This window comes from Pseudorasbora parva, chromosome 11, assembly GCF_024679245.1.
Source record: "Pseudorasbora parva isolate DD20220531a chromosome 11, ASM2467924v1, whole genome shotgun sequence".
NCBI lineage: Eukaryota > Metazoa > Chordata > Actinopteri > Cypriniformes > Gobionidae > Pseudorasbora > Pseudorasbora parva.
The window spans coordinates 31,452,935-31,597,113 of record NC_090182.1 but is presented as its reverse complement, the minus strand read 5'-3'; the positions used below and the strand labels follow the sequence as shown (position 1 = coordinate 31,597,113).

Genomic DNA, 144,179 nt, shown 5'->3' with positions numbered 1-144,179 from the left:
CAAGATCCAAAAAACTGTAAAAACATAAAAGTAGACTATATGACTTAATAGCTTTAGTGTGCCTTTAGTTTAGTTTGGAGCCTTTTGACACCAGATGCCATTTGTTCTCATCAGTGTCTGACCAAATGCCATAGTTGATTCCAGTTACATTTCTGAAAATGGTGTCCCCATTTACTCACCCTTAAAGGGTAAAAATGAAAATTCTGACTCTGGCGATCCGAACTGCTGATTCGATACACTGATTCATAACGGTTCCAAGCTTTGTTTTGGAATCGGCAATCAAGGGAATTATCCAAGGCAAGGCAAGTTTATTTATATAGCACATTTTATACACAATGGCAATTCAAAGTGCTTTACATATAAATGAATTAAAATAGTGATAAAATATGCATTAGAATAAGAATACCATGTGTAAAAATTAAAAATAGAAACAGTTGTAAAGAGAATTTGAAAAAATAAATAACATAAATAAAGATAAAATAGTGATAAATAGATCCCGATCTGCCTGATTCTAAATTCGGGTACTCCTATCTGAGATGGAAGAGATGGGGCAGGTTCGCAATGTCTCCTGAGTCCTGGACCTTACATGTCGGTCCAAGGCGGGCTCCTGTAAGGGACGTTACCTTTGCATCACAGGGCCTCCCCATTCTTGAGTCTGCTTCATCACTATATAATCGACATCACTATATAAGCCGTTATTTAGTCTGTTTTAATTTTGCGCATAAAACTATTCTCGTCACTTCAAAAATGATTGTAGAACCACTGTAGTGAGATGGACGATAATGACGTCTTTAGTGCCTTTTATGGGTTTTGAGAGAGGAAATTACATTGTTGCTAATGGAGGCCTTTCTGAACCATCGGATTTCAACAAAAATATCTTCATTTTCAAACTTGTGTTTGTGTTTTTATAACATGAGCGGGGAATCGAAAGAAGAAGTTGATGAGAAGAGCGTAGTGATCTTGAGGCATTGTGCATGACAAGAAGATCACTAATATACTGCGGTGCGAGCCCATGAAGAGCTTTAAAAACAAAAGGCAAAAATTTAAAATCAATCCGGGACCTAACCGGCAACCAGTGGAGAGAGGCTAGCACAGGAGTAATGTGCTAAAGCTTTTGGGTACCAGTCAGGAGTCTGGCTGCTGCGTTCTGAACCATTTGCAGACGATTGAAAGGTTAAATTAGGCAGACCAAGGTAAAACGAATTACAGTAGTCCAACTTTGAGGTAATAAAAGCATGAATGACAGTTTCATAGTCTCTCTTCTAATCTTATAATATTCTAACCTGTATGAATTTCTTTCTTCTTTCCTCGGATATTTTGAAGAATATGGGTAATCAAACAGTTAATGCACCGTACTGACTTCCATAGCAGTGGAAAAAAATATGGAAGTCAATAGGGATCAGCAACTGTTTGGTTGCCGACATTCTTCAAAATATCTTTCAGCAGAAGAAATAAACTCATACAGGTTTGGAACAACTTGAGGTTGAGTAAATGATGACAAAATGTTCACTTTTGGGTGAACTTTCCCTTTAAGACTTCACTGTGAAGAGTTTCCTTTGAATATGCTTACCTAAAATGATCATCTGCCTTCAGGACGTCCATGACAGTTCCCATTGGGGGTGCCAGGAGTTTATCAACGATGAACATATTCGCAAAGCGGCCATTTTTGTCATGGGCTGCAAGGCAGGCATTCTCAATGCACAGGTTCTGCAAGATCCAAGTAAATGAAATGGTTAAGGTTATTGGTAATACAGATCAGCACATTTGTTTCAAAGCTCTCTTTTCTCACAAGACTGATGATGCATGAAGTGGCCTGTGGAAAACATTAAGGTGATCCAAAAGAGAGGTTTCCGGTGGTCTGGGAATTCCATTACAAAGCAGAAATGTGAGAGCACAGACAGAATACCACCCTCATTGCCAGCGACAACATGACTAGAAAAATAAAAAAAAACATTGCTCTGTGTTTGAAATGTGTTTTTGATGGATTGATATATAAAGACTTACATTTCTGAACACAAACACTCTAAGTTTCAATCCACCAAGAGTCTCCAACTCTTGCCCATGGTAAAGGCTCTTGGAGGAAAACCTCTCCTTGAGAATGTGGTTTTTTAGCAGTTTCTTCATATCGGGTGTCATGGCCAAGCTCTTGTCTGCGCACAAATGATACAATTACAGTTATTTAAGAGTTTCTTAAGGTTAATTTGCAAGATTAATTAAAATGGAGGGATCCAACCTTTAAAAGCATCATCCAGTGGGGCTAATAATGTCACAGCCTCAGAGCCAATGAGATGATCAGTAAGACCAGCATCTTTAAAAAGTTTTCCGGCTGTATTAACAACTGATCCCTCTGCAAGCTCCAGAAGGGTCTTAGCTAAAACGAAAAAGAAAGCTCAGCAAAACATTCATTACAACATGGCTAAAAAGTCAACTAAAAATAAGAGTGTCCAACATAGAAAAGAAAATAACTATTTTGAAAACCAATTTTCAGCAAAAGTGTTAATGTAAATATTTATATTTGCAACGATCATGATTAGCTAATATCACCAAAGTCACAAAAGGGATAAAATCAACATTTTGATCATTGACAGCTTCCTCACCAGATCCACCACTGATTGCGTTCAGTTCTTGCTCTGCTGTGAATCGCTGAGCCATTTCTAGTTTTACTGATAATACTTCCTATAGTTATATTTTCTGCCTGCAATTACTATGAGTTAAACGTCACTTCATCATTGTGTATCAGATTTCGCCCACATGTGGAATAAAGGTGAAGTAAAGGTGCGTTTAAGGTTCAATAGAGCAAAGCAATAAAAATTGTGGCATGACACAAAACGACTAAACGTCTCCTAAAAATCATACCCGAGTCAGGGATGAGGAGTTCATTGATGTAGTGAACGACTCCATTGGTTCCAAGTTTGTCTTTCTGCATGACAACGGCTTTGCCGTTGATGGTCATCTCGTCACCATCACAGCCAACTTCTAGTACAGAGCCCTGCAGGGTCTCCAGAGGTGTTCCTGCCACAATGGACTCAGAGCAGTGCAAGTTCTTCAGAATGTGGTAATTCAACAGATCTAATGTGGATTGAGACCAAAAAATTATGATCAGATGACAGCACATCTCAACATCAGCACAGCTGTGCTATTGGGAAAAATGTACCATAATAATTGTTCTGGAAACGAAACCGCTTTTTCAGCATCTGGGAGATTTCTCCAACATAAACTCAATCCCAACAAAACAAAATTGTCCCTATTTTTTCTACATGTTCCTGGTCTTATTGTGCATTATTCACAAATTCACATTATTGCTAACAAAACGTTAACCTAATCTTTTAGCAAAATGTAATAGATTTCATGGCTTCTGAATTTTTTTTGTTTGGCTGACTTTACAAAATAAATCTCTCGTATTTCCTCCAACCACCTGGCTCCAATTTTGTATGCACTATAATGGCAACTTTTTACAATCCAATCACTTCCCATGGTTAAAATTAGTCCCACGCAGCATTTTTTTTTGTTTCATTGAATATCTTGTTTCACTCAGAAATGTATTACATCATGGAAGATTTTGACAAGTGCCGTATGCTGAAGAAGAACAAAAGTACCTTTGAGAGCAACAGGGTCTCCCAAAATCCTGGTCAGTGTTTCTGAAGGGATCTTCTCAAAGGCTTCATTGGTTGGAGCAAAGATGGTGTAGGAACCCTCGTTCTCCAACAGAGTGGTGAGACCAGCAGCAGCAACTGCAGTCTAAATGGGAAGGAAAAAAGTAATTCAATGTACTTTGTACCATTTATACTACATAAAATGCAATGCCTACTGAAATTCCCTCAATCTACCCGTAGAGTGTCCAGGTCATCATCGGTGTCAATCAAAGAGTTGACATTGTTTGTAATTGCGGTGATGACTCTGTCAACAACATGCACAATTCCATTGGTGGCATGCTGGTCTGTCTTCACAAGCCTTGCACAGTTCACTGTCACAATCTGCAACAAAACATAGGGTTTGGTAATGTATAGACAACTTCACAATAAATAATTTGTAATAAGAAACACAGTAATGCTTTATAAGGACTTACAAATCATTAACAAACTATCAATTTATAATTAATTCATAGTTAATATATTGCAGTCTCTTATATTAAAAGGCTATATACAAATAGTGAGTTCTTTATTCATTGTCACTTTTGACAATTTTGACATTGTAACACAAAGGAATTGTTTATTGGTTATTAAAGGACAACTCAGGCACATTTTTACGTTTATCTTGATCGTTATATCTTTGTGAGTACAGTCTATATATATATATTTTTTTTTAAACGAACCGGATTGGTGCTTGCAACATGGAGCTATTACAGTTAATGCCCAGAGCCCCCCCTCAGCTAAAACGGCAGCTTTGGGGGCATACACGTAAAGGGTGTCTTTGTGCCTTTTAACAAACATAATAATAATAATATAATAATAATAATAATTCGTTACATTTATATAGCGCTTTTCTAGGCTCTCAAAGCACTTTACATAGAAGGGGGAATCTCCTCAACCACCACCAATGTGCAGCATCCACCTGGATGATGCGACGGCAGCCATATTGCGCCAGAACGCTCACCACACACCAGCTGATTGGTGGAGAGGAGCCTGAGTGATGAAGCCAATCAGGATATGGGGATTATTAGGAGGCCATGATGGGCAGGGGCCAATGGGCAAATTTGGCCAGGATGCCGGGGTTACACCCCTACTCTTTATCGAAGGGCATCCTGGGATTTTTAACGACCACAGAGTCAGGACCTCGGTTTAACGTCTCATCCGAAAGACGGTACTCTTTGACAGTATAGTGTCCCCATCACTATACTGGGGTGTTAGGACCCACACAGACCACAGGGTGAGCACCCCCTGCTGGCCTCACTAACACCTCTACCAACAGCAACCTAGTTTTCCCAGTTGGTCTCCCACGAGGTACTGACCAGGCTCAGCCCTGCTTAGCTTCAGTGGCAAACCAGTCTTGGGCTACAGGGTGATATGGCTGCTGGTACTGGTTGACATTGTTTGTAATTGCGGTGATAACTCTGTCAACAACAATTGCATAAAATGCAATTAAAATGTCTTTCCAACATGAACAGGCCCTTACATGACAACGAGATGCGTTTAGCCACTAAGCCATTGTTTAAATTCACCTGTTTTAGATGGCTAGCTGTGTCTCGCGATGAAGTCCCGTGGGAACTCAGTGTTAGCCGGAAAAAAGGCAAGTTGTCCAGTTGGGAAGAGCGTTGTGTTTGTTAAGAGGCTCTGCTCATCGGCTCGTTGGTTCTCAGTATTGAACGTGTCTGAAAGAAACGGTTTTCGATTCTGTACTGCTGAGCCAAAAAACAGCTGCTCGTTCAGTTACACGCACATGCTCAGTATCAGCGGCTCGTGAGTTAATCAGTTCTCAGTTCAGTGAACAGTTGGCGTTACAACGTATAATTCAAGACATTCGTTTATTTCTATTTCGGAGGGACTGTCACTCATGCCAGAAAGTGAGCAAGTAAAGTAGGGATCAGCGCTGATTTGAGACGCGAACCATTTAGAAAGATTTAGTCCGATTTGGTGAACTGGTTCACAAGTGAAGAAGAAATGGTTCACGTTTGTGCATTTCTGAATTGTGGCAACAGAATGCGAAAATTTGCAGCGAACGCTTTGACAAGGATGACTAACTTACACAGACACAACACAGCGTATTAACTCAACACATTAACTGTAATAACTGCGTTGCAAGCACCAATCCGGTTCATTTTTTTTCTATAGACTGTACTCACAAAGGTATAACGATCAAGATAACCTTAAAAATTCCCCGGAGTTGTCCTTTAATGGTAAATAGTCCTCACTTTAGATTAGGTCATGTAAAATATATTTTTTTATTAATTAACTGCTTCAAATAAATATTTATCAGATATTAATTGCAATGATATTCAGTGTTCTTTAAAATGTTTATATATACATTAGACACATACACTTTAAAAAACACTTAATGACATTTTCCCATTTTTCCGTGTCCTAACCTGGTGATAACTATTTTCTCCTAATGACCAGTTAACTATTACTTTACTATGAGCTAATTAGACAATAATAGTTGTGTTATTTACAGGGATAATGAATGAAGAACTCACATTTATAGCTTATTAATATGTATTAACAATGTAGAGACTATAATATCAATCAATCAATCAATCAACTTTATTTATATAGCGCTTTTACAATCGCGATTGTGTCAAAGCAGCTTCACAGTGTTAAACAGGACAATATTGCAACAAAATTTGATTTTGCTGTACAGTCGTTCTAGAGAAAATAGTGATGTTATCAGCTTATTTTAATTTATCATAGCGACAATGTTGGCAGATAAGTATTATAGTTTATAGAATTAAATAAGACCGAATTCATAAATTTTATTTGTATATTTAGTTGAATAACTTTGGTCATAATTTTAGTGTCCCAACTGAGCAAGCCAAGCCAAAGGCGACATATTAACATATGAGCTATAAACAATAGCTTGTTAATGACTTGTAAGTACTTTATTACTATATCCTTCTTATAAAGTGTTATCAAAAATGCTGGCCAACAACTACTCTTAATCAACTACACATATAAAGTTAAAAATAAATCCAGAAAGAAAATCTAAACAAGACTTGGTTAAAGCATTCACATTTTACTTACTCCATTAGAATAATGGTGGATATGAACATCAAAGTCCTGATACATGGAGGGGAAAGAAGTGCCATGCTTGAGATCGTCAGAAGTCAAGCGTTTGTTGATCATGTGGTAGTGCAGAGCGTTAAGGAGTTCAATGTTGACGTTGCTCACCAGGGCATCCAGAATTTCCTACAGCACATTTTGAAATGACATTGAGCTCATTTTTATATTTTTTTTGTTGCTGTTTTTACAGTTTGGTAGACAATACATCATGTTTTCTGGGAAATCTTTGTCTTCATAGCCTGAAATATGACGGGCTATGAACACTTTATTTGTTCTACGTGATCTATGGAGACGCATTGCTGGGAACTCACAGTGGGAAGCGCAGCCCAAGCCTCATTGCTGGGAGCGAAGAATGTGAAGCTGCCGGGTCCTTCGATCTCCTCTTGCAATTTTGCTCTTTCAGAATACATCTTAGTAGTAGTGGCTCCAATAACACCCAGGGTTTTATAGATGTTCGCCAGAGGTAGAGCTTTGGAAAACAAATATATTTTCTATTGCTATATCATAACAAACCTCTTTTTTTGCATGCAATTCTAATTATGTACCTGCTGGACAGCCTTTTTCTCCAATGGCCCTCTCATAGCCAGGGCAGCACTCATAGCTGACCACCCTACAAAAAAAAAACATTTTTAATTTTTTTTTTTAGCAAAGTCAAAACACATTGCTCTACACTTCATTGAACTTTACAGAAGATGATGTGCAGATCCCATTGGAAATGGGAGTTCTTTAAAAACGTGGAAAAAGGAAATCGGGTCTATATTTCTCTCTTTATTATTGCGAGGGCTGAAGCGGAGACAAGCAACACACTCCTCGGTGTGTTTTAAACTGCATGGCTTAAGCTATACAGTACTTCTTCATTTTATTTCTTGCCAGATATTTCCATGATAAATAAGGCCTGCGTTTGAGTTGGTCTTAGAGGGTCATAAAATCTAATTTCCTTTGGTAGCAGAAGAATTCAGAGGCACAGTATGGGCCAGGGGAAACTCCTGAGAGGCAGTTCTGACACCAGTAGTTCTGCCAAAAAAAACATTGGGAAATTCCTAGGAATTACCATACAAAGGTGCAATAATTGGGATACTGGAGATTGACACATAGCTTTCCATATCAGAAAAATGTTATGATAATTTACTAAAGCAGATAAGATTCATATGCATGATCAGTTTTTGCTTTTTTGTTTGTTTTTTCTAAGAAATAAATATTGCAGTATTCATGAGTGTCATTTTTTTATTGACACAAATAATTACAAAAAGTGCTTGTATAGACTAAATAATAATCACTAAATCAATTTAAAGCTATCACTAATCTATAGACTTAAAGGTAAAACGGTCGGTGCTTATTTTGACAATATGCTTATGCAGCATAATAATCTGCTATTACATAATTTCAATGGTTCTTGCGGAATCTCAAACATGCTGTTTAACAAGAATGGACCTCATTGGTTCTTGCAGAATTTCAAATGTGCTTCTTAACACAAGAATGAACCTCATTGGTTCTTGCAGAAACTCGAACATGTTGCGTAACACGAGAATGAACCTCATCGTTTCTTGCAGAAGCTTAAGCGTTCTGCGTAAAACAAAAATGAACCTCACTAGCTCTTGCAGAATCTCAAATGTTCTGCGTAACACATGAGAATGAATATATATGAGAATATAATATTCAAGCGTGGTACTATGATAGGTTGCCACCTGTGCAATAAGTCCATTCGTGAAATTTCCTCACTACTAAATATTTCCCAGTCAACTGTCTAGTGGTACTATGACAAAGTGAAAGCAATTGGGAACAACAGCAACTCAGCCACAAAGTGTCAGTGCACAAAGCAAGGATGGATGAAAGACATGGATGAGTGAGTTAGAACACCATTAGGATGAATTTGATTAGGATTGAATTTGATGAATTTAGGATGAAGCCCAACATCCATTAGTGCCTGATCTTACAAAAGTGCTCCTAGAGGAATGGTAAAAAATTGTTCAAATGGACAACTCCATATTAAACCCTAAGGATTAAGAATGGAATGCCATTAAAGTTCATGTGCATGTAAAGACAGGTGTCCAAAAACTTTAGGCAATACAGTGTATGCGTGTGAGTTGAAGAATGTTTTTATGTGAATAAAAGCCTAAATTGAATCTGTCCATCAAATAAAGTCTCTTCTGAAAATTTTGGACTAAACCATTTAATACATATATGGATAAGTTTTACAATCTCTTTTGAAGCGTCACATTTTCTGTTGTGTATGTCTATGGAGGGACAGAAAGCTCTCCGATTTCATCAACAAGATCTTCATTTGTGTTCCGAAGATGAAAAAAAAGGGTTTGGAACAACATGATTAAATGACAGAATGTATTTTTTGGATGAACTATGCCTTTAACATATTTTGCAGAAGAATCCTTGAGGATACTTTGATGATGTATTTAAAGGGTAAGTTCACCCAAAAATTATTTCATTAATTACTCACCCTCATGTTGTTGGACACCCGTAAGACCTTCGTTCATCTTCGGAACACAAATTAAGATATTTTTTTTTGAAAGCTGATGGCTAAAAAGGCTTCAGAAAGGCCTCCATTGGCATTCAGTCCATTTCCACTCACAGGACCCATAAAGGCACTAAAAACATTGATACAAAGTCCATCTCACTACAGTGGCTGTACAATAATTTTACATTGCGACAAAAATAGTTATTGTGCGCACAAAAATCTAAATAACGAGGTGTTATTGACGTGAACTCGACGCATGCGCGAGAATATGACGCAGCTCCACCCTTCAGAGGGTTCAGATACATGACCCGGAAGCAGAGCCGGCCTTTCCATTAGGCAATATAGGCGGTCGCCTAGGGCCCCCCCTTATCTTGAGGGGCCCCTCAATCTTAAGATCTTTTTTTTTTTTTACTCCAGTAGTGCAAATTTTTACATTTTTATGATCTTGCCTAGAGCCCCACAACCTCACGGGCCGGCACTGCCCGGAAGAAGACAAGGAGCGTCGCTATCGCGTGAGTTCACGTCCAAGACCTACACGGAAGACAATAACTTGACGGATAAAGTCATTATTTAAATTTTTTTGCTCATAAAAACTATTCCCGTCGCATCATCAAATTATTGTACAGCCACTGTAGTGAGATGGACTTTGTATCTATGTTTTTAGTGCCTTTATGGGTCCTGTGAGTGGAAATATACTGAATTCTAATCGAGGCCTATCTTAAGCCTTTCTCAGCCATCAGCTTTTAACAAAGATATCTTAATTTGTGTTCTGAAGATGAATGAAGGTCTTACGGGTGTCCAATGACATGAAGGTGAGTAATTAATGAAATAATTTTCATTTGTGGGTGAACTAACCCTTTAATGGTGTGTGCACTTATAGGAATTTGAATTATATATTTTTAAAGGTTGTTCACACACCAATTCCAACAAATTGTAAGCATACTAGCTTGAGTAACCCACAGCATCTTAGAGTGTGATTGAGTGGAAGACTAGAAGGCAAATCTAAACAAAGACAACAATCCTGACATTCAGGCATGGGGTAGACTTGTAAAAAGCACGGAAGAGGAAAGCAGACTTAACTGATTATCAAAACAGATGGTAACTCAACTCCTGTTTGTCTTCTGCCAACATAAGCAAAGATGGTAGCCATGGATTTCTGACTAAATAAACAGCTAGGCCGCATACGTTACATATTGTGCACTTTCAAGTGGTGTGACAAGAGGTTTCAAGAAGTATTGTGAAAGTTTTATTATGTTGAAATCTATTTTCAGTGTATGAATGGTCAGCTGATTTATCATTTTGCGTCTTCTAAGATGTCTCACTTCCCATAAAAGGATATCAGAAGTAACATGATTTCTCTGACAACTTCTTCGTAATTTGGAAAAAGGATCCCAATCATACTTATTTTGATAATTAAATATATCTTTAAAAGGACAAACATTTTAAAGGTTTGCTGAAATTATCCAACTATATTATCACAATTATATATAACCATTATAATCACATATATTTATTGAAAGGTTTTCTATGAAAAAAGTGTCTGAATAAGGGCACTAGGGAATAAATACTGAAAAAAGTTATTAGTCTCTCCTCGAGTGACCTGGAAACATCCTGTTCCACAGTACTGACATAAACCAGTCATACAAAGAGTGCAGTTATTCTCACAAAATTCCTCTGACCCCAAAAACCTCGGAACCCCAAAGAAAGAAACACAACCTTGGGCTTTCCTGAGCAAGGTACATCCTTTCACTGCAATACTTTTTTTTTCCAAACAGACATCAGAAAAACAGAAAACTCCTTGAGACCTGGCCAATGATTTGTGTGCGTTTGGGGATAAGGCCTTCTACAGAACTCCCAACTGAAATAATTTCCTTAAAAGCATCCAAGCACCCACAACTCTGACTTCCTTTTTTTCTTTCTTAAAAAATGCTATGAAAGAAACTTTGTTTAAAAATGTGAAGATGAATAAAACAAACCCTTCTCTGTCTCAAGATTGCTGTACACTCTTAAACTATGCTCTTGATAAAAACAGACAACTTTTAAACAATTGACAAAGGAATAATGAAAAATAACAAAAGGCATGACAAATGAAAGGCAAAACAAATAAATAAGTACAGTATAAGTTGTTCTAAATGATCTATGCTAACATTTACGAAATGGCGGAAATTCTAGTCACTCTTTCACAGCATTGCATTTTTGATACTGCCATCCAAAACTTTGGGTAAAATGTCAGTAAATATGTTTACTGTAAATATGTTTTAAATATGTTTTAAAATATTTAAAAAAATAATAATGAATACTTTTATTTAGCAAGGATGCATTACACTGATCACATGTGAGATTAAAGACATTTATAATGTAACAACAGATTTTTATTTTAAATAAAGTCTGTTCTTTTGAACTTTCCACAAATATTAATCAGCATAAATGAAAGTAATTAATAATTCTCAATAAACAAATCAGCATATGAGAATGATTAATGAAGGATCATGTAACTGAAGACTGAAGTAATGATGCTGAAAATTCAGCTTTGCATCACTGGAATAAATTACATTTTACTGTATTTTGGTCAAATAAAGAGCCTTGGTGAGCACAAGAGAATTCTTTCAAAAACATTAAAAAAATCTTACAGACCTCAAACTTTTGAATGGTACTGTATATATGAATAACATACGGTGTCTTGAGCACTAGTTCAGCAAAGTATGATCTCTAGCCAGGATACACTGAATTATTCAAAACTTCTGCAACTAAAAAAACTCCCAACACTTGTTGCTGTACCTACTTAACATGCACACCTTATGTAAGCAACATTAATCTCTTACATAATGTCTACAAATCTAGACGCAAATAAACATTCCAGACTCCACCCCATGATTCCAACATTCTTAATAAGTATCCATCATGGAACGTTTGTACCAGAATGGCAACTTCACTATTTAAACTATCCCAATAAATCTATGATTTTTATTTATCTTTTAAAAGTATTTTTTGTTCTTGAATTGTAGACACTGAACATGCAGTTCCTCCTAAATATATATTTGTCTGTGGAATTTTAATAACACCTACCCCCCAGTGGGGACATTAAGTGGCTGTCAATCAAACAGTGTTTCTACAAGTTGTAATTGTAATCCAGGACTTGGAGCACCGAAGAGCTTTTAGACAGAAAGGCACTTAATTCAGGATGTTAGGCAATTTAACCCCATGAAGACTGAAGCCAATTACCAAGAGACACACATATGGTAACCATTACTACACAACGTTCTTCTATATACTGTCAACTTGAACTCAAATACCCTATTCACTGTTTCATACAAAAGAAAAGTGGCCTTTACAAGAAAAAAAAATCTATCAGTCCATTGTGTGAAATTATAACTTTATGAGCTACACAGCTGGTGGAAAATTGAGACTGAACGATGTCAGTGTGCCATACACACAAAAACTTGTAGAAACATTTTTAGCTTAAAGTCATCACTTTACAAGACATTTCCTCCTTATTACGCCAAAAGGCTGCTATTTTTGAAATGCTTCATCAGGCATAGTCTATATAATCATGGTAATAAATATTATTGAGTACAACCATATCGATGATGTATTTGAACTCCTGAAACTGAGTTGGAAAGGTGATCTAGCCGAAGTTTATTCACATATTCATCTCTCAGCACATTCTGCCACTTTAGACGAAAATGCTGAAAATAAGTCTTTAACTTAAACTTAAATGTGGGGGAAAGAATCTAGTATGACAAGTGGTGTAATATTTTCCTTCTAGTTATGTCCCCAAGAGACCTTTTCCTCTTCAACTTGAAAAGACAATGGAATCTTACCTAAGAAGAAATATTTATTATGTTCGGTACACTGTTTCAGACTTTAGCACAGTAAAAAATACTGGAACATGTTTGCAAAAAGCAAAATGTTATCCTGACAATTGTACCTATCCGATAGATAGATAGATAGATAGATAGATAGATAGATAGATAGATAGATAGATAGATAGATAGATAGATAGATAGATAGATAGATAGATAGATAGATAGATAGATAGATAGATAGATAGATAGATAGATAGATAGATAGATAGATGGTAACTCACGTTGGTTTGCCACATATTTTGCGGTGATACCATTGCTTGCAGTTGGTGAAGTACTTCTTATCCGTTCCTTGAATCTTCTGCATTGCACAAACATTGGGGCTGCAAATCAAATCAAATAAAAACACCCTTCTTTAAATGCTCTATACAAATATCAAATGATTAATGCATTCTGCAGGACTAATTTTTTTAAAAGCTTTTTTAATTTATTTTTAACATAATTTTACTGATGTTTAGACCATGTTGGGAAAATTATAATTTGGGCTGCATATAAATCAAAGGGTCATAGACAAGGCTTTATTTGTGTTCATGGTTTTAAATCCCATATTTAGTGCACACAACAGCTATCAGTCTTTAAACTGATTAATGGAAGACTCAAGAGTGAAAAAAGCAGAACAGCCCTTACCCATGAGTTCTTCCTCTTATCCTGCTGTGCTGAAGAACCGCTTGATACGGGGATTTCGCGGCGAAAACTGTCGCGATTAAGGTGATAGCCAGAGCAAACAAAGTTAAGCGCTTCATTTTGCTTCCCTGCACGCGCACTCCACAGCGGCGCTGCGTGCAGCAGGGACCGGCTTTAAATACAGAGACCCCTGTGCTCTAGTGCTCTGGGAGGGGCTTCAGAGGACCAGCAACACGACACTTTCACTTACACAGACACATTTCCGTTAAAAGTAAGATTTACTAGCATAATACAGCTCTGATACACTGTAATAGTTTTTTGTAATAATTAGTTTGTAGGAGTTTTTTGTTGTTGTTGTAACACTTTAAATATTACACTGTTACACATTATGATTTAATATAAAGACAACAAGGTGTAACTGTGCACAAAATAATTGAGTGTAAAATAAACAAATAAGTTATATATATATATACATTTTTTAAATAAAACATAAGTAGGTAAATGTGCAGTATTATTAAATCAGTTATGAAAAAACAGTAAAAGACCTGTTTATATGCATTTAAATGGAGCAACCAACAGGAGAACCCAGGGAGGAGCTGAAGGCAGAAGGATTCAGGGTGAAGATGATAGTGGGAGGAGCCAGGGTGGAATGCCAAGCCCACTGCAGAGTCGAGGGATGAAAGAGCCATGGTGTAGACTTGGCAGACAGAACCAGCTGAACTACCACCTGAGATAAAGCTGATGTGGGTGGAGACCATAGACTGTAAAAGAAATATGGACGTAGTGTCCATGACGTCACCCATAGGATTCCGATAAGCCGTTCTGAAGCTTATAGTAGAGTCGAGCTGGGCGTTGTCATTTTGCAAGCGAGTCATCGCGTGTCACTCCCGGATAACTGAAAATGGGCAAAAAGGCGGGGTGTGGGCGGAGCTCAGGTGATGCATTGACTATAGATGGCGGATCAATGGCTATCCACCTGTCACGCAAATCAACTATGCACTTTAAGGCTTTATATAACATAATCAATTGAGAAAAAAATTCACCCCCCTCATAGTTGTCATGAAGGTCAAAATTAACCGTATAGGCCAAAACCAAAATTTTTACCAGGCTGTAAACATGTTTTTTTCTGCTGTAAAGTTGGGAATTTTAACATGGGGCTCAAAGAGATTCTGCTCCCTTCTGGAGCCCGTCCCTAGAGGCCAGTCGAGGAATTGCAGATTACATTACTTCCGTATTGGCTTCAAGAGAGATCGCGAGAGGTTGCCGCTAGAGACCCAGGCGCAGCTGAAGAGCTGAGGAGACCAGGTGACACAGAACGTACTGGGGGTACTTGGGGACGAGCAGCCAAGGTGCCAGAGGACTGAAGCGCAGCCAGTGCCCCAGTAGACTGAGGTAAAGCTGGAGAGAAGCCAGAGCCCAACGAAGCCAAAGGGGTGGAGGGATGCAGACGAAGGCCCATGGCACAGGCAGAGCAACGGCTGACCAAGGGGTAGATGGAGGGACGAGAAAGAGCTGATGAGAGGCAGGCAGGGGTTTACAAAATGGCTTTCATGGCAGATACAGAACACACAGACTTCTCACGAATGGCTTCCTTGGCCGATGCAGAATGGACAACTTCTCAGGAACAGCCTCCTTGGTCGATCCAGGAGAGATAGACACCTCAGGAACTAACTTTTGGTCGACATGGAACATGCAGACATTTCAGGAACGGCACTCTTGGCCAGCTCAGAACAGACAGAGGAAAGAGATGGGAGTGGGAGGCAAGAGAGGCACGAGAGCACAGCTATCAATAACTCAGTGCTGGGTGATTAAACAGGCTTCCAAATCAATCAGGGGCTCAGCTTAACGCATCTTCATCCACCTTCCTCCAAGGGACAGGTCTCCATTCCATCCTATTCCACCAGTATTCCCTCATTGACAGACCATGTTGCCGGATAACAAACCTGATCAGATATGATTGGCTCAGGCTCTGGGTGGATCTGTGGCTCAGGCGTTGGCTCTAGATCACATTTCACGGCAGGCTCTGGTTTATTGTCTGCGGTGGGCTCGGGCTCGTCCATTGGCACGATGGTTGCAGATAGCGAGCTGAATTCATCTCACAGATGGTGAAGGGGGAACAATTATATAGCAGCACCCAGTCTACCTACTCCCAGAATGTCCTTTGAGGTCTGTCTCCGGGCAGATCTCAACATGGAGACATGAGTGTGAGGGTAAAATACACACAGGCTGTCATTATCATATTGGACAAGATGGTACAAATCCAGGAAGGCCTGTGTGTCTCTCGAGGGACTGTTCCTCCTGCGAGACGAGGAGAATTTTAATTACTGCTAAATTGCTGCTGTGGTGCACAATAATAACTTGATAATTCTCCACATTGTGACTGTTCTATAGCATTCTTAAATGGGATGGAGTATTGCAGCAAGGGAGCTGTTTCTTTCTTTTTTTAAGTAAAAATAAAACATCCATTTTAGAGATCTGTTGGTTTGCTTAATGCTGTGTGTAAATTATCTCAACTCTGACCTCTAAAGACTTTACCAAAGAATTAATTATATGAAAGAAATACAACTATTCTGGAACTATAACATTCCCTGATAAACCTCACCAAAATATCTTACAACTCATGTGAACAGAACAAACATGTAAGACAGCACTCTACTACTTAAAGAATGAATAAAACAGTTATCATGTCTGGTTTCGGTGTTAGGCTCTTCAAAACATTTACACTCACTTTCAACACTTTTCTTTCCTTACTTAAACAGGTTTCTTTCAAATGTGTTTCCAATATGCTTTTAATTGTACGATAAAGAGGTCAAGTTTCCAATCCAGTTGGATCACATTAGAGGAAATGGGAATTTTAAAATTTGATATTAATTTTGGATATTTAAATATTTAAAAACAACCTTTAGTTCAACCAGTTACACATTTACAGCATTTTAAATTTAATGTGGGAGTTATGTGGTTAGTAACATTTAATATGCATCTCATTTAAAAACAAATGATTAAATTATACTTTTTCAAATGTATTTGTGTGTTTGTGTGAGAATATGCTGCTGACAAAAGAGGAGCAAGACCAGCATTTGGTTTAGCATTTCTGGAAGACTTTGAACCAACCTAAGTCCTAGAGCACTTTTGTTTTTGACCCCAGGGATTTCTACCCAGAACCGCTAGTGAAACCAGACACAATCACATTTGATAAGATTGGACAAATGTTGAAGACTGCAGGTCAAGACGAGATTCCCACAGAACTTCTGAAACTTGGAACTATAGTGTGGTACAAGCACTGATACAGCTGATGAATAAACATTGGGAAGACAAATAAGTCCCAGATGAGTGGCACCAAGACATGATTGTGAAGTTGCTGAAGAAAGGAAACATCACTTCAAGAGTTCACACTTACAAAAAAAGTCTGATAGAATAAATGGTATGCATATTTGGTGTGCTGTCCAAAGAGAGGGCTCCGAGCTCGGTATTTGGCCCGAACCTAGAGCACTCCCCCTGTATCTCTGGTTAGGAAAGTAACCAGGTGAGTGTGAGAAAGGTGTAGATAGTGTAGTTTCTGTTGTGGTATCCCGCTACTGTCAGTGCCAGGAAAGGCCTTTTGTACTGTCCTGATAATAAGGCAACCAGACAAGGCTGGCTGATCTGGACTTTGCAGATGATATTTCACTACAAGCAGAGTTGTGGGATAAGCTACAACACACTTGCACTTAAGTTTGGGTTAAGGAAGAACATAAAAAGACCCAAATGATCTAAATGAGCAAGGAAAATGAAGATTTACTGATCTACTGATCACTATTGGCAACCAGCTGCTCATGATATAGACCGATTTACATACTTTGGCAGTGTGATCACAGGACAGTAACCCAGAGTCGGATCTAAACCAATGCATTGGCAAGGCAGCCAATGTGTTCTAACAGATGCACAATCTCTGGGTATCACCAAGCATTAGCATGCCACTAGAGATCTGCCTCTATATGTTGTGTTACATACACATTGTGTTAGCAATGGCAATCTACGACCAAGTTAATGAAGAGATTCTGAGCAGGGCAAAACCCCACCTTTCCGCCATTTTGTCTGAGCATTGCATCAAACTAGCAGGTCACATTTTGTGGCAATCGGAACAACACCTAGCAAAAACTGCACTGACATGGATGCCGCCCAATGGATGGTGAAGGCTAGGAAAGCAGAAGACCAGGCAGATTCAAAGAAGACTTAATGCGAGCCTGTGTTAATTGGGAAGAAGTTGATTCCCATTCCCTTCATTGGCTACCCACAAACAACTACTATTTTGACCCGCTCTCAAACACGTGTAGTTGTAGCTGAGGCCTGGAGGAGTTTGGTTTGTGTTGTTGACATGTCAAGAAAATCCTGTTCTCAGTGCTGCGAATCCATTTTGCATGCATTTGAAAATGATGGGGATTCTCGCAGGAATTTATAGGGTAAAACAGACGACATCATTACGGTTTGTTTCACTGTGTATCAAGCATTGAGGAAGCCTCCCGAGCTGAAATTCAGATATGGGAATGGTCGTTTTGTTTCTGACACACTGTATGTAGCTGACAAATCACAAAAATCTGGGCCATCTCTCCAATCAGAGCAAAGTATGTTTTTGAAAAGATGAGTTTAGAGAGACTGAACACACACGCACGCACACACACACACACACAGGGACTCAAACCAGGGACCTCTCTGCTTTGAGGTGACAGTGCTACCCACGGAGCCACCCAAAACAAAATTGCAGCTAATTTTTACTATACTTTATTCTCAAATAAACAGTGTCAAAGGCAGGATATATGTTTGGCATACGGTAATATGGTAATATTATTTTGTACAGTAAATTCTTTAGGACTTGCACTTGGTTTATTTTGGGGTTACCCTATAAATCTAGCAGCAGTGGTTAATGACCTCTCCTCATATCCTCTATAGACTGGCCCGATGCTCCATTAGCTGTGTGGTATTTAGAGAGGTGATTCCTCCTGAGTGCTGTGGGGAGGGTTTTTCCCTTTCTGAACTGTATGTGCATGAAAGCCTTACTTTTATATGTGACTTTGTTTTTTGAAGTTTATTGAATAACAGGAACATCTACTGAGTTACACCTAAACCATAATAGGTTATTTTCCGATCTTGATTTTCTTTCCTTGTATAAAAGCAGCGGGGATCCAGGATGCTGCATGTTACAGTAGATCATTATACTGTAATACAGATGCCTGCCATGTCGAATATCGCATACACTCTTACAAATATGTTGTTTGAACAAGTCAGTCTCCACACCACACTGAAAAAAACTGAAATTACATTAAAGTGCACTTTTATATCGGACTAATCAAATGGTTTGATTGTTTCAGGTTTAGTTTGTCTAAAAGCAAATAACACTCCCCATAAAAATAATAAATACAATTATTTTTCAAATAGCGTTTTTCACATGACATGCACCTTTATGTAAACTAAATTAAATATTGACAGGCAAAATGTTTTGAGTTTTATTTTAGGAGAAAATTGTACTTCCATATTATAGCTAATTTAACTTTGTTTAAGTGAAATTAAATTGTAAAAAGCAAATAAATAAAATATTATATTCTATAGGATTCCACTAAAGGAAAGCGTAGTTGAACCCAAGTGGAGTTTTATTGAAAGAAGATACAAAATAAACAAAAGACTTGACAAAGCTGGACTTGACACTACATGAACTAAACTTGAACAGAAACAAACCTCTTACAGCGGTTACACAGACAATACTAGACAAAGAAGCATGGCAAACATGAGCACTCAAATACACATGGACTAATGACTAAACAAGACACACCTGTGAACAATCAAACAATAAACCAATGACAAAACAGAACTGATGAACACATGACAAAAACAACCAATTGGAATACCATCGGGGAGGAGCTGCAAAAGGAGTCGTGAAGTTGGGCGCTTTTTTGCTTCTCGTATTGACGATCATGCTATATTTGCATACTTCATCATAGCCCAAGTTATGAAGTTATGAATAAATGCAATATTTGTCAAATACATTCAATACTTTATGTACTGCATAATACAGAGTCTGTTTGTATAAGTATAAAGTTCAACATATAAGCCTTCACTACCAATGAAGTGGGGTCTATATTTTTTATCAGTTTTATTTTGATAAACTTGACACAAAATAACATCACAACTACATGAAAGGTTTTACCGTTATAAAAAACTGATATGGGAGCATTGGTTGAGTTGAAGGTTTTAGAAGAAACACAAAATGCAAGTGGTCACTGTCATGCGGTGAATCGAGGAGCAGCTGTGTTGTCATCAGAGTGTGTTCAGCGCTCTAGATAAACTGCACCAGCTGTATCACCAATTTTGCATACAGATGACAAGATCACCAAGATATCCCGGCTTAATCCCTTATCCTAGTTTTGTGCAATAGGCCCCAGGAACTGAATTGAATTGCACACTTTTTTGACATACATCACTGTGCATCGTTACTACAAAATAGTAAAGTTGGTTAAACTTTAGTGCATTAGTTTAAATTAATCTCTTTGCATAGTATTATTTTAGCGATTAAACCATTTTTTTGTAGATATATCAAATTGCATTTTTTTTATAGGTATAATTTATAGATCAAAACTTAAATTACAATTAGATGCTTAAAACATGAACAACTTAGCTGCTTTTCCAAAGAACGTTGAAAGACTTGATTTTAATTGATTCTAAGTTAAAGTATACATTATCTGGCGTATCATTTGAATATTTCATGTTTCCACAAGTTTTGATATTTTACAGAATACAAATCCAGAAACTGTTTAGCACACTGTTCTGCACAATCAATAAGAAAATCTCCAGTAAAAAGCATCTAATAAAAGATTATCTACAGTAAAAAAAGAATAAAAAAAAGGAAATCAACATTGATTGACAGTCTAATTTACTCACTATTTCTTATTTGTTATTTCATGTCAGAAATGAAATATGGCACATTACTTTGTTGAGGTCTGTTTCTTCTATTACTTTTTATGGCCATGTCCAGGAGTTGCCATGGGGCCTAGTGTTTAATGTTCAGCTCAGCTTCAGCCAGGGAAGAGCACATTCCTTTGCACTAAAACCTAAAAGGGAGAAGGAATACCCATTTGTCCTTTGAATTCTGATACCTTAATGCTTCAGATGCCCAGTAAACAAAAATGAGTGAAAGTGGAATTTTTACATTCCACATCAAGACATTTGATATAAATCCCTTTGTGTGTTAATTTAGTGTAAGCAATACGAGCTCTCCTTTGAAGCTCCATGCTTTTTTTTCAGTGATTTCCCTGCCTTTTCAAACTTATTGCATTTTTTGTTCTTTCCCTTGTTGATTCAACACTCATGTGCTAACAGAATAATTTTAATAGATTGAAAAATGCATGCGGCATCCAGTATCACTGCAGCTTTCCATATCAAGCCACAGGGATGGGGAATGGGTTACCTTAAGGGGAAACAATTAAGTGTGTTTTTCCACTCTCTTTGGGGTATACCAGTGGTCTCCTTACTGTCTGGCACTATTTCCTGCTTTCAAGATCAGGTTAACTGAAGCCAGAAAACAATTTAGTAAGAATACAATGCTGCTGACCCTAAAAATATTTTAAAAGAAAATATCCAAAATGGACATGAAAATACACAGCAAATTACTGAGGGATAAAAACCTGGTGTTGGGCATCTAGTGATAAAATCTGGTGTTAATTTACAAATATTATATGCTTTATCACTTGTTTAGTGATAAAGCAGAGTGTTTCCTTTGGGTGATAAAGCACAGTGTTTCCTTTGGGTGTTAACAATCAACATCTGCGCATGTGCAGAGCATTTTAAATTTCCCAGCTCATCCTTCGGTCTCTCCATCTTTATGGATTTCCCTGCACACACAACGGTTACAAGGACAAGGTATAGTATAGTATTATTATCTTATCAACTTGTGATTTATTAATGAGCTTGTATAATGAGTAACGTAGCCGATGTGGTTGACTTAACTCTGTTAGCGTTTTTTTTTTTTTTTTTTTTACCTCAGTTTAAATTTAGCGCGCTTTTGATCCGCCATTCAGTTTAACATAACTGAATAACCCCCACTAACACTCTAAATTCGTTAATGGAGGACGAGATTTACGTAAGTGACTTAATTTCGTTGTACTATATTTTGTAATAATGTAGCAGCATTAACATTATGTGTCATTTTTTAACTCACTGGACTTGGATAGTTATTTCTTCTCATTTGGCATAACGTATCTTTAGGGCTTCCAACCTTTATAAGACCGTTTATATCTTTCACCCCGTAACTACGAGTTAATTCTGGTGTTTTGAAATGTCATTCAAATGAAAAAGCAGACGTTAATCGAATGAATTAATTGCTCTTAATTTTTTTTTCTTGTGTGACGCCGGGGCTCGATCCCTGGCCGAGCACCCACGGATAGCACGGTCCATCATTGTCGGCGCTGCGCATACTGATCGGCCTGCAACATTTTGCGAGTGAAATGCTCTGTGTTCTAGCAATCTTCTCGTGGTACTTTGATAACATACGCCGACCATTCTGTACAGCGCTCTGTCGAAAACATCATAGGACACGCTTTTCTTCATGAACTGCTTCAGTCAATATATAGAAACTCAAGATCGAGTAGCCTACGAGTGTGCAATGTCGTGGAATGTATACGCCAAAACTCATTTTGGCGTGCATATGATACGCTGTTTGCACGACATTGCACACTCATACTATTTGACATTTTTTGTCTTATTTTGTATTAGTTGAGCAGACCTGCATTAGTGCCCTTCCATGCGCGATTTTTTTCTGTACAACTTAGTTCTAGCCTTTTCTAGTTGTAGTATTGTAAATCTGTAACAGTAGTGCTTATGTTTTGAATATAACGTTTTCTTGCTATGTATTGGTATAAAAATAACCTGAAGTAAAACACAAAGTGACCTGATTATTTTGAGTCTTTTAGTTTGCTTTCTGCTTTGGAGGATTTTTGTTTCATGGAATATTGTTTATTATTGCAGAAGGAAACCACTTAAGGCCACAATCTATATATGCCCTTGGCATTTTTGCTCTACAAACCTAAACGATCCTGAAAGGAAGACAGGCTATGTAAGTATCTCTGCTTGTTGATTGAAGATGTTTGAAACTTTATATCTTAGATTTTTTTAATGTGTTTGTTTTAACCAAATTTGTCTCTTTAACAGGAACGATACTATGTGTTTGGATCATTTTGAGGAGCGCTATCAACGCCAAGATCGTGGGATCGATGAATTGGGAAAGCAAGAACTGACAAAATGTAAAAATGCGTACATTGAATGCAATGTAAGTCGCTTTGGATAAAATCATCTGCCAAATGTAAATGTATTAATTTATAAAGGAATAGTATTTTTTATCAGAATGAATTACAAACCAGACAGTTTTTTAACATTAAGGTTGATTTGATATATACAATGTTGAATTTTTGTATTTTCAATTAAAACATTACTTGAGGAATGTTTCTTTGTTTAATCTTGTTTGAAACGCAGTAGAGATTTATCATGGTAAGATGTTATAGCATTGGAGTATAACAAGAAATTGTTTTATTCAATTGTATGTGTGACAACAATGGCTTTACTGTAGCGATTCCCGGCGAAAGCAAGAACTGACAAAAATGTTTTTTTTAAATTAAAAATGGTATTGAATGCAGTGTAAGTCGCATTGGATAAAAGTGTCTGCCAAATACATAAATGTAATGGAATTGATATATTACAATTTCAATAAATATTCAAATAAATTTGTAGTCACTTGATTTTTGGGGGAAAAAAATAAAATAATATATATAAATTGTTTTAAATTTCATTCACAGTGCCATTTTAGTATTTAAGTATTTACATTAAATAAACATTAAATACACTGGGTGTGTGAGATTAATCACCATAAAGTGTTAAATGTACACTTATGAGTAATACATTTCTCAACACCTTGAGTGACTAAAAAGAAACACTAACACAGTGTTTGTATAACGAACACTTTCGTCAGTGTTGTTTTAACACTAGCAAAGATGGACCTGTATGTTCACCCGGAAAGTGATAATTTTAACACCCGTAGTAATGAATCTCCCAACATGTTTTTTGCTGTGTACTTAGTTACTGATCTTGCGTTATAAGTAAATTAATGTATAACAGGTGGCTTTGTATATAAGAGCAAATTCTCATGTTACCCCATAAGTTGTGTAGAATCCCTGCTATAAACAATCCAAGAGCATCTTTCCAGTCCAGCCGATGAATTGGCCGAAGAGGTCAGCTGGGCGGAAATCTGTTGAGACAATTAAAAACGTTCTACTTTGTTTAGTGCCCCAATGTCCTCCAACAAGGGGAAATTTATTTTTGTACATTTTTCTTGGATTGCACCATCCTACAATGTCTATGTTTATGCATGTATCTAAGTAATATGGCTCTTAATCTAATTTATTATAGGTCTTAATACTTCAAGTGACTTAATTTATTCAGACTAAATGCACGTCATTATTATTGCTCACTTCTGTTTAGACAGAGGGACTGTCATACAATCATAAAAAAAAAGGATAACGACCATTTAGTGCATTATACAATTGAAAACCTTGGCTTAAGGTTTAAACCTGTTTTGTTCCTTTTGTCTAAATAAATAAATAAGCAAACAAACAAACAAACAAATAAATAAATAAATAAATAAATCTGAAATAGACAACAGAGTGTTGGTGTGAAAACATTACTATCTGCAGAAATTATTATGGGTATTTATACTTTTTTTGTGGCATTTTCTGTTAGTCCTAAACAGAAAATATTAAAAGACGTCACAATCAACATTGAGGTCTTTCAAAGTTGTCTTTATTTATATTAAGTAAACTAAAACATTGCCTATCTAAATGTTTGTTTACAGTAATACAATTACATGGTCAATAAGTTATGAAAACAATAACAATATTAAACTTTATTTAAGTTATACAAGGTTAACTCATTTCAAGTCAGGTTAATTTAATATAAGTTGAAATAACTTACCTAGTCAAGCTGATTGTACTTAAACAATTTAAAGCAGCACAGAACCTAGGTTAGGAGGTGTGCTCTTTGATACTAATCTTTCATTTGAAAGCCACATTTCTATAGCATCTGTAAAACCACATTTTTCCAGTTTAAAAATATTTCTAAATTATGACATATGCTCTCAATGATAAATGCAGAAAAGGAAGTTAATGTATTTATGTACTCAAGGATTACTGTAGTGTTCTACTGGGTGGTTGTCCTGCCCACTTAATAAACAAACTCCAGCTGGTCCAAAACGCAGCAGCTAGTGTTCTTATTAGAACCAGGAAATATGAACATAATCTTGCTAATTACTTACAAAGCACAACATAGTTTAGCTCATCAGCTCTTAACACACTATTGTCCTTCACGTGTTATAAAAAAAAAACTCACAATTCGGGCCAGCTACACATTGAACCTGACATACACATTATACATAATCAATTTATATTATTCAAATCAGATAAATGGTTTTTAGGCTGCATAAATTAGGTCAACCGGGACACGTCCTATAACACCCGATGTAGGGGAGTGCGGGGCTCAACCTAACACAGGCTTAGTGTAACACGCATGGTTTAAAACATTCCACACATCACAGGATGATGAAACTTTGTGCATTTACTGGTTGCCATAACATTATTTAGAGAAAAAATTGTGCCAAAATAAAAACATTATTTGAAAGATATCACTGAACATATATTTAACCATAGCAAAAGTAAATTTCTTAAGTTTATTTTTCAGTAAATTTTTTGTCTTTTTGTGTTTAAGATATTACGCTGTGCCTTGTTTGCTTAAAGGGTTAGTTCACCCAAAAATTAAATTGATGTCATTAATGACTCATTTAATGACCCTAATGTCGTTCCATACCTGTAAGACCTTCGTTCATCTTTAGACACAGTTTAAGATAGTTTATATTTTAGTCCCAGAGCATAATGCAGTCAATGCCCACTTCACAGTCCATGTCCAGAAAGCTAATAAGAACATCATCAAAGTAGTCCATATGTGACATCAGTTGGTTGATTAGAGTCTCTTGAAGCATCGAAAATACATTTTGGTCCAAAAATATCAAAAACTACGATTTTATTCAGCATTGTTTTCTCCTCCATGTGCCTTCAAAAAGAATCAAACGGTTAATGAATCAGTGAATCGATCAATGATTAGGGTCATCCGAATCATTGATTATTTGTTGGTACATTGAGATTTGGGATCAGACTCGGACATGTAATGTTATGGGCCAGGGCTCGCAAAGCCCAATGCCCCGTGGCTGCCCGTTGGCAGGCCGGTGAATCTTGAATAGTGAAATGACATTTCTTTCTTGATCTACGTTGTTCATTCTCTTGACTTGATATTTGAAGGGTGGGCACACACGTATGTGTGTGTGGTTTGTGCTTATATCCACCGATTGGGTGGGCCAAGTATACAAAACATATATTCCAATCAATCGTGGGTGGATGAGAAATAAATTATTGTGTTTTTTTGATAAAGACATTTAAGAGCCCTGTGAGAGAATCATTCCGGTTGCCATTTTCAATACAATCCCTCCCTCATGTGAACTGACTGGAGAGCAGAAGCTCATTAAATATGCAAATCTTATCCAATCCTAACCATATACTTCCAAGTCTACAGTGCATGCTAGATGGCCAAAAGTTTGCCCATCAAAACCGAGTGTTCAGGAGCGCCTCAAAACCAGTGTAGAAAATAGCCTATAATTTATTCATTATGAAGTTTTTGAATGTAAAAACCACACAAATGTCATTAGTTGACCTCAGACAACAGTTCAGACCACAGATGGGGTGCGTAACACTGCGTTACAATGAGCCCATTTTAGAACTACACTATTATATTCTATACTTTTATGAGTTATTTTGAGAAACCATAAGAAAGGGTGAATAATGACTCAGAGTCAATGTTCAGAAATGATTCATTATTATATGCTGTATAGCTGTACTTAGCTATGTGTGTTGTCCAGCTCAAAAATGTGTATATTTTTAATTACAAAAAATGCTATTATTTTATTTTTAAAAGTTAGCAATTGTTAATAAAACCACATAATTGTACTAGATGTGTGAAATTAATGTGGGAAAAAATAAATACTCGGCAGTAGATTTACACAAACTGAGAAAGTCAAAAAGCTCTCCCCTACTTGTTATGTTGTAAGAAGAATGCATATACGCGGTTTTATCTTTACCCCAAGGTAACCGTAGCCAGCCGGATCCGGTCCATGCTTAGATCAGATGGTGGACCTGTGCCTAGAGCCCTAGACACTTCCACAACACAGCCCTGGATGTCAGCACGGTGTCTACTAGACAATACCTGTGGAGGCCTCATTTACATGACAGCCATCGGCACAGATCCTCAGCAAAGACCACAATAAACAGACAGGTCCTCCGCGCAGACTTGTGGCGAAGCCTAAACCATAATCACGCCACATTTTTTTTTGTTGGCCAGAGGAGAACTGGTCCGGTTTCAAAGCCTGCTTTCACCTTAGGTTTTTTTTCTCCATTCTATCACCTCAAGGATTTTGGGTTCCTTGCCAATTTTGCCTCTGGCTTGCGTAGTTGGGGACATTATTAATCACTATTGATCTGACCATACATAAGATGTTGTAAGAGAACTGAACTAAGTTGGAGGATGACATCATTTTTTGTAGAACTGCTTTATAAATGAAATGTATAATGATCTTTACAACGGAACTAATCCACTCTGAATCCACTCTGAACTGACTTTAGCCAAACAGAAACTGAAATGCATAATTGTTCTGCTATCACTGTTAAGCTGTTTTATAACAATCTGTATTGTCTAAGGCACCAAAGGTGACTCGACTATAACAACACCTACACAAACACAAAGACAATACACAGCAAGGAAATGAGGACTAAAATCACTAAAACTGTGAGCAAAATACACTGGATAATGAGCAACTAAACGAGATACAGGTGTACATAATCAGTTACTATGGCAACAAATGAGCGGGACCATGGCAACCAGGAACAAAACACAGGAAAAAACAAGGTTATACACACTAAAAGTTCATAAAACTGAATATAATTTTAGTAGGTGCCAATTCTGCAATTTTTATATGGCTAATTTAGCTTTTGATTATGGTACAATTAAGTTAATGAAGCCAAAAAACATAATTCTATAGTATCTTTTTTTCAGTCCTACTCTTTATAAACAAAAGTAGAAATATCAACCACAATATGTAGGGGAAAAAGAAAAAAATAGATAATAGGAAAACAAAATTGAGAGACTTAGCTGGATCAGGTTATCAGGGCTGATGCTGTCTTAAGGAAAAAATGTCAATATAAAGTGCTCTTGTGGGCCTTTGTTCACAGGATTACCTTAACATGTGTTTGTTCCAGTGGTATGAAATTTTTGATGAGTCACAGTAGGCCTATTTCTATAGAGAAAAAGTCTAGCTGGACCTCTGAAGTGCTTAATGTACTTCATAACCACTTAAACTTAAACCACAATATATTTCTGTGGCAGCTATGTTTAGATATGTGTGAGAGGAGTCATACTGAATGCCCTGGTCTGACCCTAATGGAATGAATCAGTCTACAGTGAACCCTTGTATTGCTGGGCCACATTACAGGACAGGGAAAGAGGAGAGCCTGTGTGATCTCATGACCCTGCCACAGGAGGAGGAGGAGGAGGCTGAGATCTTCTCAAAACATTCCAGCAACACACACACAGCAAAGCCTTTCTGGACAGCTGGACAGGACATATACCAGGAAGATAAATGCAAAATATGGATGTGGAAGCAACCAGAGCCTGCTTAAAGATAACAGCAGAGTTCTACAAAGATTTGTTTCAAAGCTTTTTGTTGCGGTTGTTGTTTTAATGTATAGAAACTGGATTACAATAAGTAGCTAAAATAATTGCAATTAAAATTAAAATTACAAAAGTTTTAAGAACTGAATGTTGGTTAGGGATTCCTCTCCTTTTAACTGATCAATTTACATGAATATCCAGTTGTTTGTGATTTACTGGATATTTATTTATTTATCTACTTGATAAATGATTTTAGAGCTTGGCAATACTAAACAAATTCTATTCTATTCTATTCTATTCTATTCTATTCTATTCTATTCTATTCTATTCTATTCTATTCTATTCTATTCTATTCTATTCTATAAAAATGCCCATTAAGTTATACGATTGTATTTTATTTTCCACATCTACAAATTACACTTTTTAAAATTAGGCTACCTCATACACTGAGATTTTTCATGACAGTGGGAACACGTCAATAATTAAAATAAGAAACATCTTGATTTTCAGTCATTTTGTCTTATTTTAAGTAATCTAAGGGCCCCCTAATGAGCCCCGGCTGGAACCAATGTTTTATGGGGTTCATTAGTGCCCTCTTATGGTTAAACGACCACTTCTTGTGCTTACTGATATGGGCAAAATTTGTATATCAACAAAATGTCATATAGGGTAGGTCTAAGTGTCATGATTATGTTCTGGTGTAAGAAACTGCAGACTGCCCCAACCTAGATTCCACTCCAAAATAAATCATATTCAATTCCCAAAATTGCTTATAGAGAAGAAGAAAGTCAAAAGTTATGGTGTTTGATCATTTGGGGTGTTCAAATCCTGAGCAAATGGTCATCAATTGTAGAATGGGAACAGATGTGGGAACTGAGAGCAGTCTCAGACAATGGGGTGTCTGAACTTCATTAACATACTGACCACAGCTGTTACAACAGGAGTAATTTTATTGACGTTATGGGTGGTACGTTGTAACAGGATGATAGATTTGAGTTTAGGATGTTCGGGTTCATTCAACCAAAAGGGCTTCATGCACTTTGTCACTGCTACGCTGCAAAAAAACGTTTTCATTGAGATATTCAAAGTTTTCAACAATTGTTCTTAAAATGGGCTTATTCTGGGCTGTTTTCCCAAAAGCATCGTATGCCTAAATTGATCGTAGAGACCATTAGTAGCAATTGTTCTCCGGTCAACCTATGATGCTTTTGGGACACAGCCATGCTTAGTGTCTTTGGGTTTTCCCTGTTAATGTATGTTCGCTGTTATTTATTGTATAAGCCATCAGTTCTTGTTATTCTTTGTTCTGTGTCATAGTTGTGTTGGGTCTCTTTGAATCGCCTGGTGTTCATTAAAGTCTCCTTGTTTCTGTCATTTTGCGTTACGCATCTTTAGTGTTACACTACACAGCCCTGTGACAGTATAAAGCCATTTAAAGAGACATTTCATTTATTTTCCTCCCACCCCAATTGTAGTTGTTCTCAACTATTTGACTCCAAGGCAAGGCCTTCCTATCTAAACGTTTCCATGTCCTAGGAATAAATTTAATCCTAAAGCCGACCCAAAACCTGCCCAAACAGAATGATTCCCACAAAGGGCCATAACATTATTTTTTGAGTTTATTTCATGGATTTTATTTATTATTTTAAATCATATTTGAATGATTATATGTAGTTTAAATATAATATGTATAAATACATGTATTAATATTTAATCTGCATTTTATTCCTTTTCAGTTATTTAATTATACCATTATCGCTCTTTTTGCAGTCCTTAATTTGCCAGGTATTCATATATACACTGTAAAAATGTTTTGTTGGTTTAACTTAAAAAATTAAGTAAACCTTAATTTTAAGGCCCATTAATTTCCAGAGATATAGGGATCTCAATGTGGCACCATGAGTTAATTGGTAACTATTTTCATATATTTTATATAATGGTCTTATAGTTTCTGAACAACAAATAAACTAGAAATGTATCTATTTTTTAAGATACATTTCTTTTAGATACACAATTGAACATTGCTATTGAAAATTGCTGTCTGAGTACCCTTAAATCCTATTTTTCCCATACTGTGCCTGCAACTCTAAAAGCATTAAATATCTCAGTATACTTCTATATTCTCATTCTTAATAAAATGTTCTTTTGTAACCTTAATTTTAAAGGCCCTATATATGGTTCAGTCCTATGGGCATAATGTGACCATGCTCAAATTATTGAATATTTATCAGTTCAGTTAGAGAACAGACACTAGCCTACAATTAAAAACTGAACGTGTCTGTTCAATATGTGATTTAGCTGCTGAGGCAGTCTCACAGCCCAAAACGCTGCAGGAGACACATTGTCAGTCATGGATGAGCTCGTGATGAGAGTTGAGGTAAACTCTTCCGCGGCATTCACAGCACATGTGTTTGAGTCTGGCACATTTTCAGTTCATGCCTTTGAAAGCTTAACTTTCATAGGAATTAGTTTGAGAAGTTGAAAGACTTACTTTGCTGCGAGCTGAGTGCTGTGAGTGCGATCTCCCATCCCCCACGCGAGTTGAAAACATGCGGAAATGGCTCCCTCTGCTGGCTGTTGTCTTTAGCCTCGATATTTGCGTCATATATATATATATATATATATATATATATATATATATATATACATATATATATATATATATATATATATATATATATATATATATATATATATATATATAAACCCACTCCAGGGTTTCTACTGATACAAAACCATATGCTAATCGCTGAAGTAACCCTTTAAGTGAATAACAGTTTAATATGAAAAAGTAGTGAAGTATCCCTTTAAAGCACTGCTAATAAGCTAACATTATATATATCAGGTAAAAAATTAGCATATTTAATCTGACCAATAAAAGAAAAGTGTTTTTAATGCAAATAAAGTCAACCTTCAAATAATTATGCAGGGTATTCTCACAAAAATGAGTATAAATAGTACGAGTGTGCAATGTCGTGGAATGTATACGCCAAAACTCATTTTGGCATGTCTATGGCACGCTGTTTTTCGTGTGCATATGATACGCATTTTATGGCATATTATACATACGAACCCCCCACCCCACCACCCTAAACCTACCTAAGCGCGTGTCATATATACGCCCCACTACCCTAAACCTACCTAAGCGCGTGTCATATATACGCCCCACTACCCTAAACCTACCTAAGCGCGTGTCATATATACGCCATAAAGTGCGTATCATATGCACGCGAAAAACAGCGTATCATATGCACACTAAAATGAGTTTTGGCGTATACATTCCACGATATTGCACACTCATACTATTTATACGCATTTATGTGTGATCGGGTTGAATTATGTTCAGTTATGCACTCAATACTTGGTCGGGAATCCTTTTGCAGAAATGACTGCTTCAATGCGGCGTGGCAAGGAGGCAATCAGCCTGTGGCACTGCTGAGGTGTTATGGAGGCCCAGGATGCTTTGATAGCGGCCTTAAGTTCATCCAGAGTGTTGGGTCCTGCGTCTCTCAACTTTCTCTTCTCAATATCCCACAGATTCTCTATGGGGTTGAGGTCAGGAGAGTTGGCAGGCCAATTGAGCACAGTAATACCATGGTCAGTAAACCATTTACCAGTGGTTTTGGCACTGTGAGCAGGTGCCAGGTTGTGCTGAAAAACTAAATCTTCATATCCATAAAGCTCTTCAGCAGATGGAAGCATGAAGTGCTCCAAAATCTCCTGATAGCTAGCTGCATTGACCCTGCCCTTGATAAAACACAGTGGACCAACACCAGCAGCTGACATGGCACCCCAGACCATCTCTGACTGTGGGTACTTGACACTGGACTTCAGGCATTTTGGCATTTCCTTCTCCCCAGTCTTCCTCCAGACTCTGGCACCTTGATTTCCGAATGCAAAATTAGCTTTCATCCGAAAAAAGTACTTTGGACCACTTTGCAACAGTCCAGTGCTGCTCTGTAGCCCAAAGCCTATTCGTTCAGAAATTTCTTTCTGTGTCTTGCCCTCTTGCTTAAGGGTGTCAATGATGGCCTTCTGGACAGGGTCGGGTCGGCAGTCTTACCCATGATTGCGGTTTTGAGTAATGAACCAGGCTGGGAGTTTTTAAAAGCCTCAGGAATCTTTTGCAGGTGTTTAGAGTTAATTAGTTGATTCAGATGATTAGGTTAATAGCTTGTTTAGAAAACCTTTTCATGATATGCTAATTTTTTGAGATAGGAATTTTGGGTTTTCATGAGCTGTATGCCAAAATCATCAGTATTAAAACAATAAAAGACCTGAAATATTTCAGTTGGTGTGCAATGAATCTAAAATATGAAAGTTTAATTTTTATCATTACATTATGGAAAATAATGAACTTTATCACAATATGCTATTTTTTTGAGAAGGACCTGTAAATATATCATTCATATATGATTAAGCTGAAGCCCAATACTTACATTTAAAAGTACGATTTCTCACGAAACATTCCTTGCATGCAATAAATTCTGGGAAAGGCTAGGCTGCAAAGGATCCATCTGTTGTATCCTTCATTGTTTGTTGGGGAGCATCAAAATAAAGTGTTAGTAGATATTAAGCAGACAGTCTACTAATAATCCAATGACTTGTAACTGACATGTAGTTGCTCATGTAGAATGTCCAAAGTGGAACATCGAAATAAAGTGTTACAATGTATTTAGGATGAAGTGTTTTTCAAATTAATAAAGGCCTATATTTGGCACCCCCAGTAGATTCCTTAAGATTGATGTTGCTCATTCCCATGTGACTGACTTGCAGACTGCTTTGAGGATTGGCAATGCTTGGATGATCCAACTACTCAAGTGAAGATAAACCATCTAATACATAATTTCAGGGCACAAAAAAAATCTAATTTTATAATTATCCAGAGCTCCAAAGTATATGAAGGTAATTCCCAAACCATAAATACAAATATATCCTTATTTTATTAACATTCAATTACCATCCAAACAACACCACATTCAAGTTATTTTATGTCAAATGGAAGTTACAGATTGACTTTTTACAATTCATCTGACATTTATATTTCTTATTCTTATTAATATTTTGGGTTGCTGGGTTCCCTGAATGATTCCATAGCATTTTTCGAGCTTTGAAAGAAATCCACTTTCAAAGGAGACCTAATCTGGGACATGTTCGTTCAAATCCTGAATTACTAATCTGTACAAAGCAGACTTTTACTTTCCCCATGCAGTATTTTAGAAAGGATTAAGGCTGAGAAAAGGTGATAGAGTTTGAAACAGTAAACGCTGGATTCAGGCTACACACCTGCACAGGTTAAACAAAACAGGCACGGAAAAGAAATCCTTTGAATTGGCAAACATGACACCTGATCCGTAGATCATCAGCCAGTCTGACTAAATGAGCTCTTGTAGACTGCTCCACCTGAAAAACGACATGTCAGTAACGTGATGCCTTACTTATATAATGCGTCTCTCCAGTATGGGGCTGATACAGGACTGAAGAGGATGCTCAAATACACCTGCTCCATCATACATTAGATACAACAATACAGTTACTAGAGGTGCAACGGTTAGTCTAAACTACAAAACTGAATTTTAGACTAAAACTAAGAGGAAAACAAAGATAAGTGGAGTAGAGACGACACAATCAAGCGGATCAGGGGCATTTATGAGAGGAGCATTTAGCCCTACAGACACTGATCCACAGCACCGGGAGGCAAGATGCCAGTCCAGATACCGGACGACACCGATTTCTTATCTTTCCGAGATCAATGTGAAAGTCAGGATGGCTGGGTCGCCCGTTTTAATAAAGGAGGAGTGACGGTATGGTGTCGAGACGAGGAATGCAAAACTGTGCAGAAACTCAAGGCAAGTGCGTTGCAATGCGGATACTAGTTTGTTTACACTCTTGGCTTTCAGTCCAAACTGGCATCCGCGTCAAAAATGCGACTAACTCTAGTATATTTTGCGATATTAGGCTACATATCATACGTTGAATAGTCATTGTTTGTAATAATAAAAAAAAATATTTCTGTGCAAATCGCTTTACCTTTCTCTGCTTTATTAAACAAACCGTTGGATTCCTTCTTCACGAATGCAGTGTAGTATGGTAGCTAGGCTATGGCAAGCTGTTTTAACATGTAGGCCTATTCTTTAGAATTTATGTTACTTTTACTTTTTTTTTTTTTTTAATAGGCCCACTAATCTATTAAATAAGTCACGAGTAGGTCCAATTATTTATTGAATACCAGTACCTACTTTGTTTCTAGTCACAATTTGGACATGTCTGCCATTGAATTCAAATCTGTGATCAATTTCGAATCTGTGCTTCAGATATTCACTATAGCCTATTATAATAATAATTAGAAATGTTTCTCGCGCAGCAATTATCATATTAGAGTGATTTCTGAAGGATCATGTCATGTGGCACTGAAGACTGGAGTAATGATGCTAAAAATTCAGCTTTGTCATCATGGGGAATAAATTACAATTTGAAATAGACATAATCATTTTACACATTATTAGGGTACAGGGCTAAAGGCACAGAAAACTGCACACTTTTCAACACTCCAATTGTGTATAATTTCAGAAAAATTAAATATATAAAATAAAATATATAATTAAAATTTAATATAATATATATATATATATATATATAAAATTTAATAATATATATATATATATATATATATATATATATATATATATATATATATATATATATATATATATATATATATATATACCTGCAAACATACAATCATTAAAATATGCTCATTTAAAAAAATACAACATTTATGAAAGCCATATTAAATTAATACATTTTTTACATTAGTGACAAATAAATATGTAATTTTATATATGATATGATTAATATAATAGTTTTTAGTGATGGTTTCATTATAAATATGATGATTATATCTAAAGTGGACATGCAACTTAATATATCCCATTTCTCTTCTGAATCTAACCATTTTAAATCAACAAATGGATTAGTCAGCCAGATATTTACAATCATGTTTATTATTATGAGTGCCTTTTACGGCAAATACCATTAAGACTGTTGCTTTGATTAACTTATACCAAACTGAAAATCATTAACAAGACCTGCCTTAAAATATATTGAATAATTGTATCGATTCTCCATTCCTACATACATTTTCAATTTTACATTGCTGTCTGCGATAGCCTCAAAGATCAGCCAAATTTCCCCGTGTATCATAAAAAACGGTTCTATGGTTTAAAATAATTATCCCGGTGAAACAGCCTACTGTTTTTACTATATTTGATCAGATAAATGCAGCCTTTGTGAGCATAAGAAAATTATTTCAAAATATAGAAAAAAAAATCTTACCATCCCCAAACTTTTGAATGAGACGAGTGTATATTATATTAATATTTTTGTTGCTGTAAAAAAAGCTAATTTTTGATGATGTGGTTCAATTTGAATCAAGTAAACTGTCTGTCAAACATATGTGAAAGGCTTAAATTGCTACAGCAGTATATCAATGTGTGCTGTGCAAAAACACTTACATGTAAACGGACATTACATATAAACAACAGTATATCTTATAAGCTTCTGAACAGTAGCTTTCCTCACAGACTCCAGAGCCTTTCCAGAGAAAATCTTAAGAGAAACAAACAGAGATATGGTTATGGGCCATTTGCCCAGGGGAAACTCAGCGTACAGTGAAGCAGGCCAGGCCTGACTGCTTCATGATCCACAGTCTCTGAGATGAAAGAATGGTCTCTCAGGAACAGACTGCACCCATGAGATGCGCTGAAAAATTAAGAGTGGAAAACTGTGGTAACAGCAGGCTCAGATGAGGAAACCTGAGCCCCTCCTGCTGTCTTACCAGAGGTTGGCCTTTTTTCAGGTTTTTTTTTTTTTTTTTTGTGTAAAAGAACTTCTGTTGACCTCTCTGACAATCGCTAAAAGCTGTCCCAATGTGAGGACCTATGCATGAGGGCCGTTTCAGCAACTTTTCAGGCAGCTGTGGGGAAATTATTTAGACCCGTTACGGCTGCAAAAATGAGAGGAGATGACAGACCTTCTTCAATAATTCACGCAGCTCTCCGGGGCACTGATGCGTTCTTTTCATGAATAATTGAGCTTTGTAGGCTTTGACGACATTCCATTCATAGAGACTAAATAAAACTTGTTCCAAGGAACCCAATGGAAATGAGGAGGGACTGATCAAGCTGGGGTTGTAGGGGGTTGGGAATAAATTATTAAATGATGGCAGGGTAGAGATGATTGAGTTACATGGTTACTTGCGTCGCAGAGTCATACAATATCTGCTCACATTGCATTTGATGTATTCATGCTTACCTGACCCTCCTCCCAACCCAAGCAGAGTTAAAGGATAAGGTGTCTACAGTATACCTGGAAAAAAACGGTTTCACTCGACACAGTCTACATGTAAGCTTGAAATACAAGGCAGGCCAACATGTTTAAATTTAAAGCTCCACTGTATCTCTTTCTACTGAAGATCCGTTTTACTCACTATTTGCTGTGTCAACTTTTACTCTTTGTGAGCTGACCTGGCTGAGTCACGCAGAACGCAGGGCTTTTAAAGATAAGGAAATGAAAAGCTCTATGTATAAATGGTAGCTTGCCTTTGTCAGCACAGTGAAATTCTTTCATTTTTCATCTGCCCGGCAACAGAATGCATTCAAAATCTGTCAGCACTTTATCACTGTAGCACCACAGGGGAAGCTACAGGAGATTGTTCACTGCTGAACACACTTTTTTGAACTTTGTATTCAACGGCTATGGAAAATTTCTTACGATTTGAAAGAGTCAATAAGCCGGTGTCTGTTTTTCCTCTTAGATGAGAATCGTGTGCAAGGACGTGACTGCAGAGACTCTCTACGACGTCTTGCACGACACAAGCTACCGGAAAAAATGGGACACCAACATGATCGACACTTTCGATATTGGAAGGCTTACAGTTAATGCAGATGTAGGATATTATTCATGTGAGTCGCTCCTTTGTCTCTGTGTTTGAACTCAGCACCAGTAGACTTTTAATAAACGTGTTTGTGTTTACGATCAGTACAATGCTTGTAATGGGTTGGCTGCAGTACTTTTAATAAAAAATAACTAACAGTTAAACTGCAAGGATGGATTTCATTGGGCTATATGGTCAAATGACTCTAATGCCGTGCTCTTCGATACACTGTGCATGGATATCATCAATAATGTAGATCATTTTCAGCAACAATACAAGAGGAAACAAGTGCAAAATAATAATATTAACACCGCAATTCTTAAAAAATGAAAAATAACATCTTATATATTACAAGTGTTAGACTTATTGTCTGCCATATGAAATAATTATGCATTGGTTCAAGTTCAAGACTCTAAATCTTGTCCTTGTTTTCACAGGGAAATGTCCAAGTCCATTGAAGAACAGAGACTTTGTCACCATGCGCTCATGGCTCCCGCTTGGCAATGACTATCTGATAATCAACTACTCTGTCAAACACCCGGTATGTCTGTGTTTGGTCTGGATTGTTAGGTCTGTAGAAGCTCTGATTTTATTAAATATTTTGGCACAGCCGACAATATAGTCCAGCACAGTATGTAGGTATGTAGGTCAGCCTTCCAGGTCCTCAGTCGCTTGAAACAGAAGAGGCCAGATCAGTGACAAAAGTATCAAGCACACTGTCGGGTGACCGAATCCCCATATTGTGATGAATTACATGTCTTACGTCAACAGGGTTGTGTCTTCCTTTATTTTCTCTAAGCAAAATCTGCACAAGAAATAAATCGTTTAATTATGATTGGTTAGTCATGTGTATACTGGATGCCGACCGTTGCCATGCTGTATATCCTTTGATCCGGGTAATTCTGGTGCTGTCTTATGTCTCAGTCATCAATTTGTTGTCAAAATGACCTCTATCGATTTTAGTATTAACTGCAGTATTGTTGCAATGCTTGCTTGTCTTATTGCTAGATTGCTTGATTGTTTTGTATATAGTAGCAGATTAATTTCCAACGGCTGGAATATACTACACAACTTTTAAAATCTAAACAGAACACTACTGCTGAGTAGACTTTGTAAATGTTTACAGACAAAAGGCCTGCTCACACAAAGGATGGTCGCTATAACGATATGATTCTAAAAAGAACAAAACTGTGGAATCACTTTCACAAAAAAAGAAATTCAGTCCATTTTTTGAAAATCCATTTGAAAATCCATTCCGCTTTAAAGAGCTTAGAATTATTTAAAAAGCGTAGAAAGAAAGAGTTTTACCGTATGTTGTTCCAAACTTGTTGATCTTCAGAACACAAATGAAAATATTTTTGATGAAATCTGAGAGCTTTCTGTGCTCTCCAAAGACAGCTGTGCAACTGATTATAAAGAGATTGTAAAGCGCTTGAGCTTCTGCAAGAGCCAATGAGGTTTGTTTTCGTGCATCAAGAAGGTTCGGTTGAGCTTCTGTTCCGGTTGGCTGATCAATGTTTAAATGGGAATAATAGTCTAAATTAAATCTGTTCATCATATAAAGCGATCGTGTATCTTCAGAAAATTTGGACTAAACCGCTCAGTTCCTATGGATTAGTTTTACGATCTCTTTATGAACTTTTGAAAGTATCAAAGTGGTTGCACACCTGTCAACGGAAGGACAGAAATCGTATTTGAATTGTTGATATTTTAACATATTGAGTGATTTTCATATGGATACATATTGATTTGAACAGATTTTAATTTGTGTTCCAAATATCTAGCGAAGTCGAAAAGCCAATATTTATGCTAATATTTATGCTTATGCGAGGGTCAGCGTACAGTGTGCGAGAGTTAAAAATTTTGTACATTGGTACACAGGTTGCACATTGCGGTATTTGCAGTATTTACATGGCTTGTAACTTTTTGAAAGAAATTGCTCAAAACTGCGCATGCATCTAACATTATAAAAGTATAAATTTGGGCATAAATGAGGTATAATTTGGACCTAACGGGTTTAGAATGATATGAGGGTGATTAATTAATGACAGAATTTTAATTTCAAGGATGAACTATCCCTTTAAATCAACAGAGGTCATACTGTAACTGCAGTGTGTAATTATAATAAACAGAACTATAAAGATAACTATATATCTGTCATTATTTTTATTGTTCATCAGCTGGAAAAAAATCATTCTGAAAGTGATTCTAACATTGTTTTTTTTAGCTGTGCCTTTATCATTGTATTTGTGATGAGGACTCTGCTATTCTACATTTCACATGCACCTATTCATTTGGTGCATATATTAAACCATATAATAAACCACATGTTGGACTTTTATATCAAGTGGTGATGATTGGAGAGCCAAATGACATCCAGCCCGACCCTTCTGGAAACCATGGGTGGAGGGTTATGGGTAGGATTAGGGTGTGGTTGAACCTTCTAGCTCCACCTATTACTCCCAAATTACATCCAGAGAGGGGGATCTGGACTGCACGCTTCACCCATGGCTCTGTAGTCAGTGAGCAGCCTCTGGTTTATTTTGCAGTAATGACAGAGTACTCAGTACCTCAGCTGTTAAGGCCAAATAGTGGTCAGAGTGTTTGTATTTTATCCATTCTTCAAAATTGAAACATTCCCATGAAACTAAATTCTCATTGTTGCTATATTTTTCAGGAATACCCACCAAAGAAGGATTATGTCAGAGCTGTGTCGTTACTCACTGGGTACTTGATCCAATCCAATGGAGCAAACTGCTGTACTCTATATTACTTGACGCAGGTGGATCCTCGAGGTGAACATTTCTAGTTCAGTATCATTTATGGAAAATAAATAAAGGTTTCGCTTTTAAACATTAGTACGCTGGAGTCACAGTGACAGCTCGCCTCTCCCTCGGTGGAAAAGTACACCACGGACATGCTTGTTTACTTGACACTTACACTGTTTACAGTTTCAGGCCTGTAGAGTTGTTGCCTCATACAAGAACGTCATGTTTCATCATGACGTTGTCTGGCAAAAATGCTTGTGTTTAGATTGAAAGTGTATTTCCTGTAATGTCTTGAAGTCTTGGCCATCTCCATTTTTCTTCTCTATTCAAGTATGCTCATGTGCTGTGAGTGGGGAGCCAGGAAGCCTTTGAAACTCCTACTTACACATATTTTATGAATTTGCTGATGTCATCTTTTCCATGCTGCTCCGAGCGATGGCTTTGATTATTAATGTCTTCCGTTGCTGTGATGCACCAGCTGTTTGTGACCTGTGGGACAGACACTTAGATTCAGTTTATTGCAGTTGTTCAGTAGACCGCAGGGACAGAATCACAAAATTAAAGTGTATGCTATGTCCATGAAAGGGGTTTATGACAGCCGGGATGCTGCTGTGTATTTAGGCGACACAAAAAGCATTCAGGGGTGCACACTTTTTATAACATTAATGGTGAAATTTGTTTTCACAGCAGAATATATTCTTTATTTCTTTTCAGGATCTTTACCCAAGTGGGTAGTGAACAGAGTCTCACAGTTTGTGGCACCAAAGGTAAGAGTTAAGTGCATGGAAAGATAATATTTTCCTTTAATGTATTTTTGAATATCATTTCTTTTTTTTTTTAAAGAATTATATAAACAGTACCATTGAAAACTTTGGGGTTGATAGGATGTGTTAATGTTTTTAAAATAAGTCTCTTATGCTCTTATACTGTAAAAAAGTAATATTGTGAAATATCATTGCAATATTGGTCAATAGTGTACAGCTCTTTTTTTTTTTTTGCGTTTTGGGATCTTATTAACTCTGGTGCTGTTCGTTTAGGGGTTGCATTGGTTGTCTTCCCGGTCATAAGTGACCGGACACCTAAAAATTAAACTTCCTCCACCCCAGTAAAACCAAAGCAATTTATTTTTCTTTAATAATATTTTTTATTTTTTATTTTGTATTTTGAGATGATTTGATGGTATTTTTTATGTCTATTTTTGCCATTTAAACTTAAAAAAAAAAAAAAAAATTGTATTGCAGTATTTTTTTAAATATTTGAAGACAGATTAGCGCCCTCTTCTGGAATTATTTAAGAAATTATGCAATCATGGTTGTAATCCACTAGAGGTCTCTAAGGAGGGGCTTGTTCACTTTTCACCCTGGTTCATACACATTTAATATATATATATATATATATATATATATATATATATATATATATATATATATATATATATATATATATATATATATATATATATATATATATATATATATATATATTTTTTTTTTTTTAGATGGATTTGAAATACTATTTTAATATTTTAAAAAATGTTAGATATGGTGATTTTTTATTTTATTTTTTGTTTTTCTTTCTGTGAATTTGTGTTTTTGCAGATGTCCTATTAATTTCCTATGGTGGTCATTTTTGACCGAAGAGCACAAGTGGGAGTATTTTTTTTACAACCACTTAGCATGCTCGAATCATGCCTTCAATTGTTTTGTGTGTTTACATACCTAATGTTAGAAAAGTCCCGAAGTTTCATATCATTCTGACGAGGATGTGATTTTTAATAATTCAAAATGTGGTTCATATGTTCAGTTTTTCATGTGTGTGTGTGTGTGTGTGTGTGTGTGTGTGTGTGTGTATAAGTGTGCGTGTGTGTGTGGATGTATCAATATCACACTCTTGATGTTTTACAGTGTCATCCCTATAGGCCTACTGCTGTGTACTTTTTTTGTACCTTTCAGCATTGTGGCCGATTTGTAGATTGTACACACAAATATTCTGCACATTTTTATGTTTTTGCAGATTTCCCATTTATTTCCTATGGGGGTAATTTTTTAACTGAAGAGCACAAGTGGAAGTAATTTTTTTCGACCACTTCGCATGCCCAAATCATGCCCTCATTTTTTTGTGTGTGTTTACATACCTAATGCTAGAAAAGTCACCAAGTTTTATAATTTTCCAATGAAGCTGTGATTTTTAAAAATTCATAGGTTCAGTTTTTCATAGGTGCGTGTGTGTGTGTGTGTGTGTGTATACGTGTGCGTGTGTGTGAATGTGTCGATCACACTCTTGATGTTTTAGAGTGTCTCCCCTTTACTGCTGTGTACTTTTTTTCAGCATTGTGGCCGTTTTGTAGATTATACAGACCAATATTCAGAGAATTTTTGTGTTTTTGCCGATTTCCCATTTATATCCTTTGGTCGGTTATGACCGAAGACAATGAATGCTGCTTTTTTTTTTATGACCAATTAGCTTGCTCGAATCATGACCCCATTTTTTTTGTGTGTGTTTACATACCTAATGCTAAAAAAGTCACCAAGTTTTATATCATTCTGATGAAGCTGTGATTTTTAAAATTTGAAAACAGATTTTTTTTTTCGGTCAGAAATGACCGAAGAGCACCAGAGGGTTAATGTTTTTGAAACATGCTCACCAAGGCTGCTTTTTAAAAAACAAATACAGTACAAACTGTGAAATATTACTACAATTAATTATTATTAATATTAAAACATTTTACACATTGATTAATTTACATTGAATATAATTTACAATCAAAGTTATTGTGCTGATTTTTTGGAAGACTCAACAGGCTCATTTTGGCAATAACAAATTTCAGTTTTCCTCTGCTGCCCTCTGGTGGTTGGTGGTTGCACATCACACTAATAGCCACATACAATTATGTTTAAAAATAATAAAATGCTTGGTCCAGATCTTTCAACTTTTTTTCCTCACAGGCCATGAAAAAGATTTACAAAGCCTGCATAAAGTACCCAGAGTGGAAGCGGAAACACGACCCAAATCTGAAGCCGTGGAGGTACCCGGAGCAGAACGCGCTGCCCTGCATCAGTGTAGCTGACCTGACAGTGCAGAGAGCAGATTCTCTGGAGAACATCGATGAGAGCTGTGTGAGTGAGGAGAAGGCCCAGCATCACAGTGATGATGATGAGACCTAAGCAAACTCTTACAGGGACTCTCCTTGTGTTCTGTGTGCATGTGGAAGTGAGTGTGTCTCATTCTCTGTTGAGGATGGTTCCCTTGCATTTATTCTATAAACCATACACTCCTTTCTTTGGATTGAACAACATAACAATGTAGTGTTTTGCAGAGATTTAAAAGCCTCCAATCTAGCTGGTTGTATTAGACATGTTTAACTGATACTTTTTATAGTGTATGATAAACTCATTCAGTGTAAAAGTCTTACACGGTATCAATAAATACTCTGAAAATAAGTTTTCAGCTCACAATATGAATTCATTGTATCATTGTAACCACTGTCATTTTATTAGCTTACTTATACACTCTTAAAGGGATAGTTCACCCAAAAATGAAAATTCTGTTATTAATTACTCACCCTCATGTCGTTCCAAACCCGTAACAAAAATGAAGATATTTTTGATGAAACCGAGAACTTTCAAGGCCCAAATAGGAAAGACAGCATTAAAACAGTTCTGACTACAGTAGTTCAACCTTAGTTTTATGAAGCGATGAGAATACTTTTTGTGTGCAAAAAACAATAAAAAATAATAACTTAAAGGTCCCGTTCTTTGCGGTTCCATCTTTCAAACTTTAGTTAGTGTGTAATGTTGCTGTTAGAGCATAATTAATACCTGAAAAATTATAAAGCTCAAAGTTCAATTACAAGCGAGATATTTTATTTAACAGAAGTTCCCTTTCTAAGCCAACAGCGAACGGCCGGTTTGGACTACAGCAGGAAGTGCAGGGATGTAATGACGTCACTAGAACCGTTTGTTGACTAACCCTCCGCCCACAAGAACACGCAAAAAAGGGGGCGTGGTCTTGTTGCTCTCCCACGTGAGGTAGACAAGGGGGTAATCTAGCACTCGGAAAGCGTTCCACCCATAGGGGCGGCCATTGCTAACCAAACCATCACCTGCTGTTAGCATCCCATTGACTCCTATTCATTTTTGAGTCACTTTTTAACGGTTAATAACTTTACATCTGAGGCGTTTAAAGACTCCATTTGTCCATTTTTTATTTCTAAAGAAACACGACAATGCATAAAAGGCTCCGTTACCTTGTATCTTACACTATCGCCCCGCAGAAGCTGTTTTTGTAAAAATAGGCTAACGATTGCGTCATAACCAACGCGACTCTGTCGCACAGTTGAGAAATTACCGTATAGACCTGAGGAGACGTTCGCAGGCAATCTTTTACTGTCTATGAGACAGTCGGGGGGACGTGGAAACATAAAGTCTGATAAAGTCAAGGGAGAAGAATGGGGAGAAGCCCACAGTGAGCCAAAAGCAACGGGAAAAATATTTAAACAACGTGATTCAGATTTCACTTTCCACAACTACTAGAAGACCTACAGCTGTCAGACAGGAGGCTTACGTCACATCTACGTCGTCAAGCTCAGTCTGAGCCTGCGCAGTTCGCTCAGCCATCAGGAAGTGAGTGCTCCTTTACTGACATCACATTCCGCCCGTTGAAGTCAATGGGATAGCTCTGTCCATTTCTTTTACTGTCTATGGGAGAAGAGCGCTCATTCAGCGCTTGCATCTCCCCGTTATGGTAAGAGGCGGGACCTTTCCGGGCAAAGTGCGCTAAGCTGCTGTCCAATCACAACATGGGAAGCGCTGGCCCAATCAGAACTCGTTACGTATTTCTGAAGGAGGGACTTCATAGAACAAGGAAATCATCAGGCCGTTTTTAGGACAGAGAAAACAGCGGTGTACAGATAAGTAAATTGTGTAAAAAATACTGTGTTTTTTTACACGCGAAACATGAACTCATGTTATATTGCACACTGTAAACATAATCAAAGATTCGAAAACATGCGAAGAATGGGACCTTTAATAATTTCTTCTAGTCCGTGTCTTACCATTGGCTGATGCTACGGCATCCCAGATATATGGCAGAACAACTCGTGCACATGAGTTTTGTCGCTCAAGCAAACAGCATCGGCCAATGGTAAGACACCATTCTGGAAGCGCTGCACTTTTCACACTAAATGTTGAATAAAGTCATTATTAGGGCCCAAGCACTGATGATGTGAGGACCCTTTTGGAATCAAGATGTTGGGTCTGGGAACTCACCATTGGCAGAGCTCAATCTGAGGGGTCTTTTTATTGAATCAAAAATTGGCCTATCATTGGCCTATTTATCCTATGGTTGTCTTTCAAATTCCCGCTGCACACAATAGGAAAGCACTACAACCGACTAGAGCAACGTCAAGCGGAGCAAGTTGATGATAGATTAAACTTTCGCCAGATCTGTTTGGCAAAACTTCGAACACATCTTCCCTTCTTAAGAAAGATTTCAGTGCCGTTCTTTGTTCTTTTCTCAAAGAAAAGTCATGGCCAAAGCTGATTCGAAAGGCCGTCCTTCGCCATCTTCTTTCTTTACAAGTTGCATGTGGAACTGCCGCAGCTCTGCCGTCATAATGTTAAGCCCGCCAACCAACTTTATACACGATGTGATTGGCCTGACCAGAGTTTGGTGGTTTTTCCAGTTGGCATGTCTATGGAGAGTTGCTAGACAACACTGGCTGTAAATTAGACTTGCTGCCGCAAGGGTGCGTCTAGATTTCTTGGCTATATTGAAATTGCTCGGCATATTCTTCTTCTTCTCTGAAATTAATTGCATTTTTGAGGGCCTAAACATCCTCGAAACCTCATGAAACTTTGCACACCCGTCAGAAGTGGTGAAAATTTAAGTCTGATATGGGTTTTAAAATTAGGTGTGGCAAAATGGCTCTAAAGCGCCACCAACAAAATTTAAATTAAGCATTGTTCGTGCTATGTTTCACATATGAAATTTGGTTCACACATGCCCAATACCTACAAAAGAGCCCCTATAAGAAAACCTGAAAACCCAACAGGATGAGATATTTTAAATTTTCACCTCAAAATGTTTGCAGTTTTTGCAATTTCCATTACTTTAACGAACTCCTCCTAGAGATTTAATCAGATCAACATCATATTTGTTTAGTCTAATCGGTAACACTTTATTTTAAGGTTCAGTTGCTTATTAGCATGCATATTACTAGGATATTGCTTGTTTATTAGTACTTATAAAGCACATATTAATGCTTTATTCTGCATGACCTCATTTTACATCCCTAAATCCTACCCAGTACCTAAACTTAAATGCTACTAAAACTATTAATAACCAGTAAATTAGGAGTTTATTGAGGCAAAAGTCATTGTTAATATTGAATATGTGTTCCTCATACTAAAGTATTACCGTCTAATCTTAAAGCCTTGGTGATGTTTAATTGTGAAGATCGTGAGTTTTCGGCCTGACAAAGTCTGATGTTTCGCCATGAAACAGGAAGCTGTTGTCACATGTTTGATAAGAGTCCTGACCTAAAGACATCTACATGACAAGATTCAATTATAGTAATAGCGCCACCCACTGGCAACACCAGTTGTTACGTGTTTAACATTGATGCTAAAATATGCAATTGAGTACAAAACATGCTAGAAACATTCTAAAACAGAAATAAAAAGGTTATTTATTGTCGCCTTTAGCTTGGCTTGCTGAGTTGGGGACAATACAATTATGATTCAAGTTATTCAACTAAATATACAAATACAATTAATTAATTAGGTCTTATTTAATTCTATAAACTATAATACTGATCTGCCAACATTGTCGCTAGTTGATACATTAAAATAAGCTGATAACATCACTGTTTTCTCCAGAACGACTGTACAGCTGAATCAAATTTTGTTGAAATATTGTCCTGTTTAACACTGTGAAGCCGCTTTGAAACAATTGTCATTGTAAACGTGCTATATAAATAAAGTTGATTGATTGATTGATTGATTGATTGATTGATTGATTGATTGATAGAAACACTTAGCTGAGTGTTGAAGCAGGCTATTATTGTCATGAAACAGGAAGTCGTTGTAACTCAAGACTACAATGTCCAATGTGCTTCAAAATTCCCGTTTAAAAAGTGCTCTGGCCTGAAGACATCTAAACACCAAAATTGAGTTAGTTATAGCACCACCTGCTGGCAGCAGGAAGAGTGGCAAATACAAATGACTGGCATAGTCCTCCTCTTTTTATACTTAAATGCATTATTCCCAACATTCTCCAGCTTTTCCTAAAGCCACCGGGTAGTGGTGGCACGGGTGCGAGGGCCCTTTCATTGCTGTTTGCAGCTTTAATTTTGTTTGTTCAGAGAGCTTCATGAAAGATTTCAGGATTTTCAGGATTTCATCAAAACAATCTTTATTTGTGTTGCGAAGATGAACAAAGGTCTTATGGGTTTGGATCAACATGAGGGTGAGTAATTGATGACAGAATTAACATTTTTGGTTGAACTATCCCTTTAAAAATAATGGTTATTTATTGGCATCTATGGTTCCATGAAGAATGTTTAACATCTATGGAACCTTTCCATTCCACAAAAGTGGAAAATGTTCTTAGTTCACAAAAGAAAAAAAAAACTTGTTCTTTTAAGAATTGTCTAATGGAAGGTTCTTTGGGGAACCCAAAAGGGTAATCTATGTCATCACTGCGCAGCCCCCTTTTTGGAACCTTTGGAGCACAGCTTATTCTGTCTAGCACTTATATAACTTATAAAACACAATTTCCCTGCCTTGCATTCTGAGATGAGGATTTCCCGTGTGAGGTGGCAAATAGCAAGGACTTCCTTAAACGTTCCTTAAAGTGACATGTTTGAATTTTACTGCCTTGAAAAGACCTTAGGGGCTGCAGATATCTGTTCTGTTTAGTATATTTATCTCTGTGCGTGTGTTTGACAGAATACTTTAAAACTTTAGAATAAAAAGTTTGTATTTCTAAAACTGTTTTATTTATTTATTATTATTTATTTGTATAAACACTACTATAGAAATCTGCATTATTTTGACCAAGTGACTATTTACTGTTATACATCCCAGCTTTAAAGATTTCAAGTAAAAATGCTTTACTCCTCCTCTTTTTTTTTTTTTTTTTTTTGGCAATGAGGAAAGTTTATTCAAAACGGTATCCTTTTTCTTCATCCATAAATGTACAGCTGGGGACCACTCCTCAAAACCTCTATTGTCTCAGACACTTCCTGCTTCCCATTTGAAACAGTTCCTGCCTACATCAATCAGATTGGGCTGTAGGGGAGAAAAGGAAACTTCATAAGTGAACCCTCTGGCTTTCTCTCACAACAAAAGTTCTATTGCTTTTGCTGCAACGATCAAGCCTTTCTTCACATCATCTTCACTTTAAACCTAAAAACACACCCTTACTCTGACCTTTCAATGACATCATTAATATATAACCATATGAGATTTTTTTAGGATGCTGGAAACATTTGATATATACAGTACTGTGCAAAAAATCTTATGCTTTTATTTTCGCCCCCAAAATTGGTTTTAAGTCAATTATTTATATTTTGCCAGTGTGTCAGGAAATATAAGTTTTTACATTTCCAAACATTTAGCCATCAATTGTAATAACACAGTGGGATTTTTGTATGCACAAGGAGTCTCACAAAAGCCGGTGTGTTCCACTAGGAGATCTGATCTCACCATCATCGAGTCTGTCAGTGATTACATGAAGAAAAGAAAAAACAGACTAAATCCAGAAGAACTGTGGCCATGTCTTCAAGATGCTTCATCATTCAATTACAGACCGCTGTTGAACAGATACTATTGTTGAACTACTGTATGCATGAGTTTTTTTTTTTTTTTTAAATAAAAAAAAGACTAAAGACTAAATCTGTTTTTAATCAAATAGGCCTAATTAAATGTTTAAAGGAAATTTAATTTCTATGAGTTCACAATGTTTTACTACAATAAAACGGTTGATTTTTGTAAGGGTTGTTGGTCAAACCAGAGATAATTAGCCTAAGGACAGCAATTGTTGATGATTCATCGATCCTTGTGGTAGTTGTTTTCTTTATCTAGCTACTGGTTACCGTTTTTATCAAATACATTTGATTATTTCTTTTGGGTAGTTTTGGGTAGAACAACATGTGTCTCTGCTAAACATAAATCTTAATTTACTCTTAAATTAAGGAGTTTTCATTTTCTATACGTTCACACAGTGTCAAAAGTATATATTTACACACATTTAGAAACAGTCATCATTTAAGGTTGCCAAACTGTTACTTAATTAACAGTAAACTGTCGGTAGTTGTGTCAAATTAGGCTAACTACTACGATTGCTTTAAAAAAACAAAAAAAAACCTTGATTCTTGTAGTTATTCCATGGTAACCAAAAAATGAACCATGGTTTTGCTACCAAAACTGTAATTTGGTAGTTAGAATGCCAAAAAACAAACAAAACGAAAAAACATGGTTGACTTTCATAAGGGTTGTAGGTCAAACCAGACATAATTAGCCTAAAAGGATTAGTTCATTTTAAATAAACTTTTGCTGATAATTTACTCACCCCCGTCATCCAAGCAGTGCATGTCTTTCTTTCTTCAGTCAAAAAAAAATTAGGTTTTTGATGAAAACATTCCATGATTTTTCTTCATATGGACTTCAATGGGCATCAAACGGTTCAAGGTCCAAATGACAGTTTCAGTGCAGCTTCAAAGGGCTTTAAACAATACCAGATGATAAATAAGGGTCTTATCAGTGAAACGATTGGTCATTAAAAAAATACGATAAAAAAATGTTTGAGCTTTATAAGCACAAAGGCTCGCCTTGCTCTGTTCTGTAATGCACATTCATGACATCACATAATACGTACAATTACGTCGGAAAGGTCACACTTGATGTAGGCAGAAGTAGGACTACAGAGTCAGTGTTTACAAATGCGCGGAAGGAAGACATATTCAAATGTCTTTGTGTCAGTTTATCATTTAAAATGTTTTACAAACATCAAAGAACATAACAAGGCGGGCAATTGTGCTTATAAAACTGAAACTTTTTCGTTTCACTAGACCATGAAGCTGCACTGAAACTGTCATTTGGACCTTGAACCATTTGGGGCCCATTGAAGTCCATTATATGGAGAAAAATCCTGGAATGTTTTCATCAAAAACCTCGATTGAAGAAAGAAAGACATGGACATCTTGGATCTTGGATGACATGGGGGTGAGTAAATCAGCAAAAGTTCATTAAAGTGAACTAATCCTTTAAAGGTGAACTATGTAGTAATTTTGCAGTAAAATATCCAAAAACCACTAGGCCGGTGTTATATATTTTGTTCAGTTGAGTACCTACAATATCCCAGAAGTTTCCAACTATTTGTAAATTGTGAGAAAATTGCTATTTTAACTAAGGACAGGGACGTTTCAGCATTGCATTTGAGGGAGTCGCCTGTCAATTGCGTCATATCTGCGTTACCCTCGGTTTCGGCTTTTATTTCGCAGGAGTGCTTTACTCTTAGCAGTGTGAACAAGTGAACGCACGGAGTAAAGTCATAACATCGTTTTGAACACACTTAAATGTATCTAATATGATAAACAGAGCTACATTACCTGGAAATCATAACCGGAAGAGCGGATCTGTGCAGGCGCCCGGCGAATGTGTCCCGTCCCGTCATAATAAAAGTCCTGGTATTCACGAGGCGGGTATTTGTTTAACAATCGCTCCAGCAGCTGTGCTCAGGTCCATAACACTCGGTCCTGCTCTGCCTTACACTACGGTAACGTTAATAACCGCATGCATGAACGTGATTTCTGCCCGAGTCCTATTTTCCGCCGGCTGTGATGAGAAGACCCCATCTCCCAAGATGCTGCGCTCACACTTTGCATCATCAAACTACGATTTGTTTTGAATAGGCGCCGTCCAGTGGACGAAAGCTTCATAGTGCACCTTTAAGGACAGCAATTTACAATTTATTGATAATGTGGTAGCCCCATGTCTTTATTTAGCAACTGGTTAATGTTCTTTAACAATAGACTATGTTTAATTAATTCCTGTGGATAGTTTATATTGCAGAACAACACGTGAAAAAAACCCAAACCTTATTTTACTCGTAAATCACAAACCGCCATTCTAAAACCCACAGGAAATTCCTAAGGGGAAATTGGAAAACATGTTCACACTTACACATAGGCCTACGACTAATTTTGAAGAAAAATAATCGCCAATCTTTACTTGGTTAATCGTGTGTTTTTTTCCCCTAAAACTATGATTGGCTTAATTAGGTTTTTGTGGCCTGACCAAAGCGCTATCTGAAGATCAGTTATATCGGCACAGGATACAGGTCGTTGGCCCTTTAAGAGCTCAGTTAGTTCTCAGCAGCAGCGCTGTGCCTGTGCACTGAATCTCCGGCATAACAAACACAACTCTCTGCAGCGCACCACTCAAACTTTCTCCAGCACATCTCACATTATTGGAGTTTAAAACGCTCCGCATCAGCTCAAGGTGATATCGCGGGGATATGTAACGCGCATTAATTAAGGTAAGATGTCATTTAAAATCCTTTGACAACATCTAACTAGCTGTCAGATAGCGGGCACTTTGATTCACATCTGAAGGCTGTGCAGTGTGTAAAGGCTGTACAGTAAGATCTTCTAACATTTATTGAGCGTTTTTCAACTCGTTGTTCATAGTGCAGATATCGAAGCCTTTGTGGTCTGAAATGCTCTCAGTCCCTGTAAAGAAGGACGTCCTGTCAAGTAAAGGTTACTTTTTAGTTAAGGTCGTGAGTTTAACTATTAGCTACACAGCAGAGTGTTGACTGTTGAGATGGAATGCCGCTGATTCTCATGGTACATTGGATCCTCATGTAGGCTAATGCAGTGTAACGCAATATTGGCTCTGTACTGTAGGGTGTTGCTCACTGAGGAATCCGATACTCAGAGGCTTTACGCTCGCTGAATGTCACAGTTTAGTTTAAACTGAATTAGAAACACCCAGATCTAATTTGCCAGTTCCTTACAGACACAACAACTGTGGGAGTCTGCATGGAATTTGCAAGAATAACACGGCATTTGAAGGCCTCTGCAGAAAACATGTTCATCCAACAAGTGGATGATTTGGAAATCCTACATTCATCCCCCACTTTTTGGGAGAAATCATTACTTTTAAAGTACTTTTTAAATTTGTTCTTGTACCCCTGTATGTGCCATATGCCTAACTGAGCAGATTCCCAAATGCAGATTAAGTTCTCACAACATGGACGAGTGTATTAATTGTGATAAATCTCTTGTTGCATAATCTGACCTGTATTCCCTCTGTGCACTTGGAGGATGGGAAATATCTTCAGATACAGCAGAGATGTGAGCCTCAGAATGCCCAGTGCAAAGATCTGATTTTTAATTTTGAGTGTAGTTTATATCTAATCCAGTGTTTTTATTCTGTACGATTGTTCTTGAAATATTGCAGACATTTTGTTTATCTTTGTTTTATGGGGTTATACTAACAGAATTACTTATAATATAATATAATATAATATAATATAATATAATATAATATAATATAATATAATATAATATAGACCATTTAAAAGTTTTAGGTTGGTAAGATTTTTTTATGGTTTTGAAAGTTTCTTATGTTTACTTATCCAAAATACAGTAAAAACAGTAATATTGTGAAATATACCATTTTAAATAACAGTTCTCTATTTAAATATATTTTAGAATGTAATTTATTCCTGTTATGGCAAAGTTGAATTTTCAGAATCTTTACTCTCTTTAGTCACATGATCCTTCTGAAATTATTCTAATATGCTGATTTGATGCACAAGAAATATTTCTTATTACATATTTATTAAAAAAAAACACACAATAAAAACAAAACAAAATCCACGTCTCCAATTGAACATTTTCAATTAGTAACTGATCACATCTAAATTGTTCATTTGGCCAAATTGAATTTCTGTGAATTCCTAAGGAATTCCTAAATTCTGTGGATTTTTTTTTTTTTACAGTGTTTTATGAATGCTGAAAACATTTGTACTGCTTAATAAATATATATATGTTATTATATATATATATATATATATATATATATATATATATATATATATATATATATATATATATATATATATATATATATATATAAATAAATAATAAAAACTGTCATATATTTTTCAGGATGTATAATATAATATAATATAATATAATATAATATAATATAATATAATATAATATAATATAATATAACTAATACATTTAATAATTACAACATCCATCTTTCTATCGAAATATGGCACAGATATGTCAAATATACTTCAATGAAGCCACTGGATTTGAAAGAAATACAATAAATTAACTAAATAGTCACATGAAACAAACAATTTTAAAAGAGTGAGGACGTTTGTAGTGAATGTTTTCGCTTATGTTTTTATGTATGGATGGATGCATTGGCTGCTACAATATTTGTATTTTAAACAATTCCCTCTGTTAGTAAGCCATTTTTGTTGGACATTAAATTATCTGATAGGACTAAAATGTGAAAGTGAAGGTTATCTAGCAGCAGTGTGGCGGGAACTTAGATTTCAATATGTGTTTGAGCAGGGGTCCAGCAGATTAATACACAAGTGTGTTCTGTCATCTCAGCTACGCGGCCTCCACCAGTTGTGAACAATGACGTATTGTGTCACACAATAGTGCTTCACTGTTATTTATACACCCCCCCCAGCACACTGCATCCCAAAAGCCTCCTTGATTCCTGCGTTTCACAAATTGCTTTTGACTCTACAGCTTCCACTAATTGTTCGGTCTGGAAGCCCAGGGATGTTTGAGTAGGATATGAGAGGGAAAGATGTTTGGAGATGTTTTTCTCCATCATAACCCACAGAGCAGTGCCATCAACAAGGTCTTGAAGCATGTTTTTTCAGTAATGAAAAAAACAACAACAAATGAATATGATCATGCAAAATAATGACGAAAAAGTTTACTCTTTTAAATTTTACCCACTGCTCTCCAATGAGACTGAATTGCAATAGACGAATGGTTTATTTGAGGTGCCATTTATTGGTTGATGTGCTATTTCCTGTTGCATGTACTGCCTAGATGTACAGAAGTTTTTTTTTTTTTTTTTTTTTTTTTTTTTAAGAAAAAGTTTTATCTCTATGAAACATCCTTTGAAATGAAAATAGTAATTTGAAGATTGTTGTTTAGATAGCAACCCAAGATCATTCAGGGCTCATTCTGTCAGATAAATGTTTTCCCTTCCATCAAAGTCTGGGGAACTAGTCCATTCCATTATGGTTTGTGATGGTTTTGTTTTTCAAATGAACTTCCTATGAATCAAGTGGGTGGAATTGAAACACAGCTTTTAGTTGTTCCCAAACAGAGCATACAGTATGCGCTGCCATCACCGTTGGCATTAGTAAGAATTATGACTTATGCATAAATAAAAATAGGAAGACATGCATGAACAGCATAACTAGCAAATTCTATATTCAACTCATGTTTTGCTTGAGTTTCTTGATTTTAAGGAGACCTGCCAACTTGTTTACATAAAAAATCTAGGTTGCAGAAATACCAGCTTAAGAGATCTTAAACGGTTAGTTCACCCTGAAATTATGTCATTAGTTGGCAAAAAAATAAAATAAAATATATGGATTATCACAGAAAGGACACTCTAAGTATTTATAAAGTGTCTGTGTCCAGTTGGTATCCTGTTAAAATGTAAGATTGGTAAAATGCTTGCAAAAAAGAACAGTTGCCAGCGAATAGTGTGGCAATGTGCGTAATTTTCTGCAGTGAGATTAGCGTAAATCTTGCACTCTTCATTACAAGAAAACATGCATCATCACTGGCTCCATTTTGTAATAAAGAGTACAGGAAATGTGTATCAATCAATCAATCAACTTTATTTATATAGCGCTTTTACAATCACGATTGTGTCAAAGCAGCTTCACAGTGTCAAACAGGATAATATTGCGACAAAATTAGATTTGGCTGTACAGTCGTACTGGAGAAAACAGTGATGTTATCAGCTTATTTTAATTTATCATATAGCGACAATGTTGGCAGATCAGTATTATAGTTTATAGAATTAAATAAGACCTAATTCATAGATTTTATTTGTATAATAAGTTGAATAACTTTAATCATATTTTTAGTGTCCCCAACTGAGCAAGCCAAGCCAAAGGCGACAGTGGCAAGGAACCAAAACTCCATCAGGGCGTGATGGAGAAAAATAAACCTTGGGAGAAACCAGACTCAGTCGGGGTGCCAGTTCTCCTCTGGCCTATTAACACACCGTGTAAGATTATTACTCTGGCAACCTTACAGGTCGGAAATCATATTAGATCGGATTATTCAAAATTTTCAGGGTATCACGGAAGAGACAGATTTATTTAGGATGGGGCGTCAATTACACAAGAGTATGAATACATGAAAGATCGGAATTATTGCGCCGAAGACGGGTTTGAGCATGTCGTGCCAGTGAGGCAAATTCAGAGGAGACACCATTTGACACGGCTCAGCAGACACTCCAGGATGCGTTGGTCATGTCCAGGCAGGTCCACCATCCGATCCGGACAGGGCCCAGATCCGGGATAAACCTCGGGATAAACAGAGAGACTAACATTAGCGTAGATGCCACTCTTTTTATGATGTAACGAGTACATCAGGTGTTATGGGAAGTGTTCCCGGTTCCGGCTGACCTAGTTAATGCAGCCTAACAATCAGTATTAGATCAGTTAGACAGTATTCTCGGTTACTACTTGTGGAGCTTTTCTGTCCAATAATTAAAAATTCAGTTTTATCTGAATTAAGTTGCAGAAAATTACTATTCATCCAATTTTTTATATCAGCTATGCATTCTGTTAATCTTGTGAATTGGTAGGTTTCGTCAGGGCGTGAGGAAATATAGAGCTGAGTATCGTCAGCATAACAATGAAAACTAACACACTATCACTATCACACAACCAGCTGTCTCATTGAAATGAGTGGCCCTTTTATTGCATCAGATCAATGTGTTTGTTGCTGTCCCTGCGAAAGAGCTTATTCTGTTAGCTGCTTTGGTGTCTAGCATTTTGATGTCTATTGAAATGGTTCAAATTTAATTTGTTTTCTAGTGGTTTAAAAAAATCAGAGGAGCATGTCAAGGTCAGCATTCCTTGAAAGTTCTTTCAATGTTTTAGGTGTTCTGCCCATAGACTGTAAAGAAGATGGACGACGCCCCTTCAATATCTTCTATCTGAGAAAAGGGAAACTGTCAGAATATAGGGCTGACATTTCGCTCTGATTTGGGACCGAGTCTGCACAGTAGTGACCTCAGGATCGGAGTCTGTTAGCTGCAGAACAACTCATTATATTGGTATCATTATCATCAGCTTCTGCAAGAATAGGTTCATTCTCGTGTTACGCTGCACGTTTGAGATTCTGCAAGGTTCCTTCTCGTGTGTTATGCAGCATATCTGAGCTTCAACAAGAACCAATGAGGTTCATTCTTGTGTTACGCAGCCCGTTTGAGCTTCTGCAAGAACCAATGAAGTTCATTCTTGTGTTACGCAGCACATTTGAGCTTCTGCAAGAACCAATGAAGTTCATTCTTGTGTTACGCAGCACGTTTGAGCTTCTGCAAGAACCAATGAAGTTCATTCTTATGTGTTGCGCAACACATTAAGGTTCTGCAAAAACCAATGAGGTTCATTTTCGTTACGCAGCACGTTTGAGCTTCAGCAAGGTTACTTCTTGTATGTTATGCAGCTTATCTGAGCTTCAGCAAGAACCAATGAGGTTCATTCTCATGTCACGCAGCACATTTAAGGTTCTGCAAGAACCAATGAAGTTCATTCTTGTGTTACGCAGCACGTTTGAGCTTTTGCAAGAACTATTGAGGTTCATTCTCATATGTTGCGCAGCACATTTAAGGTTCTGCAAGAACCAATAAGCTTCATTCTCGTGTTATGCAGCACGTTTGATCTTCAGCAAGAACCAGTTTTGTTCTTGCACGACAAATAGTGTTTGAAGCAAGATCAATGTTTATTTGCAAATAAAAGCCTCTACAGAAAATTTGAACTAAACTGCTCAATTCCTAGACTGGGTAAACCCAGCCTGATCTGCCGGTGATTTGATTTCGCCCTGCATGCAACTCTGAAAACTTGTACATTTATTTCTACGGCTTCTGTTACACTTTTGCGAGAACCAATTGCAGACTGGGTTATCCACCTGGCCTGCTCACTTGTTTGTGAGGAAGGTTGTGAATTAACTAATTTCTGTATCTAACATGGCTGTCACGTCACGTGACAATAGAACGAGACTCGGACTGAAGACTCAAGAGATGAACCAATCTTTTCTGTTTCCAGTGACTGCATAGCCTTGCCTATGGGGCTGGGACTTTATGAATGAATGACTTAAACCCATAGACTCAAGAGTTTAACAATGTCTTTATGAACTTTTTAAAGCGTCAAGTCCTAGTTGCATAGCTATCACTGGAGGGATGGATTTCATTAAAAAGATCTTAATTTATATTCTGAAGATGGACAAAAATCTTATGGGTTTGGAACGACATGAGGGTTAGTCATTTTTGACAGAATGGTAAACTATCCCTTTAATTCGATGAATTAGATTAAATAAGTATTCGTTCTCAATATTAAAAATCTATTAACTACGACTTTTGCCTCAATAAACTCTAACAAATAAATCGTATTACTGCTTATTCATAGCTAGTAAAGTAGTTAAGTTTAGGTATTAAGTAGGATTAAGAGGTGTAGAATATTATCATGCAGAATAATACATTAATATGTGCTTTATAAGTACTAATAAAGAAAAATATATATTTTTTGTAATATAGTAGTGAGAATTGGACCCTAAACTAAAGTGTTACTGTTTGTACATCTGCAAAGTTGTTTATAAATATATAATTGATGTTTTAGTTTGTCAATAAATATATCAAAATTGTACGTTTGTGCGTTTATGCAAATTTACATTTACATAAAGTTTGATTTTACCACGTGTGTTGCGTACGATACTCATGAGATCATATTGACCCCATATGGTTCCAGATGGCTGCGATGATCTCCAGTCCCTCTTTTCACATTCTCTTTTTCCTCTAGCATGGGAGAGAGGAGGAGGGTTTGTTTGAGGGACAGCTGTATCCTGTGTATTCAGTAGTTCGGAGAAAACCCAGATCGGCCATTAAGATAAATATAGTTAGGGCGGGGCGGACAGAGCAGAGCAGGGCACAGTTTTCCCAGCAAAATACATGTTGATTGTTGTTTGAGATGGTGGCCATCTTGCTCTGTGTTTCAGTCAAGATGTGGAGGATGATTTGAAGATGCAGGTACAGTAATGCTGGAATGAGATGGTTCTGGTGTCCTGCTGCTTACCTTGCTATCTCTAGATCTTCATCTACGAGAACAGGCCTGCCCGAGACCATCTCATTCTTATCTGAGAGCGACCCTTCCCCCGGAATCCTCAGGTCACAGCAAGGAGGGAATGCGGTCATTAGACAAACACTACCCCGTTTAGTGCGTCGTTCATCTGTGTCCATGACAGTGTTTTCTTATAACGCTGTAGGCTATGGGATGCTTACTTATTGGCCTAAGTTAAAAAAAAAATTATACTGCGATTGCTCCTGACTATTCAAAGCCTAAAATCTGTCTTGCAGACTGGTTGCTCTGTACCCGGGAATTTAAACGGCATACCTTTCCTGAACAAGGAATGGTTTGAGGTATCATTTGTGTTTGTCGCACAAACTGTGCAGTTTGAGTTTAATATTCAGGCTTAGTGGATTGTTCAAATCCTTAAAGGGACAGTTCACCCAAAAATGAAAATTATGTACTCGCCTACAAGTTGTTCCAAAACTGTATGTGTTTCTCTCTTCTGTGAACACAAAAGAAAATATATACTGTATAAAAATGGTAATCAAACAGTTGATGGTAGTCATTGACTTTCATAGTATCCCCCCACCCCCCACTATTGAAGTCAGAAGAACAAGAACAAAGAAACTCATACAGGTTCGGAGTAAGTGATTACTAAATTTTCTCTTTTGGGTGAACTAACCCTTTAACCTAAAATAAAAGCAATAATAGTAATAGTTAAACTGATAATACACAGATGGAGGGTTTCTGTGCCATCTGCTGAGTAAGAAATCAATTGTCTTATGCACTGTAAAGTTAGAAATTGTGGTTGACCTTTTGTTGATTCCTTTTGCAAAATAGTCCCTGTCTTAACTGCACAAATGTACGTGCGGTTGCAAGCTAAAACGAACACATGGGAGCCTGCACGTCAATCTGAAAAAAAAAGTGCCGTAATATTTAATGTTGCAATGTGGTTGTGCGATGTCACTCAAAAAATGTGCAACTACTGCTATTTTGTGTAGGGCTTGAGAAAAATGGGTGGATGTTTGCTATATTTACAGTCAATTAATATTATTTTTTACCCATGTGTGCTGTATTAAGGACAGCTATTCCAAAATAAGATGAAGGAAATGCCACCGCTAGCAAGGAACCACGAATAGTGCAAGTTTGGGTTTCTTTGTACACTACATTTACTGTTCAAAAGTTTCGGGTATGTGAGATTTTTTTTTTTAAATATGTTTGAATACACTTTCATCTCACATTTATTTGATCAAAAATACAGTATTATTTTTGAAATGGTATTACAATTTAAAATATAACAGTTTTCTATTTAATTATATTTTAAAATGTAATTTATTCCTGTGATCAAAGAATTTAATTTTCAGCATCATTACTTCAGTCTTCAGTGTCACAGGATCCTTCAGAAATAATTCTGACATGCTGATTTGCTGCTCAAGAAACAATTATTATTATTAGTGTTGAAAACAGTTTTTTTCAGAAACTGTGATACATCTTTCCAGGATTATTTGATGAATATAATGCTTTTTTAAAAATAGACAAACAGACAATGACTCATTATAAATGTCTAATCTAACTTTTGAGCAATTTAATGCATTCTTACTGATCAGTGATCGCACACCTTTGAATGGTAGTGCAAATAAAATCCCTCACAACACAACAATACATCTTTTTTTGGCTTCAAACAATATTCACAAGTATTATAAATCAGTGGGCAAATAGAGGCAAGAGAGAAGATCAGGTGCAGTTCAGTAGGCAGATATTACCATGACATAGATTTTCAAACATTAATTATAAATGTAAACATTTACAAAGAACAACAACATACTAGCCTAGAAATCTAGACCCACCCTAGCGGCGGCAAAAATCTAGGCTGCGTCCGAAAACCTAGGCAGCTGACTCATTGCCTCGCTGCCTCATCAGACAATGACTCTGCAGGCAGCGTTTGTGCATGAAGGCGCCTTACAAAACTAATTTCGGACAGACTTCTAAGGCAGTGTAACAGTTTAATCATCTACAGCTAAATAAAGAGAGCTCTGGTGAATAACTAAACATATTTAATTACTATAGTAGTAAAATGATATCAGAAGTGGAATATGTTGGTAAAAAAATTACATTTACACACAAACTGACCCGCAAACGCAACTTCTGGACTCCATCTTTTTCCCCCAGCTCAACTGTCACTGAATGGAAAGCACAGGATTGTGGGACATCAAAGGCAGCGAAGGACATATGTACGCTGCCTTCAAAAATCGATCAGATGAAGGTATCTCAGGAGACAGGAAGTGAAGCAAACAATAGATTCGGACGTGGCTCGATGCCTTCCTGCATTGAAATGTGTCCTCCGAATGCAGCATTTTGCAGGTTTCGGACAATCTGCCCACGAGTGTCGTCTAGCAACTCTCAATACCCTTCTGAGCTGTAAACACCAAACTCTTGCCGGGCCAATCACATCATGTATAGAGTCGGTGGGCGGGGCCATAATGACGACGACCGAGTTTCTTTGCGTACTTCTAGTAAACACAGAAACTGGCGAATGGCGGTCTTTCGAATCAGCTTTGTCCGCGACTCTGGAAGACTTGGAGTTAAACTTTTCTCTGAGAAAAGATCAAAGAACGGCACTGAAGTCATTCTTAAAAAGGGAAGATGTGTTCAGGGTTTTGCTGACCGGATACGGCAAATGTTTAATCTATCAACAAGCTCTGTTTCACCGTCGTTGCTCTGGTTGATTGTAGCGCTATCCTATCGCGTGCAGAGGGAGTTTGAAAGACAACCGTTTATCCCGCCCCTCGGATTGAGCCCTGTCTATGGGGAGTTTACTGACCAAACATCTTGATGTGGGTCTGGCTTGTCAGGCTAATAACATACAGCATAGTGATCAGATTTATGATATGGAAACTAGGGACATTTCCTATTTGAGTGCTCAACATAACACTGAAATCTCATTTAATAAAAAAATGGGGACACTACATTTTTGAATGTTTAGTTTTTAAAGTGTTGTGTGTTCCCTATAATATTATCAACATTAATAATTATTGATTTTTTTTGGTTTGATTGATAAATAAATAAATAAATAAATAAATAAATAAATAAATACAAAACACAACTGCGTAGCCTTAGCACATAATAAAAGATAATGAATTTCAAACCTGAACCAAACATATTTGTATTCAAAGATCAACAGTCTGCCACAAAAAAAGACTACGTTAAAATCATGAACTCAAATGCTATTGTGAAAAACAAAACAAAACACAATGACTGTTGTAAGTAACAGTGCGTGAATCAGACCTTTCTGTATTTCAGCAACTTGCGCTCTCTTCATCAAGGATAAAAACAAAATGGGGACAAAAAGGTTGTATTGTCTTTGTGCATATAGATTAATAAGATACATTTATAGAAACAATACAACTTTAAATTCACAGCTATAGCCTACCTAGGTTGTGAAGGCCTGACGTCAGCACATACCGCCTACAGTATTTTTTTAAGAACACAGAGCAGCCGGCGGGGGGAGGTTGCAGGACGCCTCAACCTCTGAAGACAGTTTTTAATGTTTATCAGACAATAACTACTCAAGATTTTGCTTTAGTATAATTTTCAGGACAATTAGGGCCAGATTCGGGATTTGGGACAACAGTGTAGATTTCGGGACTGTCCCAAATGTTTCGCGACGTCTGGTCACCCTATTAAAGGTTAAGCTTTTAAAGGCATGAACTGAAAATGTGCCACACTAAATGCGCTGTGACTGTATGCCACGAGCGCGGTCGCGTTTACCTCAGCTCTCATCACGAGAGCTCATTCAGCTCATTGATCACAATGAATGTAAATCTCTCCTGCTGCGTTTGTGCTGTGACACTCACGCGCGACTCACTCATTATATTAACCGACACGTTCAGTTTTGTAGTGTCTGTTCTCTAACTGAACTGATTTTGTGAAAATAAACACGGTGGGAAAGTGATCCTGTCACAGTGATTCAGTAGCGATGGCTTTGGCAGTGGCCTCGCAGGGCAGCGAAGCAGTCTGGGAATTTTTGTCTTTCATCCCCATGAGACAAAAATACATTTTCTGTCTTTTCTCAGTCTAGAAAGCACCAAATTAAAAAATAATTTCACATTTCTACTATATTAATGACCCAAGTTAAATACAGATTCATCTTCTCAGCGCTGAAGTTAATGTTATGAATCTTCGAGAATACTTTTTGTGGGAAAAACAAACAAACTAAAATAATGACTTAATTCAACAATTTCCTTACGTCTGCGTCAGTCTCATATGCAGTAGTAAGTAGTACAGTGCAGTGCTTCTGAGTTATGTCAGAGCGATGCCAGCACCCTGGCTTACCATTGGCTGATGCTTTTCACGTGAGAAGCACGGCACGTGTGTGTGTGTGTGTGTGTGTGATGATGACGTAGGAGCTGGCCAATGTAAACTGTGTAAGAGACTGACTCGGACAAGAAGAAATTGTTTAACAAAGACATTATTTTTGTTTGTTTTTGCCGCACAAAACGTATTTTTATCGCTTCATAGACTTAAGTTTGAACCCCTTGAGTCAATATCTTATGGGTTTCGAATGACATGAGGTTGAGTAATTAATAACAGAATTAAAATGTTTGTGTGAACAGTTAGTATGTAACTATATTGAAAGCGATAACACATAACAGTATTTATTTTGATATTTGATGATACTGGCGCTCTGCTCTCATCCAGGTTGCGTCTTCGTAAAGTAGTTACGTGTGACTAAGTAAAGTCAGCATAACTCATAACGCCATCTTGTTGGAAAAAATAATTGCTTCACGATTGCTTTTATAACCACCAGCAGGCTGCTGTATGTTGGTCTGGTTTTGCAATGCATTTGTGGGTTGTTTTGGTTGTTTTAAAATGAAGACATTTCTGGGGACAGAACACCAAAAACCAGGACTGTCCCCAGAAAACGGTATCAGGTCACCTTAAGGCTGAAATAATCTATGGAACAAATTTGAGCATAGTCTGTAGATTAAGGAATCTGGGATGAATTAATTGCAAATGTTTTGCCACTTGTTGGCTTTATGATGACAGTCTTGCTGAAGGGAGTTTTTCCTGCATTGCTGCTAGGGGAAAAAGAAAACACCCAGACCCATTTCTCTCCTTTCCTCAGGTCACACTTTATCAGTCCTCCTCACAAGCTTCCTGCCTCCCCCCTCAGCGTGGGATCCGGTGAATCAGAGTGCCTGAGCCAAAGGTTAGCATCCAGAGTCCAGACAAAGGAAGACGAGGATATGACTCATCAACCCTTTTCAACGGCCTTCTAACTTCTTCTTTTCCACTCGGACTCGGTGTTGTTGAGTGAAACAGACCCCGTCGGCATTATCAAGGCTTTTTTTTAAAAACATTTCTGACTTTTATTGTGTTTTATAATTGAGGTAGAGTGATGTATGATTGCTTCATCTCTGCCACAAATAGAAAGTGGCACCGTACGTGCTCATAAGTACCGCCTATTGAGATGTCCTTGAGAGAGAACAGTGTGAATCCTTTGTGGATTTGTACACTCTGTGATGGGAGTTTGTCCTATCATCACACCCACCCATCAGGCTCCGCCCCTTTTTGAGGTCATGAAATGGAGCAGCCCACTGTTCCTGGGTTTGGCCGTCTGCCACTCGTAGCCTTGAGATTCCTCGTAGGCCACTGTTCTCAAGTGCTCTCTCTCTTTAGGACACACAGTCAGTAATGTTTATAGAAAGCGTTCTCTCAGTCTCACTCTTGAAGTTATGCCACCCCTGCCGAACAAGCGTTGCCCCACCCACACAGATTTTCTCCCAGGCCCACCCTGATGTAGCCTGTTTCCTCGACTGTTGCTAGTTCCCTTGTGTGAACCACATTGTCAACAGTTGTCCCCTAATGAATGGAGGCTTCTAAAAATAGTATTGTCATTCATTGCATATGCTCTCTGTTACAGTTTATCATGATGTGCAATGTTCCCATGTGTTTTGACTCTGAATGCTAATTTTCAAATGGTACAAAGATTTGTTTTAATCAGTCACTGACTTTTTTGTTCCAATGCAGTGGTTTTAAGAGTCTATGAGGGGGGTCATGGCCTTGTCTGGAAATGTCAGGGTAATTCAGTCTCGGCCCGTTGAAAAATGCTCTTTGTCAAAAAAAAAAAAAAGAAGACCATTAACCTCCCTACAAATATCCGGCATGTCTTTCGTTCATCAAATTTAGAGGTGGACATTACACATTTTGTTTTGTAAGATTAAAATTTCCAGTTGCCTTTTCATTTAGGCACATTGCTTGTAAAATAACAATAAAATAATTAATAATAATAATAATAATAATAATAATAATAATGACCATGTTTGTCTGAATGTGTGCATTTCTCATAACAACAATGTTGAAACCCTAGAAAGCCATAAGAATTTACAATATTCCATTACTATAGTGTTCTCATTATAACGTTATGGCTCATTGGCTCTGCATATCTTGCACGTAACTGTATTTTTTTAATATCAAAGTGATTCCAGGCATTACTGATCACTTTCAAATACATAGTTTCCCTTTATTTCGCTGGTCTGGAAGGTGTGATGTCCTAACATTACCAATCAGACCTCAGGTACCCTCCAAAATGGCGCGATAATCAATCAGAAAAAAACGTTAAAAAAAATTACGTCACGGCGATTATTGTTTTCTTGATCGATTGTTGCTGCCACGTTCAAGTACTCGTGCAGCACATCCTTATTATTATCATGATGGTTGTGCCTGAAGTGTCAGTAATGCTATATATTACAATATAGATGCAAATGAACAGCCAGAATACTTTAAAAAAATCATTTTTTTCAGTTGAAAACTGTAAGCGGCCCCTAAATTAAAATCTAATGATATTTACTATGAATAATTTTATACATTTTTTGTTACGTTTTTTTTTATATAGTGCTGAATCAGCGCTGAACTTGCTTAAACTGGACATCAACTTTCTTCTAGAGTTGCTGTACAACCATTATTTTCCTATTAAAGCTGCTTTGAAACAATCTGTATGTAAAAAGCGCTATATAAATAGGCAGTGGCTATATGTCACATGCCTGTCCTGTTTTGTGTGCACATGTGGGTTTTGTCATGTCTCCGGTCTACTGTCAACCCCGCCCTTCTTGTTATCTGATTATTGGTTAATTTGCCCCACCTGTTCCCTCTTGATTTCTTCCCCTTATAAGCTCCTTGTGTTTGTCAGTCTGTGTTGGATCCTTGTGTAATGTCTGCGTCTCCCGTTCCCCCAGTGACTTCTGTTGGTATGTTTTGAGTTTTAGTTTATGTTCTATTATGTGTTTTGCCCCCTCGTGGGTGTTTGTTTTGTATTTATGTTTTATTTGTTATAAATATATATCCTTTTCTGCACTTGAGTCCTCGCACCATTTCCTTTGTCTGTAACGTGACAGAAGGATCCAACCATACTATGAGGACTCAGCAGAGAAGTTCTCCCTCGGTGCCAGTTCCGGGGGTCCCGAGTCCGGGAATCCCGAGTCCAGACATGGCCTGGAGGGCCGTAATGGGAGGGTTTGTGGTGGCAGTCCTGCATGCTTGGGAAAAGCACAGGGTGTCATCCACCACTCCGGTGGTCCCAGTTCCGGTGGATCGTGCGCCGGTGGTCCCTGTGCCGGTGGATCATGTTCCGGTGGTCCCTGTGCCGGTGGATCGTGCTCCGGTGGTCCCTGTGCCGGTGGATCGTGCTCCGGTGGTCCCTGTGCCGGTGGATCGTGTTCCGGTGGTCCCTGTGCCGGTGGATCGTGTTCCGGTGGTCCCTGTGCCGGTGGATCGTGTTCCGGTGGTCCCTGTGCCGGTGGATCGTGTTCCGGTGGTCCCTGTGCCGGTGGATCGTGTTCCGGTGGTCCCTGTGCCGGTGGATCGTGTTCCGGTGGTCCCTGTGCCGGTGGATCGTGTTCCGGTGGTCCCTGTGCCGGTGGACTCCGTTCCGGTGGTCCCGAGTCCGGAAACGGCCTGGAGGGCTGTGATGGGATGCTTTGTGGTGGCAGTCCTGCATGCGTGGAAGGAGCACAGGGCTTTATCCGAAGCCCCGGAGGCAGTTCCGGTGGTCCCAGTTCCGGTGGATCGTGTGCCGGTGGTCTCAGTTCCGGTGGATCGTGTTCCGGTGGTCCCTGTGCCGGTGGATCGTGTTCCGGTGGTCCCAGTTCCGGCAGATCATGTTCCGGTGGTCCCAATGCCAGCAGATCGTATTCCGGTGGTCCCAGTGCCGGTGGATACTGCTGGACTGGAGAAGTTTCCCCAACGCCCTGCCTGCGCCGCTGAGGCGCCCTGCTCTCCCTGCGCCCCTGAGGCGCCCAGCTCTCCCTGCGCCTCTGAGCAGTCCTGCTCTCCGTGCGCCGCTGAGGCGTCCTGCTCTCCGTGCGCCGCTGAGGCGTCCTGCTCTCCGTGCGCCGCTGAGGCGTCCTGCTCTCCGTGCGCCGCTGAGGCGTCCTGCTCTCCGTGCGCCGCTGAGGCGTCCTGCTCTCCGTGCGCCGCTGAGGCGTCCTGCTCTCCGTGCGCCCCTGAGGCGTCCTGCTCTCCGTGCGCCGCTGAGGCGTCCTGCTCTCCTTGCGCCCCTGAGGCGTCCTGCTCTCCGTGCGCCGCTGAGGCGTCCTGCTCTCCGTGCGCCGCTGAGGCGTCCTGCTCTCCGTGCGCCGCTGAGGCGTCCTGCTCTCCGTGCGCCGCTGAGGCGTCCTGCTCTCCGTGCGCCGCTGAGGCGTCCTGCTCTCCGTGCGCCGCTGAGGCGTCCTGCTCTCCGTGCGCCGCTGAGGCGTCCTGCTCTCCGTGCGCCCCTGAGGCGTCCTGCTCTCCGTGCGCCGCTGAGGCGTCCTGCTCTCCTTGCGCCCCTGAGGCGTCCTGCTCTCCGTGCGCCGCTGAGGCGTCCTGCTCTCCGTGCGCCGCTGAGGCGTCCTGCTCTCCGTGCGCCGCTGAGGCGTCCTGCTCTCCGTGCGCCGCTGAGGCGTCCTGCTCTCCGTGCGCCGCTGAGGCGTCCTGCTCTCCGTGCGCCGCTGAGGCGTCCTGCTCTCCGTGCGCCGCTGAGGCGTCCTGCTCTCCGTGCGCCGCTGAGGCGTCCAGCTCTCCGTGCGCCGCTGAGGCGTCCAGCTCTCCGTGCGCCGCTGAGGCGTCCAGCTCTCCGTGCGCCGCTGAGGCGTCCTGCTCTCCGTGCGCCGCTGAGGCGTCCTGCTCTCCGTGCGCCGCTGAGGCGTCCTGCTCTCCGTGCGCCGCTGAGGCGTCCTGCTCTCCGTGCGCCGCTGAGGCGTCCTGCTCTCCGTGCGCCGCTGAGGCGTCCTGCTCTCCGTGCGCCGCTGAGGCGTCCTGCTCTCCGTGCGCCGCTGAGGCGTCCTGCTCTCCGTGCGCCGCTGAGGCGTCCTGCTCTCCGTGCGCCGCTGAGGCGTCCTGCTCTCCGTGCGCCGCTGAGGCGTCCTGCTCTCCGTGCGACTCTGAGGCGTCCTGCTCTCACCGCACCTCCCTGGCGCTCCCTGCACTGACCGCACCACCCAGGAGTCCTGCTCTCACCGCGCCTCCCTGGCGCCCTGCTCTACCCATGCCGCCCTGGCCGCCTGAACTCTGCGGGCCGCCCCGGCCACCTGAACTCGGTGGGCCTCCCGACTTCGGCGGGCCGCCCTGGTCATTCGAACTTTGTGTGCCACCATGGCCTCCTGAACTTTTTGTTTTCCTTGTCCCTCCCTTGTTTGCCCCTCCCTTGTCTGTTCCTTCCTTGTCTGTTTCCCCTGTCCCTCCCGTCCCGCCCTGGTCTGTCCCTCCCGTGCCCCCCTGGTCAGTCCCTCCCGTGCCCCCCTGGTCAGTCCCTCCCGTCCCGCCCTGGTCAGTCCCTCCCGTCCCGCCCTGGTCAGTCCCTCCCGTCCCGCCCTGGTCAGCCCCTCCCGTCCCGCCCTGGTCTGTTTCTCCCATCCCTGTCCCTAGTGGAGCGTCTGGTAGCCGCTCCTTAAGGAGGGGGTAATGTCACATGCCTGTCCTGTTTTGTGTGCACATGTGGGTTTTGTCATGTCTCCGGTCTACTGTCAACCCCGCCCTTCTTGTTATCTGATTATTGGTTAATTTGCCCCACCTGTTCCCTCTTGATTTCTTCCCCTTATAAGCTCCTTGTGTTTGTCAGTCTGTGTTGGATCCTTGTGTAATGTCTGCGTCTCCCGTTCCCCCAGTGACTTCTGTTGGTATGTTTTGAGTTTTAGTTTATGTTCTATTATGTGTTTTGCCCCCTCGTGGGTGTTTGTTTTGTATTTATGTTTTATTTGTTATAAATATATATCCTTTTCTGCACTTGAGTCCTCGCACCATTTCCTTTGTCTGTAACGTGACACTATAATGAAAGTATTTTCCATACCCCTGCATTATTGCTGCTGCTGGCAATCCAACGTCTTCTGGTATTTTCTCTGGCCCACCAGATGTGAGTGGGCAGAGTTAGTGAAAATAGCGTTTGCCAATAAGGGGGCTATTTGCTACTGCAATAAACACAATGCAGCAAAATCTCTAACAATAGACATTTTATGCCGTGGTAACAATTCATGTCATAATACCGACCATCACTAGTTATTTTATTATACATTTTTAATACTACAACTATTATTCTATTATTAATATTATTATTAATTATGTAAAAATATAGTCTAGTCTTTTTGTTATTTAATGTAATTGACATATTATTAATTTATTACACTGAGGGTGGATACAATTTTTGGTGGATGAAAGAGGTCTTTTTCAAGTAACCAATAACCATAAAGTCTTTTTTGTTTTTTACAGATGAAGGACTGGTGTCATCTGCTGCTCTCGGCTGGAACTGCTGCTGTTTTGCATGCAGCCTAAACAGCACCCATGCACACTATGGCAACAATCGGTCCATGCTCAGATGCAGAGGACCTGTTGGCTTCCATCCACCTCGAGAGATATCTGGACCACTTCCGTCAGGCAGGCTTTCTCCTCGCCCGAGACTTCTGTCATGTGGACAATGTCGCTCTGAACAGGGTGGGAGTCACTGCCACCGGCCACAGGAAGCGTATCCTCAAACTGGTCGAGCACATTCAGCTGATCTGTCAGCATCAAAGGAAAGAGCCCTTGCTAGATCGCTGTAATTCAGAGTCCGCTATTCACGAGGTAACCCCTGTCAATGTGGAGCCTCTTTCTACTTCAAGACATCCTGGCAACTCTTTAGAAACCTTACATAACAGCTCTGCCCCGAATCTTTGTGCACAAGTGAAACGCTCACTCTCAGAGCGTACCACCAGTGTTGTAAAGCCTATACCAAAACCAAGAACTGTCTTTCACAAACTAAGAGCAGAGACGTTTTCTTTAACAACACAGCATGAAGTGCAACCTTGTCGAAAGTCATCTCAGGATCCACTTCTAATAGTTGCAGAAGATTCATCCTCTACTGCGTCCAGTACAGACACCATTGAAAAATTTACTTGTGAACCAGGTTTGAGTAATACCACTTCAAGCCCAGATACTGGTGGACCCTTACCCCCGGTGCCCCCTAGGTTAAATCGAGGAATACCCCCATCCACATTCAGGAGAATGTCGGACCAAGAGCATCTCAGTACCCCACCCCTCTGCACCCCACCTGAATCCCCCTCTAGTTATCAGTGCTCTCCTTTCACCAACACACCCGGTTCACCTCCAAGTCCTCCCTGCTCAGGGCTAGAGATGGTCTCTAATGAAATCTACTGTGGCACTTTACCAGGCACTCCACATGTGTTTTGGAGTCGCTCTTTACCCGTTCCTCCTCCACGGGTCAGCCCATCCACTGAAAATCATAGGTAAACCATTAAATCTGAATTTAAATTTAGATTTTTTTGCTGAGCATACCATACCATACCATTTAATTTGAAAGATTATTTTTGATTTTATGACTATCCCACCACAACTAATTAAACTTTCTCATCCTATAGCACTTTAGAAAAGTCCAACTCAACTGAAACACCCAAAAGCACGTCTGGTAGGTTTATTAACACACAACATTTTATGATTTACTCACCTGAAATGTATTCCTACTTCCAGAGATGGGCATAAATACATGGAAATGTATTTAAAATACAAATACAAAATACTGTGAGGAAAATGTATTTAAATACAAATACAAAATACTGTGTGGAAAAATGTATTTAAATACAAATACAGTATTTTGTATTTTGAAAATACACCAAATACATGTGAAATTGGCAATTCAGTGAAGGTATCCATATTAGGCTGTAATCTATCTGGGCCTATTCTGAAGGCCAAAAAGCATTTAGATGTGTGCAACTGCTTAGAAACTTTTGTTTTCAATTTGAATTTGAATTTCCTTTAGCGGCAGTTATAATAACACAAATTACGTCAATAACTCATTCGCCCTCACTTCTTTTTCCACTCCAACATTCCAATTATTCCTGCCCACTAAAAGCTGCACAGATATATGTGATTACCCCAATAGGCCTATCTTTGTAAATGATTTAGAAAAAGTTCCATCGATTCACATTTTATATTATTGCTACGAATCTACGATATGTATTGTCATATGATATCACTCATCCCTAACATGCAGTAATGTTAATACTTCAAACACATTTGACAAGCTACTTTAATCAACAAGTAGTATTGACCATGACATCCTCACCTTATTCCAACAATTTTGTAAAGTTGCCGATCCAAGGCTGGGTTGTACTAGCCTAGAAATCTAGACGCACCCTAGCGGCAGCAAATCTAATCTGCCACGAGTGCCGTCTAGCAACTCTCAATACACTTCTGAGCTGTAAAAACCAATCTCTGGTCGGGCCAATCACATCGTGTATAGAGTCGGTGGGCGGGGCTTAACATAATGACGGCAGAGTTGCGTTTGCGTGCTTCTAGTAAACACAGAAGCTGGCGAACAGCGGTCTTTCGAATCAGCTTTGGCCGTGACTTTGGAAGACTTGAGTTAAGCTTTTCTCTGAGAAAAGAACGAAGAACGGCACTGAAGTCATTCTGAAGAAGGGAAGATGTGTTCGGAGTTTAGCCGACCGGATACGGCGAATGTTTAATCTATCAATGAGCTCCACTTCACGTTGCTCTTGATGGTTGTAGCGCTATCCTATCGCGTGCAGAGGGAGTTTGAAAGACAACCGTTTATCCGCCCCTCGGATTGAGCTGTCTATGGTGAGTTTCCAGACCAAACATCTTGATGTGGGTCTGGCTTGTCAGGCTAGGGTTGTACAGCTGCAGCTCACCTGAATGAATGTTGGGGGGAGGGGCGTGTCTGGTCTGAACTAGTAGATGCATGAAAACAGCTCCTGATAAAGAGGTTGCCTGGCTCAAAGTATTTTGAGTATTTTGAAAATACAAAAATACTCATCTTAAATGTATTTAAATACAAATTACATTCGATTTTTTCCAAAGGCTTTAAAATACAAAATACAAAATAGTATTTTGTATTTCAAATACGTATTTTAAATACATGTATTTGAAATACTGCCCATCCCTGCCTACTTCCTAACATGTATGACTTCCTTATCTTTTTTTCTGAACAATGATATTTTGAAAAGAATTGTGTGAAGGAACTCTCTCTTTCTCTGACATGGTTCCAGTGCAGGTTCTCGGGGTAGTGTCTGTTCTCTAACCATTCTGCTCATTTCTACTGCAGAAAAGGAGGTTCCATTGTTGTGCCGAATTGTTTGACCCACCGAATTATGTGACCGTAGTAGGGGCTGTACTGAGCTAATCCTACCATCACTACATTTTGTGTACGTTCCCATAATTCATTGGGTCACAGAATTTGGTTTAACAATAGGCAACTCCCTGCCAAATTATTACCCCCATCTTTGAAGCCACTACCTGCTTCCGGGATGTGCAATGTTTGTTTAGTTTTTTTGTACACTGATTATAGCCTAGTTATAGTCACATAAACAACACATTGCAGCATTATGTCTGTCATATATTATCACATTTTTTTTTGTGCATATTTCATCCGACCAATAAAAGAAAAGTGTTTTTAATACAAAAAAAGTCAACCTTCAAATAATTATGTTCAGTTATGCACTAAATACTTGGTTGGGAATCCTTTTGCAGAAATGACTGCTTTAATGCGGCGTGGCATGGAGGCAATCAGCCTGTGGCACTGCTGAGGTGTTATGGAGGCCTAGGATGCTTCGATAGCGGCCTTAAGCTCATCCAGAGTGTTGGTTCTTGCGTCTCTCAACTTTCTCTTCACAATATCCCACAGATTCTCTATGGGGTTCAGGTCAGGAGAGTTGGCAGGCCAATTGAGCACAGCAATACCATGGTCAGTAAACCATTTACCAGTGGTTTTGGCACTGTGAGCAGGTGCCAGGTCGTGCTGAAAAACAAAATCTTCATCTCCATAAAGCTCTTCAGCAGATGGAAGCATGAAATGCTCCAAAATCTCCTGATAGCTAGCTGCATTGACCCTGCCCTTGATAAAACACAGTGGACCAACACCAGCAGCTGACATGGCACCCCAGACCATCTCTGACTGTGGGTACTTGACACTGGACTTCAGGCATTTTGGCATTTCCTTCTCCCCAGTCTTCCTCCAGACTCTGGCACCTTGATTTCTGAATGACATGCAAAATTTGCTTTTATCCAAAAAAAGGACAACTGAGCAACAGCCCAGTGCTGCTTCTCTGTAGCCCAAAGTGGCTTGACCTGGGGAATGCGGCACATGTAGCCCATTTCCTGCACACGCCTGTGCATGGTGGCTCTGGATGTTTCTACTCCAGACTCAGTCCACTGCTTCCGCAGGTTCCCCAAGGTCTGGAATCGGTCCTTCTCCACAATCTTCCTCAGGGTCCGGTCACCTCTTCTCGTTGTGCAGCGTTTTTTGCCACACTTTTTCCTTCCCACAGACTTTCCTCTGAGGTGCCTTGATACAGCACTCTGGGAACAGCCTATTCCTTCAGAAATTTCTTTCTGTGTCTTACCCTCTTGCTTAAGGGTGTTAATGATGGCCTTCTGGGCTGGGTCGGGTCTGCAGTCTTACCCATGATTGCGGTTTTGAGTAATGAACCAGGCTGGGAGTTTTTAAAAGCCTCCGGAATCTTTTGGAGGTGTTTAGAGTTAATTAGTTGATTCAGATGATTAGGTTAATAGCTCGATTAGAGAACCTTTCATGATATGCTAATTTTTTGAGATAGGAATTTGGGGTTTTCATGAGCTGTATGCCTCAAATCATCAGTATTAAAACAATAAAAGACCTGAAATATTTCAGTTGGTGTGCAATGAATCTAAAATATATGAAAGTTTAATTTTTATCATTACATTATGGAAAATAATGAACTTTTATCACATTTTTTAGATGGACCTGTACACGTATACAAACCTGATTCCCAAAAAGTTGGGAAACTGTACAAATTGTGAATAAAAACAGAATGCAATGATGTGGAAGTTTCAAATTTTAGATGTTTAAACTGAGAAAATGTATCATTTAAAGGGGAAAATAAGTTGATTTAAAATTTCATGGCATCAACACATGAAGAGTCAGAAGAGTTGGGACAAGGCCATGTTTACCACTGTGTGGCATCCTCTCTTTTTTTGTAACAATCTGCAAACATCAGACAAGTTGTTTAAGTTTATGAATAGGAATGTTGTCCCATTATTGTCTAATACAGGCTTCTAGTTGCTCAACTGTCTTAGGTCTTCTTTGTCGCATCTTCCTCTTTATGCTGCGCCAAATGTTTTCTATGGGTAAAAGATCTGGACTGCAGGCTGGCCATTTCAGTACCCGGATTCTTCTTCTATGCAGCCATGATGTATCTGATGCAGTATGTGGTCTGGCATTGTAATGTTACAAAATGCAAGGTCTTCCCAGAAAGAGATGACATCTGGATGGGAGCATATGTTGTTCTAGAACTTGGAAATACCTTTCAGCATTAATGGTGGCTTTCCAGATGTGTAAGCTGCCCATGCTACACGCACTCATGCAACCCCATACCATCAGAGATGCAGGCTTCTGAACTGAGCGTTGATAACAACTTGGGTTTTCCTTGTCCTCTTTAGTATGGATGACATGGCATCCCAGATTTCCAAAAATAACTTACAATTTTGATTAATCTGACCACAGAACAGTTTTCCACTTTGCCTCAATCCATTGTAAATGAGCCTTGGCCCAGAAAATGCATGCGCTTCTGGATCATGTTTAGATATGGCTTCTTTTTTGACCTATGGAGTTTTAGCCGGCAGCGTCAAATGGCACGGTGAATTGTGTTCACCAACAATGTTTTCTGTAATTATTCCTGAGCCCATGTTGTGATTTCTATTACAGTAGCATTCCTGTATGTGATGCAGAGGGACTTAAGCTTGGAACATACTCTGCAAGAACAAAGATATTTGTTCGTTTTCTCGAGGTGGCAAGAACAAGAACTAAGTTCGTTTTGCCCAGTACATTTCATACTTCAAGAGAAAAGCAGGTGCCGATCATCTGCATTTCTCCGCATTAACCACGCCCACTTTAAATGTATGACCAATTACATAATAATTCTCGGACACCCACAAGAAAAAAAGCTCTGCTCAGACGATATGTCGAGAAAAAGCTGCGAGAACTCCCAAACCAGGGCTGCGAGAACAAAATGATGTAGTTTTGTTCTTGCAGCCCTGGGAGCAAGAACTTTTTTCACTGTTCTTGCGGAGTATGTTGCAGCCTTAAGGGCCCGAAGATCAAAGGTATAGTTTTCCGTTCTTGACCCTTACGCACAGAGATTGTTCCAGATTCTCTGAATCTTTTGATGATATTATGCACTGTAGATGATAATAACTTCAAACTGTTTGTAGTTTTCTCTGAGAAACTCCTTTCTGATATTGCTCCACTATTTTTCGCCACAACATTGGGGGAACTGCTGATCCTCTGCCCATATTGACTTTTGAGAGACACTGCCACTCTGAGAGACTTTTTTTTTTATACCAGTTGACCTAATAAGTTGCAAATTGGTCCTCCAGCTGTTCCTTATACTTTTCTGGCCTTTTATTGCTACTTGTCCCAAATTTTGGAATGTGTAGCTCTCATGAAATCCAAAATGAGCCAATATTTGGCATGACTTTTCAAAATATCTCACTTTCAACATTTGATATGTTATCTATATTCTATTGTGAATAAAATATAAGTTTATGAGATTTGTAAATCATTGCATTCCTTTTTTATTTCCAATTTGTACGGTGTCACAACTTTTTTGTTATGGGGTTTGTACATACACATGCATACATGTGTATACACACACACACACACACACACACACACACACACACACACACACACACACACACACACACACACACACACACACACACACACACACACACACGTGCGTGCGTGCATACATGCATATATATGTGCATGCATACACATGCATACACACATACATACATAAACACACATAAATAATTTATGATAAGTTGATCTTTTTCTACTATTTTCTGTTCTGTTTCAGCTGGCACAGCATCTGCTGAGGACGAAGATGAAATGATCAACCCGTACTGTGAAACTGTTTTCCACAGCAAGCGACAAAATCAACATTCAGAGGTAGGGGACTAGAAGTGACCAAACTTAATTTTAGAGTGCATTTTCACTTTATGTACTCTGATAGGTGTCATTTATTTATGGTTAAATATGTTTAGGTTGAGAGGACCAAATGTGAGGAAAAGATTGCAAATAAAGAGGATAAAACAAGAGACCATGGGTAAGTCCAATTTTTCCACAAGAGGTAAAATTGACTCTTTCCGCTAAAGCCAGCAGAATGTTTGGTATGCCCACAGTGTTATATCCACCTGCTAATCGCATAGTGACGCTGAAAACAAAGCTATCTGGGATAAAGTGATGATGTGATCTGGGATTAATAGGATACATATTAATACTGACATTTGGTAAGAAGCAATGGTTTATAGTTTAAAAGGTGCACATTTTACTTTGTATTGCTTCAGTAGACATTTATCCACTGGGGTCGTATTGCCATTGTTTTCACTTTGTGTGACCACTTGGTGTCAATACTATCCATTTGCATTATATGGACAGAAATGAATAATTTTTCAAAAAATCCTAGTTTGTGTTCATCTAAAGAAAGTCATATATATCTGGGACAGCATGAAAGTGAGGAAATGATGAGAGAATTAAAATTGTTCGGGTGGAGTAACCTTTGTAGGTGCCTTAGTAAGCATGATTTAGCAAAGTGATTTCTGTAATTTGGTTAGAGTTATCTGAAACATTCTCATTTGTGTTTTAAAGGAACAGTTCACCATAAAATGAAATTTTTGTCATTATTTACTCCCATCTCGTTCCAAACCCTAAAACGTGCTTTCTTCCACTAGTCGGGACATTAAAATTATGGGGATACTAAATTAGTGGGGACACTAAAATTATGATCCAAGTATTTCAACTAAATATACAAATGAAATTGATTAATTAGGTCATATTTAATTCTATAAACTATCCACATCAAACTAGCCAAATCAAATTTTGTTGCAATATTGTCCTGTTTAACACTGTGAAGCCGCTTTGAAACAATCATCTTTGTAAAAGCGCTATATAAATAAAGTTGATTGATTGATTCCATGAAATGCTCACAGGGCAGTTTAGCTGAATTTCCCAGCTCCTCTTGTCTATAAAATTCACATGGGGAAAGATGCGGTCAAGTTACTATATGAAAAATAATAATTATAAAAAACTAGCATAAAATGTGTCTTTGGCTCAGATGCTATATTCCAAATATTTTTTAAATATAATATATCATAGCTATGTTTGAGGAACAGACTGAAATGTAAGTAATTTATTGAGGAAAAAAAGAAATTCCTCTAAAATTAAATTTGAGATTTTTTCAATATTTTAATGTATTTTGAAAATGTATTTATTATATGTAATTATATGAATTATATTATTAATTATCTTGAACTAACATTATTTTTCTCATCCCATTTGCATTTTTTTAAGTAATCTCACAACATCTTTATTTATGCTTTGTACAAGAATTAAACAATAAATCAGTAGGATAACATTTTTGAAAACTAAAAAAAAGCAAGACAATCTTGTATCTTCAGAAGTAGTAAATGGACAAAATCTTTTTGGTATATGTATATCAGGACAATTTTCACAGATGAGGCCTGTTTTTAGCTGTAGAACCAATAGAAAAGGAACAGCAAGGCCATTTCGTAATATGTACAGACTCTAAATCTTGTCTACAAGCAATCGAGTCTCTGAAGACTGACCATCCTATAATTGACAATATAGTGGGAAAAGTGGACTACTTAAAGAAGATAGTTTTACATTTTTTTTTTGTTCGATACTTGGCCATATGGGACTGTTTAGAAATAAACTGTTGGATAAAGATGCTGAGAAAGCCCTTCAGCTATGAATTGCAGAATGTCAGTTCTCAACATCTGATGTTAAACCCATACGGATTTTGTATTTTTCCAAAAAGTGGCAAATGTAATGGGATGAATGTGTCCATAACAAATCTGAAAACACCAATAAACAAGTAAGCTGCATTTTAGCAATCTCTATTTGAGATGTTCTGCTTAAAGTGTCATTCAGTCTACATTTTAGACTCGTCTTTTTTCGTCAACGATATTGCATGTTTATATAACGTTAGTCACAATGTAGGCTACGCAGTGGCTGTGATGTAGCCTACTCAAGTACACCAGCAGCAATATCACCCTATAGCCCAAGACTGGTTTCCCACTGAAGCTAAGCAGGGCTGAGCCTGGTCAGTACCTGGATGGGATACCAACTGGGAAAACCAGGTAGCTGCTAGTAGAGGTGTTAGTGAGGCCAGCAGGGGGTGCTCATCCTGTGGTCTGTGTGGGTCCTAACACCCCAGTATAGTGATGGGGACACTATACTGTCAAAGAGCACCGTCTTTCGGATGAGACGTTAAACCAAGGTCCTGACTCTCTGTGGTCGTTAAAAATCCCAGGATGTCCTTCGATAAAGAGTAGGGGTGTACCCCCGGCATTCTGGCCAAATTTGCCCAATGGCCCCTGTCCATCATGGCCTCCTAATAATCCCCATATAATGATTGGCTTCATCACTCTGTCTCCTCTCCACCATAAGCTGGTGTGTGGTGAGTGCTCTGGCGCAATATGGCTGCCGTCGCATCATCCAGGTGGATGCTGCACATTGGTGGTGGTTGAGAAGATTCCCCCTTCTATATGTAAATGCCCTTTGAGTGCCTAGAAAAGCGCTATATAAATGTAACTAATTATTAATTATTATTATTACTCTGAAATACAAGCATCATAACACATCATAGGCCTACTTCAGTTCCCAAAAATATAAATATATAACTTATATTTTTACGAAATGAATAGCTTTGTCAAATTACTTTAGTTTTAACTTATATGGTGGAAGAGGTGACGTTTGCTAGAAAGATCAAGTGAATGATCTGTAAGCAATGTATCTACGTTTGTATTTTGTAATACAAAATAATATTAACCTTTGTCATTAGACACACTATTTAGTTTTGTATGGTACTTGGAGTTTCCTATTGTTACTGTACTAGCATCTTGCCTCATCTAGACATCTTGCGTTCTCTCTAAGAAACTTTCAATTTAATCAGAAATTGTTTAAACAGCTAGTCAATAAGTGGATAAATCACTACTTACTGCTTGCAGGAATTTAGTTGCACTTTTCTTCAGTTTAAGACGCTGAGCGAAGCTTGTTTGAAATGGGCCGAACAAACGAACGATTTTGAATTGTTGCGGTATCCGATTATAATAAACTGTTGACATATGAAAAGTCCTCACGTCTCCTGCACAGCCTGAAAAAATGTGTCATGAGAGCTGCCGTTTTTGCTATCCTCAAGTGTCTTGTTTACCTGCAGTCCCGATGATTCGCTCCCATTCCCGCCTGACAATAAACATGTTTGGACATATGCAAATGATCCCCAACGCTTGCGTCACGGTTGCCGTTATGTTGGTGTTTTTGATTAATGAGATTTACATATGAAGTAAGAGGCAATGGCGTTTGAGACTAACAGTATGTGATGTACATGCACTGTACTTGTATTATTTCACTATGGCAAGGTTTATTCAATTTTTCATTCTAGGGCACCTTTGAGACTTCTCTCTATTTCCTTAGTAAAAGTTACTCTCAGCAGCTTTGTGAATAGAAAACTTGTAACTAAGAACTTTTGCTGCTATTTAGGAAAACTCTTAGTGGTAAGATAAAATGTTTTGTTAATACGGCCCCTGTTTACTAAATCTGGCCCTTAAAGGGATAGTTCACACACAAATGAAAATGATCTCATAATTTACTCACACTCAAACCATCCTAGGTGTATATAGCATTCTTCTTTTAGACGAACAAAATATGATATATAAAAAAAATTAATAATGGCAGTGAATGGCAGACCAAAATTTGAAGACCAAAAAAGTATGTCCATCCATTATAAAAGTGCTCCACATGGGGGTTAATAAAGGCCTTCTAAAGTGAATCAGTGGGTTTTTGTAAGAAAAATATCCATGTTTAACACTTTATAAAGTAAAATATCTAGTTGCCAGTGGACCACCTTTTGTATTCAACCTACGAAGACTCTCGCAAAATATTTGCGCTACGTCCGACATCGTCACGTCAATCACGCCTTTTTGCATAGTAATATTACTGTACTTAATATATTTTACACCACCTCCTCCTCCTCATCCTCCCACAGGCAGAACAATCACTCATGGCTCAAGCGTCTTGATTCTCCAGGCTACTGCACTGTGGGTGAACCCACACTGGCCTCCCACTCGTTCCCCCTTCCTCATAATCTCTGTACAAATGAAGCAGATGAGGATCACATCTCTCCCTATGCCAGCTTCACCTCACTGTCCGAGCGGGTGGCACCTATCCTCAGCGGCTGGCTGGACAAGCTCTCTCCTCAAGGGTACGCCCCATCGGGGCTGCTACTCTCCTCTCATCTCTGCGTCTCCTGCACGCTCCTCAATGGCTGTTTCTGCTCCCTGTCTGTCCTCTCTGGCCGGTTTGTCATTACTTCATGTCTTGTGTCTCCTGCTGTCTCCTGTCCTCTGCTTGACATCTTCCAGTGTCTAGATTCACTTCCTCCTTTAACAATTTCAGAAATGGGATCTTTGCAATGTAGTTGTTTTCCTCTGACGTCATGTTTGTACCTCTGTTATAGAAACTATGTGTTCCAGAAACGATATGTGAAGTTTGATGGGAAGAACTTGATGTACTATGGTAGTGAAAAGGTATGATTGCAAATAAACAGACTCAATGTCATCATGAATTTGTATTATTAAAGGGATCACATTATACATTCATCATTCAATACTTGAACCACTATTAATATCAAGGTTTTTACACCAGAACAGTCATAATATACTCTACCGTTTAAAAGTCATATATGCTCACCAAGGCTACATTTATTTGATCAAAAATACAAAAAAACATTTATTTATTTAACTCTTTTGCAGAATTATAAATGTCTTTACTGTCAATTTTGATCAATTTAATGCTTTCTCAGTAAATAAAACTATTAAACTGTTAATAAGGAACGCTAGTGTTTTTCCACCCTCTCTCTGAATTGCTTTTATGTAAACCCAGTCTTTGCATGTGTGTGGGCACTTTGCTACAGGTTTACTGTCAAATATAGTTTTAACCGCCCTTACTCCATCCTGAACATTGAATAGTGTGTTAAACAGCTGAACAACTCTGAATGGATGTTGTTGATGTGTAAAGGCCCTTTCACACCAAACACAAAACAGGAAAGCTGAATGAATTGAAGATGAATTGTCTGTTTACACTAAGTGAAACCTATAGTCATTAAGCTGAATGAAAAACGAATTGCCAGAACAATAGACCGTGGTGATCGACAACCGAATTCATGTGGGTGTTGAACCTTTCAGCTCAGCTGGTCTGGTAAAAGTTACACTATTTAATCATTTAAGGTTTGCAAGTTAAATTCAATAAATCATTTTTGGGCTAGGTAGAATGTTTTGTGTTCCCACTGTTACAGTCCAGTACAATCAACTAATTCATCATGATATATGACCCCTTTAAGCGCTTCACACTGCCTGAAGACCTTCAGAATATAAACAGTTCCTACATTCCATTGTGTTTTTCTGCAGACGTCACATATGTTGGTACACTGACTGCTATTCTTAACTCAAATTGTCTCTTTCTCCCAGGATGCTTATCCCAAAGGTGTGATTCCCTTAGCTGCCATACAGATGGCCCGTGTAGCCAAAGACAATAAATTTGAGGTTGTGACAAATCACAGGACGTTTGTGTTCCGAGCTGATAATGATGGTAAGCACAGCATTTTTTAACAGATAACCTCCTTTTTCTACATTGACATTTATGCATTTGGCGGATGCCCTTAGCGACTACACTTAAGGTATTCAGTTAATTAATTTCCTGGGATTCAAACCCATGTACATACAAAGTTCTTGTTGTGTTCATATTGTATTGCAAAAACTGCTGTTGAGGTGGAATATGGGTAAGGTTGGGACATGTTTGTTGGTATTGGTAGGTTAAGGACTAAGGAAAGACTCAACAGTGTAATTATAGATGTAATTACTGAAATTACATGCAGGCATTTTTTTAAATAAAAACCTGTATGCACGCAGTTCCTGGGACTAATTGGTCCGGGTGATTTCGGTGAAATCGTGGCTTATGTAATAACATTTAAATTAATAAAAAAAAAAAAGGGCACTGGATTTTGTCTTATGCATTTAAGCTTAATAAAGCCTGAAACTCGTTGTCGGCCCATCGTCATAACTTTCCAATTCCCACTGGATTTTGTCCTACGCATTTAAAGGAGTACTTCAGCCCTGGGAAGATAAAACTGTATTTAAACTGGGTCATTAATGTAGTAGAAATGTGAAATTATTTTATAATTTGGTGCTTTCTAGACTGAGAAAAGACAGAAAATGTATTTTTGTCTCATGGAGATGAAAGACAACAATTCCCAGACTGCTTCGCTGCCCTACAAGGCCACTCCCAAAGCCACCGCTACTAGATTACTGAATCACTGACCACTTTCCCACCACGACCACGTTCATTTTCATAAAATCAGTTCAGTTAGAGAACAGACACTACAGTTAAAAACTGAACATGTCTGTTCAATATGTGATTTAGCCGCTGAGGGAGTCTCACAGCCCAAAACGCTGCAGGAGTCACATTGACAGTCATGGATGAGTTTGTGATGAGAGCTGAGGTAAACGCGTCCGCGGCATTCACAGCGCATGTTCAGTCTGGTGCGTTTTCAGTTCATGCCTTTGAAAGCTTAACTTTCATAGGAATTAGTTTGAGAAGTTGAAAGACTCCATCTTTTCTCTGCTGGCCGCACCGTTTCCATGAAAGCCTGAGGCTGCAGCTGCGAGCTGAGTGCTGCGAGTGCGATCTCCATCCCTGACGCGCGAGTTGAAAACATGCAGAACTCTGCTGGCTGTAGTCTTTAGCCTCTGGCCAACAATTCCTCTGATGGCGCAAATTGACGATATTTGCGTCATGGGAGGTATTTTTCCACAAATAAAATGCATAAATCGCTTGTCTCAGGGGGATATGGGGGGGGGGGGGGCACAATCATTCGAATATATTTCAGGGTTTCTACTGATACAAAGCCATATAGTACTAATCACTAAAGTAACCCTTTATGCGAAATAAAGCTATTACTGTCTATTACTGCACCCATTGCAATAAACTTTTAAAATGGTGGTTGAAATAAAATGCTGCATGTACTCAATGCAGCAATAGTAGTATTGAATACTTTAGAAAAGTGTTTTGCTACATACTGGAAATTTAACTAGGACAAAATAAACATTTTGAACCTTCTTTATGTCTTCTTGCAGTCCAGAGGAGCAAATGGTGCTGCATTTTGCAGGAGCGGGTCAAAGAACAGCTGGTTTTTGGCCGTCCACGTTTTGGCCCTGGCAGTCACTGCCAAAAGAGTGGCTTTCTGGAGCTCAAAGGAACCAAGTCAAAGATCTACACAGCAATTATAATGGAGCAGATCTGGTTGTACAAGAGTGAGCAGGTGATTAGTAAATCATGTTATACTTAATCATGTTATAGCCATTCTACTCTAGATTTAGGACCAGTGATTTGCTTTACCTCTTTCTTCTCTCAATAGAACACAGTTTGAAAATAATTTTGAAATTTCCTATAACATATGTACAATACATTCAAAATAGCTTTGTTATTTGCACCTTTGTGGTTTGATTGCTAATCCTTACATTAAGACTGACCTTTTGTGATATGTGTTTTACAGTGCTTTAAAAATGGGATTGGAATTACTGTAATTGAGGCCAGAGGTGCTACAATTCGTGATGGGAAGGGCAAGAGCTTTGATCTCATTACACCGTATAAAACCTTCAGGTAAACAGTTCTAGTCATGCTGTGCTTCTGTTAAGTAGCTTGTATGTGTTTACCCTCTTAAGTGATTTTCAACACTGCAAAAACATTGTTTAATGTGTATTCTCTTAAAAAGAGTCATTTTCTCATGCACAGTTTTGCAATATAATTTATTAAATAATTATTGCAATATAAAATAACATGTGATTTATTCCTGTGATGCAAAGCTGTATTTTCAGCATCATTACTCCAGTCTTCACTGTCACATGATCTTTCAGAAATCATTCTAACTTGTCCTCATAACTGAAAAATGTCCTCATAAACCACATTTATAGTGTAATACCAATGTAATACCCATGTAGTTATACAAATCTGTGTCCTCATAAACCACATAAACAGGCTCACACACACACACACACACGCACACACACGCACGCACGCACACACACACACACACACACACACACACACACACACACACACACACACACACAAACACACGTCATGTTTCCATGTTTTATGGGGACTTTCCATAGGTGTAATGGATTTCATACTGTACAAACTGTACATCCTATCCCCTTACACTGCCCCTGCCCCTAAACCTACCCATCACAGGAAACATTCTGCATTTTTTCTTTCTCAAAAAAACTCCTTCTGTGTGATTTATAAGATGTTTTCCTCATGGGGACCTAAAAATGTCCCCACAAGGACAAGGATTTCGGATATTGCCATCTTTGTGGACACGCACGCACGCACGCACGCACGCACGCACGCACGCACGCACACACGCACGCACGCACGCACGCACACACACACACACACACACACACACACACACAGAGTTATGGAAATAAAGTCAATTTGATCAGTTCAATTTTACTGTAGACTTAAAGAAAGCAGTGAAGTCATTCACAGGTCACCATGCCAGCCCAGAGACAATTAATAGGATCCTTAAAGGCCGAGCATTAAGAGGGTTTTGTGCACACTTGCAGCTTTACGGCAGAGTCGGAGCGAGAGAAAAGGGACTGGATGGAGGCCGTGCAGGAATCTATAGCAGAAACACTATCTGATTATGAGGTGGCGGAGAAGATCTGGTCCAACAGGTCCAACAAGATCTGCGCAGACTGCAAAGCCATCAATCCAGACTGGGCGTCCATTAATCTCTGTGTGGTCATCTGCAAGAATTGCGCAGGTGTGTGTGTGACCGATGTGGTGGTGTGTTATCATCTCGTTGGTGTTTATAATTCAAATTTATAAAGCACAGTGAATTCTGTTGAATATGACTAGAAATTAATTAAAAGAGTTGGTGTGAGAAATTTAGCATTTCCGGGTAATGGCAGTGCAGTGTCTTGGTTGATATACAGATGGTACTAAGAGTATCTAAGCTCATTTGAGAGTTCATATGAGGTAAAGTGCAGATAAATGTGGCTCACGGCACCATATCAGGAAGTCTTTATGGGACAAACAGAATGAATGGTGCATGGAGAGTGATGTGGTGCCTCTTTTGTTCTGTCTGCCTGCAGGCCAGCACCGAAGTCTTGGCACAATGGTGTCGAAAGTGCAGAGTCTGAAACTGGACACCAGCGTGTGGAGCAATGAGATTGTTCAGGTAGGGGTTGCTGTGAGTTTTTGTGTGAAAAGATCCTTATATTCCAGTTATCAGGACTCCTGGCGATTTTACTACACTGTCTTTTAGAAATAAGGCCAAGATGACCCTTATCTTTATATGTTCTAGCTCTTCATAATGCTTGGCAACGACAGAGCAAATGAATTTTGGGCAGCCAGACTTTCTGTGACTGAGGAGCTGGACTGTGATGCCTCCCCAGAACAGCGAAGAGAGTTTATCACCCACAAATACAAAGAAGGCAGATATCGCCACCCTCATCCCAGTTTCAGCAGCCAAGAGGAACTTCTTAAGGTAAAGGATAAATCCCTTGCACTTACAGGGGACAGATTATGAAAAAAAAGGAGATTTCCTCCTTATTCCTCATGAGGTATTGACATATCTATTTAACAACTTGATAGATTAGTTATTGTCACATTTAAGAAAAGTTAACAAACCATAACTGATTTACATAAGCCCCTTTTACACTGCACGTTGGACCCGCAATATTCCCGGAACATTGCCGGGTCGCCTTCTGTGTGAAAGAAACCATGTCCCGGAATTGATTACCGAATTGAACCCCGGTCGGGGACCTAGTATCATTGCGGTGTTCGACCCGGGACGAGCACTATGTGAACAAAAGCCAAAACTAATGCCGCAACGTGTACGTAGTTATCGTGCGACTCCTAGAGTTTGTTTTTTCAATAATACAACCCTGCAGTGCCAGAAGAGCTAGTCGGTGTTTTAAACGCAGAGAGTGTTCGTATACAAAAGAAACTAAAATTAAACAAGCAGAAACGTGCTCATTCTGGACACAACACGAGACCACAAAGCTCCTTACTATCCGCGCTGAAGCTAAGGTCGCTCGCCATTATATGTCACATCCGGATGTCACGTGTCAACTCGATCCGGGACCGTTACGGGTTGTGTGTGAAAGCACACATATTACGGTATTTCGCTGGCAGTGTGAATGGACCAAATCTAGAGGCCCGGGAACAAATGCCGGGTCGGATTATCCGTGTATTTGCCGGAATCGCAGTGTGAAAGGGGCTATATAGATGTTTTTTTCTTAAAAAGTACAGATCCTCTAAAGGGACCCTTTGCAAAAATAAAAAAATATATATACAGACTTGTGTGTGCACACACAACACTATTGCATGTACACAAACTTTTCACGTATGCTCTGTATTTATTTATTTATTTATTTTTTTGCATGCTCACACGTTACAATTTCCGGTTTATGTATACTATAAGCTATTTCCTTTGTCACTGCCATTTTACTATGAAGAAAAATACAGGATTTGCATGAATAAAGATCTCTTTGCTCAAAATGTGGCTTTTGTTAAGGGCAGTAGAGCTCTGAGCATGAAAAAAAATATATATACATAAAAAACAAAAATGTGTATATATATATATATAGAGTTAGCTGTGACTGAAGCCTTTGTGTAAACAGTGTACAGATGTACATAGGTCTTTTGCACAGATTACAGTAAGGGAATGTTTTGGTCTGATGTTTTCAGTGCCACATAACCTCAACACCTTTGCACAATAAGTGCATTTCCCTTTCCTCTTTTGCAACAGACCCTTAATTTTGAAATGCACATGATACTTCCTTTAGTTAGAGCCACTGTGAACTATAGCAGAGGCTATTTCTCTGTGTAAAAGCTTTACTTAAAAAGAAAACTTTTAGATCAGTCCCCACTGGGGCAGTGAGGACATCCTGTCTTAATATAGCCAGATCCATCTAAGTATTATGCCAGCGGTCAAGCCAAGATTAGTGTGTATTATTCTTTCTCAGGACTTTACCAAGGCTTTATCATTTGTGTATTCAGGCTACCTATAAACCCCCAGAATAAGCCATGGATGTGCTCTGAATTGTAAATAATTAAGAAAGCTAAAAGGACTGCAGTGAATAGATGGATTTTTGGAAGAAGCTTTGAATGTCCTTTGGCTAAATGTGCTATTAGCAGTGCATTTGTTTAAGTGTTTGTGTGCGTATGTGGTCCCCCTGCAGGCGCTGTGCACTGCTGTGACCGAGCACAACCTGCTGAAAACAGTCACTCAGATTTTTGCAGAAGCTGAGGCCGTTCGACTCGCTGACACTAATGGAAATGTTAAGCGTCTGTCCCCACATTACTCATACACACAGTCTGCAGGTATGATGGAGTCGTTTCCAGTACTTTACTACTGCCATATTTATTAAAGGTGAAGTTTATCATTTAAATGGTACCAAACGGAACTATAAAAAAATAAAAATAAAAGTTCTTTTTTTGTTACTCTGTACTTTGGAAAGCCTTCTAATTTTGGCTCTAGCTATTTTTTTTAATTATTATTTCTATATAGTCTAATCTATTGTTTGGACACACTAATCAATTTCCTGCAGTAAACAATTTTAATCAGTTTATTACAGGTAATTAATTTTAAACAGTTTACTACAGGTTATCCTGCCCCAAACACAAAGCATTGGTTGAGCCATCAGCTAAAGTGCCACGGAAAAGTTGTAAAAACACTTATATTTACTCTAGAAGAAAAGATCTGACATAATTCAAATGATATTCTTTACCTTTAATATATGAAACATCTAATATTTCCTCTTTAAGTGAAATACAAGAAGTGTGAAGTATCATACTGTGATTTTCTGGATTCAGATTCTTGTGTTTATGATGAGATCATGCAGCCCATCCTGTACTCCGGCTACCTCTACAAGACAGGCTCTTTGAACAAAGGGACATTATCCCGCAGGACCAGAGACGGTAGGCGAAAACAAGCCTTGGCAGTGATTTAGGAGACGAATGTACCTCTTCAGTAAAAAAAAAAAAAACAGCTGTCCAGTATTCACACATCAAAATGTGCATTCACTGGGTATTGTTAAGGCACTAAGTAATTAAAATAATTACAAAAAGTTTATGGTAAGAAAGAAATTAATACTTTTAGTCAGCAAAGATGGATTAAATTGATCAATAGTGACAGCAACATAATTGATAACATTATAACATTTTACTACGTCAAATAAATGCTGTTCTTTTGAACTTTTTTCATCAAATAATCCATAAAAAATATTAAAAGATATTAAGTAGCACAACATAAGTAATATCAAGACATTTTTCTTCAGCATATTAAAATGATTTCTGAAGGATCATGTGACACTTAATTCATCTTTACCATCAAAGGAATAAATTACACTCTTGCTCAATAGTTTTTGATCTGTACGATTTTTAAAAGAAGTCTCTTATCTTCACCAAGGCTGCATTTTTTTTTTTTAATAAAACATCCCCAAAACTGTGAAATTGTGAAATATTTTTAAAATAATAAAATAACTGTTTTCTATTTGGATATATTTTAAAATGTAATTTATTTCTGTGATGCAGAGCTGAATTTTCAGCATCATTACTCTAGTCTTCAGTGTCACATGATCGTTTAGAAGTTATTTCAATATCTTTTGATGCTCAAGAAACATTTATGATTATTATCAACATTAAAAACAGTTGTGTAAAAAAATTTTTTTTCAGGAATCTTTGATGAATACATTTTAATTAATTTACTTTTTATTTTAACAAATTATTTTACATTTTAATAAATTTTACAACATTAGAGTTTTTTTATTTTTAATAAAATAAATGCAGCCTTGGTGAGCATAATAGGCTTCTTCTAAAAACTTTTGAACGGCAGTGTAGATTTAGAAATATATTCATTATTTCATATATTCAATATATTCATGTTTCATTCGCTATTTTCGATTGTAATAATATTTCACATTATTAGTGTTTTCACTATATTTTTGAGTCTTGGTGAACATGAGATTTAAAAAGGATACATTAAAATGATACAGTGGTCACCTGATAACCACATGCTCACTGATTCAGAACAACAGTTGTCTTATACTGACATCTAATATGAAAAATACAGAAAAAATACTTTTTGCACATTTAATTACTACTCATATGCATCCAGAGTATTATATTATGCTGTTGAATTTTAGTTTGTTTAAATTGTTTGTTTTCATTTACCTTTTTGATTTGACTTTTTTCAGCAGATTTTCAAAAGTACTGGTGTTCAGTAGAGAAGTCTATTCTCTTCTATGAGTCGGACCGATGTCATGAGCCCAGTATGAAGATCAATGTTAAAGACATCATCTGTTTAGGAGTTAACAGGCCAGATTCCAGCAACAACAGCGGCTTTATTGACAAGTGGGTATCACTGCATAACAGAACATCTTTCAGGACATTTAAAAATGGTCATTGTATTTTACATCATAACATATGTAAAAATGTGATTCTTGTTGTTCCTTTCAGATTTCGATACACTTTTGAACTTTACTTAATGTCTGATAAACTGATCCAGTTTGGCTTGGAGACTTCAGATGCGTTGCACAGTTGGGCGAGAGCAATAGGGAAGGTAAATATTAATCAGTCAAGCTGTGCTTTATGTGTACAAGAAATATCTTGTCGCTTCAGTGCGTTAGATCTCACCTCGGTTTTGATCTTTGGCAGGCCACCACACCTCTCAGCTGTCACTGCCTGCTGGCGCGAGAGTTCGAGCGAGTGGGCGTACTGCGCTACAAGGCCATGCTAGACCCGCAGTGGAAAGAGGGCTTCTTTGTTCTGCAGAAGTCAAACCTTTTCTTATGCCCTGGAAATGATGGCGCCGCAGAGGATATTATAAACCTGAAACACCTACAGGAACTCAGTGAGTCTGTTAGCTGAATCACTGTGACACTGATACGATATTTCAGAGAAAATAATGCTGCTAAATGTGTCCTCTGGGATTAATAAAGGAGCTATGTTCTTAACCGTTTTTGTCTTGGGTTCAAGGCATTGCATCAGAAACAGAGAACCATGAGAAGAAGGACATTCTGGTTCTTGTTGAGAAAGGAAGGTGGGTCCTTGACTTCTATAAGTGCATATTGAGCCAAATTAAACCCATTTACTTTCTTAAAGTCCCCCTTTTATTATGCTTTTTCAATTATATTACCTTTCATGTAGTGTGAAATATAGCTGGTGTGAATGTAAAGTCTGCAAAGTTTCACTGATCAAAGTGCAGATAAATGGAACGTACGTAGGTTACGCCTGCTATTTTGACCCGCCCTAAAAACACTAGTTGTATCTGAGGTCTGGAAGAGTTTGTGTTGCTGTTTTCTGTGTTGTGAAAGCAACTCTGAATTAAAAAACTGTTGATTATTTAAAAAACTGATGCCATCGTTACTGTTCATATCACATAATAGGGGCACTTTAATGTGTCCTACTATAATTGCAAGTTATTACAAAGAAGAAAAAGTCCCACTAAAAATGACTGTGCTTACAGGACTCTGCATCTGCAGGGCATGGGCAGGACTGATTTCTCCCTGTGGTATGCAGACATCCAGAAGGCTGCGGGAGGGAAAGGGAACAACCTTAAAGACCAGCAGCTCAGCAGAAATGACATCCCCATCATTGTAGACAGTTGCATTGCATTCATAACCCAGTATGGTGAGAAGATTAACCAATGTCATTTCTGATTCATGTGCTTTGTTATATTCCCTGTGTTGTAACATTATTAACATTAGAATCCAACTGATTTCAAAATCTCTTACACAGGTCTTGGGCATGAGGGTATATACAGGAAAAATGGTGCAAAGTCCAGAATCAAGCTTTTGATGGAAGAATTCCGTAGGGATGCCCGTAATGTAAAACTACGCATTGGAGATAACTTCATAGAGGATGTGACGGATGTACTGAAGAGGTTTTTTCGGGAGATTGACGATCCCATATTCATGGCTGATCTTCACCCTTTCTGGAGGGAAGCTGCCAGTTAGTACAGCAAACTTCATATAATGTTCAAACAAAGAAAATGTGTTAAATATTATGGGTTATTTTCAGCATAATGTCTATGATGGGGATCTGTGGCATGCTTACCGTTGCAAATGATAATTTTGATGGAACATACACCGATCAGGTATAATGATATTATGAGCATTGACAGGCAAGGTAAATAAGCCTGATTATCTCTAAATCACGGCACCTGTTAGTGGGTGGGATATATTAGGCAGCAAGTGAACATTTTGTCCTCTAAGTTGATGAGTTAGATGCAGGGAAAATGGGCAAGCATAAGGATTTGAGCGAGTTTGACAAGTGCCAAATTGTGATGGCTAGACGACTGGGTCAGAGCATCTCCAAAACTGCAGCTCGTGTGGGGTGTTCCCTGTCTGCTGTGGTCATGGGAGGCCAAGGCTCATTAATGCATGTGTGGAGCAAAGGCTGGCCTGTGTGGTCCAGTCATACAGACAAGCTTTATGTGATATTCCTTCACAGCCACAGCCATATTCCTGTGCCATATTCACAGCCATATTCCTATGATGGCAAAGCTGAATTTTCACCATCATAACCCCAGTCTTCACTAATATGCTGATTTGGTGCTTGAGAAATATTTATTATTTCCCGTATTATCAATATTGACCACACCATTTGGAATAATTAATTATATGTCATTTTCAAAAGTACAAAAATTAGATTGGTAACTCAACCAGATGTTCTTCCACCTGAAAAAAAAACACTTTAAATTAAAAAGTTGGGAAATTCATCTAAATGGTTTAACAATATTACAAGGTTCACATTGTATGTGTATTTGTAAATGTAAGTATGTAACAGAAAATGGGTTTCAAAACCATACACATAAAGTTGAAAACGACCCAGAATATTCACAGATACTGTATTTCCGTATGTATGTTTGGGCTGTCTCAATGATTTCTTGTAATATATGCAGAGATACCTCTAAAGCCACAGCGTTTGGACCGATACAAAGAGCTGATTCGAGGTTTACCACGGGTCAACAGGACTACATTAGCAGCACTCATCAGTCATCTCTACAGGTGGGTCTTCATTCTGTATCAGGTGTCTGTAAGTATAGCAGGTCTTACTCCGTTGTTTCTTCCTCTTTGTTAGGATACAGAAGTGTCTGTTTTTGTAATTACAGCAGCTTTTACATGCTGTGTTTTCCTCTTTTTTAGGGTACAGAAGTGCGCTGATCTGAATCAGATGTGCACTAAGAACTTGTCCCTGCTGTTTGCTCCCAGCCTGTTTCAGACAGATGGAAAAGGAGAACATGAGGTCAAAATTATAGAAGATCTCATTGATAACTATCTGTATATATTTGATGTAAGTGAATACCTTCATGGCATGATATTATAACAGATATATGACATTTTACTGTGTTAAAGACCTTTGCAAAGAAAATTCTGTGGTGCAGTTATAATATCAGGTGACGACACAGTAAAGTACTTTGATATAACCGAGTGACTTGCATGGTAATTCATTAATCATTAAAAAAATACCATAGTAGTACAGTGGTAAAATGTTATTATTATTATTTTTTTTTAAATAATCTTTTGCCATTTTTAAATGCGTTTTTTTATTGTGTTTGATCAGATTGATGAAGAGCATCAAACTCAGATAGAACTGGAAATCAGTTTAATAACCACCTGGAGAGACACACAGGTAGAGAAATAAATAGTTTATATTTAATATTTTCTAATACATTTTTTTCTCTGTTTCTGTCTTATTAGTACTATTTATATTATTATTATTTATAACATTTTTCTATTTCTTTCAGCTCTCACAGGCAGGGGACTTGATTATTGAAGTTTATCTAGAAGAAAAAATACCAGATTGTTGCATCACTCTGAAAGTAAGGGATCATGTTTGAAAAAATGAATGCAATTGTGTTTATATGTTTATGTTAATATTTTTGGGGAAAATTGTGTTTTAAGATGTTGTATTTTTGCTTATTAGCCTTTTATTTTTACACTAGCATATAGATGGCCTCAAGGCTAACATATACAGAATAATATTGTAGTCAAACCTTTACTTCATCTTTAGAGTAGTCTGCTTTATGTATGTATGTGACTGGTTTGTGACTGTTTACACAGTTGCTGTTACACAACATTACCACATGGTGGCAGATCGAAACCATTATTGCAAACCCTTGCGCTTCTCCACAGGTGTCCCCAACTATGTGTGCTGAGGAGCTGACCAATCAGGTGCTGTATATGAGAAATATTCCTGCTGGGGAAAAAGATGTGTGGATGACCTTTGAGGCCATTGAGGAAGGAGAGCTAGGTAAAAAACAAAATGCACCCCAGTTTGCTTAAGCACAATTTTACTAGGACACCACAAAGCAATCAATGTTTTTTAAGGCTGGGGAAAACAGTAGATAAAATCAGGATGTCATTTCTGCAGAGCGACCTCTTCACCCCAAAGAGAAGGTTCTGGAACAAGCTCTACAGTGGTGTAAAATGGCCGATCCCAGCTCTGCATATCTGGTGGTGAAGAAGGTGCCTAGAGGAGAAGCTATAGACATTTTCACAGGTAAAAGCATATTCATATAATAAAGGTTGTGATAAATATTTTAAAATTAAAACTTTCATTTAAAATATTTGAACCAATCTTTCTGTTCTGCTTTGTGACATTTATTTTTATATGTACAAATAGTCTCCACTAGATTGAGGCATAAAATGCACAAAAAGTAGTACTGTTCAAAAGTTTGGGCTCGGTGAGATTTAAAAAATATTTATTTTCTTTTTTTTACATAAGAAGTCACTTATGCACCCAGGCTGCATAAAAATAAAAAAAATAAAAAAAGGGTATTTAGATCCCCCCCCCCCCCCCCCCCCCATCCAAACTCTAAAACCATATTTTGTCACATAAAAAAACATTAACTGTATATTTTGTTCTCTATATTGTTGTTGGTTTCTGACCTTTTATCAAGTGTATCTCTGTGTTGTGGGTTGCAGCCTATAAGAGTGAGATTGTGAAGTCTGGAGTACTGAAGTGTCGGGAAGAGCCGCCCAAACTCTTGCAAGGAAACAAATTCCAGGAGCGATCATTCCAAATTAAAGACCACAGGCTAATCCTGATGAAGGACAAAAAAGTTTGTATAGGGTTCATCATCAGCTTCTACAATAAAAGCACATTACAGGGTTCTGTAGAAATGAGAAGACGGTGAACTGAACATTTTATCATCTTTCCAACATTACAGAGCAACAAGTCTGAGAAAGAGTGGCAACTGAAAACCTTAAAGATTTACATGGGGATCAGAAAGAAGTTAAAGCCACCAACAAAGTAAGATGCATGCTTCACATTTCTGTTTTCAGAGCAAATTAACCTTCTTTTCATCAGTGAACCTTATAAAACTTGAAATAACGAGTGCATTTACTTGCAGATGGGGATTAACAGTAATGCTGGATAAACAGCAATTGTAAGTATTATTTAAATGTGTTACCCTGTACATTGAATAGATCAGAAATTAATTTGAGTTTTTTTTATGCATTTATAAAGGTATTCACACTCCATAAACTGTGCAAAAACACTCTTAAGCACCTGTAAGGACACTTGAACAAATTATGACCTATATATGAACTATACCCTTGAAGTTATGTTTGTAATACGTAGAAATACGTAGAAAACTAGCTGATGATAGCCTAGCGACAGCAATGAAACATCCAATATTAGTTGATAATACTAACTAAATTTATTTAGTTTGACAACTTATTGGCTGAGACAAGAAGACTTCGCTCTATACTGGGCTTTTTTAATCTTCTTTATTTCTCTTTTTCCATCCCTGTGCATCCACCGGTTTAGACGCTGCACTTGCCTGACCTAACGCCTAAACCAATAATCAATAATCACCATCAATTCAATCTAATAATCAGGTTGATAAATAATTAAACGTGTGGCTGGGGGGGCGCCCTAGGATGATCATGTTTAATAAACATTATGTTGTATTTCGCTTGTTCCGATTCAATGCTTAATGGGAAGTAAGCCTAAGGGCGGCACTAGAGGGCGCTCGCGCCCCCAACACAATTGTTATGATAGCTCGCCCGTAGCAAACGCCGGCCCTGCGTTGGTGGACAGCCATTTTCAGGTCTCTCCAGAGATGCTCAATTGGGTTTAAGTCAGTGCTCTGGCTGGGCCATTCAAGAACAGTCACAGAGTTTTTGTGAAGACACTCCTTCGTTATTTTAGCTGTGTGCTTGGGGTCATTATCTTGTTGGAAGGTGAACCTTCGGGCTCAGTTTGAGGTCTTGAGCACTCTGGAGAAGGTTTTCGTCCAGGATATCACTGTCCTGCCACCTGGCAGCTGAGTTTCTGCAATTATTGGACTGCCTCAATCTCCAACAGCATGTGGATGGACCCACTCATTCTAGGGGGCACACTCTGGACTTGGTCATTTCCAACTCTCCTCATATTAGAAACCTCTTGGTGTATGATCTGGGTGTGTCTGACCACCAGGCCATCTCATTGGAGCTGCCACGCCCCTCTTCCCTTACCAAAGATTCCCGTCAAATTTGCTTCAGGAACCTGAAAAAGATTAACCAAGACTCTTTAACTACAGACCTTCAGCAATTCTCCTCTGTTGATCTCTCCTCAGTCTCTGAGTCGGTTGACTTCTACAACAAGTCTCTGAGCAGCCTTCTAGATCTTCACGCACCTGTCATAACTAGAATGGTCACCTTCTCGCGCTCAGCACCCTGGTACACCAGCGAACTGCGGAAGATGAAGACGGTTGGGCGCGTACTTGAGAGGCGTCTCAAGCTCTCAGGACTCACTGTTCATAGGCAAGCCTATAGAGATCATCAGAAGGCCTACGCAAGGTGTTTAAGAGATGCTCAGTCACAGTTCTACTCTAGCATCATCAACAATAACCCTGGAAACTCCAAGAAGCTTTTCTCCACTATTAATCACATCCTCAAACCGCAAACTCACTCTTTTTCAGAAGCCACAGAAGAGAGGTGCAATAAGTTCATGACCTTTTTTAGGAACAAAGTAGACAACATCCACTTGCTCCTATCTAGCACCTCCGCTCTGCCTGTCCCGTCTGTTGATCCACAGCCAGGGACCTTCCAACATCTCTGCTGCTTCTCCATCATCACACAGCTCGAGGTTGAGGACATCATCAGAAAAATGAAACCATCCACCTGTGCACTGGATCCTTTTCCTACAGCCTTGGTAAAATCTAACCTCAGTGTCTTAAGTCCATTCATTACCAAGATTATTAATAATTCCCTCCAGGCTGGCCATGTTCCTTCATCTCTTAAAACTGCTATCATCAGACCACTTCTGAAAAAACCTACTTTAGACCCAGATGTTAATGACAACTACAGGCCCATCTCCAACCTCCCATACCTCTCTAAGGTGCTGGAAAAAGTTGTTGCTGCACAGCTTCAGGTCCATTTGGAGCATAACCATCTTTATGAGAAATTTCAGTCTGGTTTCCGCTCAGGACACAGCACAGAAACAGCTTTGGTCAGGGTCACAAACGATCTTTTGATGGCGGCAGATGCTGGTTCCCCATCCCTTCTCATCCTCCTGGACTTAACTGCAGCTTTCGATACAGTTGACCATAACATCCTCCTTCACCGTTTACATTCCACCATTGGTCTCTCTGACTCGGTCCACAACTGGTTTTCTTCTTATCTCACTGGGAGAACTGAATATGTTGCGTTAGGAGAAGCTACATCCCTGTCACACAATGTCACCTGCGGTGTCCCTCAAGGCTCTGTGCTCGGACCCACCCTGTTCATACTCTACATGCTCCCCCTTGGCCGTCTCATCAACCGGCATGGGATTTCTTTTCACTGCTATGCTGATGACACTCAACTTTACTTTAGGACAAGTTCATCTCCCTCTGCTGACCTCACACCATCCACTTTGATCACTTGCCTGGATGAGATAAAGGCGTGGATGAAGCAAAACTTTCTGCAGCTAAACAGCTCCAAAACTGAAGCTATCCTAGTCGGCACTCCACTTCAGGTCCAGAAGTCCATTATCACCAGCATTGCTTTCTCTGATCAGGTCATTCCTCTTTCCACTTCAGTCACCAATCTGGGGGTCAGAATGGAATCACAGCTTACTTTTGAAGCGCACATCAAACACCTGTGTAAGACCTCCTTCTTCCACCTCAGAAACATTGCCAAACTTCGTCCCATTCTATCACTGGCTGATGCGGAGAAGCTTGTCCATGCCTTTATCTCCTCCAGGCTGGACTACTGCAATGCGCTCCTTATTGGCATCCCTAGCAAAAATCTCCAGAGGCTGCAGTGTATTCAGAACAGCGCTGCTAGGATCCTCATGAGGGTGCGCAAATACGACCATATCACCCCCATTCTAAAATCACTCCACTGGCTTCCTGTGTCGTTCAGGATCGAGTACAAGATCTCTCTCCTTACCCACCAGTGCATCCATGGTGATGCTCCCTCCTATCTCAAGGAACTCCTCACCACACAAACAGCCACTCGTAACCTCCGCTCTGTTTCCCTGTATCGCCTCAAAACTCCCACAGCCAATCTCCGTACTATGGGGGATCGGGCATTCTGCTCTTCAGCCCCCAGTCTGTGGAATGCTCTCCCTGACCACCTGCGGACTCCACAGACTATAGATACTTTTAAGCGTGGTCTTAAAACCCACCTTTTTAGCAGAGCTTTTAATTGACTTTTAATTGACTTGCTACTTGTTTAATTTATTTTATTTTATTTTTCGGTTTTATTTATTTATTGTTGTTGATTGTTTTGTTTTTGTTTTTAAATTCTGTAGCACTTTGAGATTTTGTTTAATATAAAGTGCATTATAAATAAAATGTATTATTATTATTATTATTACTTGGCCCCATTCATCTTTCCCTCGATTGCAACCAGTCGTTCTGTCCCCGCAGCTGAAAAACACTTCCCATAACATGATGGCGCCACCACCATGCTTCACTGTTGGGACTGTATTAGACAGGTGATGAGCAGTGCCTGGTTTTCTTCACACATACTGCTTAGAATTAAGGCCAAAATGTTCTATCTTGGTCTCATCAGACCAGATATTCTTATTTCTCACCAGTTGGAGTCCTTCAGGTGTTTTTTTAGCAGACTCCATGAGGGCTTTCATGTGTCTTGCAATGAGGAGAGGCTTCTGTTGGGCCACTCTGCCATAAAGCCCCGACTGGTGGAGGGTTGCAGTGATGGTTGACTTTCTCCCATCTTCCGACTGCATCTCTGGAGCTCAGCTACAGTGATCTTTGGGTTCTTCTTTACCTCTCTCACCAAGGCTCTTCTCCCCCGATAGCTCAGTTTGGTCGGGTGGCCAGCTCTAGGAAGGGTCCTGGTTGTCCCAAACGTCTTCCATTATAGGATTATGGAGGCCACTGTGCTCTTAGTGCAGCAGACATTTTAAAAAAAAATCTTGGCCAGATCTTTGCCTTACAACAATTCTCTCTCTGAGCTCTTCAGGCAGTTCCTTTGACCTCATGATTCTCATTTGCTCTGACATGCACTGTGAGGTCTTATATAGACATGTGTGTGGCTTTCCTAATCAAGTCCAATCAGTATCATCAAACACAGCTGGACTCAAATGATGATGTAGAACCATCTCAAGCATGATCAGAAGAAATGTACAGCACCTGAGTTAAATATATGAGTGTCACAGCAAAGGGCCTGCATACTTAGGACCATGTGATATTTCATTTTTTCTTTTTTAATAAATCAGCAAAAATGTCAACAATTCTGTTTTTATGTCAATATGGGGTGCTGTGCGTACATTAATGAGGAAAAAAATGAACTTAAATGATTTTAGCAAATGGCTGCAATATAACAAAGAGTGAAAAATGTAAGGGGATCTCAGTACTTTCCGTACCCACTGTATAGCATTCATTATTTTAACATTATTTTCTTAATTTTTTATGAAATACAAAGTCTCACCACATTTCTGTCCTGCCTCATTATACCGTTTAAAAATAGCTAATGAATTGTCAATTGTCATGAATTGTCAAATTGTCAATTAGTTAGTCATAAAAATTACCGATTGTACGGCTATGGCTTGTGTTAGCTGGGAAGGATTATCATGCATGTATGATGTTCATTCTTTTCATCAGGATCAGTGTGCTTTTTTATTGAAGTTTCATAAACTAATTTCGGGAGAAGCACGCGTAGACAATTTAATCTAACTAAACACAGGTGGAGCAGGCTCAGATAATTAAACCTAATTGGAACACAAGGTTCGGGCAAAATTTCCAAGCCCGGAGCCCTCCCCGGACAGCACGCCAAATACGCATTATCTTTACTCTATTTAATTGAGAGTAATTGTAAGTGTGAACTCGTAAATTAACAGTTAATGTTAGAATTGTGTATTTATCATGGTAACTATATTTTCCATGACTTTAACCCAAAATATTAATTTCTAAATTCTGGATGACTGTGGTGGCTTATTTGTCTGGCTATCACCAGACCAAGCTCAATTTAAAATTGAACATTGGTCTCTGGGGAGTCGGCTCTGTATTTTCTACTGAACAAGAGGTGTGATAAACAAGCATTCTTCAAATGACTCTGTACACAATTGGATAGTCCTTCAACCAATCAAAACACAAAAGGTGTAATCAACAGGCAACGACCCATCATTTCTCTATCTGTCATCGTGTTAAACCCTCCAATAGTGTGCCAGCTGAATAAGGCAGTCTGCGATTGGTTCCCGCAAAAGTGTAACAGAAGCAGTAGAAATGAATGTACAGGTTTTCAGATTGAGTTGCAGGGCGAAATCAAATTGCCGGCAGATCAGGTTGTGACCCAGTCTAGTTGCTCTTACCAACTTTACTGTATTATGAAACTAATTTGGGATATTCTTACAATTTTTGTTAAGGAAAGTTGGACTGGACTTTTGTGTGTATGTCAACCATTTTCGAAAAATAAATTAGCTTGGAATAAATTCCTAAATATTTGGGTTGTAGCCTAATTGCACATTGAACCATAATCACTCTCCTTAACCCTCACAGGTACCTTAGCTGTTCCTGTGAAACTGAATTATGGGACTGGATGACTAATTTACTAAAAGCACAGGTACAGCACATTTTAAACTGAACAAATCTGAACGTTCACTGACATTTCAAAGTCGTGATTTAACTTTAACGACCTCCCTCAGAATGACGATCTGCGCCCACCTGTGATGAGACGGCACTCTTCCTCTGACATTTCCAAGCAGAAGTTTGGCACCATGCCGCTAGTGCCCATCAGAGGAGAGGAGAGCAACACCAACTCCACCATGCTCTCCGCCAATCAGACTCTGGTAGAACACAACAGTGTCCTCTAGTGGTTCGGTGCATGTGACGCTTGCTTGTTCTTTGCTTTGAGATTTAGCTTTTTTTGTTGTTGTCTTTTGTGTGTTTTTGCAGAGAAAGCTTCACACGAGAAGGGCACTCTCAATGTTCTTTGTAAGTATTTTATCTGCAGATGAATCTGATGCAGTCCATGTAAGAATCATTTTAACATTCAGCTTTCACACCTTTGCATACAAGTTTGTTGCCATTTCTTCAGCACAGTAGTCATAATTACTCCAATTACAGTGGCTGGTCAAAATGTGAAAGTAGGAGGTTTAAAAAGTATCAAATGACCTTTTCGTCTAACAAGCGCTTAAAAGTTGTGGAGTGCGCTTTACAAAAGAGCCTATACTTAATTGAGGAATTCCCTTTGACTTCCTCGCTTCTTCCCCCTCGTTCCTGTTGGGAACCTGGTTTTCCTGATATGACAGGATGCATTTGTGGGATGAATGCTTCTACTGCATTGTTCTGCAACTGTAGCCTTGAGGGAGGGCAGGGAGTTTTTGGGAAAATGCTGCAGCCTCTTGTGCGTCCCAGCCCAGAAGCTTTCGCAAGCAAATTGTCCGCAGGCTTCATGCTTTTGTCCTTTAATGTATTCTGCAATTATCTTGACGTTGTTGCTCTGATACTCAAACAAAAGTTTAAACTCGGAAAAGGAAGTCATTTGTTTTGAACATTGTTATGGGGCGAATCCCTTTGTGCGCATGTCCCGCCAACCACAAATATGTCTTTTGTTCGTATAACGGTAGATCATCCAACCAGATATTATATTAGCAGATTAGGTCTTTTCATGAGATAATAGTGAGTAGTGTGTTCAGAACCTGCATTTTTAAGATGTAGTTTCTTTTATCTTCTGAGTTCAAGAGAATTAATTGCTTCTTACATTTATTGTGAACAAGGATAGAAGTTCATGAAATTACTTTATATTACTTTAATATTTTATAAACTGATAGCTTTAAATTGTATTTATTACAATAGTTATAGCATAAATTCAATATAATAATAGTAATAAACTATGTAATATTAAAATAATATATAATAACATACATTTATTTTATTTATTTATTTAATTTGTTTATTTATCAGGGACAATGTACATCATACATTAATCTTACGAAAAGATGTTTTGTACCAGAATTAGCTAATGCTTTCCATTTAAAAACATAAACTAATAATAAAAACATAAACTAATAATAATATCATAATTATAATAATGTATTACTAATACTATACTAATATATGATACTATATCTTATAATAAATATTATAAGATCCATATATTAGTATATTCACAGTATAATATTTTGGCTAATTTAATATATTCAAAATGTGATGTCATACTATAATAATATAAATATATCTGTATTTATATTATTATTATAATGTGATATATACACTCCCCTAAAGGATTATTAGGAACACCTGTTAAATTTCTCATTGATGCAATTATCTAATCAACCAATCACATGGCAGTTGCGTTAATGCAATCTCCTGAACTCCAAACTGAATGTCAGAATGGGTAAGAAAGGTGATTTAAGCAATTTTGAGCGTGAACAAAGCTCAAATAATTTTAAATTGGTTTCTTGAACATGACAATGAGTTCCCTGTACTAAAATGGCCCCCACTGAATGTGCATCCCACAAATCTCCATCAACTGCAAGATGCTATCCTATCAATATGGGCCAACATTTCTAAAGAATGCTTTCAGCACCTTGTTGAATCAATGCCACGTAGAATTAAGACAGTTCTGAAGGCGAAAAGGGGTCAAACACAGTATTAGTATGGTGTTCCTAATAATCCTTTAGGTGAGTGTATGTATGTATGTATGTATGTATGTATGTATATATATATATATATATATATATATATATATATATATATATATATATATATATATATATATATATCAATTGTATAAATATTTATATTATTTTAATTATTCCATTTTAATAGTGTGTGTGTGTGTGTGTGTGTGTGTGTGTGTGTTTGTGTTTATACACACACACACACACACACACACGCTATATATATATATATATATATATATATATGTAATTGCTATATAGTGTTATATATATAATTGTTTTAATAACTTTAATAATTGCTCAGTGCAGTTAAGTGTTGTTGTGTGGAATCTACTACAGATATCTTTTTGACCTCCTGGTATGCCTTGCCATTGTTTTCTTTTTTCTCCTCAGCCCATGAAGATGCAGCAGGACTCGTTTGAGGAGCGCATTGAAAGCCCCGAGCCTTTGTATGAGGAGGTGGGCGACTTCGGTCTGCAGGTGCTCAAATCTTTGGAAACTAGTTTCCTGTCCAGTGCTCATGCAGAGACACAGGAGGTGCCCGCACGGCCCATCAGCCTCGGACAGAGGAAGGCCGCCTCCTTGGATCGCATGGTTAGGTCTAACCCAGCACACTCTCTGTCATCCTCTGGGCAATCTCTAGACACCCTGAGCCAAGAGGACTCTCTAAATGTCCCAGGTAGGCACAGGTCACACAGGTCTTGTAGCCCGCAACAGGAATTGCTGTTACAGGAACTCTCCACTATGTTCTGCAAGAAGCCAGAGTCTGAAGAGCAGCACCCTACTGATCTTAGAGACTAGACAAATCGCATGAGCAATTTGCTTCGGAACTTGAAATTGCTGCCGAATTTTTTTCCATTTAAAATCGGCTAGGAAGAATCCAGTATTAAAATGCTCTGTTTATTAACAAAATATTACTATAAAATGTTGTGCCAAAGCAGTCACTGGATTTAAGATACAAGTCTGTGAAATCTGTGCTATAATTATTTTGTATAAATTGGTTAAATCTGTTTTTGCATGTGCATTTGTTGACTTGTTACACTAAAACTGAATTTTGTATCATTATTATATTGTATTGTTCTTTTATTTGTACCTAAAGATAAAATTACATTTCAGTTTCATTAGCTTTTTTAAAGTATTTTTTTTACATTACATTTCTTGGCTCAGTAACGTTGTATTTTCCGTATAACAGTAAGAAATGAATCTTTATGCATGTAAAGCAAAACATCTGTGGCCTGTAATGCATTATCAGTTGAAAGCATTTACATAGATTCCTGGACTGCTGACTGATCATGTAACTACTGTATGGGTGAATTTCAGCTCTCCTGGGACTCTCCTGACCAGATCTTTTTATATGTATGGAGTTTATTATATTTATTAATTTATTTGAATAGACTATTTGAATAAGTGTTTGGAGACATTATCAGAAGGAAGGCAATTTCTTCATTTAGGACTGGAACAGTAGAGGGCAGTAAAGATACAGCACATGGTGTCCTGACAATCTGTTGCATTTTCAGATTTTCTCTTTACAGGCATTTATTAAAGGCACATACATTTCTATAAAGTCTCATAACAAAATAAATCTGTTCTTACCCTTAATTTTTGTTCTTTGTATATTTAGTGTTCTTCCCATGTATAAATGACTTTTGGCACTCATTTTCAAATAGATATGAAGCACTACTACTGTAATGACTTTCTTACTGCGTGTATAGAATTGCTTATTTGATTTAGTGCTAAAATGGATTTTGATAGGGGTATGGTATCAGGTGGTTTACTCCACAAAACAAATTTTTATAGTTTATAGCATAAAAAGTTTTAATGCATTGACTTAATTTCCTTCATATGTACTTTATTTGGGTTAAATTTAAATGTTTTAGCTACTGAAATCTTTGTTGGTTTATACTCAATTGTTGAATATAAAAATAAATGCGGAGGCATTAATATCAATATTATTATTGGCCACATAAATTAGTTTTCGGGGTAGAGCTACTGTATATGAGGTATTGACTTGAGTCTTTGGGTGTGGTAAAGAAAGCGGCTCGAGTAAATAATGATTCTTTCTGGATATGAGAGCGAGCATGTAGGCCTGGCAGAGGATCAGTCCATCAAAAGTGTCTTCTGGGGAGATTTGACTTTAAGAGTAATCTTATTATCCAGGCTTTTAACTGGACACCTCTGAAGTAACCTTGTTGTTGAGGGGATGCCTCTCATTTCCTTTCAGATAATCTTTCTCTATGTCCAAATCAGTCAAATATCATTTGAATTTGTAGCATTCAATAGTTCCCTCTCAGGATAAATAAGAATAAAACTACAAAATTAACATATTTTTGTATATTATTATCATTATGATATCTAACGCAATGGAGAAAAAGTTTGTGAAGACCAAAAGTTGAAGCTCGGTTTGTATTAAGTTGAGACAATGAAGCCTTTTATGAGAATACTAAGAATTAAATGTCACCAATTTCATGGAAAATATTTGAATGTGGCTCTACGAATCAAACGCTTGACCCAGATTTGGCAATATGAGGCACTTTCTATGACCTTTTTTGTATAAATATGTGCAATTTTTTTATTGTATAAATGTTTGATGTTTTATTTACTGCTATAAAGAAGCAAAATCCCACAAATCAGGGTTCTCAACAATATTTAAACACGTCCCAAAGACGGTAAAGCTCTGAGACCTTCAACATTTGCGTTACATATGAAGGCTAAGCACCTTTTTCACCTGTTGAAGATAATAATGTCATTTATTGATCGTTTCAAGCCATGTATTCATTGAAATATTTCTACTGTTACCAAGTCCAAATTTGACAGAAAAATTGCAGCTGCAAGCTCATTCCTCATACAGTTGGCAGAACACACTGATATGTACAAGGTCTTTTTTTCTTTCTTTCCGTGAGCATTCAGCGGGCTCAGAGTGGGAGCTCTTGTTTGAGTTGCTTTGTAAGTTCGGGGTCTTTTCTAGGGAAGAAGGGACAGCAAAGACAAGCCCCAACAAGAGCTTAGAGGATTAAGTTCATTCTCACTGCCAATTCGTCACCTTCCTTGTGCCCTCTGCTAGTGGTCTCAATGTGCTGCTGTGTTTTGTGGTGGCTGATTCACTTCAGTGAACAATCATAAGAAACATCAGCTCCTCCAAAAGCAGGAGGAAAAATATCCTCGGGGTTTTAGTCCTTCATCGAGTACAAGGGGACAAAAAAAAAGCGCTAAATCATGAAGTTGAACGCAAGCTGCTCGGGCCGCAAGCCGAACAATGTTGGAGTATAGAAGTTCCTTAGTGAGCCTTTGTGTCAGTGTGTCAGTTCTGTACTTCTTTCTGTACAAAAAAAGCTGATTATTTGAGGATTTGTTGTCAAGATTGCCAGTCTAATGCTCATGGGACAAAAAAAAAAAAAAAAAAAACCCTTTATCTCTATGCATGTTCTCAGGACTGATATCTCTGTTCATAAATTCATCAATTGAGGAAAATCCAAAAAAAGAAAGAAAAAAAGTCAAATCATTGGAATGCTTGAACCACTAGTCTCAAATACTCAAGAGTTTCTTTCTCTTTCCGGCTGTTGAATCACCTTAAAAGCTTATGTTGAGATGATGGACAGTCGTCGAGTGATGACACTACTCGGTCTTCTTGCACTGGGCACCCTCTTGTGAGCAAACACTTATTGTTGAGTCTGTCTGTGTATGAGTACCCCGCTCTGAAAGGATTCATTGAGTCCATGGATGAGTAACCTCGGGCTGCTTGCTCTTCAAAAGGATCCTCTAGTGTGTCTTTGAAAGCGGACTCCTTCAGTGTGAATCTGAAGGGGGAATCTACACCCATTTAACAGTGTTTTTGAAGCAAGCCTCACACTCGGGGTGTCTGACCCAATGGAGAGATAGAAGCTATAAAAAGGTGAAGAAACCGCAGGCTTACCGCAGACCAGGATTTCGTTTCAGTCTCGAGGAGGCGCTGCCGGTTTCTGAGCCCCACGACAATTGGGTGTAATTGGGACTTTTGTCTGAGTAGCATTTCTTCAAAGACAAGGGAGCCTCTCGGATAACCGCCATTATAGTTGTCCTTTGGCCTGGCAATTAGGATTTGAATTAGTTGGTCACAAACCAAACCCTTAACACTCTTTTAATATGACCCTGGAGTACAGTCGGTCTGATTATGGGGCGACACACAAACAATGAGTCTGAGAGCAACTAGTGATAATTTTTCTATTCTGCATTATGCTCATGTAATGTGAAATGTTTCATTACAAATTATAAAATCTGCATAATAGTTTGATTAAAAAAGTTGGGAAGCACTTATTTGTAAAGTCCTGTTCCCCATGTACATACTATAGTACTTACAATAAGGTACTAACCCTGAACCTAATCCTAAACCTTACCTTGACTCATAGTTATTCACTCTAAGTAAACAAGTACACATATTGTAAAATAAAGTGCAACCAAAAGTTGAATTTAAAGACTTTCATGAATTCCAGAATCAGCTTTTGCTTTATGATGGCAGCTGAGTGAATGAACAAGTATAAAATTGGATGATCATGTTTCCAAGTCCTCAAACTTTTTGGATCAAACTCTATACTGTAGCATCAAGGGGGTTACCGCTTACCGCTAAGTAAGGCTTTTGGATATATTTAGTTATATTATTTAGAGAAGCTATTTGGAGAAAAGCAAGCTTTAGCCTAATGAATAAAAATGTAATCAACAATTTGAGGCAATTTTCCATTGGTTTTGTTTTTGCCGCTGTTTGATATAGACTTTATTTGAATTATATGCTACTGTTAAGAAGTTTGGGATCGTTAAAATTAAGTTTCTTAAACTCACCAAGGATGCATTATTTGACCAAAAAACAAAACAAACAGCAATATGTTAGTAGCAGATCCTTTAAGTCCTGTAAGTTGCCAGGTAGGGCCACCATGGATCGGACTTGTTTGTTCAGCACATCCCACAGGTGCTCGATTGAATTGAGATCTGGGGAATTTGGAGGCCAAGTCAACACCTCAAACTCATTTTGCTCATTAAACCATTCCTGAACCATTTTTGCTTTGTGGCAGGGCGCATTATCCTGAAAAGGTCACAGCCGCCAGAGTCTGAAACAATGTTTAGGTAGGTGGTCCGTTTCAAAGGAACATCCACATGGATGGCAGGACCCAAGGTTTTTCAGCAGAACATTGCCCAAAGCATCACACTGCCTCCGCCGGCTTGCCTTCTTCCCCTGGTGCCATGTGTTCCCCAGGTAAACACGCACCTGGCCATGCATGTGATGTAAAAGAAAATGTGATTCATCAGACCAGGCCACCTTCTTCCATTGCTCCGTGGTCCAGTTCTGATGCTCGTGCCCACTATTGGTGGTTTTGTCGGTGGACAAGGGTCAGCAAAGGCACCCTGACTGGTCTGCCACTATGCAGCCCCATACGCAAAAACTGTGATGCATTGTGTATTCTGACACCTTTCTATCAGAACCAGCATTAACTTTTTGAGCAATTTGAGCTTCAGTAGCTCATCTATTTGCTCGAACCTTCTGACATTCTGACACAGCCTCCATGATTGATGCACATGGCTGTGGTTGTGTGTGCATCACTGAGCCATGGCTGCCCATATCCCTGTCACCAGTTCACCACTGTTGACCAATTTCGATAGATACTGACCGCTGCAGACCAGGAACACCCCACAAGAGCTGCAGTTTGACCCAATGGTCTAGCCATCACATTTTGGCACTTGTCAACTCGCTCAGATCTTTATGCTTGGCCATTTTTCCTGCTTCTAACACATCTGCTGCATCTGAAACCTGGAAAATGCGGCCTTCGGAATTTCACGTCCGAGTGTAATGTCAGCTTTACTTTTTGTCTCTTTTTTTGAAGGCAGCATAGATGTATCCTTTGCTGCCTTTGATAACCCACAATCATACACTCTAAAAAATGCTGGGTTAAAAACAACCCAAGTTGGGTTGAAACTGCACCGACCCAACAATTGGGTTGTTTTAACCCAATGGTTGAGTTGTTTTAACCCAATGGTTGAGTTGTTTTAACCCAGGGGTTGGGTTAAATGTTGCTTAAGACAACCCAATTGCTGGGTAAGAACAACTCAACCATTGGGTTAAAACAACCCAATTGTTGGGTCGGTGCAGTTTCAACCCAACTTGGGTTGTTTTTAACCCAGCATTTTTTAGAGTGTATGCATTCTATTTCGTGACGGTTGAGCTAGACAAAAAAATGGTGTCCAAAAAGATGCGTTTGCTGGTCAGTTAGTGTGTAAATGTACATTTTTGACCAACATTTTTCACTTCTAATGTCAGTTCTTGCGTGAAATTAATAATGTAGTAATTCAATATTTGTTTAGTTCTCACAAATGCTCGCTCTATTTTGCTGTAGATCATTAAACTGTTACGCTGCCTTAGAAGTCTGTACGAAAATCAGTTTTGTGAGGTGCCTTCATGCACAAACGCTGGCTTACGAGTCATTGTCTGATAAGGCAGCGAGGCAACAATTCAGGTTTCTGCCTATAGGTTTTCGGACGCAGCCATTCACTTACATTCGCTGCCTTATACATCCCACCCACTAACAGGTGCTGTGATGAAGAGATGTTCAGTGTTATTTACTTCACCTGTCATGACTGATCAGTGTATATTAGGCTACTATGTAATTTATTCTTGTCATAGCAATGCTGAGTTTTCAGCATCATTCCTCCATTCTTCAGAGTCACATCATCCTTCAGAAATTATTTGCTTCTTAAAGGGGTGGTAAAACACAATTTCACTTTTCTAACTTTTAGCTAGTGTGTAATGTTGCTGTTTAAGCATAAATAACATCAGCAAAGTTACAACATTCAGAGTTTAAAGCAAAGGAAGATATTTGCTTTTAGGACTACAGCAAACGGCCGGTAGGGAACTACAGCCTTTTCTTCCAGACTCGCTGACATCAGCGGGTTCAATATTTACATAAACCCCTCCTCCGAGAATAGTAAATAAGGGGGGCGAGGCCATTTTGCAATGGCGATGAAAAAATATTTTTTTGTAGGTTTATTATTGTAGGTCCACTTTATTCAGCCTTTCTAGGGACGGGGGAGTTCAGAATCAATGGTTAAAATTTTAATCTCGCTGCACGGAGGAAAGCTCACAATCATCGCAAGTTCAATGCAAGATTCGCACAGCGGCTTGTCCTGAAAGATGGAGCAGTTCCAACTTTAAAAACAGAAGCTGTTTACATAACTTGTAAGTATGATTTATTTTTTCGTTGATGTGTTTTCCTGTAATAGTTTGTATTGTAAATTGTAGGTTGTAGCAAGGAAGTATACAAATGAGAATGCTGTTTGGCTCTGCAAACAAGTTTGTTAACCATTTGACAGGTACAATCACATTCTAGGCTGGTCCCTGGAGCGTACGATCACATATATGAGTACGTTCACACTGTAAACATTTTTTGTTGGTTTTTGTTGGTTTAACTTAAAAAAGTAAGTAACCTGGTTGCTTTAAAATTTTGAGTTTATTGAAATTAAAAATCTGAGTTGATACAATGAAGGACATTTTTTTAATAATTAGAAACTCAAAATATTATTGTATCTGAACCACATAAAAAAATTGATAAATTATGAAAATAGCATTATTTGTTTCACTGAGTCATCAGAAATAAAACACACACAATTACCCAATATGCGTACAAAATCTTTTAATAATTTTTTAATAAAGGTTCTCGAATCTCAAAAAATGTTCATTGCATTAACTCAAAATGTTATTTTCAATGAACTTACCATACGCACTGGGTATGGGAATGTTATCGTCATGGTGAAATTTTATTGGTTTATAATTTTACCATTATGACATGTTGGAGTGTGATTCTCAATTTAATAAGCAAACATAATTTCATTTACATTTATTTTATTTACGCTATTTAGACACGTCCCATCCCCATCCCATCCCCAAACCTACCCATTTGTGTGAACATGATATACAACTCAGGATATAACATACGACTGCATCCACAAGTTATTCAAAAAAGTTAAATAATCCAAGTTTTCTGAGGCCAAACGATTGATTTGTATGAAGAAAATCCCAAAAAGCGATCAGCATCTAGCCTGACAAGCCAGACCCACATCAAGATGTTTGGTCTGGAAACTCACCATTGACAGGGCTCAATCCGAGGGGCGGGATAAACGGTTGATAAACGGAGCAACAAAGGTGGAACAGAGCTCGTTGATAGATTAAACATTCGCCGTATCCGGTCAGCAAAACCCTGAACACATCTTCCCTTTTTAAGAATGACTTCAGTGCCGTTCTTTGTTCTTTTCTCAGAGAAAAGCTTAACTCCAAGTCTTCCAGAATCGCGGTCAAAGCTGATTCGAAAGACCGCCGTCGTTCGCCAGTTTCTGTGTTTACTAGAAGCACGCAAACGCAACTCGGCCGTCGCATTATTGCCCCGCCCGCCAACTCTATACACGATGTGATTGGCCCGGCAAGAGTTAGGCGAATACAGCTCAGAAGGGTATTGAGAGTTCCTATAGAGGACACTTGCGGGCAGATTAGATTTGCTGCTACTAGGGTGCGTCTAGATTTTTAGGCTAAACAGCATCTCCATCCGTCGAAGATTATGAACACAACAAATTTCAAATATTGCCGCCAGTTATGTCAGATTTCATAGTGAAATTGCATTGGCTCTCGTATGTCTTGTGACCGATTGCATCATTTCGTCAGCATTGATTGTAAAATGTAATTGGCTCTCGTGTGTCTTGTGACCGATTGCGTCATGCTCAGGAGTCTTTTGAATTATTTGAATAAGATATGAATGAGTTCATTCACAGAGCAGCAGGATCATCATTTCAGCGATTAAAACATCAAGATCAACTCTGTTCTTCCCATGAAGACATCTTATGACTTCAGAAGACTTGAAATGCAACATAAGTTAATACTTTTATACTGTTTTGGTCAGTTTTTGCAATAAATACCTGTTACTGTTCATTTATTGTTATGTGTTTTATATTGTTAAGATGTGGGTAGGTTTAGGGTAGGAGTTGGGTTAGTTGCTCCAAAATATAAAAGTAGCCTTTAAATATTAATAAAATCATGTCTGCTTTTACAAACGCAAAGAATTAAATGTGTCTGTGTATGACGCCAAAGGTTTCTCATTGAAATGAATGGAGCACCCAGCGCGTCGAAAAATTACGCCTAGGGCCCCTTTAGCGTTTTCATTGTGACGCGGAAGGCACTTGACCATGCTTCGGATTTTGACGCCTTGAACGGGTTGAGCATGAACACATGTTACAGTGCAGCCCACAAACACAATCAGGCCTTCAAAAGAATGTGTTTTATCACCCTTTTAAGAAACATCTTGTTATTATCAATGCTGAAAATTGTTTCCACAAAAATATTAAGCAGCACAATATGACAAGTTGTCACAATTCCTCATTAAACTGCCATAATATTAAAACCATTTGATAGCAGCAACACATGGAGACATTTCAGAACGTGGAAAGGGATCTTTTTCTTATACTGGCACCTGTGGATGTTGTGCAAAAGCAAAATATTTAAGTTTCTGATGCCTTGTAGAAATACAGTAGTGACAGTCAGAACTAATGATTAAATGCAAGCAAAAGTGTCTAAGAAAGTATTATGGGGGTAATGAATAGTCACTCGGTTGGCTTGCATTAAAAAAAAAAAAGTTTTATTAGGCTACTAACTAAACATTTCACGTGATTTTAAACATCATTTTCAGTATACATTTGAACTTTTCTTTAAAAAATGTCTTTGCCAAATAATACGACAGTTTAAGACGAATAATATGCATAAAGGAGCGGCCACACTAAACTTTACATTCAAAAGCTGTTAACCAGAAATGCAAGCTCATGCAAAGAAGTTTGATATTTCGCTGTGTTCCAGTGTTGGTTCCAAAGTTCAAGACCGGCGACTTTGTATGACATGAACACGTATGCCCAAAAGAAGATCGATACACCACGGCTTGACCTTTCAGCTGGATTAAAAGAACAAACTGTAAAGCTGCACGTTTGCAGTCTTGCAGGAAAGGAGAGTTGATTGTATTTAGATTTTATTATTATTTATTTATGTTGAATTTCTTTTTTTAAAAGAGTGTGATGACGTATCACTACCGTGACCGCGTCTGAAGCAATTTTGCCTGCTCAGTTTGACTGTCTAAATCAAACAAGTGAATTTGCTCACTATTTCTATGTGACCTTGAAAAGTGTCAGTGCACCTGCTTGAGCATGATCACGGCGTGCGTTCGCACTAATGAGAGTACGATTTGTCTTTACTTAGCCAGAACGTCCCCCACAAAACAATTGCATCCTGTTAGTTGCCCCAGTTATTTAAAACAACTTGAGCCTGTTTAGATGTGCCTGAATTATGCAAATCTGCATGGGGACAGCATTGTTGCACACATATATCCCTGGAGGGATGAGCCTGTAAACACCATGGCGGCATTCTTCCCTCAGCCCGAATTTCCCCCTCAGCACCCAGTCGATAAATAAAGGCAACGCTAAAGGGGTCTAATCCCGGGGATGACCCCGCTTTGTCACGTCACCTCTCCAGAGCTGAAGGGGGACGGGTGGAGAGAAAAATGGGCGAAAACGCTCCACATTAAATCCACAACAGTGCACGTCTAAGCTGTCACCTCTGTAAATGACCTCAGGCCTCAAATGGGGAAGACAGCAGAAAAGGACACACTTTATAACTCGGGCTCAATTCAGCCCCGAAGGCCCCACCTCTTATTTTGGCTGCACAAAGTGTTGTTGCCGGCTTCTCCGTACATTAATCTTCAACCCCCCGCTCGTCCCCCCCATCTCCACTTGGACGGCTCTCTCTATTGTAGCCCGGCTCATTGTAATGTGAGCCTGACTTCATCTCTATGCACCGGCAGGCAGGACTGTCTTTTCCTCTGTCCTGCGCTCCCCCCCTCGCCTCGTACCCCTGCCTTAATTGCCTCGGACCACCAGTATGTTGCGGCTGCAGATGTCTCTCTCCTTAATTTGCGTAGGGAGCACAATCAGCCCCATCTGCTGCAGTTTTTCCTTTCCACCGGCGGCCCCCCTCCCCGAAGAAATCACCTCTGCTCTCGCTTAAGTCTCTGCGGTAAGCCCCCCTACCCCAGAGCCAAAAAAGCCACAACTCCTACTCCTCCTAAAGAAAACCTTGTCAGTGGGGCTGGGATTGAAAGCCTATCAAAAAGCTATAGAAGAGTGCTTTGCTTCGGAAGAGCACAATCGAGGGTTGGTGTGAAATGAGGGCCCCCTACCAGTTTACTTTTTTTGCAGCGCTACTCCCTGTCAGGCCTATGAAAGAGGCTCGGGCTACAGAATCGGGGACAGATGGGAGGACTTTAGGGAGGAATAATCAGAACGCGCCGCGGCCGATAAAGGTACTGCGTAGCGCCGTTGTTTATACAAAACAAAATAAAGTACACAAGCATAAATCCTCTCAATGGGCCGTGTGACACTCGGCTAAAGGCAGGCGGACGGACGGTCTCCCCCCCGGACTTGCGCCATGTCTGGCTATTTCCACGTTGTTGAGGGGCAAATGCAGATGGCGCGTAACAAGGTGGGCTTATTATTCTTTCAGAGATGAAATGTAAAAGTTCTCCAAGAGATTATAATTCACGCAATAATAGACAGACAGAGCAATTACTCTTCAAGTGACAGATGAACAGAACTGGCATTTTGACTGACATCACTCTCCAATGCCCACAGATTGCATTGCAATGGACACTGAGAGTTGAGAATGATTGATGGTGCATTGGAAGACAAGGGAACTCCCTTTTTTTGTGCATTTTCATAATTCCGAAAGACGACTTTTGTTCTTTCAAACAAAGCTCTTTCTAGTTTTTTTACTCTTTGTCTTTCGACTAAAATGAGGGTGTGAGATGAGTGAAGCCACTGTCACCCGTGCAAACCCTTATTATGGAGGGTTCAGTGAGCATTTGTGTCAGTTCATGTGTGCAAATCATTCTCTTTTCTTTATTTTATTTAAACTCGAATTCAAAATATATTGGGGACGCTCGCACAAATTTGAGCAAATGACCGCTTTCAATCATGTCTGAGATCTCTGCGAGTTTGTGGATTTTTGTACTGCTGGACAGTGCTGATACACACGTTATGGCGTATTATATGTACTAACCACCCACCACCCCCATCCTACCCAAGAGCGTGTCATATGCTCGCCATAAAGTGCGTATCATATGCACACGAAAAACTGCATAGCATATGCACGCCAAAACTAATTTTGACGTATCCATTCCACGAGATTTCACACTCGTACTATTGATACGCATTACCATTTGATCGTGTTGTGTTACACACAAACCAATCCCTAAAATCATATGCACAACTGTAATATGATACTATACAAATGTATAAAATCCCAGAATTGTACCCATTTTTCACACTTCATGTAAAACTAGAGTATTGTCGATGGGTGCCAGGGCATTGCTTAAAAGATTATCAGAGGTATAAAGTGTTTGCTCTGGGTGGTTGGTTGCCTTGTGGATGTGTAGAAAATAAACTCTCTTAATACAGTTTTTACGCTGCTTTAATTTATCCACTATAAATCACAAGCTCAGGTCAAAACAGAAATGGTGCTGCTGTACTTTATTGTGCCCCAGGCTGTTCTCAATTAGTCAGCTTTTTATATTTCATCTCTACCAATATCATACCATCTGTGGAAGGTTTCCATAAGTTAAAAGATGTGGTGTTTATTTATTATATCAGTAATTTGCTTCTTTTTTTAATCTTTCTCTGCTTCTTTCCCGTATTATATGCAATGATTTAACATGTTTACATTCTAAATCAGGCTAAATATGTCTGTCCTTTAGTGTTTGATTTAATTTCAAACATACCAGTGCATATCTCTGGTCACATGACTCTTTTCTACTCATGTTTGGGATTTTCACCACTCTGGCACTAACACCAGATGGCACAGCTGAATCCCCTGACATTAGTAAGATAATGTAATTGACAAATAAAGGCTTCATAACTATATACTAGCCCTATACTCAACCCCCACATGTAGCATCATAATCCCTTTGAATGGTGATATGTTAGAAGCTGCCTGAGGCAAGATTAATGACATTTGTCCTTGTTCCTCAACTTGCTAAGATCTGAATGCAGTTTTGATTAAATATAAACCGTGAAATGAATGCAATTCATAGGAATCCTAGTTTATATAAAAAAATAGCCTAAAATAGCATTGTCCAATTAATGTACAGTTACCCCCAAAAGTATTTAGAGACGGAAGACGCTTGCGTTTTTTTTTACTTTGCTGTCTTACTTTGATGTAATGCATTGCTGTTATAAAGTATTAATTTCTTTAAAAAAAAGAAAATCAGTAAATGTCAGTGTCGATCACATTAAAAACCTTTACCATACCCATGCTTTTCAAATAAATATCACCTACAGTTGCAAGAAAAAGTATGTGAACCACTTGCAGAATCTGTGAAAATGTAAATAATTTATACTAAATATAAGAGAGATCATACAAAAATGCATTTCATTTATTTAGTGCAGTCCTGAAGATATTTTAACATAAATGTTTACATATAGTCCAAAAATAAAATAAAAACATTCTAAATGTATTAATTTTATTTAAAAAAATTAAAAGTTTGACCAGGAGGATGAAGTCCAGATTTGTATTATTTTATTTAAATATGATTTCTTTATTTATTGTTTTCATTTAGTACTGCCCTTCAGAAGCAACAGAAGGTACTTACATGTTTTCTGGAAGACAAATTAATGTGTCGTGTTTTCTTCTGGAGTGTCAGTGAATGTTTGAAACTTTTTAATGGTTGTGTTTGAGTCCCTCAATTGTCCTCAGTGTGAAAGATGGATCTCAAAATCATACAGTCACTGCTGTAGAGATACAGTCACTGCTGGAAAACTGATAATGTGCAGGACCTGGAGGATTTTTCTGGAGAACATTGTTCAGTTTAACTGCTTAGGACAAACAAGGGACTCATGAACAAAAAAAGCCACCGTGGATCATCCAGGGAACAAGCAACCCGATCTCACGGCAATTCATATGAATTTGTATGACCTCATTCGTACTAATTCGTACATTTTTTGCAAAATTGTTGATGAGTTGCCAAATTCATATGAATTTGTACGAATGACCCACCTCAAACCCCGCACCTAAACCTGCCCATCACTGGGGTTTAGACAAAACTAACAAATTCGTATGAGTGAGGTCATACAAATTCGTACAAATTAGCCACCTTATAAAATACATACGACGTCGTGATATAGCGGTGGAACAACACACACAATATTGAGAGTCAATGGTTTATAAACTGTTGAACGGGGTCATTTTAATAAATTAAGCGTTTTTTGTCGTGTGTGTGTGTGTGTGTGTGTGTGTGTGTGTAAAATATCTTATTCAGGACAGCACAAAAAAATAGCATGCATTTTGATTTCTCTCTTTATTAATTATTCACATTTCAGATTCTGCAACTGCAAAGTTTAAACTATGAAAATTCACCGTAAAAATATTAAAATTGTGTAATTTTTTAAAAATGTATTTTTTATATCAGTTTTATTAATATGGCTATGATTCTTGTGTGCCAATTCCAGGTTTTCCAATTTTGTCGCAATATATGCGAAAAGTTTTTTGTTTTGTGTGTATTTTGGATATTAACTATTAACTTCAGCCATAGATCAATTAATCAGCCATTTCCCCCCCCCCCATAAAAGTTAAATATATAATTTATTTCCAAATTAATTAATTCATGTTCTAAGTCATTTTCATCACAGAATGTTATTAAACACTCCAGCTCTGCAGCATATTTTGAATGATTGTGATGATGCAATATTGGACCCATGGGTGGGGAGCAGAGTTAAACTGCCATGATTGTATATGTATATATATATATATATATATATATATATATATATATATATATATATATATATATATATATATATATATATATATACATACATACATACACACAATCATGGCAGTTGCTTCAATGCATTTAAGGGTGTGGTCCTGGTCAAGACAATCTCCTGAACTCCAAACTGAATGTCAGAATGGGAAAGAAAGGTGATTCAATTTTGAGTGTGGCATGGTTGTTGGTGCCAGACGGGCCGGTCTGAGTATTTCACAATGTGCTTAGTTACTGGGATTTTCACACACAACCATTTCTAGGGTTTACAAAGAATGGTGTGAAAAGGAAAAGAAAAACATCCAGTATGCGGCAGTCCTGTGGGTGAAAATGCCTTGTTGATGCTAGAGGTCAGAGGAGAATGGGCCGACTGATTCAAGCTGATAGCTGATAGAAGAGCAACTTTGACTGAAATAACCACTCGTTACAACCGAGGTATGGAGCAAAGCATTTGTGAAGCCACAACACGCACAACTTTGAGGTGGATGGGCTACAACAGCAGAAGACCCCACTGGGTACCACTCATCTCCACTACAAATAGGAAAAAGAGGCTACAAATTGCACAAGCTCACCAAACTTGGACAGTTGAAGACTGGAAAAATGTTGCCTGATCTGATGATTCTCGATTTCTGTTGAGACATTCAGATGGTAGAGTCAGAATTTGGCGTAAACAGAATTAGAACATGAATCCATCATGCCTTGTTACCTGTACAGGCTGCTGGTGGTGGTGTAATGGTGTGGGGATGTTTTCTTGGCACACTTTAGGCCCCTTAGTGCCAATTGGGCATCGTTTAAATGCCCTGGCCTACCTGAGCATTGTTTCTGACCTTGTCCATCCCTTTATGACCACCATGTACCCATCCTCTGATGGCTACTTCTAGCAAGATAATGCACCATGTCACAAAGCTTAAATCATTTCAAATTGGTTTCTTGAACATGACAATGAGTTCACTGTACTAAAATGGCCCCCACAGTCACCAGATCTCAACCCAATAGAGCATCTTTGGGATGTGGTGGAATGGAAGCTTTGTTGCCTGGATGTGCATCCCAAAAATCTCCATCAACTGCAATATGCTATCCTATCAATATGGGCCAACATTTGTAAAGAATGCTTCAGCACCTTGTTGAATCAATGCCATGTATAATTAAGGCAGTTCTGAAGGTGACATGGGGTCAAACACACTATTAGTATGGTGTTCCTAATAATCCTTAAGGTGAGTGTGTGTGCGTGCGTGTATACAGGTCCTTCTCAAAAAATTAGCATATTGTGATAAAAGTTCATTATTTTCCATAATGTAATAATACAAATTAAACTTTCATATATTTTAGATTCATTGCACACCAACTGAAATATTTCAGGTCTTTTATTGTTTTAATATTGAGGATTTTGGCATACAGCTCATGAAAACCCCAAATTCCTATCTCAAAAAATTAGCATATTTAAGAATATGACTGTAACGATGTTCGTAGATGGGAAGGAAGGAGGCGGGAACCGGCGAACGTTAAAAACTTTTTAATTCAAAATAAATAAACAATCATGGCGGCCGCGGCACCTGGGGGTAAGGACAGAGAGGCGAGAGAAATGGAGACGGGAGCACAAGGAGCTAGAGAACGAGAGAAGGGGGAGAGGGAATAAAAAAAAAAAGAAAAAAATCTGGTCCGGTTCCCAGACACACTGCCGTTCGGCCCTCCACCCGCCGAGAGGCTTTTCCTCGCGGTGCTGTGCGATGGCACTGGACGCTTGGTGGACAGCTCGATCCTCCTCCGCCCCCTACTGAGGGACCCGGCAGTGAGCCACGCGCTCCCTGGTCCTCCCCTATCAGGCGGACGGCAGCAGGCTCCGGCTCACGTCAAGCGTGGCGACTCCTCCGCTCCCTCTCGGACGGCAGCCACCCCACCTCGACCCAGGGGCATGGCAGCGAGGTCTCTGTCCCACCTTCCTCGCTCCAGCACCATCGCCTCGGGCAACCCTCGTGGTCCTCATTCATCCGCGCTGCCCGGCCTCCTCAGAACCGCGATCCCCCTCAGCAGCAAGGGTTCTTCGACAGCATGTCCAGTGTATGTATCACCAGTGTAACGATGTTCGTAGATGGGAAGGAAGGAGGCGGGAACCAGCAAACGTTCAAAACTTTTTAATTCAAAATAAACAAAACGAAAGTAAAACCGTGGGCAGCCCCTCACGGACGACTGCCCAGACACCCACACACATAATAAAACGTGGGCAGCCCCTCACGGACGACTGCCCACACACACATAATAAAACGTGGGCAGCCCCTCACGGACGACTGCCCACACACACATAATAAAACGTTAACAAAACTCAACATAAAATCTAGCCCTGGTCCTCTCTCCTCTTCCGCTGCCTTTCCTCCTCCTTTTATGCTCCCGTCACATGGCCGCGAGACGAAACCGGTGTGTCATGCAGCTGGCACTCATTAACACTCGTCACCGGCCCGCTCTTGCGGTCCCTCGCCCCGCTGCTTGCCACAATGACCAATAAAAGAAAATTGTTTTTAATACAAAAGAAGTCAACCTTCAAATAATTATGTTCAGTTATGCACTCAATACTTGGCCGGGAATCCTTTTGCAGAAATGACTTCTTGCGGCGTGGCATGGAGGCAATCAGCCTGTGGCACTGCTGAGGTGTTATGGAGGCCCAGGATGCTTCGATAGCGGCCTTAAAGGACAACTCTGGTGAGAAATGAACCTAGGGGTAATTAACAGATGGTTACTGAGTAGATCGTTCTCTGGGATGCGTTTTCATGAAAATCGAATGTAAAGAGTTTTATCTCTAAAAACAGATATATATATATATATATATATATATATATATATATATATATATATATATATATATATATATATATATATATATATATATATATATATATATATCAGATATATCAGATATATCAGATATATATATATATATATATATATATATATATATATATATATATATATATGTATATATGTATATATATATATATGTATATAGCGCTTGTCTGGGGCACAGGGTAGACACAGGGTAGTAAAATTAAATCGCTAGTTAATACCACTAACAAGGCTCAAAAAAGCCTCACACTAACACGCTAGCATAATGAGGGTCCCTACATGCAAACCGAAGCATTGAGAACTTTGTAAGTGTACAAAAAGTTTAATAAGAAGATACTTTATAAACATAGCAACATGCATTACGCGTTCACGGACAGGCGCCATCTTGGAAAAAAATCTCGACGAATCGATCCACGAGCGCTGTTCTAAGTGAGCTGGTCGATAGGAATTAAGTTTGTGAAATGTAATAACATGGACATTTTTATTTTTATTTATTTAGTTTCTCTGTTGTGTTCAGTGTTTTGCTCAGTGTTCAGTGTTTTCTTACGGAAACAACGGACCATATGAGATTCCAAGTCACAGTTCATCACTTAGCAGAGCACTCGTGGCTCGATGAGTCAAGACTGTTTTCCAAGATGGCTCGTAATGCACTGTGTTTATAAAGTATCTTCTTATTAAACTGTTTGTACTCTTACAAAGTTCTCAATGCTTCGGTTTGCATGTAGACCCTCATTATGCTACCGTGTTAGTGTGAGGCTATTTTTAGCCTTGTTAGTAGTATTAACTAGCGATTTAATTTCACTACCCGGTGCCCCATAGACTAGTGTTATAAGCTAATCTGTTTTTAGAGATAAAACTCTTTACATTCGATTTCCATGAAAACGCATCCCAGAGAAGTATCTACTCTGTAACTATCTGTTAATTACACCTAGGTTCATTTCTCACCGGAGTTGTCCTTTAAGCTCATTCAGAGTGTTGCTTGCGTCTCTCAACTTTCTCTTCACAATATCCCACAGATTCTCTATGGGGTTCAGGTCAGGAGAGTTGGCAGGCCAGTTGATCACAGTAATACCATGGTCAGTAAACCATTTACCAGTGGTTTTGGCACTGTTAGCAGGTGCCAGGTTGTGCTGAAAAACGAAATCTTCATTTCCATAAAGCTTTTCAGCAGATGGAAGCATGAAGTGCTCCAAAATCTCCTCATAGATAGCTTCATTGACCCTGCCCTTGATAAAACACAGTGGACCAACACAACCAGTTGACAATTGCACCCCAGACCATCACTGACTGTGGGTACTTGACACTGGACTTCAGGCATTTTGGCATTTCCTTCTCCCCAGTCTTCCTCCAGACTCTGGCACCTTGATTTCTGAATGACATGCAAAATTTGAGCAACAGTCCAGTGCTGCTTCTCTGTAGGCCAGGTCAGGTGCTTCTGCTGCTGTTTCTGGTTCAAATGTGGCTTGACCTGGGGAATGCGGCACCAGTAGACCATTTCCTGCACACACCTGTGCACGGTGGCTCTGGATGTTTCTACTCCAGACTCAGTCCACTGCTTCCGCAGGTCCCCCAAGGTCTGGAATCGGTCCTTCTCCACAATCTTCCTCAGGGTCCGGTCACCTTTTCTCATTGTGCAGTGTTTTTTGCCACACTTTTTCCTTCCCACAGCTTCCCACTGAGGTGCCTTGATACAGCACTCTGGGAACAGCCTATTCGTTCAGAAATTTCTTTCTGTGTCTTACCCTCTCGCTTGAGGGTGTCAATGATGGCCTTCTGGACAGCAGTCAGGTCGGCAGTCTTACCCATGATTGCGGTTTTGAGTAATGAACCAGGCTGAGAGTTTTTAAAAGCCTCAGGAATCTTTTGCAGGTGTTTAGAGTTAATTAGTTGATTCAGATGATTAGGTTAATAGCTCGTTTAGAGAACCTTTTCATGATATGCTATTTTTTGAGATAGGAATTTTGGGTTTTCATGAGCTGTATGCCAAAATCATCAGTATTATAACAATAAAATACCTGAAATATTTCAGTTGGTGTGCAATGAATCTAAAATATATGAAAGTTTAATTTTTATCATTACATTATGGAAAATAATGAACTTTTATCACAATATACTAACTTTTTTATAAGGACCTGTATATATATATATATATATGCAGCAGGCAATTTCTGAAATTAAATCTGGAAGTGCAGTTGGTATAGATGATCTCCAGATAAAGTTTATTAAGGTTGCCTCTCATGTTCTAGCATATCCATTATGTGATTTATTTAATTTATCTATATCTACTTGTAAAGTCCCAGTCATGTGGAAGTGTGCAAGAGTAACACCTTTATATAAAAGTGGTGATCCTCTTGATCCTAATAATTACAGACCAATCTCAATTATTAGTAATGTAGTGAACATATTGAAAAAAATTATATTCAAGAGATTGTTTAAATACCTTAATGAGTTTTCTATTCTTTCTCCAAATCAATCAGGTTTTAGGCCCAATTTTTCAACCACTACTGCTCTTTCAAAATTTGTTAATGATGTTACGTCGTCTTTGGACAATAATTTGTCCACTGGAGCAATATTTATAGATCTTACCAAAGCGTTTGATCTGGTTGATCATTATATTCTCTTAGACAAATTATATAATATTGGTCTCTCCGAACAGTCCATTTTATGGTTTAGTTCATATCTTCATTACAGACGTCAGTGTGTAATTGTTAATGATTCTTTCTCTCAGTTCGTGATAATGGATAAGGGTGTTCCTCAAGGTTCTTGTTTAGGCCCTCTTTTATTTTCAATTTTGATCAATGACCTCCCTCAAATTTGTGTTGATAGTCAAATTCTCTTGTATGCTGACGACACAGTTATTTATTCTTCAAAACGTGATATTAATTTAATTCAATCCTCACTGCAATTTGATTTTAATATTATTCAAAGGTGGCTTTCAGATAACGGACTTATATTGAACAAAAGTAAATCATATAGTATGTTATTTTCCACTCGTTCTGTCCGGTATAACCAATGTAATAGTCTATCAATTAAATTCTCAGATAGGTTACTTATGGAGCATGTTGAGAAATTTAAATATTTGGGCCTCTGGCTTGATTCCAGTCTCTCCTTCAGGCCTCATATTGACTCTATTGTGAGAAAAGTAAACTATAATTTAAGATTATTATATCGTTCAATTAATTGTTTTCCACCACTAATTAGATTAAGACTGGTAACTCAGCTATTATTTTCTATTATTGATTATGCTGACTTTGTTTATATGAGTACAACAGAATCATGTTTGAAACCCTTAAATGTTGTCTATAACAGTCTCTGTCGATTTGTGTTGAGATGTCCTTTCCTAACCCATCATTGCTCTATGTATCAACAATTGAATGTTTTATCTCCTAAGGCCAGACGACAGCTACACTGGTTTCAGTTTATTTATAAATGTATCTTTTTTAATTATCCTCTTTACTTGAAGCAATATCTAATCCCATATAGGTCAACTTATGGCCTGAGACACCATGATCATCTTTTTTTTTCTGTCCCAAATATATCAAAAGAAATTGGAAGACGCGCTTTCAAATTCAAACTTTAAGACAGCTCTGTTAGCTTATTTACAATCACGTGATCATTGTAAATGTTTCTCTATATGAGATGAATTATATATGGTCTATTTATTTATTTATTATTATTATTAATTTTACTAATTTAATTTCTTACTTTTTTTTATTTATTTTTATTTTATTTTATGTATACTTGGGTTATATGTATCTTTCTGTTTGTTCTTGGTGACTTAATCAAATACGGTGCTCTCAAATATGGTTCTCTCCTGTAATATTTTGTTTTTGAAATTGTAATTACTTTATGCTGTTTATATGAATATTTTGTGGTCAGAGGGGGGACGGATTGGGGTGGATGTTTGTGTGGAAGAGTTTTTGTATGTGTGAGAATGTAATTGTCTGATGTTATTTTGAGGACCCCCTCGAAAACGAGATGTTTCATCTCAAGGGTTTATCCTCTAATAAACTGAAACATATATATATATATATATATATATATATATATATATATATATATATATATATATATATATATATATATATATATATATATATATATATATATATATATATATATATAGTGCACTAATACTTCCTGGTATACGGCTGGGTTGACCTTGGACCTCAGAAAACACAGTGGACCGACACCATCAGATGACGTGACATCTCAAACCATCACTGACTGTGGAAACTTTACACTGGACCTCAAGCAACGTGGATTGATTGTGTGCTTCTCCTCTCTTCCTCCAGACTCCGGGAGCCTGTTTTCCAAAGGAAATGTAAAATTTGCTTTCATCAGAGAACATAACCTTGGGCCACTCAGCAGTCCTTTTTTTCTTTAGCCCAGGCGACTCGCTTCTGACAGTGAGCTGTCAAAAGTGGCTTGACACAAGGATTGCGACAGCTGAAACCCATGTCTTGCATACGTCTGTGCGTAGTGGTTCTTGAAGCACTGACTCGAACGGCAGTCCAATCTTTGTGAATCTTCCCCAGATTTTTGAATACAGAGCTCTGTGAACAGCCAGACCTTTTGTGTCTTGCCCTGCTTTTGCAAGGTGTCAATGGTCGTCTTTTGGACAACGGTCAAGTCAGCACTCTTCCCCAAGCAGTCTCGTGTAGCCTACATAACTAGACTGAGAGACCATTTAAAGGCCTTTACAGGTGTTTTGTGTTAATTAGCTGATTAGAGTGTAGCACCAGTTGTCTTTAATATTGAACTCTTTCACAATATTCTAATTGTCTGAGATACTGAATTTGGGGTTTTTCTTAGTTGCCAATTATAATCATCAAAATTAAAAGAAATAAACATTTGAAATATATCAGTTTGTGTGTAATGAATGAATATAATATACAAGTTTCACTTTTTGAATGGAATTAGTGAAATAAATAAACGTTTTGATGATATAATTATATTACCAGCACCTGTATATATTAATGGTTGAATCCTCTTATGATGTACAAGTCAACATTTGGACATAGTGGATAAATTAAATGAGCTAGTGAGAGTATGAAATGTGTTTTAAGAGAGTTTATTTTATAAACATCCACAAGGCAAACATGCCCATAATTGAAGAATCACCCATTAATGTATTTGTATCAGGTGGGATACGGGTAAAGTTAGGGACAGGTGTGGTGGTATGAGTAAGTTTAAGTGTAGGTTTATGTGTAAGGGAAGTGTCAACAGTGTAATTATAAATGTAATTACAAAAATTAATTACAGATGTAATTACATGCTGGTATTTTTTTTAAGATGTAAGTAAATATGTATGTACACAATAAGTGCATTGTATCAAATTCTTAAAGGTCCCGTTCTTCGCGATTCCATCTTTCAAACTTTAGTTAATGTGAAATGTTGCTGTTAGAGCATAAATAATACCTGTAAAATTATAAAGCTCAAAGTTCAATGCCAAGTGAGATATTTTATTTAACAGAAGTTCCCTTTCAAAGCCTACAGCGAACGGCCGGTTTGGACTACAGCAGGAAGTGCAGGGATGTAATGACGTCACTAGAACCGTTTGTTGACTAACCCTCCGCCCACAAGAACACGCAAAATAGGGGACGTGGTCTTGTTACTCTCCCACGTGGAGAAGAGCGGCGCATTCAGCGCTTGCATCTCCCCGTTATGGTAAGAGGCGGGACATTTCTGGGCAAAGTGGGCTAAGCTGCTGTTCAATCACAACACGGGAAGCGCTGGCCCAATCAGAACTCGTTACCTGTTTCTGAAGGAGGGACCTGATAGAACAAGGAAATTATCAGGCCGTTTTTAGCACAGAGAAAACAGCGCTGTACAGATAAGTAAATTGTGTGAAAAATACTGTTTTTTTACACGCAAAACATGAACTCATGTTATATTGCACACTGTAAACATAATCAAAGCTTCGAAAACACACAAAGAACGGGACCTTTAATTTAATTCTCAGTATATAGTTGTTTTGGCCCCCTAATATAAAGTAAGTCCAAAATTAAAACTATTAAACCATTTGTATTATTTGACATGAAGCTAAAATAAAATAAGATGGGTGCAAAACATTACAGTGATCATCATACTATCCTTACATTTTAGGTTTAATGGTAAGAAATGTGCATCAAAGAGATACAAGTTAATTATTATTTATTTACTTACATTTATATCAGTAAGTCTTAAGTCATATATGTTGATAGATTTGTACTACTCAACTGTCACGGTTCACAAATTCATCGTCTCATTCTGTATGTGTTGTGTGGTGTTGTTGGAGGCGTGGTCACTGATTACTCATCACCCAAACACTTAGCCTAGAAATCTAGACGCACCCTAGCGGCAGCATATCTAATCTGCCGTGAGTGTCGTCTAGCAACTCTCAATACACTTCTGAGCTGTAAACCCCAAACTCTAGTCGGGCCAATCACATCGTGTATAGAGTCGGTGGGCGGGGCTTAACATAATGACGGAAGAGTTGCACTTGCGTGCTTCTTCTAGTAAAAACACAGAAGCTGGCGAATGGCGGTCTATCAAGTCAGCTTTAACTGCGACTCTGGAAGACTTAGAAAAGTTAAGCTTTTCTCTTAACTTTTAAGAACAAAGAACGGCACTGAAGTCATTCTTAAGAAGGGAAGATGTGTTCTGAGTTTTGCCGACCGGATACGGCGAACGTTTAATCCTTCAACTTGCTCTGGTTGGTTGCAGCGCTATCCAATTGCGTGCACGCCGTGCAGAGGGAGTTTGAAAGACAACCGTTTATCCCGCCCCTCGGATTGACCCCTGTCAATGGTGAGTTTTCAGACCAAACATCTTGATGTGGGTCTGGCTTGTCAAGGCTACCAAACACTCTCACCTGCTGCACCTCATTACATGGCCTATTTATTTGTGTGTCTCACTCAGTCTTGTTGTAAGATCATTACAGTGACTCCTGTGGGTTTCCTGTGTGTTTCTTGTTCGTTGTGGGATTTCTTCACTCCGGTTCTGGTTCCAGCCGACCCTGTTGTCCTTTTGCCTCCCTGCTTCACGTAGAAACATCCAGCGCCCTGCCATCCTCCTTTTATGGACTGTGCTGCTTTACTGCGTTCTGAGACATTACTGTTCTGATCTACCTTGTGTATTGAGAGTAATAAAACATTGTTAATTCACTATTGGATCCTCCTGTTCTTTCCTACCAGAGCACGGGACAGAACGATCTGACCACATCATGGATCCAGCGAAGATAGCTGAATTACAAGAGTATCAGAGTGTAAACAGTCAATGTATGGAGTGGCAGGAGAAACATGTCACCGCTAATGCACGGGCCGTGCAGGCACTAGTGAAGCAGGTGTCCGAGCTCACGACTCAAATCAAACAGCTGACATCGCCCAATGCGCCCAGCCCGCCGTCCGTTCCCCCCAACCCAGTCGCCATCACCAACCCTCATGAGCCACGTATTCCTACACCAGAGAGGCACTCGGGTGAGCCCGAGTTATGCAGACCTTTTTTGACTCTATGATCTCTATTCTTCTCACTACAGCCTCTTACGTTTGCTACTGAGAGAGCTAAGGTGGCATTGGTGATCAACCTGCTATCTGGCCGTGCGGCGGTCTGGGGAACGGCGGTTTGGGAAAATGACCATCAATGCTGCTCTTCTTTCCAGACACTCTCAGTGGAACTCAGACAGGGTCTTCGATCGAGCAGCAGCGGGTCGCGATGCGGCTTGCAAACTATCGGACTTACATCAAGGCAAGCATTCGGTGTCAGAGTACATGATTCAGTTCCGGACATTGACCGCTGAGTGTAAATGGAACAAGGAGGCGCAGTGAAACAGATTCCTGCATGGGCTAACGTGCCCAGGGAGTACCTCAACCTGAAGGAAGTGTTCAGTGAGTCCCTATGACTGTGCTATAGATCTTATTCCGGGTAAGTCTCTGCCTAAGGGCAAGTTCTCACTTTCTATTCCAGAAAGGGAGGCCATGGAGAAATACATTTCTGATTCACTAGCATCTAAGTTCATCCGGCCCTCTTCTTCTCCTGCAGGAGTGAAGTTCTTTTATGTGGGTAATAAGGATGGTACAATGACCATGTATTGATTACCAAGGGTTTAACAACATCACAGTAAAGAATACCTATCCTTTACCGTTGATGTCTTCAGCCTTTGAGAGGTTGGAGGGAGCATCGATATTCACAAAACTGGATTTACATAATGCTTATCATTTGGTCTGCATAAGAGAGGGGGATGAATGGAAGTCTGCATTTTAATACCCCAAGGGGGTACTTTGAATACTTGGTCATGCCGTTCGGGCTGTCTAACTCCCCTGCAGTCTTCCAAGCACTAGTTAATGACGTGCTGGGAGACATGGTAGATCAGTTCATTTATTGGATGACATTTTGATATTTTCTTTGTCTCTCCAGGAACATGTCCAGCACGTCAGACTAGTATTCTAGAGGTTGCTAGCGAATGGGCTTTTTGTCAAGGTGGAGAAATGTGCTTTCCATGCGCAGACTGTTCTATTCCTAGGGCACATTGTTTCATCCGAGGGAATGCGCATGGATCCCGACAAGGTTAAGGCTGTGATAGATTGGCCAACCCTAGATTCCCGTAAGGCCCTGCAGAGGTTTCTGGGGTTTGTCAATTTCTATCGACACTTCATTCGTAATTTCAGCCAACTAGCCGTGCCTCTGACCTGGCATTTTCCAACCTTAAGAGCCGCTTTGTTTCGGCTCCCATTCTCATTGCCCCTGATACATCACGTCAGTTTGTGGTGGAGGTTGACACGTCAGAGGTGGGGGTAGGAGCGGTTCTTTCCCAGTGCTCTTCCTCGGACGGCGAGATGCACCCATGCGTGTTTTTTTCCCATCGCATATCGCCAGCCAAATGCAATTACGACATTGGTAACAGGGAATTGTTGGCAGTCAAGCTTGCATTGGAGGAATGGCGCCATTGGTTAGAAGGATTGCGGGTTCCTTTTATAGTTTGGGCCGATCATAAGTATCTGGAGTATATCAGATCTGCTAAAAGACCCAACTCTAGGCAGGCTCGATGGGCTCTTTTTTCTGACATTTTGATTTTTCTCTCGTTCTCTCCCGGGTTCTAAAAACAGTGCATTTTTCCTAAAAGAGACTCATTACCTCTGCACTCACATGGGAGGTATGTCACATGCCTGTCCTGTCTTGTGTGCACATGTGGGTTTTGTCATGTCTTGCATGTGCTCCTGTCATTGTCTGATCCCTCCCCCTTGTTATCTGATTAGTGTTGATTTCTCCCACCTGTTCCCTCTTGATTTCTTCCCTTTATAAGCTCCTTGTGTTTGTCAGTCTGTGTTGGATCCTTGTGTAATGTCTGCGTCTTCCGTCCTCCCCGTGATTCTGTTGGTTTGTTTAAGTTTATATTTTATTATTCTATTATGTGTTTTTCCCCCTCGTGGGTTTTGTTTTGAGTTTATGTTTTATTTGTTATAAATAAATATTTAATCATTTTCTGCACTTGAGTCCTCGCACCATTTTCCCTTGTCTGTGACGTGACAGAAGGATCCAACCATACTATGAGGACTCAGCAGAGAAGTTCTCCCTCGGTGCCAGTTCCGGGGGTCCCGAGTCCGGGAATCCCGAGTCCAGACATGGCCTGGAGGGCCGTAATGGGAGGGTTTGTGGTGGCAGTCCTGCATGCTTGGGAAAAGCACAGGGTGTCATCCACCACTCCGGTGGTCCCAGTTCCGGTGGATCGTGCGCCGGTGGTCCCTGTGCCGGTGGATCGTGGTCCGGTGGTCCCTGTGCCGGTGGATCGTGCTCCGGTGGTCCCTGTGCCGGTGGATCGTGCTCCGGTGGTCCCTGTGCCGGTGGATCGTGTTCCGGTGGTCCCTGTGCCGGTGGATCGTGTTCCGGTGGTCCCTGTGCCGGTGGATCGTGTTCCGGTGGTCCCTGTGCCGGTGGATCGTGTTCCGGTGGTCCCTGTGCCGGTGGATCGTGTTCCGGTGGTCCCTGTGCCGGTGGATCGTGTTCCGGTGGTCCCTGTGCCGGTGGATCGTGTTCCGGTGGTCCCTGTGCTGGTGGATCGTGTTCCGGTGGTCCCTGTGCCGGTGGACTCCGTTCCGGTGGTCCCGAGTCCGGAAACGGCCTGGAGGGCTGTGATGGGATGCTTTGTGGTGGCAGTCCTGCATGCGTGGAAGGAGCACAGGGCTTTATCCGAAGCCCCGGAGGCAGTTCCGGTGGTCCCTGTGCCGGCAGATCGTGTTCCGGTGGTCCCAGTTCCGGCAGATCATGTTCCGGTGGTCCCAATGCCAGCAGATCGTATTCCGGTGGTCCCAGTGCCGGTGGATACTGCTGGACTGGAGAAGTTTCCCCAACGCCCTGCCTGCGCCCCTGAGGCGCCCTGCTCTCCCTGCGCCGCTGAGGCGCCCTGCGCTCCGTGCGCCGCTGAGGCGTCCTGCTCTCCGTGCGCCGCTGAGGCGTCCTGCTCTCCGTGCGCCGCTGAGGCGTCCTGCTCTCCGTGCGCCGCTGAGGCGTCCTGCTCTCCGTGCGCCGCTGAGGCGTCCTGCTCTCCGTGCGCCGCTGAGGCGTCCTGCTCTCCGTGCGCCGCTGAGGCGTCCTGCTCTCCCTGCGCCCCTGAGGCGCCCAGCTCTCCCTGCGCCCCTGAGGCGCCCAGCTCTCCCTGCGCCCCTGAGCAGTCCTGCTCTCCGTGCGCCGCTGAGGCGTCCTGCTCTCCGTGCGCCGCTGAGGCGTCCTGCTCTCCGTGCGCCGCTGAGGCGTCCTGCTCTCCGTGCGCCGCTGAGGCGTCCTGCTCTCCGTGCGCCGCTGAGGCGTCCTGCTCTCCGTGCGCCGCTGAGGCGTCCTGCTCTCCGTGCGCCGCTGAGGCGTCCTGCTCTCCGTGCGCCGCTGAGGCGTCCTGCTCTCCGTGCGCCGCTGCGGCGTCCTGCTCTCCGTGCGCCGCTGAGGCGTCCTGCTCTCCGTGCGCCGCTGAGGCGTCCTGCTCTCCGTGCGCCGCTGAGGCGTCCTGCTCTCCGTGCGCCGCTGAGGCGTCCTGCTCTCCGTGCGCCGCTGAGGCGTCCTGCTCTCCGTGCGCCGCTGAGGCGTCCTGCTCTCCGTGCGCCGCTGAGGCGTCCTGCTCTCGCCGCGCCGCTGAGGCGTCCTGCTCTCGCCGCGCCTCCCTGGCGCTCCCTGCACTGGCCGCACCACCCAGGAGTCCTGCTCTCACCGCGCCTCCCTGGCGCCCTGCTCTACCCATGCCGCCCTGGCCGCCTGAACTCTGCGGGCCGCCCCGGCCACCTGAACTCGGTGGGCCTCCCGACTTCGGCGGGCCGCCCTGGTCATTCGAACTTTGTGTGCCACCATGGCCTCCTGAACTTTTTGTTTTCCCCATGTTTCCCTTGTTGACCCCTCCCTTGTCTGTTCCTTCCTTGTTTGTTTCCCCTGTCCCGCCCTGGTCTGTCCCTCCCGTCCCGCCCTGGTCTGTCCCTCCCGTGCCGCCCTGGTCTGTCCCTCCCGTGCCGCCCTGGTCTGTCCCTCCCGTGCCCCCCTGGTCTGTCCCTCCCGTGCCCCCCTGGTCTGTCCCTCCCGTGCCCCCCTGGTCTGTCCCTCCCGTGCCCCCCTGGTCTGTCCGTCCCGTCCCGCCCTGGTCTGTCCGTCCCGTCCCGCCCTGGTCTGTCCCTCCCGTCCCGCCCTGGTCTGTCCCTCCCGTCCCGCCCTGGTCTGTCCCGCCCGTCCCTAGTGGAGCGTCTGGTAGCCGCTCCTTAAGGAGGGGGTAATGTCACATGCCTGTCCTGTCTTGTGTGCACATGTGGGTTTTGTCATGTCTTGCATGTGCTCCTGTCATTGTCTGATCCCTCCCCCTTGTTATCTGATTAGTGTTGATTTCTCCCACCTGTTCCCTCTTGATTTCTTCCCTTTATAAGCTCCTTGTGTTTGTCAGTCTGTGTTGGATCCTTGTGTAATGTCTGCGTCTTCCGTCCTCCCCGTGATTCTGTTGGTTTGTTTAAGTTTATATTTTATTATTCTATTATGTGTTTTTCCCCCTCGTGGGTTTTGTTTTGAGTTTATGTTTTATTTGTTATAAATAAATATTTAATCATTTTCTGCACTTGAGTCCTCGCACCATTTTCCCTTGTCTGTGACGTGACAAGGTAGAATCGAAGGTCAACTCAGCCTTAGATGGGGCAACGCCCCTCCCGGTGGCCCACAGAATCGTTTATTTGTGCCTGAGGGAGGTCGGTCCAATGTGATTTGATGGGGTGATGGTTCCAATGTAGCTTTTCATCCAGGAGTCAATAAAACCAAGTTTTTGGTCAAGCAACGGTTCTGGTGGCCTGGTATAGCTCGGAACATCTGGGAATTCGTATTGGCTTGTTCGGTCGTTTTGACCGATGTAGACCGGTTCTCGAAAATGGTTAATTTTATCCCAGTTAGTCTGTTTCGGGTTTCCATCCCCAGAGCAATGGTCAAACCGAGTGAGCCAATCAGGATCTTGAGAGACTGTTGCAACATTTTGCTGCCAAGAACCTTTCCTCTTAGAGCCAACTGATTTCTTGGGTTGAGTACGCTCACAACTCGTATTCAGTGTCGGCCACGGGCTGCTCTCCGTTTAAGTGTAGTTTAGGTTACCAGCCACCTATCTTTCCTAGTCTGGAATCCGAAGTTGCGGTCCCCTCCTCCCCCACCTTCATCCAGAGGTGTCGTCACACATGGAATAGAGCCTGTGAGAATCTGCTCCATGTGGGTAGACGGACCAAGGCCCAAGCCAATTGCCACCGTTCTAAGCCTCCCGTCTATGTTGTGGGTCAGAAAGTGTGGCTTTCATCCAAGAACATTACCCTGCGTTCCGTAAGTAACAAACTGGCTCCTAAATTCATTGGCCCATTTCCTGTCCCCAAAATCATTAGTCTGGTGACAGTCCGCCTCAAACTACCTTCAGTATACGGGAGGATTCACCCCGCCTTTTATGTCTCCAAATTAAAACTAGGTTTTCACTCCCACATTAATCCGCCAGTCCCAGCAACACCCAGGTTTGCTCTGGTTCCAGTTCTAGCCAACCCTGTCTGCCCTTTTGCCTCCTTGCTTCATAGAGAAACATCCAGCGCCCTGCCATCCTCCCTTTATGGACTGTGCTGCTTCACTGCGTTCTGAGACATTGGTGTTCTGATCTATCTTATGTATTCGCTATTGGATCCTCCTGTTCTTTCCTATCAACGCACGCAACACTTGAGTCTGAAATAAATGTATTTTAATGTATAGATTTTGTATTGGTTTACATTTGGTATACATTTTTTTTCATTAGGGTGCACATAATTAAAAAATAATCACAACAAAATTACAGAAGATAACCTAAAATAAAACAACAAACAAATTATAAAATATATAAAAAGCTTTTTCAAAACTCTAATTGCATAAATCATACTAACATAACACTGCTTCATAAAACATAGTTCAAGACCAGTTGATTAAATGTAAACCACTGAGTCACTGTTTTGCAGATGCAGAGGCCGTTTCCATGACACAATTTTCAACAACTATGGGAACTATTGCATTTTGACCATTTATTTACAAGACAACAGCGTTTTGCAGGCCTGAAAACACAAACTTTTAAAAATCGGTTTTAAAGTGCAAGTTTTTGAGAATGATACCATTATTGTCTCCGTGTAAACTACAAAAACACAAATTTGTGAAAACAGTGACATTATGCGCATATGGGTGATTCTATAATTGCAGATAATTTATAATAAACAACTTTTACTACTTTAACTTTTAGGTACTTTTTCCCCCTGCTCTTTTACAAATGGTTATTTTAAAAAAATATATATTTTAATAATTTGTTACTCATTGTCATGGATCACAAGATGTAACAGGATGTAACAACATTCTGTAAAAAGTGTCTTATAGCTTAAAATCATGATTTCTTGTTGTCCGAATTAGTCAATCGGTTTTTCAAAATAATTTTATTTTGCTTTTCTTTTGGTAAAAAATGCAATAAATGAATCCATTATGTTACTGTACCATACTTTACTTTAAAATTGGTGGAATTATCTCTCACAACTGAGATACAGGAAATTATGTAACTTTCCCTCAATGATAAGATCTGAAGCACTGAAAGGTGTGTGTGCTCTCTCTTAGAAAATATTTAAATCTAAAAAGTTCTTAAGCATTATTTTGTAAAACGGAAACAGAATTTATTACTGATCACAGTGGGTTGTTTAAAAATCTTTTAATCATGATTTCATTAGTGCCATGTGAGATTAGCATTTATGCTAGCAAGTGGCTAATGTTTTGGCTAATGTCAATTCTGTTACCGTCAAATTCTGTTTCCAATGCTATTTTGACACATTGCCTAATTTGTCTAACATAGTTGACAAACATTACTATAAAGAAATTACTTTTTTGTTAAAACTAAAAAGGAACTAACGTGTTTGGCAAGCGATGAATTATAAAACTGAATATGTTTTCAATAAGAATACTTGTTTACTACAGAATTTCTGTTAGTGGACAGTTTTTTCCCTTAACTTGTGGAAATGCAAAATCTCCAATTACAGAATCACTTATGCGTATTATCTGTTCAGCCTATAGGTTTGTGGTGTTTCTTTACAAAGTGACATTGGCAACTACTGGCCTGGCATGAAATACAGAGATTTTAGTCATTTTTGTGGATCCATGTGAATGGAGATCGTTTCGACAATAGTGTCGACAATAGTACTTTTTATATTTTTGTGTTTAGTGCAATTACATTCAGACCTTTTAACTGTGACGAAAAGTGTCCAGTTACTTTTTGGGGCAATTATATGGATCAGATAAAAACATCGTATTACTAAAAGGTCTAAGGATCATCATGAGCAGTTTTTAAGAATGTATTCCTACAGGTGTTGTTGTCAGGGGAATACAGTGCTAATTGTGCCATTTTCCTCGTCGAAAGGCGCTGTGACAGACCTATGTCTGGCGAGGGACAGTGGGGACATACAGTCCTCGAAGGTGCGAGTGGCACTCATAATGAAGGCTGCAGGCCTCGGCTCATGCAGTCTAAGGACATGAACCCCCCACAGAGCCTGCTTTGCTGTGAAGCACCGCCTTTTGTTTGCCATTTATTTACCTTGCTTACCCAAGCCATAGTGGCGAGAACAATGAGGTCTAGATCAACAGCTCCTTGAATGGCTGCGGCTTCTTTATCCTTTGCCTCTGAACACTGGTTACCTCCGAAAGCCAGTGATTAAGATCCCAACGGGCTATCTTCAGTTCAAAAGCACAAAGGAACTCCACTTATCCAATAAAGAGTCCCACATTCTGCATCCGTAGCTTGTTGCCGTTAGATATCGTGGTGTGAATGCCACGTGAGTCTTAAGACACAATTATCTTTAACTTTGGGCGTTTTTCACTACCGTTAAAAAGTTTGGGGTCGGAAAGATTTTGTAATGTTTTTGAAATAGTCTCTTAAGGCTGCGTTAATTTGATCACAAAATGCAGTAAATATTGTGAAATATTTGTGCAATTTAAAATGACTGTTTTCTAATGTAATATATTTTAAAATGCAATTTATTACTGTGACGCAAAGCTGAATTTTCAGCAGCCATTACTCCAGTCTTCTGTTTTTGAGGAATATTAAGCATGGTCTTGAATGCTTCATTAATGTGTAATCCAAAAATATAAGTTTCTTTGCTTTCATATACAGTATATATGCATACATATAATATATAGTAAACTGGATACTGCATGAGGCTGAACTTAGTCTTTGTGTTTTACAATTACCATTGATTTTCCCAAGGTTTGTTAAATGCAGCATACGTTTTTTTTTCCTGTGATGTTTGGTGGCTGAATATTGGAGGTTGGATTGGCTGCATGGGGTAGAAGGGAGGTTTGGGAACCGGTGGTCTCAACCAGCTGCATGGCAAAACGCCGCCCAATCCCTGCTCAACAACAAAAGATGAAAGCGTGTCCTGCTGGGTGGCAAAGACACCAGGTGACTAGAGCAACCTGAAGGGTGAAGCCCAAAGTTCCCTAATGCAGAAAAAAGCAGGATCCCATTCTTTGGCCACCATTTAAGCATTTTGCAAAGGGGAGTTATTTCCTCAGCTTTTTAAACATGACCACATAATCCTTTCCCTCTCTAAACACACAATAGAATGGTTAGAAGGTGGCACCGCTGAAGCCTTCCATAATAAAACCAAGCATTCTGGACCAATGCACACAGGTCAGGTTTCACAGGGGAAACCGGGATCGCCAAAGATCGGCCTGCACTGCTAAGAAACATCCAGTTTTTATTTTAAGGCATCATTGCGTAAAAAATGCTGGTTATCTGTTTATTTGAAAGCATACTGTGCACCACAGTTAGCGGAAGAATCATCTGTTAAAATCAATTGAAATATACATATTGTGAAGGAAAATATGGACTTCATGTTTAGCCAAGTATATGGGCGAAATCTGTAAACATTCACAAACATGATAAAACAAAGGGAAATCTTTAAACACTCTTCAAGTTGTTGCTTCAAAAACATTTCCTATGGACAGTCTGAGGCTCAATTGCATTGCCATGGCTTTTTGACCAATTCTGGATTAGCAAGTTTATTTAAATAGCAAATTTCATTCACAACGGTAATTCAAAGTGTTTTACCTTTTTTACTAAAAGGTATTACAATAATGGTAAAATAACCACAGCATATACATAAGAAATAAATATACGATGCACAAGAAATACAAATGGCATATACTAGTCTTAAAATGTAGTTATAATTTTCTTTCTGATGACTACATTTTAGACAATGGCCCTAAGTCAGTTACACGAAAAGGTCTAATTTGAACCAGAAAATTAAGACAGATTACATTTAATCTCACTGTCAAACCAGTCCTTAAAGAGAAAATTCACCTAAAAATGCTCCTATAATTTAAGTCAGTGTATATGACATTCTTCTTTCAGCCAAACACAATCAGACTTATATTATAAAAATATCCTGGCTCTGCCAATCTTTATAATGGGAGTGAATTGTACCTTATAGGTTTTGATACCCAAAAAAGTACATCCATCCATTATAAAAGAAATCCACACGGCTCTAGGGTGTTAATAAAGGTCTGTGAAGCGAAGCAATGCATGTCTGTAAGAAAGATATCCATTATTTATAACTTTATAAATCACTTTCTTCCGGTAAAGGGCGTATGTAAGTCTAGTTCCGGCGGAAGAGAGACCTCTGATCCGGCATATGATGAAGGAAGTAGCGTAAGCTTAGGTGAGAGAAGACACCTCTTGTTATTCAAAAAAATAAAGCTGGGCACCAAACTGAAGATCCTCCGACATATCACTTTAGAAATACCCGTTTAGACTTCTAATTCGTGACTGGTGTTTTGTTTTGCTCTTTTGCACTTCCACATTCGTCATGCATCAGGTCAGAGGTAACTCCTCCACTGGAACTCAATTTGTGTACGGCCATTTCTGGAAGCTAGTGATTATACACCGATGTACATGTGATAAAAGGATCTGCTGCTGACATCTTGGTGCCAGATACCACAGCACAATCATCTTCAGGGGTCTAGTGGAGTCCATTCCTCGACGGGCCAGGGCTGTTTTGGCAACACAATATTAGGAAGGTGGTAATAATGTTGCCTGATCTGTGCAATTTATAATTATAGTTTATAATTATATATTATAACTAGACAAAAAAGTTTGATGACAAACTTTAAGTTGGCTTGGAAGAGAGTTGATCAGAAAGTATGAAAAGGTTTGAAATAGTTTAATAAGTTTAAAGTTTAATAAGTTGAATAAGTTTCACTTCAGAAGGCCTTTATTAACCCCATTGGACCCTAAACTAAGGTGTTACTGTCTCATCAAAATAAATGATCACTTATTACAAAAAATAAACATGTTTGATGGAAATTTAACAATATAATACATAATGTGAAATATAATTAATTTTATATAATATGATGACTGTTTCTACATTTTGCTGTATTGTATTTGGTTAAGTGTGTGTGGCCCTTGTGTTGCTTTGTAATGTCATATGTGTTTATATTGTCTTACTTTGACAATATATACTTTGTCCTATAATAGGTTCTTTTGTATTGTCTTAAAACTATATTTTAAATTTAATATAGTATTAATATGTGTATTACAAAAACAAAACAAAACATAGCTTGTTTGGTATTCTAGTATTAAACATCTTATTGAGTCTTTGAACCTAATTCAAAAGCAAAGGCATTTTTTTTAGACATTACATAACCAATATTAGGTGTTTCCATGGTATCAGAACTGTTTTCAGTTTGTGTTTACACAGTGGTCAAAATAATAGGTTCAGAAGTTCACACGAAACACCCGACTTGTCCACAATTGTTACTGGGAGTGAAAGGGAATCATAAATGTGACACTATCCTTTTCTCCATATGCTATATTTCTTTCATGTTCACATATTGACTATGCTGTCTTCTGGCCTTTCACAATAAAGAGTATTACAACTTAAAAATACTAGATGAAAAAATTTAATGATAATGAGGTACATAAAAAAAATTAGACAAAATGATAAATTACTCGAATGTAATTGGAAAACAAACACTGGCTTCATAATTAAAAAATAATTTAAGCAGTCCAAAGGAAATTAAAAATTAAATTACATTTATAAAATTGATAAAAGTGTGGAATATATTACTGTAGATTAGAAGTAGATAACTATTCAGCCCTTAGGGAAATAAGAAAATAATTTAATGAGCAAATAGACTGGCCAGATTTATTTTTCCTATTAAATTAAAATGCACTGTTTTATTGGAGTCAACATAATGTGCACATCATCATCAGCTCCAACGTTGTTGTTTTAAAAATGTATGTTATTTAAGCTATAATTGATTTAATAACAGCTGCTTTTTCTTAGGAGAGTGTTTGTTAAAGATATTTTCTTAAATCGTAGCCGTGAAATATCTACATTTAATGATTAGATATATTATTTATGTCTAAATTACCTCACATTGAGCTACACCAATAAAATCTTTGTTTTCAGATCATGAAAGCATAATTTGTCCGCTTTTTACAGCGTCTGGTTTACAAGCTGGTTTAGGGTGTATTACAGTCTTTGAATTGAGAAACACTTTCAACAGAAAAGGTGATCAACTATAATTTGTTATAATTTCAGTCACACATGAAGACGGTTGTGCTTCGCTGCAAACCTTCATCTTGTCAGTCTGTCATAGACAGGCAGTAGAACTGATGACTCCTGACCATTACCCTGTGAATGAGAGGTGACAGGTCTAGTCAGGTTGGAAAGGGTATTCGGCAGTATGTTAATCATTCTCCTGACAGAGTACTGGCAAGAACCCATCAAAAGCCTCAGTGTCAGGTCCTCAGGACGAATGATGGATGCTAGCCCCACTCTGAGCTTCCAGAGGAGTGATCAGCAGTATCCTCTGGCTTTACAATAATGAGAACAGGAAGTCCAGTTCGCAAAAGAAGTGCTACGTCAAGAGTGGAGTGGGATCCTCAGCCTTGAATAAGAAAAAGGAGAGGGCACGATTGATCAGCAGCTTTATTGATCATTGCTCCCACTGCTCTCCCAATCTGGAGGTGTAAGTGGGGCAGCTGAGGCGTTGCACGAACGTCACACCCCAGGTACCGTGCCCACTTTGCATTATTCCTCTGACAGGAGGATTGAGAACCCTCTTTAGTATGCACTGTAAATACTGCTAGGGCTGGAAAAACATTATATTTATTAACTTATATGAATTCAAATCAAAAATACAGGGCTGAACAAAGTAACATAATGTAACTGGGGAGGCTATATCTTAAGGTCTTAATGTGTGCAAAAAAATAAAAATAATGCATTTGATATAATCATCATAAAATATAACAGTGAGAGAAAAATACATCCTCATAAAACAACAGAGATAGATTTATATATTCCACACTTCACACTGTAAGCCTGAATAAGTTGGCAAAACTAAAAAAAATTAGATAATCAGTAAAAAAAAATTTTAAGCTAAGAAATGTAAAGTTAAGTAAAGTAAGTAAAGTAGTAAAAATGTAAAGTAAGCAGAGATTGCAGATTTTTTATTTTGTTCTCATACATTTGAATTGCTCTTAACTTGAAATATTTGAGTAAGCTAATTCATTTAAATGATTAACTTAAATATTTTTAGCAGTGGAAACTTGGCTAGCTTTAACCCAATTAGTTAATTCAATAAATGCTGCCTTGCTAACTGGTAAAACAATGAACCCTATAAATGTCTTTGTTGCTAGTTTCAGTCCAACACATAAATTTCACATACAGCGATGTTGTTAAAATAGCAAATGCACTCGCAGACATCTGTTCACCTATGGGTGTGCTGGTCTGAAAACAAGGTGTGTTCAGGTGCATTGTTGGTACATTGCTATTTTGAGGAACTGAAAACGACTGCGCCATTGACCAACAAAAACCCTGTCTAAAGTTAATACCGCAGTATTTTTTGTTATTAAAAGGGTACATTAGTAATGCAAACGTTCTCACAGATTTTCGTGAAATGAACACGGACCCTTAACATTTAAATCAACACAAATTAGGACCCTTAACAAAACCCGTGGTAGTTTCACGGAATCTGCGAAAATCCCGTGATGGGTCCACGGAAGTGATGCCTATGTAAGTCAATGGCCCTGTCCCAAATGGCACCCTAAACCCTCACAGTCTTCCTCTGAGTTTGCACTTTCACATCGTAATGCCACTTTGACTACTGGGAAGAAGTCCGCTGAATAACCCGCACCAGTGCAGACTCGGCAGAAGTGCACATCGAGGGCACATACCGGCCGCAAAGGGGGGCGCTCATGAGCACCCTTCTGAGACCTAAAATGACAAATGGGACACCCTGTGGTCTCGTGGACTTAACGGACGCCATTTGAGACAGGTGTGCCATTTGAGACAGGGCCAATGACAAGCAGCATCCATGGTCCACATGCAGATTCCCTGTTCCAACACCTTATTCGTCAATTTGATTCAGTCAGCATCAATTTATTTACATTTATTTTCTTTTTATTCAGACACATTTTGAATGAGTAACTCAAAATCCTAAACCTACCCATTTGTGTATTATAAAAACAGGATATAACAGGCAGATATGAATGCAGGCACATTTTATTCAGAAAGTACAAATATCCCAAGTGTTCCGAGGCCAAACGATTGATTTGTGTGAAGAAAATCCCCAAAAGCGATCAGAACGTCGAGTCCATCCGCCAAAGATTAATAGTACATTTCAAATATTGCCGCCGGAAGAAGCGTCAGGTCAGTTTTGACAACATTGGCTATCGAATGACTTGTGACCAATTGTGTCATTACATCAGCTTTGATTGCAAAATGCCATTTGCTCTGTCTTATGACCGATCGCCTCATGCTAAAGAATTGTGTGTATCATTTGAATGAGGAATATGAATGAGTGCGTGTGTTTTGTTCACAAAGGGGCGCGATCATCATTTCGACGACTAAAACATTGAGATCAACTTTTCTTCAGATGACTTGGAATGCAACATGAGTTAATATTTTAATTTTTGTTTTTGGTCAGTTTTTGCAATAAATACCTGTGACTGTGATTTTATTTGCCTGTTACGTGTCTAAAAAACACACCCATGACTTTATTAATAAGAGACTACAACCCTTGACCAAGCGCCTATGGTGTGCTAACCGTTTTTTTTCCTATCACAAGCAAGTGCACCAGTGCCATGCGCTTCAGATCATGCATTTAGAACGATAAAATATTGCTCTATGCTATGATAGCATTAGCATAGCATAGCACTTACCGAATGCAATATAAAACATTTAACATATATCTGTTTTCAAACACAGGTCATGTTCCATTTGTTACCAATTTGTTTAATTTTGAGTTAGCGCTACTTAAACCAAGTCATTATTTTGAGCATCAGGGTTTACAGTGCATTTGCTATAAGCTTTCTCTTTATTCTAAGGCTAAAGACCCAAACACATGCCAATACCTCTCATTGACAGAGACAAATTGTATATTTGTCCGAGATCAATATCCCGTGTGTCCCAATGGAAATGGCAAACTGCAGCATTATTGAACTGCCATGTGGACCTGTGCATTGTGTGTCTATACAGTCTTTTCTCTTCTATTACATTATTATTTCAAATTTCAAGGTTCAAATTTAAACTTTTATTCATTTATATAGCACATTAAAAACAACTTTCTTTTACTTAGAGTGCTTCACAGTTCTTTCAGAAGAAGAGTAGACAAAGAGTAAATAACAAAAACATAAAAAGCACAACACAATAAAATAACAAATAACAATTATCACGAGTACACACAAATAGCTAATAACATTTATCATGCCTATACACACAGAGACAATTACTCATCCCTTTCCTTTAAAAGCTATGAGTTAAAAAATATACATTTTCAACTGAGACCTAAAACCCTCTATAAATGGATTCTACCAAACACAGTTGAAGATTTACTATTGTGAAAGCTCAGTCACCCTTTGACTTCTTAGAAGGAGGGACTGCCATAAACAGATGATCCGTCGATCTCAGCTTTCTGGCCAATGTGTAACATCCTAAAAGGTTATAAATAGGAGACATGCTGTGAAGTGACAAATAAGGAAATAAATAAATATACATTTTTTGCCCTTTTTGGCTATATTAAAGTAACTTATCACCAATGAAAAAATCTTGCCTCTTTGTCATATGAAGTCTTATTTCTTTTAAAACCATTTAAATAATTTTAAGCAGTGCAATTCAAATGCAAATTATTAGAGCTTAGACTAATATAATAGTGGTTGAGGCAAAAAGTTTGTCACTAAACTACATGCTTAGCAATGTCAGTATATGCAAAATTAAGCAAACGTAATGGCAATATTAACTTCTCTCTCTATCATATGCTGGACTTCTCCAATCATTTGTCCACTTAAACTCCCCCCTTTCTTACAATCGGCTTCAAGCTCGCATTCAGATGATCTTCGTCTACTCAGTCAACTACCAATGGATAGAACCAAGACTCCACCCTACATTTTTCTTTTCGATAATCCGTTTCACTTGCATGATCCCAAACCAGTTAAGTGGAAACTCTGCCCCGTATATAATTGTAAAGATTTCATTAGTCATGTCAATCAGAGTGCTGATTGCCTACACGGTGCTACAACAAATACTATCACAATACAGAAAAAAAATTATATTGCTACTTCCGTTGCATTGCTACTGAAATTAGACTACGATAGAATGCATGCCAACGTTAGACATATTTAAATCGGTAAAGAACTTTGTGCAAGTTTTTGTAAAAAATAAAAAAATAAATAGAAGTGCGAGAAAAAATATTGACATTGCAAGAAAATAAATATGCCAATTTTGTACAAAAGTCTTAAAATGTCCAATAGACTTTAAGCTGAACATCACATGAAGCAAACAGGAAAACAAGTCTTATCACATCCAGTTCCCTTTATCGAGGGAACTCGCACTGCGTCATCGTAGATGACACATCGGGGAACGCCCTCGGCGTGACGCTGCTGAGTTCATATCAAAAAAGTCCAATCTTGATTGGTGTTGCGTGATGACGTAACGAGTGACGGCATACCCGGAGGTATAAAGGGACGCCGGCACAAGCAAATGCAGCTTCCTGCTTTCAGCGGTCGCGCTCTGTGTTCTGTCTGTCTATTTGGTGTTGTTTGTCCCGTAGGGCTTTCAAATCATTAGAGAATGGCGAGCGAGCAGTTCAGACGGTGTGTGCCTCCCTGTCCGCGCTTTATTTCGGGCACAGACACACACCAGCTCTGTGTGCAGTGTCTCGGCGTGCAGTATGCCGGGCCGCTCTCGAGGGAGCGGCTTGCGGCGAATGTGATAAGCTGCCGCTGAGAGTACTGCGCTCGCGGCTGGCGGTCTTTGACGAGGCCGGTCAGCCTCGCGAGCCTCGCGGTTCTGGGCCCGCTGTTGCCGAGGCAGAGCGGCGCCGCAGGTCGTGGGGCTCACAGCTGGATCTGTCAGCGGGATTAGGGAATGTTGAGGCATCTCTCTCTTCCTCTGACGATTCAGAGGATCTTCCGCCACGTGTGGAAGCCCGCGCTGCGGCTTCTTCCCACGAGGTGGAGGATCAGGTGCTCATGCTGTCCGATTCCGAGGGGTCGTTGACGATGAGCACCGAAGCAGGCGCAGTGGGGCAGTCGCCACCCCACTCGCAGGCTATGGAGGAGCTCGTGGAGGTCTTGACTCGCACAGTGAGCTGTGCAGGGCGTGGGAGAAACCCTTCTCAGCACGTTTGACTACGCCCCCTGCGCTTGACTTCACTAATTTGCTGGGGGCGTCTGAGAAGGGATATGTTGCG

The 144,179-nt window shown here is 39.1% G+C and overlaps 3 protein-coding genes across 5 annotated transcripts in view; 2 read left to right on the top strand and 1 right to left on the bottom strand.

Moving 5' to 3' along the window:
* tgfbi (transforming growth factor, beta-induced) overlaps positions 1-13,875 on the bottom strand; it is a 17,623-nt gene extending 3,748 nt beyond the window's left edge. Inside the window, exons 1-11 of the mRNA XM_067456628.1 lie at positions 13,674-13,875; positions 13,271-13,369; positions 7,259-7,323; positions 7,025-7,182; positions 6,675-6,839; positions 3,828-3,974; positions 3,597-3,738; positions 2,857-3,069; positions 2,234-2,371; positions 2,005-2,150; positions 1,571-1,707 (exon numbers count right to left, since the gene is read on the bottom strand). Of these exons, the coding sequence (XP_067312729.1) occupies positions 1,571-1,707; positions 2,005-2,150; positions 2,234-2,371; positions 2,857-3,069; positions 3,597-3,738; positions 3,828-3,974; positions 6,675-6,839; positions 7,025-7,182; positions 7,259-7,323; positions 13,271-13,369; positions 13,674-13,789 (1,526 nt within the window). The 5' untranslated portion in view covers positions 13,790-13,875. The remainder of the gene's footprint in view (positions 1-1,570; positions 1,708-2,004; positions 2,151-2,233; positions 2,372-2,856; positions 3,070-3,596; positions 3,739-3,827; positions 3,975-6,674; positions 6,840-7,024; positions 7,183-7,258; positions 7,324-13,270; positions 13,370-13,673) is intronic.
* A 19,927-nt stretch (positions 13,876-33,802) lies between these two features.
* stard15 (StAR-related lipid transfer (START) domain containing 15) lies at positions 33,803-48,043 on the top strand. The gene is made up of 6 exons (XM_067457796.1): positions 33,803-34,300; positions 37,267-37,414; positions 37,824-37,927; positions 40,064-40,181; positions 40,869-40,921; positions 43,100-48,043. The coding sequence occupies exons 1-6, from the start codon at positions 34,154-34,156 to the stop codon at positions 43,316-43,318; spliced, it is 789 nt and encodes a 262-aa protein (XP_067313897.1). The 5' UTR covers positions 33,803-34,153; the 3' UTR covers positions 43,319-48,043.
* Positions 48,044-51,538: 3,495 nt separating this feature from the next.
* Positions 51,539-104,211, top strand: arap3 (ArfGAP with RhoGAP domain, ankyrin repeat and PH domain 3). Of its 3 annotated transcripts, XM_067457794.1 has the most exons (35): positions 51,539-51,695; positions 63,649-63,732; positions 69,264-70,276; positions 70,409-70,455; positions 75,911-76,002; positions 76,098-76,159; positions 80,120-80,335; positions 80,591-80,660; positions 81,600-81,720; positions 83,265-83,449; positions 83,684-83,790; positions 84,759-84,958; positions 85,290-85,375; positions 85,502-85,684; positions 87,384-87,525; positions 88,018-88,122; positions 89,400-89,556; positions 89,662-89,764; positions 89,860-90,055; positions 90,181-90,244; positions 90,671-90,834; positions 90,943-91,155; positions 92,108-92,213; positions 92,352-92,499; positions 92,770-92,838; positions 92,954-93,028; positions 93,342-93,459; positions 93,580-93,708; positions 94,134-94,270; positions 94,379-94,461; positions 94,562-94,597; positions 100,145-100,208; positions 100,291-100,434; positions 100,541-100,579; positions 102,664-104,211. In XM_067457794.1, exons 3-35 carry the CDS (start codon positions 69,336-69,338, stop codon positions 103,069-103,071), a joined length of 5,010 nt encoding a protein of 1,669 aa, XP_067313895.1. In that variant the 5' UTR covers positions 51,539-51,695; positions 63,649-63,732; positions 69,264-69,335; the 3' UTR covers positions 103,072-104,211. The 3 variants fall into 3 exon arrangements, with proteins under 3 accessions (XP_067313895.1, XP_067313896.1, XP_067313894.1); XM_067457795.1 differs by lacking the exon at positions 63,649-63,732 and having other exon boundaries at positions 89,403-89,556; XM_067457793.1 differs by lacking the exon at positions 63,649-63,732.
* Positions 104,212-144,179: the final 39,968 nt, after the last annotated feature.

Excerpts from the sequence above, each read along its gene's own strand:
- stard15 (XM_067457796.1), top strand. The coding sequence starts at position 34,154 with ATGCCAGTCCAGATACCGGACGACACCGATTTCTTATCTTTCCGAGAT. Across the intron at positions 37,415-37,823 it reads AGATGTAGGATATTATTCAT|GGAAATGTCCAAGTCCATTG; the intron begins GTGAGTCGCTCC and ends TTGTTTTCACAG. Across the intron at positions 37,928-40,063 it reads ACTACTCTGTCAAACACCCG|GAATACCCACCAAAGAAGGA; the intron begins GTATGTCTGTGT and ends TATATTTTTCAG.
- arap3 (XM_067457793.1), top strand. The coding sequence starts at position 69,336 with ATGCACACTATGGCAACAATCGGTCCATGCTCAGATGCAGAGGACCTG. Across the intron at positions 76,160-80,119 it reads GATAAAACAAGAGACCATGG|GCAGAACAATCACTCATGGC; the intron begins GTAAGTCCAATT and ends ATCCTCCCACAG. Across the intron at positions 93,029-93,341 it reads ATTGTTGCATCACTCTGAAA|GTGTCCCCAACTATGTGTGC; the intron begins GTAAGGGATCAT and ends GCTTCTCCACAG.